At 34.9% G+C, this 144,179-nt stretch overlaps 3 protein-coding genes, 1 long non-coding RNA gene and 1 other non-coding gene across 6 annotated transcripts in view; 2 read left to right on the top strand and 3 right to left on the bottom strand.

Moving 5' to 3' along the window:
- Positions 1-46,429: 46,429 nt before the first annotated feature.
- On the bottom strand, positions 46,430-46,513 carry TRNAL-CAA (transfer RNA leucine (anticodon CAA)). The gene has a single exon. It is a non-coding gene; the product is annotated as a tRNA-Leu (tRNA).
- Positions 46,514-48,673: 2,160 nt separating this feature from the next.
- LOC132285950 (uncharacterized) lies at positions 48,674-61,817 on the bottom strand. The gene is made up of 2 exons (XR_009472641.1): positions 61,469-61,817; positions 48,674-48,983 (listed from the first exon to the last, which is right to left on the bottom strand). It is a non-coding gene; the product is annotated as an uncharacterized LOC132285950 (long non-coding RNA).
- A 1,382-nt stretch (positions 61,818-63,199) lies between these two features.
- On the top strand, positions 63,200-64,048 carry LOC132280898 (transcription repressor OFP14-like). The gene has a single exon (XM_059782656.1). The coding sequence runs from the start codon at positions 63,200-63,202 to the stop codon at positions 64,046-64,048; it is 849 nt and encodes a 282-aa protein (XP_059638639.1).
- Positions 64,049-64,596: 548 nt separating this feature from the next.
- LOC132283978 (regulator of telomere elongation helicase 1 homolog) lies at positions 64,597-111,261 on the bottom strand. 2 transcript variants are annotated; one of them, XM_059786037.1, is made up of 25 exons: positions 110,979-111,261; positions 109,793-110,049; positions 107,800-107,948; positions 107,387-107,468; positions 107,112-107,259; positions 106,740-106,896; positions 106,257-106,433; positions 105,993-106,114; positions 105,770-105,815; positions 100,247-100,388; positions 99,988-100,142; positions 91,667-91,758; positions 91,469-91,576; positions 91,296-91,364; positions 82,856-82,942; positions 80,111-80,170; positions 79,850-79,965; positions 78,728-78,785; positions 78,546-78,651; positions 77,459-77,529; positions 76,727-77,341; positions 67,802-67,947; positions 66,115-66,196; positions 65,307-65,388; positions 64,597-65,233 (listed from the first exon to the last, which is right to left on the bottom strand). In XM_059786037.1, exons 1-24 carry the CDS (start codon positions 111,078-111,080, stop codon positions 65,311-65,313), a joined length of 3,225 nt encoding a protein of 1,074 aa, XP_059642020.1. In that variant the 5' UTR covers positions 111,081-111,261; the 3' UTR covers positions 64,597-65,233; positions 65,307-65,310. The 2 variants fall into 2 exon arrangements, with proteins under 2 accessions (XP_059642020.1, XP_059642021.1); XM_059786038.1 differs by having other exon boundaries at positions 64,597-64,970.
- Positions 111,262-137,150: 25,889 nt separating this feature from the next.
- The window catches only part of LOC132286761 (heat shock 70 kDa protein 15-like), a 7,580-nt gene continuing 551 nt past the window's right edge, over positions 137,151-144,179 (top strand). Inside the window, exons 1-10 of the mRNA XM_059789145.1 lie at positions 137,151-137,371; positions 138,177-139,394; positions 140,868-141,095; positions 141,209-141,304; positions 141,398-141,616; positions 142,990-143,184; positions 143,271-143,417; positions 143,515-143,664; positions 143,763-143,893; positions 144,007-144,179. The exon at positions 144,007-144,179 is cut by the window's right edge and continues 551 nt beyond it. Coding sequence (XP_059645128.1) covers positions 138,225-139,394; positions 140,868-141,095; positions 141,209-141,304; positions 141,398-141,616; positions 142,990-143,184; positions 143,271-143,417; positions 143,515-143,664; positions 143,763-143,893; positions 144,007-144,179 — 2,509 coding nt within the window. The 5' untranslated portion in view covers positions 137,151-137,371; positions 138,177-138,224. The remainder of the gene's footprint in view (positions 137,372-138,176; positions 139,395-140,867; positions 141,096-141,208; positions 141,305-141,397; positions 141,617-142,989; positions 143,185-143,270; positions 143,418-143,514; positions 143,665-143,762; positions 143,894-144,006) is intronic.

Below are 144,179 nucleotides of genomic sequence, written 5' to 3'. Positions count from 1 at the left end.
CGACAATTCTAAAATATCTCGGGTACTATACATCGGATCTTTAAATGTAGTGATGGGACCCACTTGATGAATGATCCAACGACTAGGAGATTCTGAGTATCGCATTCTTGTGTATTATAACGTCTCGGTGTTATTGGATCTTTTAAAATACTTTATAAATCTATTACCGAACACATACAATCTCCAAATCTCATATACAATGAGCAATTATAATTCCATCCATCATGGAGCACATACAATGTACCATATACCCGGAGAAAAATTCTCTCCATCTATTCATCTTGCTTTCCTGGCCTCGCTAGATCTTATCCTGGAGTTATTTCTATTGAAGTTGAAGCAAGCAATAAATTAAGCTTTTAAGGCAAAAAGAATCTAATTAAAGCATTTGTTTTTTTGTTTCTTTAATATATACTTATAAAGAAACTAGAAATTTTATATATCTTAGTGTCTGCAAATGGATATTAGTGATTGTCCTCCTCACTAGTTATATCAAGTATCCAAAGGGGTTAGGTATTTTAAATCTTTAAGTGGTGATCTTATAATTTTGTTCTACTCCTAGACTAGGCAAATTGACAAATTAATACCACTAGGGTTTATAGCCATAAAATCATCAATTCTCTGCTCCTTTAGACTAATTTACCTATAATAGTTTTCAGAATTGCACTAATATTTAAATGAAAGGGAACTTTCAATAGGTGGTCCACTACCAACAAATTTATCTAAAAAAGTGCATCCATCTAAGCATGTGCCTCTTGAGAAACTACTCCAGGACTAAGTAACATGGAGTTGGATATGTGTATTGGGTGTGAATATATATATATATATATATTTGAGTGTCAAATTCTTAAACATAAAGAGATGCATGGTACATGACTGTGACACATAATAATGAATGAACTTTTCACCTGTCCCCCTATTTTAAGAAGATAAATTAGTAGAGATTAGGTCCACGTTCGGTTCAATTTTTTAAAAATAATTTTCAAAAATTTAAAAATAGAAAAAAAATTAATATTTTTCATAAATGAGATAATTTCATCGAACAAATTACACAATCACTACAATGGAATGATTGATAAAGGGAGGGAAAACCCCCCATTTAACTAAGGTTTAATTTTCCCTTTTAACTAAGTTTTTAAAATATAATTTTCTTTTTAATATAAAAACTACTCTCAAAAAATCGAACCAAACAAATCATATAATTTTCAAGGACAAACATGCTCGGAGAGTTGGGCGCTTTATCAATTAAGTTACTGAATAATGTTCAAGTTAAGTTTTAAAAATACAAAGTGAGAAAAATACCCCTAATATTCAAATTTTGGGCAACTATCACTTCTAAGGTTTTTTCTGGGTATATAAATGCGTTAAATTTATAAATAAAATTAAAAAAAAATGATCAAAGAATGACTTGAGATCACTATTTAGTTACAAATTTAGTAATGTGTATTGCAGCACTTGATATTTTTAAAATATAAAATTCTAAAAATACCATTTTCTCTTTTAATAATGCCTTTATATATAAGAAAAAAAAAAAAGGGACACTTTAGTCATTTCACATTTAATTATTTTTTTAACCTTTTTTTTTATTGAGTAATAGAGGGGCATTTTAATCTTTTTATCATTCAGTCTTTTATTTGGTCAAAAATTAAATATTAAAATTTTTTAAAAATTTATATGCCGGTGTTGTTTTTACTCAAAATGTTTTGAAATAGAGAGGTACTATTTCATGATAAATTTGAATTCATCTATTTGGCTAGTGCTTTTACTTCGTATTTTTTGCTTTTGCTAATATACTGTAGCGAAGCAGAAACACGAAACATGTTTGATAATATTTTATGTGCTTTTGAATAATACCGAAACGCTTCTAAAATTGAGGCCAAAATTAAAATTATCGAAATGATTGATTTCGCACTGTAACAAAGTACTGTTCAAAATATATATATATATATATATATATATATATATATATATATATATATATATATATTTCTAAAATAACATTTTTGACTAACCATTTAAATTTTCAAACTTGCAATACTTTTTATTGAACATGTTTTCATGTTTTTACTTTTAAAAATCTTGTAACAAATTTATATTACCAGACTTCTAAATAGTGTTGAACACATTCTAAAAATAAAAACATTGTTTCTCTTTCGAATCAAAACATAAGTGCAAAGTAATTGTAATTTTCAAAGAGAACTAACTACTTCATGTATATGATACTAAAAGTAAAATTATATAATACACAGTACACAACATATCCTTTCCGAAATCCCACACGATCAAAATGTGCAGCGACTTTGTTGTGGGCTTATTAGACAAGTCATAGTGCGACCATAACCTTTCTGCAAAAACATTAATGATTTGTGCAACTCAATTAGGATTTGGGGTGGACCACATCTTAAGAGCCAGATGTCACGATCCGATTCCTAACGACGCCATGAGCATAGAAGATACGCATGCTGGTTGGCTAAGAACATTCATTGACTGGGAATGGTTCCAGGGAAAGGGCGTGCAGGACCACAGGATGGTACCTCTTCAGAGTTCAGGCAGGTCAACTCGGTTCAGTTCGAGGTGCTTGTCGCTGGTCGTGGACTTGACTATGAAGAAGGGAGTTGGCCATCCCTGCACAAACTGGTCGGGAGCTGGAGCCGTTCCCCTGACGAGGCCATGGCAGGCCGAAACCAGTCAGCATATATCCTTGGGAGGGCAGGTCGTGGTGGCTGATCAGGGCGCTTGCGCGAACTGAAGCAACGCCTTGGTGCCGCACGGGCCGTGCCGCTGCGCCAAATCTCTAGGCCCGTGACACAGAGCTCACATTTACACCCCTGAAAATAAGGCTCACTGTCTATATATATATATATACATACATACATGTTGGGGCAAAAAAAATTAATGGGGTCCCTCCCCCTTTATTATATATATATATACATATACATGTTGGGGGCAAAAAAAATTAATGGGGTCCCTCCCCCTTCAACCTCGAATGGAATCATGGATCTCTCTCATGCATATGCTTGGAAGTTGGAATTCAAGTCCACTGTCAACAAAATTTTATGGCCAAACTAAACAAACAAACAAACTAAACAACTCCAACTCATCATTAATTTATAATTGGTGACTAAAACTAAACATAATTGGTGTAAAATGACCATAAAATAAAAAAAAAGGTGAATAGTCACCAAACTTAAAACTTAATTACTAATAAGTGACCATTTGATGATTTATTACCTAAATAACCTTCTTATAATATATTATTATGTAAGTGGACAAACTTACCTAGTACATTAAACTAAATAAACACGTTCTTAAATTGACTAACAAATAAACCACATCTTGTCATTCAGAAAAAAAAATGATATATTAAAGCAACAAAATGAGAAGGACCTGCCTCTATAAATATTATATAAAGAGCATGTTGGGATGAAATTTCTTTTCTTGATTTGTCACTGTAAATATTATGTTTTGTGATTATGGTGGAAAACCTTGGAAAAGAGAGAAGGGTGGAGAAGAGAATGTTCGTAAAGAAACCCTAATTTTTTAAATTGGTAAATTGGAAACTAAAAAGGAAAAAAGAAAACATTGGATGAGAGAGAGAGTAGGAGATGAATTCAATGAGCTATTATTTGTATTAGATGACAATTTTGTCATCTAAAATTTATTTTTAAATGTTTTTGACCAAATTATCCTTAAATGGTCACTTAATATTAATTAAGTTTCAACATTAGTCACTACGCATCTTTTCTTAACTCTAAGGTCACTATAAAGCAATTATGTTTAATTTTGATCACCAAAATATAATTTTCCCTTTATAATTATACAAGGATAAAGTGCAAAAAAATCTCTTTCTTTATAAAAAAATTACAAGAAACACCTTATGTTTAAAAAAGTGCATATAAATCTTTATAATTTGAAATTTTTTGTGCAAATTGCTTCCTGGTCAATAAATTTGACCAATCATTTTTGTAAAATACCCTTAAGGGAATTTTCCATAATTTTTTTTAATAAATAAAAAAATAAAAAAAAATTTAAAAAATAAAAATAAAAATAATAAAAAATAAATTTGGTATTTTTATAAAAAAAAAATTGTAAAAATGCCCTTTCTTTATTATTTTTTTATTTTAATTTTATATTTTTTAATTTTTATATTTTAAATTTTATATTTATTTTTTATTATTTTGATTTTTTATTTTTTATTTTATCTTAAGGGCATGTTAGCTAAATTTGAAATATATAGGGGAATTTTTTCGAACAACAAAAGGTATTTGCACATTCTATATATAGCAAACGATTTTGTTATACTTTATCTATTTTTATAAACTTGTCATTTAGAAAAATTCACTTGCTAATGACAAGTGTACGAATTAAATTTTAAATATAATAATAACAGTCACTTTGTGCAAAAAAAAAAAAAAAAAAAAAAAAAAAAAAAATTAATATTAACTACATTCTTTACTTAAATGTCTCTTTGGGGATTCCAACATTTAAAGAACATGTGTATAATATTCCATGTCTCTCTTTAATATTTCATGGCTATTTAAGATTTGAATATTTTACATTGTTGAGTGGAGGTAAGTTCTTTAAAATTTAAATGTAATGAGAGAAAAGTTGTTAAAAAATATATGTTTCAAATAAGATATAAGATAGAACTAACCTTATATTAATATGTTATGAGATAATTAATAATATGCTAAAAATAATTAATTAAATATGCAACTCAATATTTAATTAAACATTCAAATTAAAGCAATAAAATAATAATTACTAAATAAAGAATCTGGACCGATGCTAGTATTGGATATTACGTCCTTAAGAAAATTTACTCCCCGCATGGTACTGATGGACATACAGCGACCTTCTTGCCCACCTTTTTTGTGAGCCTGATTACAGTGTAAAGATTATAAAATAAAAAAAAAAGTTTGCCTATGATGGCCCCGGTTTTACAAACCCAGTGCGTTAGCGAGTAATCCGAAACTGACCCGATAACGGATCCCAATTGCGGAAGCGAAAGAAGAAACAAGGTCTCTAGAGATGTACGTTATCCCTAAGACACCAAAGTAACCCTCACAAGAAGCTACTAACCAAAAGAAACGAATGCAGAAGTCAGGGTTTCAAAACCCGACAAGAAAAGGGCCAAGGGCAAAACAGTCAATTCACCCTGAAATGGATGCCACCACGCATACCATTGAGAAAATAGCAAGGACACAACAATAATGGACTAAAGAATCATATGATTCGAAGTCCGGGCGAAGAAGATACAAAGGTCCAAAGTCGATGCAACAAGATTAGACTGAACAGGGATGAACCAAGAAAAAAAAAAGGGAAAATCAGCTGGCTGAAACGATTCATAGAAATGCAAACCCTCTGGACTTTCCAAAAAGAGGCATATCGGCCGACTAACTGAAACAGACAGTTCGGCTAACCGGAACTACATGTTCGACTTACCGAAACGGTTTGCAAAATTGCGAACTCTCGGGACTTTCATAATACAAAGGAGTCGTCCGGTCGACAGCCATTGTCAGCCGACCGATGCACCAAATAGCAGCAAAAATCATGCTGCTACAAGATGTGAAAATGTGCTCGGTCCCAAAACAAAACCCACACTTGTGTCCCGTGTGCCCCAAAACAGATATAAAAACATCATAAAGTGTCAAACACCTTGTCACAATGTGGAAAAACCAAAGCAAGTGTGTGCATCATACCATAGTGTACAATTTGCCCCAAATGGTATCAAAATGAGAAAATGGCCCATAAGCCTCATTTTAAATATGCCCACAAACATATCTTACATAAAGAAATGTGTTACCATGGCCTACGGCCTCATTACATGACAAATACCAAAAATCATGTTCTAAAAGCCCCTAATTACAAAATATATAAAAATAAGCACATTAAACACTTTGCATGCTTTCAAAATTACACAAAAGTACTCCAACGCTACCAAGCTAACCTAGGGATGTTGTGCATCCCAAAACAAGGTCTCCTTACCTGAAAATATCCCAAACAACTAGGGTGAGTAAACAAGTTACTCGTAGGAAAAAGTGCATGCGTATACCCTAAAGTTTCAAATGTCATGCAAGTTAAATATAGACATATACAAGGATCATTCCACCTGACGTCTATGTTGCAAGGTAAACTAAGGGATCATCTCAAGCTACACAAGTGATTGAATGATAAAATACAATGCACAAGCATACTAAGCACAAGTATACTAAACGTAAATAAAACTTCAAACACCAAATCACAAGCTACAAGTAATCCATGATTAACAACTTGGAATTGAATGCGAAATCAAGTATGGGAAAAACTAGGACATGTGATCTCGGTTTTAATCAAGACCTTAATAATTTATTCCGGGCCATTACAACCCACAAGGAATTACCTAGTGCGCACATTTGGGGAAAACTCATACCTCCTGCACTCAAAACCTAACTTTAGCCATCCCAAAGACATGTCCTTACTAACTTTCCAAAATCAACAAATTCATAACTGATATATAAATATCAATGCTTGAAACTACCTTTCATGCACAAGTATGGTGAAACCACACAAACCATATCCTAGGGTTTCATGTCTACAATGGCATACACCATGTCGAATCTTCAATGTGCGATTCGTTACACATACAACGGTATATAATATGTCAAACCTTCAATGTACGATTCGCTACACATAACGATGATACCATAAATCAACTAAATCAAGTTACCATTATATAAGCCACAATTACTAGATATACTATAATCTATAATAAGCTTCCAAGGTAAACATTAATGATACTCTACAAGAATTCATCATTACAATAATATAATTCTAGAGGACTCAACAAGATACTAAATACAATAATATCTCTATACAATATATACAAGCCATACATGCTTTGAATAATAAACCCTAAGTCAAGCATATGTAATCTCCATTAATATGCAATATAACAATTCAATAAGCATGTAATCAATATATATTACACTCCATAAACACTAAAACACTTAAAATATAAAAATACAACAATCCCCTACCTCACTAAAGTAAATAGGTTCTTGAAACCAAGAATAAGCAAGCAAATGGAAATTCCAAGCACAAGGTAAGCAACAAAAAGGTGAGGGGAAGGAAAAGTATTCCAAGACCTAAGTCAAAAGGTGTGAGGAAGAGCTCCAAAATCAACAAATAAAGGCTAGGTTAGAGGTGGCTAGAGAGGGTTTGTGAGGAAGAAGGAAAGTTAGTGGAGAAATGTGTTTCTCCACTAACTAAGGGCTTTGATAGCCAAACACACACACACACACACCTACACTACTTCTCTCACACACATTTGCAAGACCAAATCAAGGCCATCCACTTGTCAATAAACTAGGCCTCCTCACAAGATCACATCCTAAGCTTACACTTGTCACCATCTTAAGCCTCCTCACAAGGCTTAATCTAAGCCTTACACTTGTCATTACCACAAGCTAACAAGTATACCAATCATAGGCCATCAAGTGGGTGAATCCTCACCCTCCACATGTCATCATCTAAGGCATCCAAGTGTCACCACACAATTGCCTACAAGTGGACCAATGAGAATGTGACACTTGTCACACTTTTCAAAAATTACAAAAAGGTCCCTCCCCAAAATATCTCACAAAATAATTTCCAAAATGGTTCCTAAGATAAAAATAATTACAAAAGTGTAATTAAGAAAAACACCCCAAGGTGAGAAAATGTTTCTGAATAAACTATCCATCCATACCCTTTACGGAAAAGTAAACAAGGAGCATGTTTTTCTACAAAAGTAAGACTACACATTTCCTTAAAAAGGCATAAAATGGATGCATGCAAGGTCGGAGTCAAATCCGAGCACAAAACTGAACTCAAAACCTCACCTCGGGTCTCAAAAACTCTAAGGTAATACGAAAAAAGAAAATGCCAAAAAGGAAAAGAAGGAAGAAAAATGACCGGGTCATTACATTGCCTTTTGGTTCATGGAATAAAGCTCGAAGTTACCGTCGACGTCGCTGGACAGAGACGAAGAATTAGAACCAGCGTCACCGTCTGTGGAGTCAGTTTCTTGGTGATCAAAAGTTTGAAATCTCAATGTGGAAGAAGGACTATCAACAATGGAAAATATGGTGTTGCCCCAAAGTTAATATAATTTAAGGAATCAAGATTATGCCGCACATGGGAGAAGGTCGTTGAATATAGTTTAGGGTTTGATCAACTAAGCCTGGGTAACGAAAAACAGATCTCCCAATAACTACCAGTTTGTTCTTCTCTGGCAAGGACGCATTTGCCATCATTTGTAATTGTTTCTTCTTTGGCGAACGCTTCCTCTAAAAATCCTTGTATTGATCTGCAATTTATACAAACACATGATATATATATAGACAGAGGGAGGCAGAGAGGTTTTTTCAGCAATTTTTTTATTTATTATTTATTTTTCATTTATCATAATATATATATATATATATAGAGAGAGAGAGAGAGAGAAAGAAAGAGAGAGAGGGAGGTGGAGAGCTTCTTTTCAACAATTTTATTTATTTATTATTTATTTTTCATTTAATCAGAAAGCACACGCCTTATATGAATAATATGAACAGTGGTTACAACAGTTGGATAAAGGTGTGTTTGGGTGTGCTATGTGAAGAATATGAACAATGAAACTTATGAAAGGTGTGTTTGGTTATGTCTCATTTATAACTTACTTGGTACTTGTTTAGTGGTAACCTTAACAATTAAGGGTATTTTTGTCCTTTCATGTGTATAAGGGCATTATAGTCTTTTTTTTTCAACATTTGCACAATAACGGTCAAAACTTGCCGGAGACTTGCCAGATAGGTCATCTGCAACAAAATTACATACTTTAGGGGGTTAATTGCAACTTTTGTAGTTGAGGAGTTAGTTACTGATATGTCAATAGTTCATGGGGTTTTTTTTGTATTTTACCCTTACAAAAAAATAAAAAAAAATTAAATAAATAAATTTGGTGTTTTTATTATTAAAAAAAAAAAAATTGTAAAAATGCCCTTTCTCTATTATTTATTTATTTTTATTTTTATTTTATATTTTTTAATTTTTAATATTTATTTTTTATTATTTCAATTTTTTATTTTTTATTTTGTCTTAAGGGTATATTAGCTAAATTTGAAATATATAGGAGAATTTTTTTGAACAACAAAATGTATTTGCACATTCTATATATAGCAAAGGATTTTGTTATACTTTATCCAGTTTTATAAACTAGTCATTTAAAAAAAATTCATTTGCTAATGACAACTGTAAGAATTAAATTTTGAATATAATAATAACAGTCACTTTGTGCAAAAAAAAAATTAATAATAATATTAACTACATTCTTTACTTAAATGTCTCTTTGTGGATTCCAACATGTAAAGAACATGTGTATAATATTGCATGTCTCTCTTTAATATTTCATGGCTATTTAAGATTTGAATATTTTACATTGTTGAGTGGAGGTAAGTTCTTTAAAATTTAAATATAATGAGAGAAAAGTTGTTAGAAAATGTTTGCTTCATATAAGATTTAAGATAAAACTAACCTTATACTAATATATCATGAAATAATTAATAATATGTTAAAAATAATTAATTAAATATGCAACTCGGTATTTAATTAAACATTCAAATTAAAGCAATAAAATAATAATTACTAAACAAATAACCTAGACCGATGCTAGTATTGGATATTATGTTCTTAAGACAATTTACGTCCCGCATGGTGTTGATGGACTCTATGATGTTTGTCTTCAGGATACAACGGTCTACATCAACCAGTAGCAACACTATAAACTCATGGATACAGCGAACCTCCTCCATGTAATACTCTATCTAACTTAAAATTCATCTATACTATATAAATAATGAATTTGGTACAATCCAAACCAAATGGTTCGGACCAATCTTAATATGGCTCAATAAAATTGGATTAGGGTCTAAATGGCTCGGACCACTTGACCTATGGTTTGAACCCACTTGGGTTGGGTTCTAGTATAGAGAGGGAGAGAGAAGAAAATAAATTGAACCAATTGCAAATGGTAGCGCAATAGGGTAGAAGTGGCTTTTCGGATTGGATGTATCTCTTCATTATTGGACACAACCATTTATATGTGTCTCTTTATCACTGAACACAACCAAATATATGTATCTCTTCATCACTGGACACAACTATTTATATGTGTCTCTTCATCACCGGACACAACCACTGCAATAGGTTGCAATGGTTCTATTGAATAGGTTATATTTGTTGGTTTTCAGTAATATCTTTTCATCCCATAACAAACTAGTGATCACACATGTTCAGTCAAAGGCATCTGTTGATGACTAATGAAAGAATTTTCATTCAAAAATTCTAACAATCCCCCACATGAATGAAAATTGGCTGCTTAAATGTAAAAGATGATCATGCAAACACTAGAGATAGTATAGTCGGAAAGTTACTGCATCGGGATAGGTAACTTTTGGCCTTGAACCTTCCCTAGTGTATTACTATCGGATTTACTGGCTAACTAGTGAACGTGATGTCTTAAACTGTTCAGCCGTTGATGTAAACCAAGACAATAGCAAACATACAATTCCCTTCCTTATAAAGTTGGTTCTCATTGTTGTATTCATTTTAGCTCTAAACAACTCCTGGTATTTAATGAGTGCTCCAAAAAACTTAGCCTTTATAGTTCTCATAAAAGCGGCCTCACTTCACACTCATATAGGTGACTCTTATTAAGAGTATCCTACCATACCCCATTTGAATTTTCAAGGTATAAGAGTCATTAAAAGTGTAGCTTATCCTAATCCTCACTGTAGGTAGTATTGTCTCATCATATAAATGGGTAGAAGATTTATATCTTTCTAGTGCTTCTAGTGAGTCATTCAAAATTTATGTTGTCCCCTTGAACCTAGATCTTGGGATCTCCAATCAGCTAGGTTGGGTTTCTATTAAGGTGACTCGTTAGCTTTTGGTTTTAACCCTATTCCCCCCAATGATCTGTACAATTGCTCTCTAGTATAACCCTCAATTTTATATGTGGCCACACAATTGTATATAGAACTATTATACTCTGTAGAGATTTTCCCGATTGAGAGCAAATGTATATTTTGTGCCCCAAAATTGTTTATTAGCAATATCATTTTCTTTAGTGACACAGCTGTAGACTTACTTGGAAATGTCCTCTTGGTTAAGTCTATTGACTTTCCTATTTGATTTATTCAAAATTTCTAACTTTGAGTTATATTAAGAACATATAACTACATCTTTAATATTAAAGACATATCCACTCTTGGATTTGAAGTCTTTAATATCCCATATCCAGATTGCATCACTGTTACACCTCCAATTTAGTTAGATACCTTGATCTATGCAATATTTGACGTAGGATGTATCTCAATTATCTAATTTATTATTTTTTAGTGATCCTATCATGGATTGAAAGTGTATAATTAATCACAATTATTAAGATGTGTTACAATCTCAACGAGTGATATGCTTTGACTAGTATTTATATTTAAGATTTACATATATAAAAGTTACCTAGGCTTTTGTTATCATAATTAGTATTATCTCAATCTCACTCTATTGAGAATATATTATGTTATTAGATGTTAAAACTTTCATATCAAATATACTAATTAGTATATCATTAATTTTTTAAGACATACAATGACTTATGCATCACATTTATGTCATTGTCTCAATACTAGCGTTAATCCACTCAAAGACTTGTAAGTTGCACACTTGACTCTTTAGCTGAAACAAATAACTCAGCTCTTTAGCTAGAAAAAGAACTCTTCTAATTGTTCCATAATATCTTCCTTGTAGGAAATAATATGCACTATTGTTATAATACTATAAATGATTTTTGGTTCTATCCTAAAGCTCTTAGGACTCAGAACCTCACACATTTATAAGTATTTCTCTTAAGATGAGATGTAGCAAATTACATCTATGGATAGTATCTCCCCCACAACTTTGGAATAATCCTGAAATTGTATTTATTATGGTTTTCTAACTCTTGAAATACCATATAATAAATACTTCGCCTCATCCACTTTTCCATATTCATTTCTCAACAAACATGTATAACAATTTTTAGTGCATATGTATTCACTTTATCTCTAGCTTATTCTTATAATAATTCATCGACATTACTATGAATTAATGCTAGAGATATTAATTAGATTAGGCTCTAATTAATATTTGCTTCTACATTTCTCATATTAATGACTTGAGTTATTTATGTTTAAGTTCATTTTATGTCAGTCATATTAAAATGTCATAACCTTTCATGTGTCACACATCACATAACTTAATCATTTAAACAAATAACTAATTATTATTTAAGCTTTAGATACATTACCAGATAGCGAACACTCACTTCTCAGCTATCATTACTAGTTAAAAGTGAGTTTTTAGCTATCGTTACTAGCTTAGATTAAGCACACTCTTCTCATATCTCACTAATAGGTTTTGACGAGTACCTGTTTATCTGCTATTACCACTAGCTTGAAGTTAAGTTTGCTCAATTATCAATTCTAGTAGTTATTAACTTTAGTACACCCTTATCTAAGTTGTATATATTGGTAATAGAGGAATTTGTTTTAGAAAATATTATCCAAAAGCTACTACTTTACAAGTAATATTCTTCCCTCCTATAAGAGCAGATATAACGTATAACTCAAATAGCTTATAGCTAAAATGGCTACCCATCATCCTCTTATTTTTTCTACCAAGTTGAGAGCTAGAACCAACTAATAGATTTTCATCTTTCTCTTAGGTTCTGTGCACCACATTAATTATTTTAGCTTATAGCTAAGCTAACTAGTTTACAGCTCAGTAATATTTTAGCTTTTAGCTAAATTGTACATTATAGCTAACTAGCTTGATTTAGTTTGTCTCAGTGTACTAGTTTAGTGTATCTATAACATTGTGTTGGAAATGGGGGCATTAAAACCATAAACTTGGATTTGATTTGGAATAGATTTCTCTAAAAATTGTTTGTAGATCTATAGACGAGCGCATTCCTCTCCGCAAGGAGATGAATGTGGTATATTTACTTTCTTAAATCCATTTTTGGGTGAATGAGAAATTATTTCCAAAGTCAGGTGTTTAATGAGCCTAAATGGGTTTGCAAAATGTGAGAAATGCTTGTCCCACATCGAAAAAATATTGAAACCAATTTGAGTTTAAATAAGCCAAGTATGGAATTTGGGTTTGGGCCCAAAGGCACCCAAGTTTTGAAGAGGGGGAGGACCTAGGCAAGTTTGGGTCCGAACCAACTACCACACACACACGCCACCTGCCCTACCTGACCCGATCAGGGCCAGGCTGAGCTAGGGCTGGGCTTGATTGTGAAATCTGTTTAATTTTTTATTAAACAAAATTAGGCTTGTGTGTTGGATTTTTATTTTATTTTTGTTAGGCTTATTAAGATGGCCGATTTGGGCCTGCTTGCTGGGTTTCATAATGGATTAAAACAGTTTTTGGTATTTAATTTAAATTAAAACCATAAAACAGTTTTTTATGAACCAATGGTTACACCTTTTTGCAAATTAAACCACCTGCAGTTTTTCCTGAACCATTGTGAACCAATGGTTGCACCCATTCGAAAAAGGCACCATGCAGCCTATAAATACCTTCTTTCATTCACTTCAAATCACTCCAATTCAGAATTATTTTCGCTAATTGTAAATTCTCTCATTCCTCCCTTCTTCTATAAGTTTCAGCCATAGTCTTTGGGTTCAAGCCTTAGTCAGTGACTTCGAGTCCTAGTTCGAGTCAGAGAGTACTACACCGAGCCGGTTCGCCTATTCCTTTGGTTTACAGTGCTACTACCGATTGAAGATAAGTCGTTGTATCCTCGGAGATAGACACCACTGAGTCCGTTAGCACCACAGCGGGGCGAATCTGTCTTAAGGACATAGAATCAAATTCTAGCCTCGACTTAATTTTAATTAGGTTCATTTATTTTATAGTTCTTATTTAATTATATTAAATTATATATTATAAGAAATTATATATATAGATTATTATTTTTATAATAATAACTATATATATATATATATATATATATATATATATATATATATTTAAACATCATATTTTAACATAATATTTAAATAAGTAATACTATAGTATATGGTATAGTTAGACCATATTTTAGACAACAATCTTAAGACAGAATCTGCTTATACTATAATTTAATTATTTAAATATTGTTGTTACTTTATTTCTGTAAATTTGACTGTGGTCTGTATATTTAATAAATGACAAACGAATGGCAAATACAAGTACTACTATGCCCAATGTTCCCATTAGTCATGGGGAGAAGCCCGAAAAATTTAATGGGGCGGAGTTTAAAAGGTGGCAATAAAAAATGATGTTCTACCTTACAACTCTGAATTTAAACAAGTGCCTAATTGAGACTGCCCCAGTGCTAGATGAGGGTGAGACTGACATTACCAAGCTTGGAGCTGTTGATGCATGGAAGCATAGAGACTTCCTATGCAAGAACTACATCCTCAATGGATTGGACAACACTTTATATAATATGTACAGTCCAATAAATACTGCTAAAGAGCTCTGAGAGTCACTAGACAAGAAGTATAAAATAGAGGATGCTGGCTTGAAGAAGTTCATGATCGGAAGATTTCTAGACTTCAAAATGATAGACTCCAAAACAGTCATGAGCCAAGTGCAGGAGCTCCAGTTGATCTTATTTAAGATACATGCTGAGAAGATGACTTTTAGTGAATCCTTTCAAATAGATTCAATCATTGAAAAGCTGCTACCTACTTAGAAAGATTTCAAAAACTATTTGAAGCATAAGCACAAGGAAATGGGGATCGAAGACCTGATTGTCAGGATAAGAATTCAAAAATATAACCGCACATCAGAAAAGAAAGCCGACAATTCTTCAATGGTGTCAAAGGCAAATGTAGTGAAGCTGGAGAGAAAAATAAGAAGAAGAAGTACTCTAAAGAAGGTCCCAGCCAAGGAAACTACAAGAGGTTCACTGGGAAGTGCTTCATATGCAACAAGCTATGACACTGAGTTAAAGGCTGTCGTAACCGCAAAGCACAACATAACCCCAAGAAAAAGACCACTGAGGTGCACATTGCCGAGGAAGATAAGCTGATAGCTGATGTGTCAGAGCTAAATCTTTCAGCTGTGGTTTCTGAAATCAACCTTGTGAGCAACAATAAAGAATGGTGGGTGGACACAGGAGATACTCATCATGTTTGCTCAGAAAAGAGGATGTTCACTACCTATGAAGCTATATATAATGAAGAACAACTCTACATGGGGAACTCTTCTATTGCAGAGGTTGAAGGACAAAGAAAGATCAAGCTACTAATGACCTCGGGGAAATAGCTCACTCTGAATTACCAGACATCAGGAAGAACTTGGTCTCTGGATCACTCCTAAGCAAGAATGGGTTCAAGATGGTCTTTGTATCTGACAAGTTTGTGTTGACTAAGAATAGGGTGTATGTGGGCAAAATATCTAAGTAATGGACTATTCAAGTTCAATGTAATGACTGTTGTACCTAAGCTATTAATAATAATAATAATAATAATAAAGCTAATGCTTCTTTTGCTTATATGATTGAGTCATCTAATGTGTGGCATGGTAGATTAGGACATGTTGATTATGATAAGATTCGTAGATTAATTAACATAGATTCTATACCTAAATTTAGTATTGATTTAAATCAAAAATGTCAAACATGTGTAGAAGCAAAACTAACTAGAACCTTATTTCACTCTATAGAACGAAGTACTGAACCTCTAGCATTAATTCACAGTGATATTTGTGACTTTAAATCTGTGCCAACCAGAGGTGAAAAAAAGTATTTTATTACTTTTATTGATGATTGCACAAGTTACTGTTATGTATACTTGTTAAGAAGCAAAGATGGAGCCTTGAAAATGTTTAAACATTACAATAATGAGGTTGAGAATCAACTTGTGATCCCCCGGATTCGAGACACGAGTTGATCAGGCCCAAGCCCAAACCCGAGGGAAATATCAAACAATTAATATTTTAAAACGAACACAAAATATAAAAATGAAATAAGAAATAGAATAAAGCTGAAAGAATTTACTAAATATAAAATCCTCCAAACTTAAAGATTTATAAAATCCAATTCTCCAAAACCTCCAAGAGTACAACTTAGGAATCCATCTAGTGGACCCTTAAATCAAATCCTATCTAAACATAAAATAACTGGAAATAAAACCAAATGTAAAACATGAAATGAAATCCTACGTCGTCGGTAGAGTGAATGATAGTCTTTGCTCAGTACGATTGAGCCTAAGACTGGAACCGTCCGATACCTAAAAAATATAAGAGTGGGTCAGACCCACGAACAAGTTCTAATCTAACTGTAATCCATACAGTGACCCGATAAGCAAATACATCCTAGATATCTCACAATATCTATTTAGTCCATAAATACATATATATTCACACTAAGGGACATTCACTGGACTACGAAGGGGGCCTCAACCTGAATAGAAGGCAACATGCAAAAATGCACCCAAAGGTGGGCATGAATACCTAGACCTAATAGGGTACACCTCAACCTATCATAGCCAGCTACGCATCCACTGCATATACGCGCCCTAACCATCGACTATGAGACTCAAGCTCACATCGTGGTACCATAATCATATATCTAAAGTCCGTCCAAAACCATAGTATGTCACTCAATTGTTCATTGATCTGACATACGATTTATAATCCAGTTAGTCACTCAACTTATTCAATTGATATGACTTAACTACAACCAATAGTTAATCCAGGTGGTCACTCAACTTACCTAGTTGATCTGACCTAAATATAAGTAGGATTCAATTTTTACAATCCATTCCCTTATTCCAATATGGTAGTTTTTAGCATTTTGAGCTAAACCATCCTAGTATACCACTGTCTCATACCGGTGCATACGATCCACAACATCCATATAAATTACAGAACCTAAATAAACAGTTCAGTAATTAAAGTCCAAAACCATCATCCAGTTGAAAACCATAATCTAGTTAATTGCATAATAGTGTATATAATATTTCAACAATTAAATCCAAAACCATAACCCAGTTCAAAACCATAATCTAGTTAATTACAGAATAGTGCAAAATATCTCAGCAATTAAATCCAATCCTTTATTCATGTAATTGCCGAAAAGAACTAATGTTTCAATAATTTAAAATCCAGACCATGCACAGGTCCAATCTGTTAAATAAAAGACTCTACTGTGCATCTAAAACAAGAATTAGAAACATGCTTCAGCTCATTAAATTGCCAAATTAAAACTAAGCAATTAATTTCCTTCCAACCGTTAATAGCATGCAGAGTTGTTACATTTTACACTTTTTGTTCCATTAATATAACGGGGTAATTTATGCAATTAAAGGTCTTAATAACACTGAACTTAAAAATTAAAACCTCCAGTGAAGACCCAAAACCAATCAAACAGACCCAAACGCTCAAACAGTGCACAAACAGAACCGTAGAAAAATTATAGAACGTGTATACATGAGAGAGCCTGCTCTCTGGATTTGGGAGCAGGCTCCCTAAGGCATAGAGCCGGCTCCCACTTCCATAGGGCCGGCTCTCTCCCTCTCTAAGAGCCTCCAGTCCAATTATGCTCCATTTCTGACCATCTGCTTCGTCTCCGGCCATTCCAACCTTTCTGTTCCTCTTTAATACTAAACCTAAGAGTCTTATTTAATCCCAGTAGCATCCCAATGGTTTGATTATAATAGTTGGAATTAGTTACAGTGTTTAAAACCGCTACTGATTTAACATCCATAAAGACCAAACTGAAATGCAAACTTGCAAGCACCATAACAGATTAAATTCAACACATTCAGATGATCAATTTAATATATAATAAACATGCAAGATTCAATTAATGTCCAATTAAACTCCTAGAGACTATCTAGGTGCACAGAACACAGGCCAAAGGGAGATGGAAAGAAAATAACTTGCTTGTGATTTCAGTTATGAAATCTCGGCGTCGTCTTTAAGTTTCCAGCAATATTGAATACCATCAAACCTCCTACTAAGCCGGCTCTAATCCACAATCAACTCCTTGGTCATCTCTGTTTTCCTCCTTGACAGCCCTTATGGTGCCTCTGTTCTCTCAACACTCTCTTACGTGAACACAACTATGTTTATGTTTTTGTTTTAAAACCCTAAACCACCGTAATGATATATTTATAGGTTTAGAACAATAAAACCCTAGGCCATGTAAAATTAGAGACAGAACCCTAATTTAAATCCTAGTCGGCCACAACGTGAATTCTAAGAATTAAACCAACTTTTTAACATTATAACAGTTATACTAATTTTATCAAATTAAACAAGTGAATTCCAAATAGAAAATACAAATAGACAATTAAAGAAAATAAAAACACAATATTTAACTAAAACCATTAATCAATTAATTCAACTAGTAAACCCAAATAAACAATTAAACATATATTAATCAATTAATTCAAATAATAAACACAAATAAACAATTACACAAATAAAAATGCACTTAAATAATTTATTAAAATACCAGGACTATCCTTTTAAAATTAGAGGTATTACACAACTTTGTAAGAAGATAAAGGTGTTTAGAAGTGATAGCGTTGGTAAATACGAAGCACCATTCACTAACATTTGCTCATAACATGGTATTATTCACCAAACTACTGCTCCTTATTCACCTCAACATAATGGTATTGCTAAACGCAAAAACTGTATCTTAAAAGAAATAATGAATGCTATATTGATAAGTACTGGTTTAACCCAAAATTTGTGAGGGGAAGCTTTGCTTTCTGCTAATTATATTCTCAACAAAATACCTCCAAAAAAACAAATGTGACACTTTATGAATTATGGAAAGGTCAAAAACCTTCCTATAAATTATTAAAAGTGTGGGGGTGTCTAGCTAAGGTTGCGGTTCCTACTCCTAAGAAAGTTAAGATAGGACCAAAAACCTTTGATGGTATATTCATAGGCTATGCACAGAATAATAGTGCATATCGTTTCCTTGTGCATAAATCAGACATTCATGACATCCATGTCAATACAATTATTGAGTCAAAGAATGCTTATTTCTTTAAGGATATATTTCCTTATAAAAATCATCTTAAAAGAAATTATGATATTGCTAATAACAATATACAAGAGAATATAGACCAAGAGTCTATAGATGATGAAAATAAGGAAGAACCTAGACGTAGTAAAAGAATTAGAACGTCTAATTCATTTGATCCTGATTTTCTGATATATATATATTGGAGAATGAGCCACAAAGTTATAAGGAAGCTATGTCTTTCCTGAAGCTCCTTTATAGAAAGAAGCCATAGATAGTGAAATTGAATCCATCATATAAAATCATACTTGGGAGCTGGTGGATCTTCCTCCTGGTACTAAACCTTTAAGGTATAAATAGATTTTCAAGAGGAATATGAAGCCTAATGGTTCAATTGATAAATATAAAGCCAGGCTTGTTACTAAAGGATACAAGCAAAAAGAAGGGTTGGATTATTTTGATACATATTCACCAATCACAAGAATCACATCTATTAGATTGTTACTTGCTATTGTGGCATTGTAAAATTTAGAAATACATCAAATGGATGTTAAGACTGCATTCTTGAATGGTGAATTAGAGGAGGAAATCTATATGGAACAACCTGAAGGTTTTATAGTTCCAAGCAAAGAAAAGAAAGTGTACAAACTTGTAAAATCCTTATATAGATTTAAACAAGTACTTAAACAATGGTATGAAAAATTTGACAAAGTGATGTTGTCAAATGGTTTTAGAATTAATGAGTGTGATAAATGTGTTTATGTGAAAAAAAAACACACAAAATGGATACTTCATCGTGTGCCTATATGTGAATGATATGCTAATAATGGGTAGTAATGATGTTATAATCAAAACTACTAAAAAGATGTTGACCAAAAATTTCAATACGAAAGATTTAGGCATAACTGATGTCATACTAGGAATCAAGATTTCTAAAACATCATATAGTCTAGTATTATCTCAATCTCACTATATTAAGAAAATATTAGAAAAGTTTAATAAAGAAGATAGTAGTCTTGTAAAGACTCATGTTGACGTAAATCTTCATTTATCGAAAAATACTGGTCCTAGCATATCACAACTTGAGTATTCTCGCATTATAGGAAGCTTAATGTATTTGATGAATTGCACACAACCAGACATAGCATACTCAGTTAATAAATTGAGTAGATATACAAGTAATCCCGGAAAGAACTATTGGACTGCAATAATCAGGGTTCTAAGGTATTCAAGATATACCATAAGTTATGGATTACATTATTTTAGATATCTAGCAATACTTGAAGGATACAGTGATGCTAATTGGATATCAAATACAAAGGATTCTAAATCCAAAAGTGGCTATGTCTTTACTATTGGAGGAGGTACCATATCTTGGAAATTTTCAAAATAGACATGTATTGCCAGATCCACTATAGAATCTAAATTTATTGCTTTGGATAAAGCTAGTGAAGAAGCTGAGTGGCTTTATAATTCTTTAGAAGATATTCCAAATTGGCCTAAACCTGTGCTCACTATATGTATACATTGCAATAGTTAATCAGCAATTGGAAGAGTACAAAGTAATATGTATAACGGTAAGTCTCGACATATACGTCGATGACATAATACCGTTAGACAATTGCTCTTAAGTAGGATAATCTCAATAGATTATATCAGGTCAAAAGATAATTTAGCGGATCCGTTTACAAAAGGTTTGACAAAAAAGCAAGTGTATAGTTCATCAAGGGGAATGGGATTAAAGCCAAAAGCTAACAAGTCATCTTAATGGAAACCCAACCTACTTAACTGGAGATCCTAAGATTTAGGTAAAAAGGGACAACGGAAATTATGAATAGCTCACCAAAAGCACTGGGAAGATTTAATCTTCTACCCATTACTATGATGAGACAGTGATACCTACAGCGATGATTAGGATAATGTATGCTTTTAATGACTCTTACACCTTGAAAATTCAAGTGGATATAGTAGATACTCTTAACGAGAAATTGCCAATATGAGTGTTAAGTGGGGCCACTTCTATAAGAACTTCTAAGGCTAAGTTTTCTAGAGCACTCATGCAATAGCAGGAGTTGTTCAGGGCCATATGAACACAACCATAAGAACCGACTTTTTACAGGAAGGAACTGCGTGTTTGCTATTGTCTTGGTTTACATCAACGGCTGAACAGTTCAAGACATCATGTTTACTGGTTAGCCAGTAAATCCGATAGTAATACACTAGGGAAGGTTCAAGGCCAAAAGTACCTATCCCGATGTAGTTACTTTCCAATAGTACTCTCTCTAGTGTCTGTATCTTCTTCATTTGCAATTTACGCAATTTTCCATTCATGTTGGGGATTGTTGGAAATGGGGGATTAAAACCATAAACTTTGGATGAGATTTGGAATAGATTCCGCTAAGAATTGTATTCGAATCTATAGACGATCGCGTTCCTCTCCGCAAGGAGATGAACGTGGTATATTTCCTTTCTCAAATCCGTTTCTGGGTAATGAGAAATTAGCTCCAAAGTGAGGTGTTCGATAAACCTAAATGGGTTTGCAAAATGTGGGAAATGCTTGTCCCACATCGGAAAAATATTGAAACCAATTTGAGTTTAAATAAACCAAGTATGGGATTTAGGTTTGGGCCCAAGGGCACCCAAGTTTTTAAGGGGGAGGACCTAGGCAAGCTTGGGTCCGGTCCGGGCTGGGCTTGTTGTGAAATCTGTTTAATTTTTTATTAAACGAAATTAGGCTTGTGTGTTGGATTTTCATTTTATTTTTGCTGGGCTTATTAAGATGGCTGAATTTGGCCTATTTGTTGGGTTTCATAATGGATTAAAATAATTTTTGGCATTTAATTTAAATTAAAACCATAAAACAGTTTTTTATGAACCAATAGTTGCACCCTTTTGCAAATTAAACCACCTGCAATTTTTCCTGAACCATTATGAACCAATGGTTGCACCCATTCGAAAAAAGCACCATGTAGCCTATAAATACCCTCTTTGGTTCACTTCAAATCACTCCAATTCAGAATTATTTTCTCTAATTCTAAATTCTCTCCTTCCTCTTTTCTTCTATAAGTGTCTGTGGGTTTGAGCCCTAGTCTTTGGGTTTGAGCCTTAGTCAGTGACTCCGGGTCCGAGTTCAAGCCAGCGAATACTACACCGAGCCAGTTCGCCTATTCATTTGGTTTGCAGTGCTACTACCGAAGGAAGATAAGTCATTATATCCTAGGATCCGTTAGCACCACAGCGAGGAAAATCTGTCTTAAGGACATAGAATCAAATTCTAGCATCGACTTAATTTTAATCAGGTTCATTTATTTTATAGTTCTTATTTAATTATATTAAATTATATATTATAAGAAATTGTATATATTGTAATACCCCTAATTTAAAAAGGATAGTCTCGGTATTATTTTAATAGTTTTAATTGCATTTAATTATTTAGTTATTTTCTTGACTAATTGTTTACTTATTTAATTAATTTAATTATTTGTTTAAATTGAATTGTATGTGATGATGTGTATTTATTTAGGAATTTAATTGTTTTATTTTTATTTTTATATTTTTAAGGAATTGGATATGGATAGTAGTAATTGACCAATCAATTGGGCTCCATGGATTACTTGGATAAAGGGTTTAATGGGTACGGATAATTACCCATGTATATGTATATCTAATGAATAAATAAATATATATATATATAAGGAAAGTTCTTTAATAATAATCTGATATATATTTATATATTATATATAAAAAGGAGTACACATAGATTATACGTAACATATATTTAAGTTATCTTTTTAGTATTTAAATTTTATTTTATTTTATTTTTATTTTATTTTAGTTTGTCTTGGAATGGGAAAAGGATTAGGGTTATTTTAGTTGCCTATAAATATATAACTATAGAGTTGTGAAAGAGGTTAGAAAATATATCACGTACTATATTTTAGAGAGAGAAAGAAGGAAGAAGAAGGAAGAGAAAAAGGAAGAAGGAGGTTAGGGTTTTTATCAAATCCCTAAAGGCAAGTTTTAATTCTTCTCTTCTCCTTTGATTCGTACTCTATGCATGCTAGATTAATTATAGGTTCTTTAAATGAATTAATTGAATCAAATTTCATTGATTAATTTGAAATTTTAAATTCATGTTTTAATAATGAGATTTAATTATTCTCTTCCGCTGAACTTAACACTGTTGATGGCCTTAGTTTTTATTTTAATTTATCTATTTTTTTTTCACACATGAGTTAATTATAGCATGAATCTGTTTGGGTGCGCGCCGAACGAGGGTAGTGATGGTTTACATGAATCAGTTTGTATAGTATAATATATGAAGTCAAAATTTGAATTTGTTTCCTTTATGAATGCATGTCGAACGAGGCTAATGTTTGCCCGAATCAGTTTGTATACCATATGTATATGAAATCAAATTTTGCAATTGTTTCCTTTATGAATGCACGCCGAACGAGGAATAGAAACATACTGATTTGAATGAATCAATTTGTAATGCAATTGTAATTAGAATCAATTGTGCACACGATACGAGAAGGAAATGACAATTGTTTTAGGAATGCATCAGTTTGGTACATAATTGGTTTGGCATTAAATAAATTTGTATGTAAATCTGTTTAATGCTAAAATATTAAATTAGTATTATTATTTTGTTATTTTTGGATTGATGAATCTATATTAAATATTTAATTAAAGTAAATAGATTCATTAAGAATTGGAATGCATGATTTAAGTTTACATGTTAAGTATGGAATTTAATTAATTTAAAAAGGATAAATTAACTAAATATTGTTGGATTAAATTATTATAATCAATTATTTAGATTTAAAGTAATTTAATTAGAACTTGGAGATGTACAATTTAGTTGAGATGCATGTTAATTTCTTATGATGTAAATTAAATGCATGCTACTTAGAATTGATATTTTTGCTCAAGTAAATGCAAAAGATGTGTTTAAGATTTATATCATATTTATTTGGATTTTTAAATGTAAATATAATTTACATTATTCTTGAATTGGAAACTTTTATTTGATTATGATATGGATTAATGCACCATTATGGGATGGGGGCATATTAGGGACGGATTAACTTAAAAGTTAAGTCCTACCTATTTTTAATAAGGGAACGGATTAACCATAGTGTTAAGTCCTACTTATTTGTGTCAGGTCAACGGAACAGTTGGATGACATATTATTAAAATAATAATTGGATAGTTTATTTTGATGATTAGATATGATGGATTTTACATATATAATTATACGCCATGATATGAGCTTGAGTTTCAGGATCAGTGGTTAGGGTGCGTATATTGCCAGGGATGTGTAGCTAGATATAGCGTAGTTGTGTACCCTGGTAGGTCTAGGTACTCATGCCCACTATATGTGCGTTTTACATGTTGCCTACTATTCAGGTTGAGACAACTCTATAGTCTAGTGAGGTTCCTTTAGTGTGTATATATCTACATATGGACTATTTAGTTATTGTTGAATTAATTAGGATGTGTATGTGTATCGGGTCTCTGTTTGGGATGTAGTAGATTAGAACTTGTTTGTGGGCCTGACCCACCATTATTTTTCAGGTGTTCGTCAGTTCCAGTCTTAGAGATTGTTCGTGCCAAGTAGAGACAGTCATTCACTCTTCCGACTCTACGTAGGACTCTTCTTCATGGTTTAATTATTAGCTTTATTTCAGTTTAGTTATTTCAGTTAGGATATTATTAGGGGTCCACAATATGGATTCCCGAGTTGTGGTTTTAATTAATTACTGGTATCAGAGGATTGGAGAACTTTAGTATGGGATTTTTAATTATTATTTAGTTTTCTTTTCAGCTTATCTATTTATTTTTAATTCATCTTGTATTCCAATGCTTGTTTAAATTTTAATTGTTTGATATTCCTTGTATTCTGTGCTCGGATTTGATCACCCGTAACTCTAGAATCGAGGGGTATCACATATATAGATTATTATTTTTATAATAATAATTATATATATATATATATATATATATATATATATATATATAAAGATCATATTTTAACATGATATTTAAATAAATAATACTATAGTATATGGTATAGTTAGACCATATTTTGGACAACACATTTTCCATTAAACTCTCTAGAGTTATCAGAAAATTTCTCTTATTCAGCCCATTTACAGCTATATGTGTTTTAGATACTTCCACTCTATTAAGAATTGATAGGAAGGTTTTCGACCTTTCCATAATTCATATAGTGTCACATTTATTTTCTTTTGAGGTATTTTATTGAGAACATAATTTGCGGAAAGCAAATCTTTTCCCCACAAATTTTGAGTTAAACCAGAACTTATCAGCATAACATATTTTTTAAAGTACGATTTTACGTTTAGCAACACCGTTTTGTTGAGGTGTATAAGGAGTGGTAGTTTGATGAATAATACCATGTTCCGAACAAATATCAGCATATAGTGTTTTGTATTCACCACGTCTATCATTTCTTAACACCTTGATCTTTTTGCCAAGTTGATTCTCAACCTCATTTTTGTAATGTTTAAACATTTCTTAGGTTTCATCTTTACTTTGTAGCAAATATACATAATAGTATCAGGTGTAATTATTGATAAAAGTAACGAAATACCTTTTTTTACCTCTAGTTGGCACATGTTTAAGGTAATATAATATACTACATAATATCATATTACAAAATTTAAAATAATTCAACCAATATTGAATTATATAAATAATTTAATAATCTACTTGTATAACATGCTTCAATTTCACATAATTTAGCATATTATCATATAATAATGTATATAATATTATTTTAGTATATCTCAATTATTAGTATAATCTCTCTTGTTTATATCTTAAATAGAAGTATATAATAAAATCTACGCAAGGAGTAAATTATCTTAAGATTGTTGAAAAATATATGCTTCATAGATATAACTAATCTTATACTAATATGCCATAAGATAATCAATAATATGTTAAAAATAATTAATTAAATATGAAACTCGATATTTAATTAAACATTCAAATTAAAGCAATAAAATAATAATTACTAAATAAAGAACCTAGACCGAGACTAGTATTAGATATTATGTCTTTAAGACAATTTATGCCCTGCATGGTGCTGATGGACTCTATGACGTTTGTCTCCCAAGATACAACAGTCTACATCCACCAATATCAGCACTTCAAACTCGTGGATATGGAAAACCTCCTCCATGTAATATTTTTTTTGACTCAAAAATGCATCTATACTATATAAATAATAAATTGGGACCAATCTTAATATAGATCGATGAAATTTGATTAGGGCCTAACTGGCTCGGACCATTTGACCTATGGTTTGAACCCACCTGGGTTGGGTTTAAGTATAGAGAGGGAGAGAGAAGAAAATGAATTGAACCAATTACAAATGGCAACCCAATGGGGTATTTATAGAAATAGAAATGTTTTTTTGGATTGGATGTGTCTCTTCATCATTGGGCACAACCATTTATATGTGTCTCTTCATCACTGGACACAACCATATATATATGTCTCTTCATCATTGAACACAACTATTTATATGCGTCTGTTCATCATTGGACATAACCACTGCAATAGGTTACAACGGTTCACATTGAATAGGTTATATCTGTTGGTTTTGAGTTGCATCTTTTCATCACACAATCATCCAATGATCACATCTATTCAGTCAAAGACATCTGTTGATGACTAATGAAACAATTTTTCATTCAAAAATTCTAACAAAAGTGTCAATGTTGTTATATGAAAATGACACTTATTTGTTGAACGTTGCACAATGAAAAGAAAGACATTCATTTTGGTACCAAAAGAGTAAATGAATATTAAAATTGTTGTATCGATGCATTTAAATCTTAGATAACCATGAAAAGGTTCATTCATCAATTACAAAATGTTTTACTTATAAGTAGGGGGAAAAAGTTCAATATCTACATTTAAATTAAATATAGGGTAATTTACACTCACTCTCCAGTTTGCAATAAAGACCAATAGATACAATTTAGGTAAAGTGATCCAATCGCCTCCAGGTTTGCAAACTTGATCAACAACACCCACAACTATGATAAGAGTACATAATTATCCTTTGACTTTTGAATTGATTCATTTAAATCATTAAATTACAAAATTAACCTTTATAAGTCCTTTTAAATGACCAAAATGACCCTTAGCAAAGAAAAAAAGAAGCCAAACTCCATCACTGTGGCCGCCAATGCCATATATATATATATATATACACACACACGTAAATATACATATATATGCATACAGACTTCAACATCACCACCACCACCACACCGACGCTAACACCACTAAACCACCAAACCAAAGCTTGTGATCGAACTATGATTTCCCAACGATAGTGACGATTAGTGGAAGCTCCGACGAAGGATACCACTGGACCTGACAACAATGATAGCTAGAGAATTTCCCGATGGCTACGCGATGTTGATGCTTCGACAAGAAGAAGAACAAATTTCACGATCCTAAGCTAGATTTTTTCGATGACGTGATGTTGAGGCTCCTACGAAAACAGATTTCGCGATCCTAGGCTAGGTTTGTTCGATGACGCAATTGAGAGACTTCGACGAGAAGGACGATACGATGTCCGACAGTGAAAGTGATTCTGTCTTCGGTAACGACGTCGATGCCGAGACCAGATCTGGGGGTTCAACAACGACAACTTTCTTGATAGTGATGGTGGCAGCGGTTGTAAGGAATTTGGGGGAAAATGCCTAATTTGGGAATGGTTATGGATCTGGCTATGGACGGTGGTGGTCCTAATTTGGGTGTGCTTGTGGACGGTGGTGGTGGTGAAATTTGGCTTTTATTTATTTATTTATTTATTCATTGATGGTCATTTTTGCCAATTAAAAGAACTTATAAATGTTAGGGTAAAGTACAAAAAACTCCCTTAAATTATTGCTCTTTTGCAAATAACCCTCCTAAACTAAAAATTGTCCCCCTGAACTATTGTTTTGTTGCAATTAAGGACGAATCGATTGTAAAAGACTATTTTACCCTTTCTCATTAAATTTTTTATTAAATTATTTTTATTATCTTTTCTCTTATCTAAATATTAATTATACTATGTACCTTAATTTTATTATTAATATCAATTTATCATAAAAATAAAAATAAAAATGAATAGATTTGTAAATAACATTTTCTAAAATGATAAACTTATTGTTCAAATTTTATTATTTATAATAAAACTTATTATACCCAATTTAAACTTTTTTACCGTAAAAAATACTTTCTTTTTCATACAATATAGTGTTGAAAATTAATAAATTACTTAAATAAAAATACCTTCTTTTTCAGGTAATATATTCATGAAAAATTAAGAAATTTATTTAACTATTTTAAAATTTTCTACTTAAAATTTTTATTTAAAAAATTAAAGGTAAATTTATGCAAATTTAATACAGAAAATTACTTTGAATTTTTTTCGTAATTTAATTCAAGAAGAAAAATAAAGTAAGTGTAATTCAATAAGAAAGGGTATTGTGGTCCTTTAATGAAATAGTCTAAGCATTGGGGTATTTTGCAATAAAATGTGATAGTTCAGGGGAGTTATTTTCAAATACAAATATAGATCAGGGGTTTTTTGCACTTTACCCTAAATGTTAATATTATAATTTAATGATTTAAATGGGTCAATTCAAAAGTCCAAGGACAATTACATACTCTTATTATGGTTGGGAGTGGTGTTGTTCAAGTTTGCAAATCTAAGAAGCGATTAGATCACACTCTCCCTAAATTATATCAACCTATTTTTGGTGCAAACTTAGAGGGCGTAAGTGGCAAATTACCCTTAAATTTAAATTACCTAAAATCCCATAAGGAAAAGGTTCTCATTATCTGTCATTTAAATCAATAATAAAACAATATTCATGAGATAGAAATGCTGCCTCTGGTGCCAATTGCCATGCATTCAAGTGATAGCTTCCTTTCAAACTCATAAATTAGTTTTCTCTAGATTTCTTTGATGAGCGCTAAAAAGTGCGCATTTAAACCCCTTAAGCTTAGGTATTCTAGAACCTTTATTTATCTTATTTTCCTGCTTTACATTAATTTCGTGTTATTTCCATTTTTAGGTACTTATCCCTAAAATAAGCTAACTCAGCCATATAAGAGCAAAAATGAAGCAATTCTGGGATGAATCAAAGAAACGAGCAAAGTAGAGCAAAGGGAAGCAAATGGTGGAATTTCAGTAACTTCGATCAATCTCAAGAAAATTTCGATCGATCCAACTTTCATCGATCTCAGCATTTCAAGATAGATCTGAGCCATGTTTGTCCCTATTTAGAGATCTCAAAGCTCGATTGATCCAACTTGATTCTCTAATCAATCGAACTTTTTTGTCTTTATCCACATGTTAGATCTTATCCAATTGTACCACCCTACCAACCACTTTTGTCCTTTTCTCAAAAATATCTCTAAAAATATCTCAGACTTATCCTTATCCAAAAAGGCACCGCCAAGGTGGATTAATCCAGCTTCAGTTCGATAGATCTCAGCCATGTTCGATCGATCCAAGGTCAAGGTTAGATCGATCGAACTTCCTCCAGTGCGAAAAAGTTAAATTGTCAGCTCATAAAAAGTTGTCCTTATCCAATCATTGGGAGAATATTGGAGTACGTGCCAGATCATTTTTGAGTGTCACCTAACCTACTAAAAAGGGGGATTTAAGCAACTTTTGAAGGCGGATTCACACACAACTATAGAGGGAGATTTTGAGAGAATTCTTAGTAAGGAAGCAAAGGAGAAGAAGAGGCTAGAGACACCATTGGAGGTTCTTCATCAACCAATAAGCAGATTTCTTCCACGGAGCTTGCCCTTAAGGGTTGGAAGACATCATCCATGAGTGGCTAGACATCCTTTTGGCGCTAGAGTTATCCCTAAACATGCTTTCTACATCTTGATTTATGTATTTTTTAGGGGATTAGTATTGTGATACTTGTTTTGACACTTTTATATATATAGATATTGTTTATTCAATGATTTATGTGGTTTTATGCTTCCAATTGATCATTTCATTCTATCCATATATCTATGTATGCTAAAATAGATATTAATGTGTTTGTCTCTATTTCTTGTGTTGTTGATGCATGTCTGTGTATTAATGCTATAGATCTAGAGATTATCAAGACATAGTGCTTAATGGAATGCTCTTGTGTTTTGCTTGATGATTCATACTCATTTCTTGATGGATTGTACCTCTCTCTTAGTTTAATTAGTTAATTTCATGTCATTAGCTTAATTGTAGTGTAGTTGTAGTGTAGTTGTTAAATGGGAGGACAATCCATGCTTGTTGTTTAATATTCCATACTTTTGAATGCAAGTAGCATATGTCTCTAACCTTATGATGTGTTTGGATTGTGAGCTTAATGAAAGGATTAATAGCTTCGTTTGATATATTGTGCTTTTCACTATATTGTTTAGACAATATATGCTTAATTGGTCATCCTTACTAATTGAAACAACCAAACACACACACACAAATATTGCAAAACATATCTTCCCCTTATTAATCATTCATTAAAGGTGTAGAAAAGTATGCTTAGTGGTGATCTCTAAACCCCAAGATCTCTCTCTCTTTTATTCTCTTTATTGCATTATTATTTACTTTAGTTTAATTTGCATCTAGTGTAATTCAACTAACTAACCACTATTTTGATCACTCGACCTACTAACCCTAATTGTGATTTCACAACCTAACACGATCCACCAATCATTTGGGACGATCCCTACTTGCCCTAACTATATTTTTAGTAAAAGGTAGTGGAGGCAATTATAAATGCTAAACTTGGCCCTCACCTTGATGCACTTCTCTAAGCTATGTGGTGGACGACGGCCATTCTTCAAAATATATAATTTTCATTTTTTTAAAATATGGATATATCATAACAATTGGGACATTGTCTTGCAACAATCAATATAATAATTTGCACGTAAATATATTTACCCAAAAAAAATAAAATTTGCAACTAAATATTTAATTAATTCATTTTGCGTCTTATTATTATTATTCTTTTCCTATACGTATCCACTCACCCTTATCCTCAGTTAGACAATCGACCTTCCAGATTAAAAATTGAGAAAATATCATTCGTCTACACCCTTTTGTCCCTTAATGATAATCAAGCTTATGTACTCACACACAATAACACAGTTTGTCTCCCAGCTTCCAAAAGGAGAAAGGTTCAAACTCTAGTTGGAATATCTGTAACTAAATTTATCTAGGAAAAGAAAACAAAAAGGAAAAGAAAAAGGTATTGGACTCAAAATTTCAACATAAAAGCTCTCATTTGGCAGTGTGAATTGTTATAGTCCCAAATTTCTGAATTAGTCCCCCAATTCATTTATTAAATTCCCAGTACCTCCCTAACCAGTCCATAAGCTACAATTTTGTACAATGTGTGAAAAAACATGACAAAAAGTCGTCTGGACCATGCATTCATGAATGCCACCAACTAAAATTTATGATTTACTACTCTTCATTGGAATAGGGGACTGTTGGATACAGTTTGAAATGAATGTAATGTTGACAAGTGTGTGACAAAACAGATCTTGTTAGGTCCCAAATATAGTAAAATTTGAACTACTTTTGTTTTTGGAGTACCAACCAACATATCATAGCTTCATATTTCATAAATGTTCCAACAAATTTTTCATTCTCTAAGCAAAATATAAAGCATGTGTACTACATGTGAGAAGGCTGGTACAAAAGTTGTTAGTTAATTAAGTTGTGAATTACTATTCTAAATGATCGAGAGACGGGTGAATGGGTCAACTTACCTAATTTTTATTATTGATTAATTTATCCAATGATCAATTAAACATCTACAACCACATAAATATAAATAATAAAATAAAGCAAGTAAAGTAGAGTGTGAGAGATGACATCAGGTTTGAAGCGAGGAAACCTTGATTGGTAAAATCAACCAATCATCTAGGAAAAACTTTGAGGACTTTCGCAGTGCTAAGCGAAACGATTCACTATTGTTGAAGCAAAGTAAAATGAATTCTTATTCAGGCTCACACTTATTCCATTTTACCGAGAACCAATTTGTTTAACACCTCTAGCTTTGCAACTCTTCCGCTCAAATGTTGTTGACTTCAGGCTTACTCCCTTGATCCATGTAGAAGGATTGCTGGTAGATCACAAACACTCCATAATGCTCTGATCCTTTCAAAGTGTGATCGATTCCTCCTCTTCCTTCAACTTCTAAATTATACAAAGATAAATAAATTCTACTTCTTAAAATCTCTAAATCTTCAACATGCTCTAATTCTGATCAAATAGAGAACAACACCCTAAATCATTATTGTGTTTATGTTTGTGCTCTAAAAAATAAATCTCTTTTATTTAAAGAAAATGTGAGAGGTTAGAGCTCCAAGTTGGGTATACTCAGGGACAAACCCATAAATTTATGTGAGGGGGGCAATAATGAGATTTTTTAGTAATTTCAGGGGGCAATAGTAATATTTTAGGGGTATATATATAACTAAAAAAATAATAAATTAGGACGGTATATTAGTAAGAACATATTTCAGTAAAGGGCAATTGTCCCCATTTGTATGTAGGTCTATGCCTAGGTATATGTAATTGTTGGGATTTATATGCCCTGGCATAGCAAATTCCTATCTAGATTATAGTGATATATGTTCCTGACGTTTCTGAAATATTTATGCTTTATACAATTGGTGAATTCAATGTATTATGTTTCGATTCATTATAGAATTGAAAGTGTCCACTTGATTACAAGAGATATTTATATATGTATTTGATGGCGATCAATACATGATTATAAATAGTAATCATAAATTGTTCATAGTCAGTAATTATGGATAGATTCATAATTAATTAAGACTTAAACTGAATCCGCGTTAGGTTGAGATATATTGCGAGAGCCATCGTATGCAATTGCTCTCTATCACCGTCATGGCATTTGACTCTTAAGCATGAGAAAAGTATAGACTCTTTTATTAATTAATAATTACTTTGATTTGTTCGGCGGATTCTTCGGGATTCTTAGACCGACACTTTGGGTAGTTATGTAATTAATAGTTAGAGAGTTATATTTTCAATATTTGCATCATTGCTACTTGTATTTATTTTGTATTGATTATGGTTGATCACAAAGTAAATTCGAAGGTCTTCGTGTGTTTTTAGACAAAATAATTTATTATATATTTATTTATTTAAATTATTATTTTTGTCAAACAAATGTTTTATTGTGATCGAGCCAGAAATAATCAAAGGTACCAAAATAAATATATTAATTAAGTAGTCGGATTGATGGCTTTATTTATCCGATAACTAATTTTGCATAGAGGGGTCAAAGTGCAATATTGACTTAGAGGTTATTTATTATTTAATTGGAGTTCAATTAATTTCTTTTAGTGAAGTAGAAATTAATTTATGAATTAATTGAATTGGGTCCATGGACTGGGCCAATTATTAATTCATTGTAGCCAATAAAATAATAGGCCCAATGGATTCTCACTCATAGCCTAACTTGATATTGGAATCATATTAGATTTGAGACATGTGAATTAGAGATTGAGAAGGATTTATTCATTTTCATTTTCATTTTCAATTTGGTGTGATTTTTAGAAGAAGGAAAAAAGAATCTATTTTTTCTCTCTAGAAAATTAGGGTTTATGTTCTCATCTAATGGAGGCTCCCACAAGCCTAATTTTCCAAGGTCATTTATGAAGGCTTATGAGTGATTCCTAAAGGCAAAACAATTACCAAGAAGATGAAGATCCAAGGAGAAGGCGTCTTGCTAAGGGATTTACAATAAGTGAGAACATTTACTTTAGATGAAAGATTTAAAGGTTTTCTCCGACCTTTGATATAAGTATTCAATATGTTAATTGAATAATACATCATATTTTATTTTTGCATAAAACTTGTCTCTATGTGATGAATCAAGATCTATGAATGAAAATCCCTCAAAAAGTTTTTTAAACTAGCACGTTTCCTAACAGTGGTATCAGAGCATGGTATAATTCATTACTAGAGATCATGTTTTTATCAAAATCATCATCATGGATCCAAATTATATATAGATTGATGTATGTTAATGTATGATTTAATATATTGATACATGATGATGTGTGTATAATTGTAAATGGATGATGATGCATGTTTGGGCCATGGATGAAGCTTATAGGTCTTTGGATGAATGTAATTAAGGCTTTGATTTAGCCGTTTGAAAGTTCAATGATGTAATTTAATTTTTTTCATTATATTTCAAATTGTAAATATTTTTTAAAGCCATGTAATCTTCGTCAAAGAATGCTATGAAGCTTCAAGAAGGTCCAAGAGGGTTAAATTAGGCTTCAGGAATTTTCTGGAATTTTTCTGGAATTTTTTGGGCTTAAATTTAATTTCTAGAAATTTTTATTAATTTTTGGCGATTTTTCGATGACCGGAGAGTTACCGACGGCAAGGGCTACGCCGGAAAGAAGAGAAGATCCAGTGCTTCGCGGGAGAGAATGCATAACATATGCACAAGGATCTGGCGCGTGAGGACCACGCGCTAGCAGGGATCAGGGCCACATGGCGCGTGGCAGCGCATACCATGCACCGCAAGCTTCCACAAGCGAGTCCGGGCATGTGAGATACACGCGCTGGTCATACCAGCGCACTTCAGGCACGTGGCAGCGAGTGCCACGCGCTGCCCTTATCTATTAGCGCGTGCAAACGCGTGAATGAGGGTGTGTGGCCGTGGGCGCGCGTGGTGGGTGTGTGGGCTTGCATGGAGGCTATTGGGACTAGTTTCTTGGTTCCTGCAGGTGCATAGATACAACGGTGGACTTCCAAGATTGTTTTTATAATTATTTTGTGCTGTTATTGTTCATTAAAGAGTAAATTATTGCCCTAAAGTGGATTTTAATATTATTCTCCATTATTTAAAGATAGTGAGAGTTTAATAGGGTGCAATAATTATAGCACTTAGTAATTATTTAGTATTTAATGTTAAAAGCTAAATCCATTAGCCATTTCATTTATTTGTTTTCTATCATTTATTTATGAAACGTATGACATGCATAGAATAGATAATTGTTAATTAATTATTATTCATGTATTGGATCCATGATATTTAATTAAATGATTTGATTTATATTAATTAAATTATGAAAATTAATTGGTTTTGATTACTAATTAATTAGAGTGCACTTATTGGGAAATGGAAAAAAAAATTTGTAAATTATTTTTAAAGTGTGCCTCAAATTAAATATTTATGAATCGTTTAAAGTCCAAATATTTTCTAAATTTAATTGGATTAAAATCAAGACGTTTTGCATGCATTATATCACGTAAATGAATAAAATGAAAACCCTAATTATGAATGATTAAAAATTGAGTAGGAACGGGGATTTTTATACATTGCCCCATGGCCTTCGTTATTAACACCATTGTAATTAGATTTTCAAAAATAAGGCCCCACGCATGATTTGAAGAGTTTTAATATTACAAGAATGATTATCTCATGAAAATAGTAATATTAAATATTCATTATAATTAGATCTTTAAAAATAAGGCCCTACGCATGATTTAAAGAGTTTAGATTATAATGACAAGATATTTAATATTTTATTTTTCATTAGAGCTTTAATAACGTTATACACTCAATCTAAAATCAATAGTGTTAGCTTCCCAACGAAGTAGTCTACACTAGGTGATTTTAGAAACGCTAAACATGATCGAGAATCATTTCAAATAGATAGATAAGGCATTATCTTAAGAGATATGGAGATGATGGGATTTGCCCGCCTATAGCAATAATGAACTTCTCCAACCGAATAAGTTATTGACGTATTGGTTATCTGATTTTTCATACAGTGGTTAAGGAACCCACATACTATTTTTAATGGAAGTGCTCGTCTAACAGTAAATGAATCTCAACAATAGTAATAATGAACTCCTCCAACAGGATAAGTTATTGACATATTGATTGGTTGATTTATTAGGCTACAAAGTTGAGGGACCCGCATTAATTAAAAGGGATTGTTCACCAATAATGATAATGATCTCTTGTTCGATTGAGATTTATTATACTATGTGGTTGACAAACTCATTTTAATTTTAAATATGCATGATAGTATTAATAATTCACTTTGAATATTGTATGAATGCATTTATATTTAGATTAATTATGTCTAATCCATTTTATCTGCTTGTTTACATATTCAATGTAACTGGACCTCATTAATATTGACTGGGAAAAGAACTTAGATATTTTATTCACAACGTAAGGGTACAAATGTATTTACTACTCCTAAACCTAATCCTTTTACTTTAAGATACCCAAGAGAACATTAATGCTTTGAATAAGTGAAATAAGGCAAATGATATGACTTGGTGCAACATTTTAGAGTTTACCTTGAATACGCTCCAAAGCTAACATTTACATTATTTTATTTTCTTCAAGCATCATATTAAATATCAATAAGATGTTTTGGTGAAATTAGATAGAGAGTATGCCAAAGTACTATGTCAGACTTGAATACCATCAAGATAGCCTAAGGAACTCCAGTATGAAATCGAATTTTGGAAAATGATTGTTTATTATTTAAAAATTAGCTGGAGATCAATAGGACTGACTTGGGTGGTAAGTTTCAAGTTGACATGATTATTGCCTTGTTACCAAACTCGTTCGACTCTATTAGAGTGAACTAATAAAGAATCAGTTTGAGTTCACACTCGTTGATATTCTTATAGAATTGGTAACAGATGAAGGGATAATCAAGAGTATGGGCGTTCCTATCAATCTAACCTAGTCTATACCATCTTCTTCTAGGCCCAAGTAGACGGGCAAAGCAAAGAAGAAGGATGATAATAGGACTAGGCTAGCACAAAACATGGGTATCCAAAAGGTTAAAGGGAATAAGGCAGTGTATGTTGAGGGCGAAGGAAATTGTTTCTTTTGCCGCTAACTTTGACACTCAAGGATGAACTGTCTAAGCAATGACGTGGCATAGAAAAATATATATTTAATCATTGAGCCATGTTATATGGTTGTATCTATTAATTCCTGATGGAAAGATTATGGAGCCAATAAACATGTTTGCAATTCGTTGCAAGGATTTCAGGAATCCAGAAGCCTCGATGATATGGAATATATTTGTACTTGACCTGATATCAAGGTTGTAGCTAAGTCAATGGGAGTATTACATCTGAAATTAGAGAGTATGAGGATATTAGTATTACAGAACTATCTTTATGCACAGAAGTAAGACGCTATCTAATTCTTGTTTCACTTGTGGTTTATAAAAACTGGATTGTTGTTTAGTAAAACTGGTTTTATAAAATTGAATAGATATGCAATTGCTTCTGGTGCATTGAAAGATGGTTAATATACTATAATCACAAACTCTTAAGATTTGCAAAATTTAGAAACTAATGTTGCATCTTCTAGATTGAATGTTAAAAGAAAAAATTGTTATTCCTGACTCATTGTATTTTTAGTGTCTATTATTGGGTTGTAATCAATCAAAATGAGATTTAAAGATTAGTCAAAGAAGGTTTATTACCTAGTGAGGCAGAGGAGCCTAATCTAAACTTGTGAATCCTGTTTTGAAGGATAGATAACTCTAAGGGCTTAATCAGCCAGATGAAATAGACATAAAGGACAATTGGAGTCGGTACACACAGACACGTGTGGTCTTATGAACATCCAAGCAAAATTACTTACATTTTGGATAAATTTATCTGATGCGACACAAATCTTAAATTTTTGGTATATTCCAAAAGTGTCAAAACTGACGTGGAGCACAGATTAGGTAAAATTATCAAAACACTTCGATCTGATCGTGGATATGAGTATTTCTTGGGATAGTGCAAAGACTATATAGTCAATGAGGGTATTGTGTACCAGTTTTTCGCAATTGACGCTCAATGGATTGAGGTGTCAAATAGGAATAGCAGAATTTCTGTTTAACATGGTTAGATCTATAAACAATTATGCTACATTATCTATTTCATTTAAAAGTTTAGCGTTAATGACATCGATGCGCATTATGAACTGCATTCCATCTTACTCTATCTCAAGGATACCGTTGAGCTGTGTTTTTTACTAAATCTTAGTTTGAATCACATGCACATATAGGGTAGTCTTGCATATGTGCGCTTGACATGGACAAGTAAGTTGGAAACAGATCATACGCATGATAGATTTGATAGCTACTCTAAAAGTCACTAGGACGGATTATTTTATGATCTCAATGATAAAATTTGATTGTTTACACTCACTGTTTATCTATAGGAGAATTATATTATGAATCACATACCTAGTAACCTAGTGTTAGAGAATATGGTATGAGTTTTAGATGTACCACATATGAACACACTTAGTATAGAGATTTAGAATTATAGATGAATTCCCTATTGATGCGTCAGCATCATCTAGTACACAGATTCCTTCATTGGTACATTAATGTAGTGGGAGGATAATTATCCAATCCGACAGAATCATGTTTTTAGGTAAGACCGTTATGGACGTCCCTGTTAAACATGAGTTGGACCCAGTAAGTTACACGAAAGCGTGAATCAATATGGATACAGATCGTTTTGGTGAGTTACAATGAAATCAGAGTTGGAATCTATGTATTCTAATAAATTCTGAGATCTTGTAGAACTTTCTAGTAGGGTGATACCTATGGAAGGCAAGTTAATCTACAAAAAGATACCAGAAGATTTCTTAGTGAATAAATCATGAGTGTACAAGAAAATGTCATTATTTTTCTGATTCTATATATATTGATGACATCCTACTCATTTAGAATAATGTGGAAGTTTTGTCATCAATAAAGAGGTAGGTGTTCAATTACTTTTAAATAGAGGATCTTCAAGATATAAGCTATATTCCTAGGATCAAGCTTTTGCAAGATCAGGTTAAAAGGAAAATAGGCTTATCTTAATAATCCTACATTGATAAAGTTTTGACCAGGTTTGGTATGCAAAACTCAAAGAATGAGTTCTTGCTTGATTGACAAGGATTGCTCTCTCCAGTAGGTAATTTTACAAAACTGACAAAAGAGATTGAGCAAATGAGACTGGAACTATATGCTTTGGCATATGGGAGTCTCATATATGCCATGGTCTATACCAAACAGGACATCCGCTACATTATAGGGATAGTCAGTTGATATCAGTCCAATCCCGGACTTGATAACTAGTCTGTTGTGAAAAATATCATTAAGTACCTAAGGAGGACCAAGGATATCATACTCATTTATGGATGCGATGATATGGTCCTAATCAGGTATGCTAGTTCTAATTTTCAATCAGAAGTAGATACTATGAGGTTCATGACTTAGTGTATGTTCACTTAATGGAGGGGAAATCAGTTGGTAGATTATTAAGCAGATTTCAACTGCTGACTCAAACCTGCAGGTGGAATACATTACAGCCTTAAAGGCGGCAAAGGAAGTCTATTGGTTTGATCTCACTAATTTAGAGGTTGTGGAGTGTATTAGCCTGCCTATTGAGCTATGTTGCGACAATAGTACAGAAGTAGTCCAAACCAATGACCCAAGGTTCCATAGAGGAACAAGATACACTGAGAGGAAGTATCATGTTCTACATGATATTGTCCGGCAAGAAAATGTACTTGTAGCTAGAACATTACATTGGAACACAACTTTGTTGATCCATTAACAAAGGTGTCATTGATCAATAATTTTGATCATCATCTGGATAACATTGGAGTTAGGTGCAATTTGAATAGGCTATGAGGGCAAGTGGGAGCTGTTGAGATTTATATGCCCTGGCATAGCAAATTCCTATCTAGATTATAGTGACATATATTCCTGACGTTTCTGAAATATTTATGCTTTATACAATTGGTGAATTCAATGTATTATGTTTCGATTCATTATAGAATTGAAAGTGTCCACTTGATTACAAGAGATATTTATATATGTATTTGATGGCGATCAATACATGATTATAAATAGTAATCATAAATTGTTTATAGTCAGTAATTATGGATGGACTCATAATTAATTAAGACTTAAACTGAATCCGCGTTAGGTTGAGATATATTGCGAGAGCCGTCGTATGCAATTGCTCTCTATCACCGTCATGGCATTTGACTCTTAAGTATGAGAAAAGTATAGACTCTTTTATTAATTAATAATTACTTTGATTTGTTCGGCGGATTCTTCGGGATCCTTAGACCGACACTTTGGGTAGTTATGTAATTAATAGTTAGAGAGTTATATTTTCAATATTTGCATCATTGCTACTTGTGTTTATTTTGTATTGATTATGGTTGATCAAAAAGTAAATTCGAAGGTCTTCGTGTGTTTTTAGACAAAATGATTTATTATATATTTATTTATTTAAATTATTAATTTTGTTAAACAAATGTTTTATTGTGATCGAGCCAGAAATAATCAAAGGTACCAAAATAAATATATTAATTAAGTAGTTGGATTGATGGCTTTATTTATCCGATAACTAATTATGTATAGAGGGGTCAAAGTGCAATATTGACTTAGAGGTTATTTATTATTTAATTGGAGTTCAATTAATTTCTTTTAGTGGAGTAGAAATTAATTTATGAATTAATTGAATTGGGTCCATGGACTGGGCCAATTATTAATTCATTGTAGCCAATAAAATAATAGGCCCAATATATTCTCACTCATAACCCAACTTGATATTAGAATCATATTAGATTTGAGACATGTGAATTAGAGATTGAGAATGATTTGTTATTTCTTTTTCTTTATCTTTATGTTGCCTATAAATATACATGGTCTATGTATATTTTTGGTGTGATTTTTAGAAGAAGGAAAAAAGAATCTATTTTCTCTCTCTAGAAAATTAGGGTTTATGTTCTCATCTAATGGAGGCTCCCACAAGCCTAGTTTTCCAAGGTCATTCATGGAGGCTTATGAGTGATTCCTAAAGGCAAAACAATTACCAAGAAGATGGAGATCCAAGGAGAAGGCGTCTTACTAAAGGATCTACAATAAGTGAGAACATTCACTTTAGAAAAAAGATTTAAATGTTTTCTCAGACCTTTGATATAAGTATTCAATATGTTAATTGAATGATACATCATATTTTATTTTTGCATAAAACTTGTCTCTATGTGATGAATCAAGATCTGTGAATGAAAATCCCTCAAAAAGTTTTTAAAACTAGCACGTTTCCCAACAGTAATACTCCTAATTTCCATGGTATTTATTTATTTATTTTAAGTGCATTTAAATTGATTTTGTGGTTATTTGTTTATGTACATGGATTTAAATTGTTAATGTTGTTATTATTTAATTGATTGTGTGGTATAATGTGCTTAATTGTCATTGATTGTGTAATTAGTTAAATGTTTAATTTTAAATGTTTATTTGTTTAGTTAAATGTTTTTATTTATTATTTATTATTTATTTATTTAGAAGAGATGGATGGATTGGCCTAAGTCTTTGGACTATTTAAATGGGTCTTGGACTATTTTGAAGGAAGCATAGATGGGTGTGGATCTTAGACCTATGGGGATGAATTTATATGTGTGTGTGTGTGTGTGTATTGTGGTGTATATATATACATATTGTGTTATCATTATTATTATTATTACTATTATTATTATTATTTACTTGTCAGACGTGAGCTAGGATTTAGGGCTATGTGTGTGTGTGTGTGTGTGTGTGTGTGTGTGTGTGTGTGTGTGTGTGTGTGTGTGTGTGTGGTCTATGAGGAAGGTTTAGGATAATGTGACAACAAAGAGAGAAACTAGGAAAGAGAAAGGGGCTGCGAGAGAAAGAGAGAACCTTGAAAAGAGAGGTTGTGCTCGGGTTGAAACAAACCCATAGGAGAGGATGACGGCAACCCAAAGGCCGCCAGCGTAGGAGGAGATGAACGGAGAAAAAGGAAATTGGTTTTCGACCCGGAAACCATAAGGCAAGCTCTTCGTTTTACTTTTTCCCCTTGATCTTGTGTTTTATATATCTTTAGTATGACTTTAGAGATTTATAACAGAAAGAATTAACCTGGTCGTATGATTAAATCGAACTATATCAGAGGTGTTTATATGTGTATATATATATGTGTATGTGTGTACTTTGGATAAAATTATGAAACCATGAATTAAAACTATGTTTTAATGGATCAAATTATGTATACTTGCTCCATATTAATGTTAGACATCAATTGGGACATAGATGCATGTTTTAGTACCCTTAACGACGGATTTTTGGACTCAGAACAGATCTCCCGAGTTGTTTCTACGAAGAACCCTATTTTCTAGGAAACAACACTCGAGCGCTGTTTGGACAAGGTTCGAGCGTTGTTCAGTGCTCGAGCTCAGTAATGGGGTGCTCGAGCACTGGGGCCTGTTTTGCCCTAAAAGTGTTCCGGTTGGCCTCAAATTTAATTATATAGGCCCCAAACATATTATAATGACTCAAGAATAATGGTAGGTGAATTAAATCGTATGAAACTTAAGCATACACGATGCCACGGGATTTAATCAACAATTAAGTTGTATATTGCATATTTGAATCATTTAAATTTGGTGATTAAATGTTTTAGCATGGATTGGAATTATAACCATTGTAGTCGCTGAAATTGTGAGTTATAAGAACATTCCATAGCTTTATATATGGTTTGCCATGGTAGGTGTTATGGACTTCAATGACTTATAAGTTGTATATGATTTATGGTTGCTATGTTGTCATAACAATTGAAATGGATAATAATGTGATTATAATCATGATCATGACTGTATTATATGATCGTATACATGATTTATTTTGTTGTCAGTCTGAGACCATTGTTAGGATATGGTTTTGATGTATTGATGAGCATAGGTGAACTGGCTAATATGTCAAATCCATTCTATTTTATGTCATTGTCAGGATATGGATATGTTATTTTATTACGCCATTGTCTGGATATGGCTACAATATTTTATATAGGGTCGTGCCATTGTCAGGATATGGTTACGGTAGTTTATACGTAGTTGTGTCATTGTCAAATATATGGCTATATATATATATATATATATATATATATATATATATATATATATGTATGTATGTGTTCTCTGATACGAGCTTGCAGTCTCAGGATTGATTAGGACTGAGATGTATATTGCCGATTGAGATGGGTAGCTGGATATAAGAGATGTGTGTGCCCTGGTAGAAGGAGGACTCATGACCACCTTGTGTGCGACTTTTCATGAGATACCCACTATACAGTTAAATGTACCCTATAGTTCAGTGAGAATCTTTAGTGTGTGTGTATATATATATCTATCGACATGTATTCCCAAGTTGTACTTTGGAGGTTTAATATATTTTGGTTTTAGCTTGTGGGATTTACTCAGAGTTTTGGATTCAAAAGATTGCTTAAATATTATTTAGTTTTCTTTCAACGATTATTTATTTTATTATTCATTCTATTTGTATTATGTGCTTGCTTATTATTAATGGTTTGATATCCTCCGGTTTTAGATGAGGACTTGATCAACCCATGTTCTGAAATGGGAGGGTATCACAATATACTTGCTTGGGGTGTGTGTGAATTGTTTATTTAATCCGAAATATAAAATCAAGGATAAATTAGATTGACCTCCTTTGAGGTTTGGATAAATTACACTCAAGTAGAACGTTTGACCTTCATTACTTTAACCTCCCTTGAGATTTGGCGCATGTTGTCATGCCCCGGATTTTGATTCCGAAATATGAGGTATGATTAGAGGGATTTAGGAATTTAAGGAAACTAAGGTTATTTTACTTTCTAGCAAAAAATATATATAACTTCAACGAGTTTGTATTTAAAATTCATGAAAAAAAATTTCCATTCGAAAGATTCATTAGTTGCCACTTTTGGCAATATGTCGACTAAACTTTTGAACTTTTGAACTTTTGGAAGAAATAGAGACCCGTATAAAATCCTGAAATATCGCTATCAACATATCAAAAGACTACTCAAAATTCCAAATTTTAAAAGATATTCCATTGATAAAACCATAATCCAAGGTTTTCGAGTCAATAACAATTACATCTTTAATTCTATTACATACAATTATACATTCAATACAAGTAATTCCAAATAACACTCTCGTCATGTAGATTAGGTACCTAGAAAACACCAGATATCAATTACTGTTCATTCTTCCTTAAGCATCTCTCTGAAACAAACCTGGCCGGGGAGTAAAACATATAGGGGTGAACTTTTATAGCTCGGTAGAAATAATCTAACAATGGCATGAATGAGGTTTAAAATGCATATTGAGAATTTAGTTAAGCAATTTACGCAAAAATTAAGCTTTTGTCAAAGAAACATAACTTCACAAAATAGTTTCAAGCTTATATACTGGAAGTACCAAAACCACTGCATTTTTCATTTCAAAAACCTAGGAACAACCCAAAATCACAACTCCTTCCCTTATGGACCTCCTTCCATTTTCACTAAATAAATCATTTATACGAACAGCTTGTGTACATCCAAGAGTGTCCCACACAGTCACTTCCCCTTCAAACCAGTTTGGTTCAAACTCTCCCTACCCAAACAAGGGCATTCCACGTTGGTTTTGGGACTTTCACCCTACCGCTCGTAGCCTGCTTACTCAATTTTCGGAACATCCCCCTTTCCTCTCCCAAGTATGAACCATGAAGAAAACATTTCAGAATTTCTCAAAAGAACTTCAATCATAAACAATAGCCTAGTCTCAAATTTATTTAGTACTACTTAACTCCCATCGAAAACCAGTTACGCTTATCAAAGAAAATAAGGAAATTTCAGTTCTCATCAAACCACCCAAACACCTTTTTGAAAATACAAGTATGATGTTACAGAAGTGTAAAAGCACATAGTCCAGCAATCAAATGGAATCTTTAGAAGAAAATCACACAAACAAGGAAAAGCTAGAGAATCCCTACCAATTTAAAGATAACAAGTGAAGATGATGATGATGATGATGGAGAAATTACAGCCCTACCCCTTTTCTCTTCCTTTCTTCTCTTATTTTCCTTTCGTTATCTTCTTCTCTTTCTCTCGCCTTCCTCTCTAACTCTGGGCCAACTCTTTCTTTGTTTTCCTTTCTTTTCTTTTATCCCTTCCAGCACACATGTTGGAGACGACTCACACAACTAGTTACAGCTTTCGCAAAGTAAAGAAACATGCCCCCAAAGTTGTAAAATTAACATATAGTCCTTCCAGCTCTCTTTTATTCCACAACCCCCACCACTAAAGCATAATCAAGTAATTGCCCCAATAAAAGTGATTAACTCATTAAGCAAGATTAAAGTAACTAATCATGATTAAAAGTTACTAAGCATGATTAGAAATCACTAAGCACGATTAATAGTCACTAATCACGACCCTCTGAAGATAATGAAAATAATAAATAAAAAAAATTGACTAAGTACCATTTTCTTATGTTAAAAGACCCCAATAACCTAAATTTTGACATGAGATGACAAAAATATTATGAAATGCCATTAAAATGCAAAGTATCAATTTGCATATCAATTTCACATTATTATATTTTACAAAAATAATATTTTTTTTTTTTTTTTTTTTGTTAATAACATTTTATTAGGTTTCTTTTTTTCAATATATATATATATATTGGTAATATAATGTTTACAAGAAGGGAAAAGAAAAGGCAAGGGAAATAGGGTCTTTTTGTTTGACATATTGTTTTTATTAAATTAAATAAGGATATGAAAGACATTTTACACTTTTAGGGGAGGTCAAAGTAATAAAAGCCAAACGCTCTTAGTATAATTTACCCTAAATTCAAACATGAAAAAAGAAATTCTTTGTTTTCTCATGATTCTTAAATTTGGACTCTAAAACATTCCTGCAACTGAGGTTTTTAAAATGTTCTATCTCAACCATTATTCCACAAATGATTCCTAACTTGGACTATAAAACATTAGTGCAAAAGGTTTTAAGCACAATTATATGTATTTCTTGGATTACACAGTACTTTCTATTTTTTTCTTAGCACTCCCTCTATTTTGCTCAAAAACAACTGCCCATTTTCACAATTAGTACAAAGATTTCATTTGAACTCTTACTGATTTTCCTTAATTTTTTTATATAAAATAATATAACGTAAAAATTTATCAAAAGAACTTTGACTTAGTGGTATAATCTTCCTATTTTCAAAGAGGAGAGGAGGGGAGGTATTCGAGTTTAGACGTGGACAAAAAGGGTGTGTGTGTTTGTCGACTTGATGAACCCTCAACCTTGATAGCATTTTCACATTATATTATTAACCAAAAATAAACCCCAAGTGTTGGAGCACAAATTTATACATAATAATATATATGCATTAAAAAAATAAAAAAATTTATTGTCAGAAGTGGGATTTGAACCCACGCTCTCTCACGAGAACCAGAACTTGAGTCTGGCGCCTTAGACCACTCGGCCATCCTGACACACATTCTTTGAGTCTGTTTTAAACTATTTATAGTATACCATGTCTTCCGAGAAAATGAATTAGCAAATAAAAATTATCCCTCACAAGGAATAATAAAAAGCAGTTAATTTAGGCTTACTATAGATAAGGCAAAAATCAAATTAGTAATTCTAAATATGGGACCCTAAATCCAAAAACAAACTTTATAAAGCATTTTTGAATTCTTTTCATTGGCTTTTCTCTCCAAGTATTTTTAGGCCTATGTCTAGCAAAAAATAAATAAATAGAAGGTAATAGAAGGGTAGGACACTATTTGATATGTTTACGAGAGATATATATGTGTGTGTGTGTGTGTGTGTGTGTGTGAGACTATTTCTACGTGAAATTAATCATATATAAATTGGTTCAAGTTACTCTATACGTATATGAATTTATAGGAAACAAATATTAATCTAAAAGCAAAAAACTAAAAAGGAAACGCAATTATACAAATATTTATCATACTATATACACTTACACCGAAGAATTACATGATTAATACATCGACTTATATATAGATCAAAAAATCAATTGAAATCAAAGCATAAATTAATTAATATTGTTTGTCAAACACAATTAATTAATTGGTAACTCGTCTTAGTAGTTTTATCCTTGAAGAATTCCAAAAGGAGTTATTTTAATTGGTCTTATTTTATAATTTGTTAAATTATTTTATTATTTTAGTTATAAATTATTTAATAAATTTATTTTATTTGGTAATTAGTTTTAGTTGTTTTAACTTTGAAAATTTCCGAATTGATAACTTGCTTTAGTTGTTTAAACCTTAAAGAATTCCGAGCATATTAGGAGTTATTTAAATTGGTAACTTATTTTATTATTTGATAGATTATTTAATTTATAAATGATTTGAAACACCTTCATCCCCTTGTACTTTTAATAAAAGGGTCTCTCTCTCTCTCTCTCTCTCTCTCTCTCTATATATATATATATATATATATATAATGGTGATGTCTTACTCACTGTGGAGTAAGAAATTTTATCCACACCATGTATGGTAACCATTAGATATAATCCATCGATCATATTGCATATGTGATGGCCCAAATTTTCATAACCCGAAGCGTCAGCAAGTAACCTGAAAATTGACCCGATATCGAGTCTGAAATGCAGAAGTAAGAAAAGAGCAGAGGTTTCTTGTGACGACCCGAATTTTATCCAACCCGGTGCGTTAGCGGTGACCTGAACATAAACCCAACAATGAATCGAAATACGGATGCAAAAGGTAAAACAATGGTTTCTAGAGATACTACTTGTCTATAAGACACCAAGGTGACCCTCAATGATATCACAGAACCCAAAGAAAACAAGTGCAGAAGCGACGTTTCAAAAACGGACAAGAATGAACCTAGGGGTAAAATGGTCATTTCATAGAGAAATGGATACTACCAAGCATACCATTGGAAAGACAACAAAAAATTAATAAAAATAGACTCAAGAATGACTTGATTTGGAGTCCGGACGAAAAAGATATCAAGTCTTGAAGCTAAGAAAAGAAAACCCCTTTCCGGTTCAACCAAATCCTAATACTACCTCACTAAAACTTGAATAACTTAAGTTTCAAATGGAATCTGAAGCTCTAATTGGTACCATTGGAAAACTTATTTCGACGCGGTCAGTTTAGATTCAAGAACGGACTAATTCAGATTTAAAACAAGGAAGATATGATAATTTGAAGTCGGAGGTGTAGTGCTGAAAAAGGGACGGACGAACGCTCGTACAACGGCTACGAGCGCTCGTACGGTGCACACCCAGGGGCAAAATTCTACTGCCCCATTTGCGAGCGCTCGTCCCCATACACGAGTGTTTGTTCTGCAGACAAGCTTAGCAACTTTTGGGACTTAAAAAGTGATTTTAAGGACTTTCTGGGCATTTTTGAGAAAAACACAAAGAAAAAACCCTCCCCAAAATCATATTTTCTAGCTAACCATGCCAAAAGGAAACTTTATTTTTCATGTAATAACCCCAAAATGCCCTTATGCTCAGTTTTTGCAAAAGAAATGTGAAATGAGTCTATTGAAGGCTCAAATCACCAAGGAATGGGTTTTTCCCGGAAATAACCATGCACGCATGTGTAATATGATAAAATAGACGCGTTACAATGACCTATGGCCTCATGGCATATCATATACAAAATATGACCCTTCAATACATTAAATCACATATCTCCCATAGGCAACAATGAAGTTAAAATTAACAGACATGTCCCATAAGTGTCTTTGGCCCTTGGCCTCATTACAACACATTCTAAGAGTAACAAAAGGTGCACTTAAGTGCATATTACATAGTTTGAACAAGAAATACATATCTTGACATAACAACCAAAAAGAAGTGTGATATGCAAACATGTGCATATTCTAACATAGCAAAAATACTCCAAGTGGTCTAGCAAGTCTAAGATTGTTGTGCATCCGACAATATAGCTTCCTTACCTGAAAAACACCAGGTAATTTCGAGGTGAGTAAACAAGTTTACTCGTAGGGAATGCATAGGTTTATCTTTATACAAGGTTTGCAATTCAATACAATTTAATCCATGCTATTATAGTGACATTAAAACTTTCAACATAGCACAATGAGATGTAAATTCATAAAGTTAACAATTTGGAATTTAAATGCGAAATCAAACCAAAGTGGATACTTGGATATTGCCCGAATTAAAACCGTACTCTTGGGATCACTTTAGGGCTATTAACCCATGGATACCTTCCGCTAGTACGCATTATAGTGTAGGGCGTTCTCTATCTCCCGTACTAGAACCAAGTCCTAGCTAAGTCATGTTCTTGATAATATCCCAAGTTTTCAAAATCAACAAATAGAGCAACAAGTCATGATATGTGATAAAACACAACAAGATCCATGAATTGAATGACTAAATCATTAGAACAATAAGATAGAAATTAATTAAACTAATTAAGTAATTTCTCTAGATTTCAAGAGTTGTCCAAATGATTCCAATTAAACATATGACAAGTAGTAGCTCATGCACATGCTATATGTCAACTCAAAAATGGAATTTAAGCATGGTACAATTAAGTAGAATTTAAATCAATTTAAATCAATTAATTCATTTATTTCTTATTTCAATACAAGACATGCATACAACATGGATATCACTATAAGAACAATTAAATCACTTGGAAAATAAATTATAACACCCCCTACCTCAATAGAGAATATAATCTCTATAATCCAAGGCAACCAAGCTTAAAAATAAAAAGCCAAACAAGGGTTTTATAGAGGAGAATGAGAGGAAGGTAAAGTGTTCCAAGCTTATAAGTCTAAGGTGAGTGGAAGAGCACCAAAATGAAGAAGAAAGTTATTAACCAAGCTTTTCTCCAATGGTGGCTAAGTTAGGGTTCTTGAGAGGAAAGAGATGAAAATGAGACAAATGTGTAAACCCTAAGCTAAATGGTGGGATTCTCCACTCACTAGATACTCTTGCACTACCTCACACACACACACACTTGCAAGACTAAAGGTGAGTCATACACTTGTCAAGAATCTATGGTTCATTCCTAGGCTTAATCTCAAGTCTACACTTGTCACCATCCTATGTAAACTTCCTAGACTCAACATTGAACCTACACTTGTCAACCATCCATGCCAACAAGTGCACCAATCCTAGGCCAACAAGTGGGTGAATCTCCACCCTCCACATGTCATCATCCAAGGCATCAAAGTGTTTCCACACAAATGTCAACAAGTGGACCAATGAGAGTGTGACCCTTGTCACACTTTCCGAAAATTGCATAAAGATCCTTTTTGAAAATATCTTCCAAATTAAATTGCGAAATGGTCCCTAAGACGAAAAATAATTACTTTACTTAATTACACAAAAACCCCTCAAGTTAAGGATAATTACCAAAAAGTCATGATTTCATGCCCTTTACAAGAAAAGTACCAATTTAACATGTTTTTCTACAAAAGTAAAAATGTAGATAACGTGGAAATGAAATATCATGGACGCATGCAAAGCCGGAATCAAATCCGACCACAAAAAGTGAGGTTATGCAAGGAAAAATGAAAAATGACGAAAGGACGAAAAAGGGAAAAGACGAAAAAAGAAATTACCGAAAAAAAAGAAAAGAAGGAAAATGACCGGGTCATTACAACCTATCCCCCTTAAAGGGATTTCGTCCCCGAAATCGAATCGTACCTAAAAGAGAGAACAAATGGGGATACCGAGAGCGAACCTCCTGTTCGAGCTCCCAGGTAGCCTCCTCAACGTCGTGGTGTCTCCACAAAACCTTAACCAATAGAATGGTCTTGGTCCGCAAGACCTGCTCCCGTGAATCAAGAATCTGGACCGGACCTTCCTCACAGGTCACGTCCTCATTAACAACCACATCAGTCCATCACAAAACATGTGATGGATCTGACTCGTACTTCCTCAGCATAGACACATGAAATACGTTGTGAACCCTATCCAAGTCTGGCAGCAACGCAAAACGATAAGCAACCTCACCAACGCGTTCCAAAATCTCAAATGGTCTAATAAACCTAGGAGACAACTTGTCAGTCTGTCGAAATCTCAGAAGTCCCATCCGTGGAGAAATCTTGAGAAAGACATGGTCTCCTACCTCAAAAGACAAGGGTCGTCTCCTCCTGTCAGCATAACTCTGTTGTCTGCTCCGTGCGGTAACCAACTGCTGTCGAATCAACTTGATTTTCTCTGTAGTCTTAATAACAATGTCAGGACCCAAGGTAACGGCATCACCGACCTCGGTCCAACAAACTGGAGATCTGCAAGGCCTGCCATACAACACCTCAAAAGGTGCCATTCCAATACTGGTCTGGTAACTGTTATTGTAGGCAAACTCAACCAAAGGCAAATAGTCATCCCAATTACCACCGAAATCCAAGATACAAGCCCGTAACATATCCTCCAATATCTGAATGATGCGTTCTAACTGACCGTCAATCTGAGGATGAAATGCCGTGCTAAAATGAAGCCCCGTATCAAGAGCCTCCTGAAAACTCTGCCAAAAATGAGATGTGAACCGCGGATCCCTATCCGAAACAATGGATACAGGAACCCGTGAAGCTTGACAATCTGTCTCACATACAGTCCACTCAATCTTTCTACACTGTCTATCACTGCCATGGGTAAGAAGTGAGCCGTCTTAGTGAACCTGTCAACTATGACCCAACCGGCATCATTCCCTGCCTGAGACCTCAGAAGTCCCGTTACGAAATCTATAATGATATGCTTTCATTTCCACTCAGCCACTGGTAATGGTTGCAACAATTCTGCCGATCGCTGATGCTATGCCTTCACTTGCTGACAAGTAAGGCATCGAGTCACAAACTATGAAACATCCCGTTTCATACCTTGCCACCAAAATTGTCGCCGCAGATTGTGATACATCTTCGTACCACCAGGATGAACTGCGAGTCGAGAGTGGTGAAAATCCCGAAGAACGTCTTCACGACAAGACAAAGGAACAAACATCATCCCCTTGTACCTGAGACCACCGTCTGAATGTAAAGTCCAACCCTCTACATTCTCACCGCCTGAAATCCGAACATGGATGGCCTTCATCTCCCCATCCTCCAACTGTGCCTCAATAACTCTGCTAACAAGAGCCGGTTGAGCCACAAGGCTAAACAAAATAGTCGATGAAGCGTCCTCATAAGACTGCAAACCAAAATCTACAAGCTCTTCTAACATCTTCCATTCTGTGAATGGAAATGCTAGCAAGAGTCCCCCGTGACTTCCTACTCAATGCATCGGCCACCACATTGGCCTTACTCGGATGGTACTGTAACTCAAAGTCATAGTCCTCCATGAACTCAACCCATCTGCGTTGTATCAAGTTCAAATCCTTCTGAGAGAAGAGATACTTGAGACTCTTGTGATCGGAGAAAACCTCAAACTTCTCCCCGTACAAATAGTGTCTCCACCCTTTCAGGGCAAAGATAACTGCTGCCAACTCTAAATCATGTGTCGGATAGTTCAACTCGTGAGTCTTCAACTGTCAAGACCCATAAGAAACCACCCGTTCTGTCTGCATCAAGACACAACCCAAACCTTCCCGTGAAGCATCACAGAAGATCACATAACCCAAACCACATTCAGGAATGATCAAAACTAGAGCTGATATCAACCTGACCTTCAACTCCTGAAAAGCAAACTCACAAGCCTTGTTCCATATGAACTTGACCCCTTTGCGGGTAAGTTGAGTCATAGGTGCTGCTAAACGAGAGAAATCCCGAACAAATCTCTAGTAGTAGCTGGCTAGGCCAAGAAAACTCCGAATTTCAAACACTGTCTTCAGACATTCCCAATCCATCACTTATTCAATCTTTGACCGATCTACTGTAACACCGCCCCCTGACAAAACATGTCCAAGGAACTTCACTTCCGGTAACCAAAATTCGCATTTCTCGAACTTGGCGTACAACCGATTATCCCTAAGGATCTGCAAAATTGCTCTCATATGATACTCATGTTCCTCTACCGAAGCTGAGTATACAAAAATGTCGTCGACGAAGACCACTACGAATTTATCAAGATGGTCACTGAATACACGGTTCATCAAGTGCATAAAAGTTGCTGGAGCATTAGTCAAACCAAATGGCATCACCAGAAACTCATAATGGCCATACCATGTGCAGATGTGCAGAAAGCGGTCTTGGATACATCCTCATCCTTAATCCTCAACTGATAGTAACCTGATCTCAAATCAATCATTGAAAAGCATGTCGCTCCCTTCAATTGATCAAACAAGTCATCAATCCTAGGCAAATGATACCTGTTCTTGATCGTAGCATGGTTCAGCTTACGATAATCGATGCAAAGTCTTAAAGACCCATCCTTCTTCTTTGCAAAAAGAACCGGTGCTCCCCAGGGTGAAGCACTAGGACGAATAAAGCCCTTAGCTTTCAAATCATCCAATTGAGCTTTCAGCTCATCTAATTCTGCCGGTGCCATAGAGATTGGCGCAGTTCCAGGAATGACGTCGATGACAAAGACAACTTCCCGAAGAGGAAGTAACTCCGTCAACTCCTTTGGAAAAACATCCAGAAACTCCACAACAACCGCTGGATAAACGCGACCCAAACTGCTATCCTCGTCAGCTAACAGGCTAGCCAAGTAGGACCTGTGGCGACTCCAGTCACCAATGCTGAAAATCATCGTCGAGTGGGAATCGCTCCGATCTCCCACGAAGTGAAAACGATCTCCCGTAGGAGTGCAAATAGACACTCGCCCACGGAAGCAATCAATCGTAGCACGAAAGAAAAACAACAAGTTCATCCCGAGAATGACATCAAAACCCGTCATGTCGAAAACGACGAAATCGAACTCTAAAGTCCACCCAACTATCTCGATAGCACAACCCCGACAAACATAGTCCAAAAACACTGGACCCCAACTGGCGTGCCAACACAAAGGAAACCATCCCACTGCGTGACCTCCAGATCCAAAGAATGTACAAATGATGCAGATATGAATGAATGTGATGCACCAGTATTAACAAGAACTCTAGCCCAAGAACTGAAAACTGGAAAGATACCTCGAACTGTAGAAGTCCCAGCGAAGGTATCGACCTGTGGCAATGCGTAAACTCGTCCCTGAGCCCCCGACTGCTGAGAACTGCCCTGCTGAGCTGACTGATGTAAGGAAGCAGTAGGCATAGAACCTCTACCCGGATAAGAACCAACTAGCGGCGCCACTGGTTGTGGTGCCTGAGGTACCCTAAAACCTGACTACACAACTGCCGACTGTGCCAGTGTGGCCTGTGAACCTGTGCCACTCTGTGCCACTCTGTGCCCTGCTCCGTGGATAAGGGCAATCCTTCCTCATGTGACCAGGTTGCTTGCAATAGTTGCAAGTCCCCTGAAACCCCTTCGTCGAAGCTGTAGGCTTACTAGCCTGTGATTGACTGTTCAGTGGCTGAAGCTGTAGGCAGCGAGGCTTGATATGCCCCGGCTATTGACAATGGTGACAAATCACTCCCCAGGCTAATCCCGAAGATACAGGAACTATGGGTGCAGACCGAGCCTACTGTGACTGTCCCTGAGTGCGTGAACTGTCCCCAGCCTTAGCCTTCTTCCACTGACTCCCGAAAGATGACGGAGTATCACTGCGAGGCTGCTTATGTGAACCCCTGATCCGTAACTGATCCCGTTCATCTGCCTCAGCTACCATTGCACTTTGGACCACCTCTCTATAAGTCCTCAAATCAAGAATTGAGACACATGGCCTGATGTCAAAATGTAGTCCATCCTGAAATTTCATTGCACTTGCCTCATCTGTCGCCATCATGTCCTCGGCATAACGAGAGAGAGAAGTAAATCGTGTCTCATACTCAATGATACTCATAGTACCCTGATAAAGACCTGTGAACTGTATCCTCATGTCCCGGCTCATAGCCCTAGGAAAGAAGCGCTCGAAGAACAAACCTCTAAACTCATTCCAAGTCATCACCTCAACATTGTGGACATTGGTCATAGACCTCCACCAAATATCAGCATCTCCCATTAACATAAAAGCTGTCAAGGAGATCCTCAATCGATCTGTAGGCACTGCCATGCTATCAAGCTTGCGTACCATGAGATCTAGTCATGCCTCTGAAGTAAGCGAATCCATACTCCCTGCAAGCTGGTCGATCTTAACCCTCTGTAACTTCATGAAGTAATCCAATGCCTCATTAGCAACTAATGTCGGTGCTGGTGCCGGTACTGGAATTTGCATCCCTGCAATTTGCTGACGAAACATCTGCTGAATAGACTCTAACATTCCCAAAGCCACTCCCTGTGCAATCTGCTCCTCGTAAGTCGGAGCTCGTGGTGGATTAGGACCCGTGCCATGAACTGGAATCCTAGGCCTTCCCGGACCCCTCGTAAACTCGGTATCATCTACCTGCTCCTCAACGCCCTGACGTGAAGACTCTCCACGCGTGACAACCATGATGCTAAACGTACGCAAAGAAAGAGGTCAACAATAACACAAGTTATTATGATTGAATGCAACTCACGCTATGAATGTAGGAAACAAGAAGCATGTCAATGTATGTGACATACAATCATGCTAAAGCAGGTAAGCACATACAACATGATAAACAGATACTGAAATCTTCTAGGTACTTGAACATATAAACACATAGACATGTTATCAAACTAAGCACGTAAACATGTTATAATACTAAAACATGTTATCATAGGCATATGAATAAATCAAAGTAAACAAATAAAAGCATGATATGCACCCAAAACCCGTCGTCCTAAGGTTTTCGAACCTAAGAGCTCTGATACCACTTGTGACGACCTGAATTTTATCCAACCCGGTGTGTTAACGATGACCCGGACGTAAACCCAACAATGAATCAAAATGCGGATGCAAAAGGTAAAATAATGGTTTCTAGAGATACTACATGTCTATAAGACACCAAGGTGACCCTCAATGAGGTCACAGAACCCAAAGAAAACAAGTGCGGAAGTGACGTTTCAAAAACGGACAAGAACGAACCTAGGGGTAAAATGGTTATTTCATAGAGAAATGGATGCTACCAAGCATACCATTGGAAAGACAACAAAAAAATTAATAAAAATGGACTCAAAAATGACTTGATTTGGAGTTTGGTTGAAGAAGATATCAAGTCTTGAAGTTAAGGAAAGAAAACCCCTTTCTGGTTCAACCAAATCCTAACACTACCTCACTAAAACTTGAATAACTTGAGTTTCAAATAGAATTGAGGCCCTTATAGAACAAGAACCTGATTTGGGCCTGCAACACTACATTTTTTATGGCATCAAATTGAGGCCCCTATGGAACAAGAACCTGCACCTCATGTTGGTCCACCTCCACCCGCGATGGTACGGGAAGCCTATGACTCTTTGAGTACTCGCATGGACACGCTCCAGCTGCGAGTTGATGAAATTAGAGGTTTACTTGATACATATCAGCACTAGATTATGGAGGAGCACCAAATTTTGCGTGTGATGATCCAGTCATTTATTGACCGTGGTGGTGCAGGCCCATCTTCTTCTCACACTCCGATGGAGGATTGAGCATCTTGTTGCTCTTATTACTTTCTATTCATTCTATTTGCTATTATATTATGTTGTTTGGATATTTTTGTTTATTTCGGGACATGTTTGGCATAACATTGTGGGTGCACTTTTCGATGTGCACATATTTTGATTTCCTTCCCAATTTATAATAAAGCATGACATGTTTTCTATCGATATATATGTTTATTCTTTTATGCTTGGAACCCAGTGTATGTTGACAGATTATCAGGTACAAGTTTGGGGTAGGACACTTGGCATTCCCTACGAGATTGGATGCGTAGCTTACATGCTTTAGCACTTGGTAGTGTTATTTCCTTTTACCCTTTCTGTATGCTTAGTTTTTATACTTGTCTTTATACATTGAGGACAATATATCGTTTAAGTTTGGGGGTGTTTGGGATACAACCATTTATATGCATAATGTTGTATAGTTCATTGTCAAATTGTGGTTATAAAATATATATATATAATTCTGAAAATAAAAAAATAGGCGAATGATTTCTTGTTATTGGAATTAAGTTTGGGGGTGGGGGATTTATGTGATTAATACAGTTTATATACTTATATATGATCACAAAATGATTGAAAGTTGCTAGTATGCATGTTTAGATGAAAAATGTCCATTACATGATTTAGGCATCTTATTTTCGAGTTTTTCATCTCTAAGTGACTTCACATTGCACATTAAGCACACCGGAATTTGCATCTCCTTCCTCATGGTATTGTAAAATTGGCTCCCTTAATTAATGAGTTGAATGAAATAAATCTTCCTTGGCAATGAAAAAATAAATTTTAAAAGAATATAATAATTTACATTCCTCTAACTTTGTCAACCGAATAGCCGGACCTTGTGTCTCAATAAGCATTGAGTGTTCGCATAAAAAGGAAGATAAGTAAAGAATGTAAAATGTATGGCTTATTTGAGTTCATAGCCAAACAATCCCGAGTTATTACGCTTGTTAGATTGTTTTTACACTTAAGACCATTTGATTTGGGAGTCGTTAGCGCAACGCTCGCTACAAGGGGTAGTTAGAAAGTTTAAAGGACTTGAGCATTGCACGGCCCTCTAAATATATATATATATATATATATATATATATATATATATATATATATATATATATATATATATATAATTCATGCCTTGAAAAACTATTTCAAAAGACAAGTTAAGGAAGTGGAAGCCATGATATAAACCATGAAAGGGTTAGAATGCATTTAAATAAAATAAAATAACTATCTTCACTTCTAAAAGAAGCTTGAGATGAATTCTATTAAAAATGATATGTTGAAGGTTGTGTATGTGGACTATTTTGTTGATGCATGAATGCTGGAAATTATACAGTGTTTTGAGATATCATTGTATGCATACTTGTTGTAGTCTTTATGATAGAATCCTCCCCAATGTCATATATTCTAACTTAAAAGAATAAGACTTTTTGTTAATGTTTGTGGGTATCATTTCTGGTAAACCCTCACGAGACTTCACTCGTCCTCTAGGGATACCCAGGGGTTTAAAAGGCTTGTTGCATGTGCTAAATGCAATCATTACTCCCACAAAAGAGGGTGTGATGGCCCTAATTCTAAGAACCCGGTGAGTCAGCGAGTAACCCAAAACCTGACCCGATGTCGAGTCCAAAATGCGGAAATAAGAAAGGAGAAGAGTCTCTAGAGGTAGACACTACCTCTAAGACACAAAGTGACCTCCCAATAGATCACAAGTCTCGGGTAGAAAATGAATGTGGAAGTGAAACAACAAAGAAGGTCATTAGAAGCAATGCCACCTCTAGGACGAAGGAAGATCCTCTAACGAGGCAACGATACACAGTATAGAACCAAATGCAGAAGCTAAGGTCATAAAGGTCAAGCGGTACCATCCGGCACCGATGACAGTCAAGGTAACATGAACTAGGTTAACTAGGTCATGAACGCCATAAAGTGGTATATGCTAGGTCAAAGGTGTAGATGGAAATGACACAGGGTCCTGAGATGAAAAGGCAATGACCAAACAAAGCAAGCCAAGGCAGCAAACATTTCAGTCGACTGAAATGAAGCTCATCAAAACGGTAGTCCGAAATAAAAAGGAAGGTTTGCCGGTTGTGGCATGAAATTTCTACAAATCAAGCATGCTAACCATAAATTAAGAAGATTAGTTCACAAAAAGCTCAAGAAAATGTGAATTAGAAACCCCTACCTCTTAGGATGCAAAACCCCCAATTCTAAGCCCTAGATTCGAAAATCAAGGTTTGACCAAAAATGAAATTGCTTACACCCACTTGTAGATCTCGCTGAGCTCTCTGGTTTGCCGCTAACGGCACCCAAAAATTCCCAACGACTGATGATTAATCAAGCTTTGAAAGCTTGAGAAGAAGAAAAAGAAAAAATAGAGGCGAAGAGAGAGTGCTGCCGGGGAGAGAGAATGAGAGAGAGAAATGTGAGGCCAAAGTTTGCCTCTTGGCCACTAATATGATAGTGGTGGGTCCCACCATTATAGGGTTTTTCTTTTTAACTTTTATTTCCCACCATAATGTATATATATGTACACTAAATGTATATATATGTACACTAACCATACAAATACCACATAAAATAAAATGAATGAGGTGCAACTGGACCCAAACAAAACTCCCGTACGAAACAATTCGGGTAGCGGGTCCCACACAGGACTTTCCGATCCAGAAAACTGAAACATGCCAAAATGATGACCGGTGCATTTTCAAGAGTCCTAAACTCAATGGAATCCCCAACCAACTCACGGACACACCGAGCACACTCCATAGTGTCTGACACGTAAAACGAGAAAAGACGAAAATGCTCTCAAAAAATCAGAAAATTCCCGAAAATGAAAAATGGCGAAAATCGGAAACATTACAAGAATGCCTAAGCAACTCCAAAATTATCTTCAAGGTTACCTCTCAAAGATCAAAAAGCAACCCATCCCTCGTATCAATTTTTCATTAAAACATCTCCCATCTTCTGCTAGTTGGATTCTACACAAGCACCCCAAGACCCCATCTCTTGCCTTTAATAAAAAACATACCGAAGACCACCGCGAAAATGATCATGGTGCAGCAACAGTTTCTGCTACATTTTTTGATATTGATCGGTTTTTGCATGAGAATTTCAAGTCATTGTATCACCTGACCTACATTCACCATAGCCATCACAAACTGCATTTATACATGGTAGAAGAATCACTGGTGTTATTCTTCTTGCACAAGAACTCACGAGGGGTTACCACAATTCAAACCTAGCCCCTAGGTGTGCATGGAAAGTTGATCTAAAGAAGGAATTTGACAGTGTGAATTGTAAATTTCTAATTGATACACTCACTTTACTTGGATACCCAGTAAAGATCATCATGTGGATTCAAACTTGCATCACCTCACACATTCACCATAGCCATCAATGGTGAGCTTCATGGATATTTCAATGGTGTCAAGGGACTTAGACATGGTGACTCTCTATTCCCATCACTTTTTTGTCTTGTCAATGGAGGTAATCTCATGCATTATCAGGAAAAACGTCATAAAAAATAGGTCCTTTAAGTATCACTGGAGATGTATAGCTGTGGGACTCATTCACCTAACATTTGTTGATTACCTTATACTCTTTTGCCATGGAGATATTGCCTTAATCTCCACTAAAAAATTAGCACTTGACCTATTCTCATCAATCTCTAGCCTATCTATTGACCCATCAAAGAGCTCAGTGTTTTTCTCTGGGCTGGACTACTCAAATAAACTCATGATGTCCACATTCTTGGGAGTTGACATAGGAGCACTGCCTATCAAACACTTAGGGGTGCGCCTCATCTCAACAGGCCTTAAAGTTATTGGTTGCAACATCCTTATTGACAAGATCACTGCAAGAGTGAACCACTGGGCATCTAAAAGTCTCTCATATGCAGGCAGATTGGTCCTTATAAAATCAGTTTTAATTTCCACACAAACGTATTGGTCCAAAATTTTCATCCTTCCAAAGAAGGTAATTGATGACATCAACACCTTACTGAGGAGATTCTTATGGTCTGGACCTAAGATGAAGAAATCTGGATCTAGAATTACATGGGGGTCAGTCTGTAAATCTAAAGTTGAAGGTTGGCTACGGTTACCAAACTTAGAGACAGCCAATAAGGCTGCCATTCTAAAACATATTTGGAGCCTTAAAACAGGTAGCAGTCAAAGAATTTGGGTGCTATGGTGCAGGTCATACCTCTTCAATGACTGTAATTGTGGACAGTGAAAATTCCACAAGTGTGCTCATGGAGTTAGAAGAAAATTCTACAATTGAGGGTTCTTGCTAGGAAGATGATAAAGCACAAAGTGATGAATGGCGACAACACCTTTTTCTGGGCATTCGCACAACAGTTATCTTCCATCATCCCTCAGCTTTTACTGCTTCCATCTCTAGACATTTCATCATCACACAAAATCATTTGGAGTGCAAGTCCCAATGGAGATTACTCACTCAAACATACCCTATATGCACTCTCTCCCGAACCCTCAATGCTAACTGGTCACAACTGGTATGGGATTCAATTGCCATTCTAAGGCAAAAAAAAAATGATTCTTTGGATTGCTATACAGAATCGATTGCCAACCTTGGATAGCAAGATCATGTCAAAAATTGTGCCCAAAGTCTGTCTCCTCTGCTCTTCCAAACCGGAATCACACTCGCACCTATTCTTTGATTGTGAGTTTATTGCACCAATATGGAGATTCATACAACATAGATGCAGATGTTACACAAGAAGTGATAATTCGCCCCAATTTGTCATTTGGACAAGTCAACAATGGGTTAACAGAAACCCTAGAATCATGCTCTACAATTGGCTCTTACAGTCATGATCTACACTACATGGCAAGAAAGGAATAATAAACTTTACAAGAACCAACCTTCATCACAATCAAAGATGCTGAAGCTTGTTGCCCATTGCAGGATCACTCAAAATTTCGAAGAAAGAAACTATTTCTACACTTGCATAGGAATGAAGCCTGATTGCTACTCCTCTCCGGCCACCGCCATGACCTCCGGACTGATTGTGCGGGTGATTCGTGTCATCATCAGCTTCGGTTGATCACCGGAAGGAGAACTTACATCCATTGCTAACTGCTACTGAACAGTTATCAACGGATGTTCATTGATTGCTAGGGATAATCGTTCTAGATGGGGATGGGTTTGGGTTCACTCTTGTGTCCATGGCCTTGGGCCTTACTGTTAATACATAATCTTTTGGGCCGCCTGTTGTTAGGCTGTCTTGGTCAATCGGTCATGTACATTCTTTTACATATATAATATTGTTTAAACATTTGAAAAAACAACAACAACAACAACAACAACAACAACCGAGATCATTCACTGCTTTAACCATCATTTAGGCATCTCCTCAAAAAATGACCTAATCAATATTCCATTATGAAGTTACGAGAATTGCCCTTCTAAGAACGACTATATTTGATTACCGTTTCACTCTCACCTTTCGAAAGGAAGACGAGTTAAATATTAACTTCAACAAAATTTGAAGGAGGGGATTCCACCGCATCTTACTAAATAAGCCTTCTGATCTAAAAATATATATATAGATAATTTTAAAAGAGTTACAACAAATTATCAAAATCGAGTCACAACAATATATCTATATCAACCTCATTCCACCATTTTATTTTGAAAAATTCAATCGTTACGAACTTTCCAAATCTGCCAATGTACTGAGGTAAGCTGCAATTCCTCCCTTCAAAGCCCACCCATTCGGACATTTGTCCCAATGAGATCCAGTCCCATTTGCAATGGCCCACAGCCAGATCACCTATCTTAATGAGGAAATTTGCCACGCTTGAACAGCTAATGTCATTACTTCATAATGGTGGATATGGGCACTTTTGAAACTCTCACGAAGGTTAATCACCAAAAATTGAAGAAAGAAAAAACTTCCAATAACTTCTCATTGAAGACAACCTTACTAGATACCAATGAATCAATGTAATTCAATCCAAAAACTCCATCCACATGAACATTAATAGTAGTAATTTATATATCTTTATATTCACCAACCTAAAGACTAATAAAAATTGAAGAAAAAACTTCCAATAACTTCCCATTGAAGATAATTTTACTAAATACGAATGAATCAATGTAATTCAATCCAAAAACTCCATCCATATGAACATTAATAGTAGTAATTTATGTAACTTTATATTCACCAACCTAAAGGCTAATAAAATTTAGAAAAATCACATTAATTGTGTCCACTTAACAACCTCTTCACAACCAATTCTTACCTCAATAATTATCAAAAATAAAAATAAATAAATACAAAATCTTACCTCAATAATTATCAAAAATAAAATAAATAAATACAAAATCTTAACTCAACAATGCCCAAAAACATTTCTTATTAAATTCAAAATCTACAATAAAATTGTCAAAATCTTACAAAATGGAGAGGCATAAATCCCCTTCATTTAAGTACCTATCTCTCTAGCTTAAATGCTCAATGAAAGCGTTTTCCAATACATTTATTTTTTACTTTCCTTGAAAATTTATATATATATGATATCATATATGACCAACCCATCTCTATAGTTTTCACACAAAACCAACATAGTGAACACAGGGCCAACTAGAGAATGCCTAAGCAACTCCAAAAGTCTCTTCAAGGTTACCTCTCAAAGATCAAAAAGCAACCAATCCCTCATATCAATTTGCCATCAAAACATCTCTCATCTTCTGCTAGTTGGATTCTACAAAAGTGCAAGCACCCCAAGACCCCATCTTTTTCCATTGATAAAAAACAAACCGAAGACCACCGCGAAAATGATCATGGTGCAGCAACAGTTTCAGCTACACTCTCTGATATTGACCGGTTTTTGCATGAGAATTTCAAGTCACTGTATCCGAAGAACGACGTTGACGATGAGGAAGAAGATGGTCATGGTGATGAAGAATCGGGTGGGTTTTTGTTCGACTCGCCTAGGTTTATTGATCCACCACCGGATCTCTGTCACTCTCACCGGTTTTTCGTACCATCCAACTCATCAAGATCACTCGTAGAGGGAACCGGAACAAGCACAACCATGTCCGAGGCCATGGGGTCAAGCTCCACCACCTCAAGTTTTCCCCAAAATGATGCAACATGTGATGGTGCTGATGTTAATGAAGTAAAGGGTTTTGATGACTTCATTTCTGTGTTAACCTACTCTACGAGTCCATGCCACGATTTTCGACTCTCCATGCAGGAGATGATTGAAGCAAGATTGGACCAGCATGGAAAGGTTGATTGGGAATTCATGGAAGAGCTTTTGTTTTGTTACTTCAACTTGAATCACAAGAAGTCACACAAGTATATAATAAGTGCTTTCGTCGACCTGGTCATCGTTTTACGTGCAAACTCCGGTGAACTTCCGGTGAGATTGCGTCAACTGCGATCCACAGGCGAAAGGAGGAAGAAAAGGGAAGTTGCAACGCGTGAGATTTGATTTAATCATGGACTTGAGAAGAAAGAATTTTAAGGGCAATGCAAGCAATATTAATGGTGTAGGATCACGTGCAATCCATGCATTTAAAATACATACATGATGTTATATATAGGTAATCTTCAAGGAAAAACACTATTGTGTTTTTTTTTTTTTTCAAGGTAAATAAGGAAAAACACTTTGTTTATAATAGTTTTAGTCGCATTTTCCTTTAATAAGATATTTCAATTGCATTGTTTGTAACAACCATCTTTTGTTTACATACAAACATATCAACCACATATACGTCTTACTTATCGAGATAATTTTTTGAGATACGTAAAAAGAATCAATGAATCATCTAAAACATCTTTCAATTTGGTGTGTAAATATAAAAAACTCGCGACTCTAATCATGAGAGAGCTCAGTTAAAACATTATCTTTCTTTTTAAAGCTAGACAACCAGTTTTATACTGTCACGGCCTGCAAATTCTGTAGATCAAATTCATTTTTGCTCATCAAAGGTTCCCCAAGTATCTGTACTGAGAATTTCTTTATACACATTGAGCAGCTTATACAACCGTTAAATTTTCACTTTTCACTTCTGGTATCCGAAGACCGTTAGCCGAAAGAATCAAATATCTTGTTTAAATAATTACTGCAGTAAGTAAAACCTATTTACAAGACAAAAGAAACAAATGAATTCTGGATCCACAAATTCTTTATCAGAATTTATAAGAAAGCATGCTAAACTTTTAGCTCCTGTTACATAACACTACAAGAGGGGCACCTTCGATTGCCACTGCCATTGCCATTCTTAGATTGAGCTCAATCGTCTTCAGCATTACTTCGCTCCTTTCTCGTAAAGTTATGGAAGGCTAAAAGTCTCTTGCAGCAAGAATGCTGAGAAAGCTGAAGGTAAGGGCTTGCTTTACATCTTTCTCGGCTACATACGTAAATTCTATCTACTTGTTAGTAGGGGGCAACTTCAATTTCAAGCAAAAACTTCATATTTGTAAAACGCACTGGCAGCGTCTCATAGCACAAGGCAAGAAATGTTTCTCAAGCCTCCTTCGCAGTTTAAATTAAATTAAACCAAATAAACTATCATGTCGAGGTTGCAATTTGTTTTTCCTTTTCCTTTTTATTTATTTTTTCTTGAAAGCACGAATTAAAGATTTTCTGTTCAAACATCACCACTCAGATGCCCTGCAAATCAAGATAATGTTGTTATAATTTCAAGATGCACGCTGAAAATTAACAATTATTTCAAGGGACTTACACGATCAACCACACGTAGAGGATCCTTTAGGAGTGTCAGGCGAGTTTGTCTCAGAGTTATTGAGCCTCTCCAATGATTTATGCTGCAACATAAAGAATGAAAATATGGCTGCCCTCCTTAATGAGATGCACAAGAAGAAAAATGACGGACAAAAAACAATAATTTTTAACTGGATAATTCCTTCAATATTCAATTTTGTCCAGCCCTGACTGGATAATTCCTTCAATATTCAATTTTGTCCAGCCCTGACCTTTCACATCAGTTGCCCCTTATGCCTTAATCTTTGATTTGTTGCTACGGAAATTGTTTTCTTTATCCAGCCAAAAATAAAGAAAACAGCAACAATAGTTACTAACTGGAAAATTCCTTCAATATTCTTTTAAGCTTGGTTTGTTGTTACAGATATCGTTTCCAGTAGACAGTTCATTCTCAAAGAAATTAACTTGCAATGTTGTCAGGCATATAGATGAAAGCCACGGCAGATCTAGTAGATGGACACCGCCATGAATGAACGAACAGCTGGAGAGAATCTGGGAGATAGTTGTTTCAGGTTCATGGCTCTCCTATGCATGATTGAAAATTTTAACATGCTTTTCAGATTGTGCTATGGTACAATAGTCTACATCAAATTAGTCCTTTATCACGTCAGATATCTAATTCATACTCTGCTCTGCTCACCATATTACTTCTGTTAGGAACTTAATACATGCCGTCTCTTGTAGTTCATGGACTAAAAATGAAGCACTCGGAATTTTAAACAACATAATATATATGTATATACACAATTACTAGGGGGGATGTTTCTTACATTCACATCAGCTGCATCTTCAATTGTTTTAAGATACTGCTCATATAAAGAATGATATTTTGCAGGGATATAATCCTTGAATCTGTCAACAACGACAACAAATGATTGAGATCTGGGGAACCTATGATAATTGAATGCAATTTTTCATAAAGATAAATTTATTGAACACAAAAAGGAAATTCATGACAAGGAGATAACGGAGTTATAGGAAATATATATATAAACAACAGAACAAAATGTAAAACATTATAAACTAAAGAGTACTTTCAGCCTCAAATCTATCAGACTGGCAATATGAAAGGTTTTGAAGAAGAACTAAGTTTATTACACACTAAGGTTGAGGACCTTCAGGTCAGTTCCACAAAAAACAATTAATTTGAGAAGTTCTATAAAAATGACATCCCAGCAAGCAGCAACATTGTGAAGGCAGTAATGACAAGGAAACCCCTCTATGTTTTTTGATGAGTTGGAACTCTTCCCACCTTTACAGATGTAAAAAGGAAAGAACTCAAACTGCTTTTTTGAAAAATAAAATAAAAAATCCCAGTTTCAGCTAATTTATTACAACTTAAAAAAATTTTATAGGGTGGCTTAGAAATTAACAACACTACATTTTTTATGGCGTCAAATGGTAGGCAGTGAAGCAATAATATACCCACAGGGCCACAGAATGAACACGGCGTAATAAAATACTGGGATAGATTATTGGCAAGGCAAGGATGGATGGAACACAGGCTAGATTCACTAGTTGAAAACTATGTGAGTAGAAGTTGTCTAAAATAATTTGCTGATGTCCAACATTGAATGACGAAGAATCTGGGTGAAGGTTGAAAGTGAAAACATGAAGGCCTAAAGTCGAATAGAAGATCCAGCATTAACTAGAGCTAATTGCAAAAAAATAATTAATGGGTCAACCTGAAGAAATTAAGATAAGGATTTGCTTAATTGAGTTGACTATATTCACTCCATCTTACATAATAGAAAAGGGGAATAGGCATTGGTAACCAAGGAAGGGCGCATTTGAATTATCGAGTGCTGACTGCTGACTTAAACTGCATAGGAAGAAATACTAAAACCATTTGCTACTAAATGCATGATGAATTTATATGTTCTCTTTTTGGTTTTATTTTTTCTAAAAAATGGAGAGCATGTTCAGAAAGAGGCAGCCCAAATTTATGATTAAAATTCATCTTTGATCAACGAATCCAGAAACAACATGCTTCTAAGAAGGGGGAAAAAAAAGAAAAAAAAAAAAGAAAGTATTATTAAATCCAGCAAAAATTAAGATAACTTAACATAGTGGAACAAATAAAAGATGCAGAATGCGTTGTGTATTTACGCTGAAGTATCCATCATGTAATGTAACAGTATCAGTATTAATTACTTCAAAATTGCTTCAACTTTCTACTGAACATATTAATTATAAACAATAATATGGAAAAACTGAACTTGCATAAATACTAAATGGTGTAATGACTAAAAGACTCCAATCACAGAGAAAGCAGCATAGCATAATAATTGAGGTGCTGCAACCACAGAGTGCAGCAGTTGAATTTATGTTACCCTTAATTTCTGAGGAACTCAACTAATGAATATGAACAACTCATGAACAAAGAATACTGATTACCCTGCAGCAAGAATGGTCACTAATATTTTAGATTATAGAACTATAGATAGCACTATATACCTTTGAAAAAGATAGAGCCTATCTGGAGAAGAGAATAGTCTGGCAATGGATTGTAAAACATGACCTATCTTCATTGCCTTAGACCTAAGCGCCTTCATAAAACCCACAAATTCTTTATATTCAGCATCAGTAAGCTTCCCTTGAACCTGTAAGTGTTAAAACTTTAACAAATATCCTTAATCTAATTTGCTATTTGAAACGCAAAATAACGAAACTATACAACATAGCAGTAATAGTTCTTACAACTTCAATGGAAAGGTACAAGAAACCTGCTCCCAGTTACAGACACTTGAGTTCAAATTTATAAATATTAATAAAAAATGAAAAGGCAAAACTTGAAGAGAACATGCGTAGGAAAAAGGAATAGCCTGACATCACATATAAGGTATTGCTCAAACTTCTTCACCACCGGTTAATATTATTCCATATATATATTTTGACAAGTCATCTATATAAATAGTACCAACTTCAAAACTTAAAAATAAACTTCCAGCTTAAAAATGACACGAGCCATTTTGTCATCTGTTCATGAGCCAAACAAGCTAAGCATGGTGCGTGTTTATTAGGTAAGCTTGAAAATGGGGCTTTAGCATGGCCCATTAAGCTTATTGAATGAGCCTAATATAGGTCAAAGCCCAAGCCTCACTTGCTGCTCTAATATGTAATTATCCAACAAACCCGAATATTTTTCTTTTCTTAATATTTTGATATTGAAAATCATCCTTTCCACATTGGTTCCATCCCATGTTTCATATCAATACACGGGAACATCTTTTAACTGATTCCATTGCTGATACTGTACGTGCCTAACATTTTCCCTTCATATTCGTCTTAGGTTTTTGTAAGTTTCTCACAAAAGCACAAAACATTTTGAAAGCACTTTATAGTTTATAGGAACTTCTAGATTTGGGGAATCCATAAAGAGTATCAAGAAAACATTTGAAAGCTTCAGCTGTCAAACATTTCCCAGATGTTCTTTAATGTTCCCCATACATTTTCCATTTAATATGTTCCTACATTTTATGTTCAGACATTTTCTTAAGACATCTTATTTGTCATTATACATATTTTATAAGATTCCTTTTACATTATTCTGAAGTTTCATACACATTTTTTGGACATAGATCCTCTCATGTTCCTCTTTTTGTCCCGCGTTGTAGAAGAAATAAAAAAAGAAGAAAAATGAGAGAATTGTATAAAAGCTTGAATGAGATAAATCACTCATTCACAACCCTAGTATTTATAGATAAAAAGAGCATATGCTCGTATTACAAGAAAGGAAATTAAATCAAATCACAGAATATTCTATTATGGCATATTCTATAGCATAATCAAATCTCTACTAATACGGTAAGTCATTCCATAAAACGCGGCTATCATATCTGCTAACACTCCCCCTCAAGTTGGTGCATGGATATCTGAAACGCCCCAACTTGGACACTGACACCCTTTGTAAGAATGTCTTCAAGCTGCTAAGAGCTTGTGACAAATGAAGTGCAAATTCGACCAAAGATGATCTTCTCTCGAATGTACTGACGGTTCACCTCTATATGCTTAGTCCTGTCATGCTGAACGGGATTTGCTACTATGCTAATGGCAAACTTGTTGTCGCAATAAAGTAAGAATGGAAGTGACACTGGAAGACACAAGTTTGTCATCAAGGTTTTCAGCCATAGCAACTCACATACCCCAAGAGTCATAACCCTATACTCTGCCTCTGCACTAGCTCGCAAGACAACATCCTACTTCTTACTGCGCCAAGTAACCAAGTTACCACCAATAGTGGTACAATAGCCCGAAGTTGACCTCCCATCTAAAATTGATCCTGCATAATCAGCATTTGTCCAAGCCTAAACACATAAGTGACCATGATTGGCAAACAAAATACCATGGCCCAGACACCCTTTTAAGTTGCGAAGGATCCGAATAGCTGCATCAAGGTGAGGAGAGTGTATGAATTGACTCACGACACTCACGGCATAAGCAATGTCAAGTTGAGTCATGGATAAATAGATGAGCTTCCCCACAAGTCATTGATACTGACCAACAACCACCCCCCCCCCCCCCCCCCCCCCCGGGCGCTGGTGGCGGAATCAACCAACCGATAATTTTGCTTAATCAAAGTATCAACAAGACGAGCGCCAAGCTGACCAGAAGCAAAAAGCAAGTCAAGAACATATTTGCGTTGAGAGATGAAAATGCCAGCCTTAGAGCGAGCCACCTCAATGCCCAAGAAGTACCGAAGGGGACCAAGATCCTTAATCTCAAACTGACGGCCAAGATAGCTCTTAACCTCAGCAATTCTGGTAGTATCATCTCCGGTAACAACAATATCATCGACATACACAATGAGAGTAATTGTCTTACCGCCTAAATGACGTAAGAACAAGGTATGATCAGCTGCACCCTGATGGAAACCAAACTTGAGAATGGCAGTGCCAAAGCAATCAGACCAAGCTCGAGGAGACTACTTAAGGCCATATAGGGAACGATGAAGACAATAGACCATACCAGAATGAGCAGGAGAACGAAAGCCCAGAGGGGGAACCATATACACCTCCTCCTGCCAATCACTATTGAGAAAGGCGTTCATGACATCTAACTGAAATAGAGGCCAAGATCGAATCGTAGCAAAGGAAAATAATACACGGATGGTATTCATCTTGGCAACAGGGGCAAAAGTCTCCTGATAATCTATGCCATAAGTCTACGTAAACCCTTGGCAACCAACCGGGCCTTGTAATGAGCAACCCATCTGGATTATGCTTAACTTTAAACACCCAACGATAACCCACAGCCTTTCATCCAATAAGAAGCGGAACCATTTCCCAAATCCGATTTTTCTCAAGTCCTTGTAGTTCTTTTGTTAGAGCATCACGCCATTAAGGTTATGCTAGTGCATCTGCAACACTAGAAGGAAAAGGAATCGAGGCAACATAAACAAGAAAACTCCAATAGGAGGGTGAGAGAGCACAATCAGAAACAAGATTAGAAATAGGGTCTGTACAAGAATGTTTACCCTTTCAAAGAGCAATGGGACGATCATCAAGCGAAACAATAGTTTGAGAAGGTGGAGCTGGTGCCGAAGGAACAGGGCAGTCGATCGTGGGCGTAGAAGCTTGTACCTGTTGTCTTCGACTATAAACCTGTGGAAAAGGAACAATTCCCCCGCTAGAGGAGTATCACGGGGAGGAATCATAGAAGACGAAACGGGTAAAGGTAAAGGAGTTGGAGACAAGAAGGTGATCATCAATTATATTCAATGGGAACCATTCAATTTGACAACCAATTGAACCACTATAGAATGGTGTATGCTCAAAGAAAGAAACATCCATGAATATAAAACACCAACGACTGGGAGGATGGTAACACCTATAACCTTTTTGAGAGTGAGAATAGCCCAAAAACACACTTTAAAGCCTTAAGGTCAAGCTTTGTACGAGTCTGTCCCAACTACTGAACAAAGCACACACTCGAAGACTCGCGGAGGAATAAAAAAAATAGATGAATTGGGATTTAAGATTGAGAATGGGGCTGCAAAGTTAAGAACCCTACGAGTCCTATTAATGATGTAAACAGCTGTAAGAACTACATCTCCCCAAAATGAGTAGGGAACATTCATGCCAATGCAGAGCAAGATGTGGCGATTCTTTCTCTCAAAACAGCCCTTCTGTTGAGGGGTTTTAACATTAGACATCTGATGCTCAATCCCAAATTTTGTACATAACCATTGTACCTCCCCATAAGTGTACTCCGTACCATGGTCAGATCTGAATTTTTTAATGGTATGACCATATTGAGTCTGAACCATTGTTATAAAATCTTTAAAAATAGTGTACACCTCATTTTTTGTTTTCATAAGATAAACCCACGGAACACGACTATGATCATCAATGAACAATACGAAATATCGAAATCCAAGACTAGAAGTAACTGGGTAAGGACCCCACACTTCTGAATCAACAAGATCAAAAGATGTTAAAGTAGATTTATTACTACTAGCAGGATAATTGGAACGAACATGGTTAGCCAGGTGACACATCTCACAGGATAAATCTAAGACTGCCAAGTTACAAAATAAGGAAGGAAATAAATGTTTTCAATAACCGAAAGAAATGTCATAAACGCATGTGCCAACGCATAAGCTGGGTTTTATTAGATAAAACAGAATTAGAAAATGAAACTGAATGTGCTTGAGGTGACAAAGGAGCATCCAACAGGTATAAACCGTCCACTTCACACCCACTGCCAATCGTCCATTTCGACACCAGAACCTGAAAAATACAATGAGAGGGAAAAAACGTTACACTGTAATTTAATTGTTTAGTAACGCTACTAACAGAAATAAGATTTGTAGTCGACTGTGGAACATGAAGTGTATCTGACAAAGTTAATGAAGGAGTAACTAATATGTGACCCTTCCTAGCAATGGAAGATGGAGAGCCATCAACAAGGCGTACCTTGCGATGGCCGCAACAAATACTATAAGATTGGAAGAATGAGGACATACCAGTCATATTGTCAGAAGCACCAGAATCAATGATCCATGGTGTCAAAGATGTAGATACGCTATGTGCAGATGCAATAGTACCTGAGTGGGCAGAAGTGAAGGTTGGCTAAGATGATGCCTCCATTTGGTTGAAGAATTGTTTGAACTTGTCCAAATTAACTGGAGTCAAGGTAACTGTGGCAGAAGATGTTGAGGAATAGTTGTCACGAGTTGACAAAGAGAGTGGTTGTGTAACAAAATGTGCAAAGGATCGAGGCTGTTGTTTCTGTTGCAGTGGGCGTCCATATAGAGCATAACAACAAGATATGATGTGACCAATTTTTCCGCAATGGCCACACCACCCACGTTGTCGTCGTATAGGAGGACTTGTGGTAGAACTCTGAACTAACTAGGTTGTGCAGTTCCTGAAAAGTTGGGAACCCGAACTGCCATAGCGAAACGATCAACAAAAGTAACACCTAATGGATGAGTCCGACAGCTCTCATCTAACAAGACATAGGAGTGTGCATCCTCAAGAGTAGGGAATAAAGATATGCCTAATAAATGAACATAAGCATACTCAAACTCGTCGTTCAACCTGGCAAGAAACTGAAACACTCAATTCTTCTCCACAGTCCCTGCATATAAAACTGCATCATCTGGATCCGTCCAAGAGTGGAAGGAATCATAATGACATCTCCTCCCAAATAGCACGAAGCTTGGCGATGTAACCTAAAACTGTCAAGTCACCGTGAAATATCCTGGTGATATCTCACCCCAACTGGAAAATCTGTGCATTATTCTACCTCTGAAGTGCGTTGAACTGAATCCCAAATCTGCTTAACAATCTTCATAAACATATAAGCAATGGCTATATTTGGCTACATCGAATTGACTAGCCAAGATATAACCATAGCGCTATCTGCAAACCACTGTGGATATGCTTTGTCTGACTGAGCTAGCTCTTTCTCAGAACTAGTAATATAGCCAATCTTACCTTTGCCACCAATGAACATCTTGGAAGACTATGCCCAAATCAAATAGTTGGAGCCATCCAACTTCACTATGGTGATTTGAAGTCCTGGATTTTCTTATAAGTTGGTGGAAGAAATGGCACCACCACCCACAGGACTTGAGCAAAGAGAATTAACAGTCGAGGACCCTAAATCTACCATAATCTATCACACAACAATAAAAAAACTCCAAAAACACCACAAATTCTGTTAAAAAATCACAGTGTCTCCTCAGACTATAAACAATAACAATGTCTCCTTAGACCATTCCCAAAAAATCCAAATACATATTTTTTTAAGGAGCGCTTCCCGCTTACATATAGCTAAACAACCTCCTCCTTAATATCCGAAACCTCTTTATAGACTCAAAAAAAATTTATCCAAGCCCTTCTACGTGTTGGAGACCAACTATCCCAATTTACCCAACCCTAGAAAAGTAAAAAGGAAATTGTAAAACATAAAAATACCTGTTTTTGATCACAAAACAGAAACATAGAAAAACATGTGTAGACAATGTCTCACACGATGTTACAAACAACCTAAGGTCGCTGTCACATAAGTAACAAGGCTGCTGAAAGGTGCGGAAATGGACAAAGGACGGGGAAGGAAAAGGAGAGGATCCAGATCAACCTTTTTTAATAGCTGTTTCTCCTTTCAGTTTTCATGATGTTTCCTTTTCTTAATGAAGAAAGCATAATAGAGGACCCTGTGTGGTCAGGATACACATAATTGACCTGCTCTCTGTCTCAACTTTGGAAAGACCAACAACTTGTGATCAAATAACATATGTTGATTGAATAAAAATTAAAAATAGTAAAGCACCAACAAGTATATATTATATTACTAGTTCTCACATTTTCCAAAATCAGAGGATAGAGCAACATTTAACAAGAGTTTACCAGTGTCAAAAAAATGCTATTTCAAGATCAGTGTTATTAAAGGCTCAAAGTGTTGGGATTATGTGCCCTAAAAGCCAATTATATACTTTTAATATTCGACATTTAGTTAATAAATGTGATTTATTAAATTAAATATTCATGCATTGGCGCTCGGGTTTTTCATATATTTGCATGAAATGCATTATAGTCCTCAAGTTGCATTATAGGTGACAAGTGTGAGAATGAGATTTACACAGGAGATTTGAGCTTACCGGTTTCTTGCACCTTGGCATCGTTCGCAGTCGATAATAAAAGTTGGGCACTTTTATCTATAAGATTGTAACATACTTAACCACTATGAGATAGGATGGTTTGTCTCGACCATTGGGGTAGTTGACTCTAAGTTAGTGTGTTAGTGTGATTTGAGTACACTGAACTGGATCACCATAAGATCACACAATACAAATTACTGTCATTATTTTGGTGTGATTCTTATCTACTAAATACATTAAGCTCTAAATCTTGAAAGGTTTAGTGGACTCATGTTTCAATATTGGTCACTTTGAATTATTAATGTGTGAGATCTTTTAAGGTCAATACCATGGTATCTTGGGTGGCTAATGTTGGAGCTATGGGAATACAAATGCTCAACACATAATCCACTCTTTATAAGAGTTAGAATATCTCCTTGATGCAATTTAATAAGTTTGATCGCTGAAACCTGGCCGGGACATTTTAGAAAAATGTTTACTAAATTATTTTTTTATTTATTTACTTAGTAAAATATTTCTTTTCAAAATTCTTTTATAAAAGAATTCAATTCAATGACCATAAGGTACTCAAGAAATATAAGAAGTATGCCTTAGGTGGGATGGTATGAAATTTTCCTTGGGGCTACTTATGGATATCCGGTAGTGGAGGGCTTATATGTAATTATTTAGTAGGATAGGGCCTTGTTGTAATTTCCAAATCTTACAATAATATAGTGGTAATTATTGTAATTAATTGGATAGGGTAGAGTTATGAGATAACTCAACCTCTATCCAATTAGAGCTAAGACAAGGATTCCCTTTTGATCCTCATCTCTAGCTCTATCAGTTAGATATCGTTATTGCCCTCAAGTCTCTATTGAATATAACAGACGTTAAAAAAAAAAAAAAAAAAAAGCTATCTTCTGAAACTAGAGAGAGCGAGGCTAATAAACAGAGGGTTCCCACAATCCATACAATCTATTCTAGGGTCATGGAGGTGAAGTTTCACTAGCGTTCAAGGCTAAAGGAGGAGTAAGTCCGACTCATTGTTGTTCTCAGAGTGTTCTCATATTTGACGATTAATCAATCGTCCAAAGGTATGAGATCATTTTCAGTAGTTTTTGATTTAGTGAAAAATCATGTGGTTAAGATCCTGAAATTAAATAGCTTCCATTTTGCCTTCACAAGGCGCACCACAGCGCGAGAGGTCCTCTGGAGTCTAGGCGAGAGGCGCACGCCCGAGTAAAGTGAGGCGCAAAATTGAAATTTTAAACTACCATAAAAGCATTTCATATCTCATAAGGCACGTATCAATATTCTAAAAGTTAATATCAAATATAAAAAAGTAAATCCATCAACTATATTAGCATTTAAGAACAATAAAACGGAGCACACATTTGTTTTCTTGAAAAGGCAAAACATAGCACAAAAAGAAATAAATCTATTAACAAAAAATAATAATAATAATAATAATAATAATAATAATAATAAAAGACACAGAGACAAAAGAAGTAGATGAAGAGAGAGAAAGTGTTAAAGAAGAAAAAATATAACCCAAAAAAAAAAAATGACAGAGAGAGAAGAACTAGACGGAGAGAGAGAAGTAAACAAAGATGAGAAGAGAGGATAAAGAAGTAGAGGAGGAGAGAGAAGAAGAAGAAAAAACAATTTGACTCTTAGACTTTCTTATTTGTTTATTAAGTTGCCAAAAGTACCCTTTTTGGCTTAAGAATAGAATAATCATTATAAAAAAAAAAAAACAATGATGAGCGCGTAGACAAATAGGACGAGGCGCAACCGAGGAGCGCGCCTAGTAAACATCAGTGTGCTTGAGATGACAACAGGCACTAGACCTACGCCCATGGACGGACCTAGGAAATTGAGGGAGGGGCAATAGTAGGGATTTTTTCTAATTTGGGGGCAAAAAAAGGAAAATTACTACTATTAATGCTATAAAAAAAAATAATAAAAAAAAAAATGGGAGTTGGGGGGGCACTATAGGTCCGTCCCTGCCTGCGTCTCGAGCCTATGCGCACACCTAGGCACGCCTTTAACAACACTGTTCAAGATTACCATGTAGGACACCCAGACTTTCCAGATACCTAAAATCATATCAGTAACATTGTTGCATAGTTATTAGTTGCAATAATAATATATTTTGACACTTGCACATATAGTGTCCGAAACTAGGTTGTTCCGAAAACAATTGACGGTAGGAAATATAAAAAGAGTGGTGGGAATGACAAGAAGTTAAATTCTCACTGTTGACAAACAAAATAAACAGGGCACTTCACCTGGATCAGAAAAGCAGATCCTCTTCTTTCTTCATCGCCAGAAGGAACAGAACTAGATTGGATACCCTTGTTTTTCTGACTGAGAGACTCGGTAGTCTTCTTGTGTACATTCATCTCATAGTCAAGCAGCTCTGCTGAAGCAATTTGAGCATTCTGCAAGGTACTATTATCAGAGACCCGCGATTTCTCATGCCTTACTGTATCAGTAACGAGAGAAGGGCAGATTTGTATTGCCTTATTGGCAATGGATGGATGCTTATGATAATTTTCAAATTGTTGTGTTAAATCAGGCTCTATTTTTAATCCTTTAGGCTTCTTACAACAAGGCAGAATCAGTTCTTTACTTGGTTTTTCATCCAACGTAGAATCACTGGTCAAATCAACTATCTTGCAATTGTTATATTGCATACTTCGCTTGCCGGTAATTAACATTTTTTTCTCACTGCATAGCAGATCATTTGAACATCTCAAGGTTGAGTTCTGATTTTGCTTGTAAGAAGTCAGAGATGAACGATTAGCGGGAAGAATATTTCCCAATTGCCCAGAAATGTTGCCTTGTTTAACCACATATGCAGAAGATAGCTTATCTGAGCGATTCGGATCCACTGGTGTGGTCTGCATATAGAATCCAACATTAAGATAGAGGAAACAATTTACACAATTAAAAGTTGTAGGGTATATTTATAAAATGAAGTATGAGCATGTCTTGGGTTGGGGGGATCAGATAATTACCAGAGGGGCAAGAAATTTTTCCAGGTGAAGTTTCTCCAGAGGCTGGGCACTTCTCAACCTATTCACATTTCCTGCACGGCATAAATAATCAGCTGCAGCATACACTGTCTATTTTATTGAACAGATATATATATCTGTGAAACGGAAAAGGCGTGAGCATAGACTTCGGTAGATGGGTACCAAAATGAGTCAAAAAATAGCCTATGGTATACCACACAAACACATACAGACACAGAGGGAGATATTATTAAGGTAATAAATTAAAATTGTTTCAAAATCACAAGAAAACAATTGTGAGGAAGCTATTTAGTCTCTGGATCCCCCAATAATACAAGGAAAAATCTATAATGAATTGAAAATGTAACACAATATTGGAGTCATTTTCCCTTATTAGTTCACTGTAATTCTCATTTATTGGAATGGAGCTAAGGAGATAGCCATATTTACTGATTTTTAAAAATTAACCTCAAGTCAAGATCTGTTAGGTATATAATCTTGCATGAATCTCCTAAAGAACTCTCAACTCTAAGGCAGCTGAAGGTTGGCAACACTCTATCAATGTGTACTTTTTTATATCAAGCCGTGTGATTTTGATGCCTAGAATGGTCACCAATTGCCATATTGACTAGGGACAAAAAAAAAAAAACCAGGTTTCAAAAAGATCACTTGACTCTCAATTTACAGCAACTAAAAGGCAATCAGGAAAAGAAAATACCAGTTAAAACTGAACCATCAACCTATTGACATTTATAGCGCAGAGACTAGCTCCGAAATAAATTCCATCTATCATCAAACCAGAATTATTTTATAGGGAGAAGAGGGTGCTATTGTCATAAACATACCGTAGCACCACATAATTAAAAGGAATGTACAATTAGATGTATCTTTACCAAAACTTAGATAATTAATTTTCATGGAAAAAAGTCATGTATTGATCTACAAAATTACCCATTACTGAGACAAAAGTCCCTAGGTCCTCCTTATAAACTCCCAGGTAAATGCCAATAAACAAGGCTCGAGTTAACAGAAAAACTGAATTAAGAAAATCATGTTATTGAAATTATCCTTCAGCTAAAAGATACTTAACCCTGATCTTCAGCTCCTACTAATTCCAGCTTCGTAGGACCACGAATTCCTTCATCTCGAAAAAAACGGGTCAATGTGAAAACTACATCCCCAAATTTGGAGTAACACTGCATGGACAACAATGTGTGAGTACAGGAGCTTTATAAACCAAAAAGGCAAACTTAAACCCCCAAAAATATGGACCTTGATATGAGGCCGTATCCAAAGCGATATTTGGGACTGACGGTTTGGATGCTCAAACCTGTCCATGACACAGAAGGTGAATCAAAAAACTAGATATATAAAGCATAACACCGTTGAATATATCATCAATAATTATGCAGGTCGGAGGAGCGGAAGATATTATAAAGTACACTGCAATGACGGCAACAAGTGCACGACTAATGTTTCTTATGTGTTTATGTTCAACAAGAGAAGTGATAAGATACAGAATAACTAGCAAGAAATGGAATTGTCATCAGACAAAAGTAATTCATTTAAATGGTTGAACATCTTAACAAAGAAATTGTTTTCTTTTTTCTTCCTCGTATTAAAAATAAATATAAAAAATGGATTAAATTTTAAGAGGCCTCACAACTTCAAGATCTGGTGCTTTCATTGGAAACCGTTGAAGCTACACATGTGGCATAGATTCTCTGCATTTGTAATTATTTGGAAAAAAAATATATATATATCCAACTTTATTTAATTTAAGTTGAGCGAAATCAGTTCACGAGAATTCACAAACTATGGAAGCCTGTAAACAGAACATGAATTTTGACTCCAACAATCTTTGAAAGTTACACCTTGGCTGAACTTCAAGAACACCACTGATAGAATTATTCACATGAAGTTAACGGAAGATTAGACCAAAATGTGAATTTTGACTGCTCCAAGATTCCAAAATTGTACCTCAGTTTAACTTCAAAAATGCCAGTATTAGAACTATTCATTGAAGTTTAGGCAAGTTCATGATATCCAAGTTGCTGGGTAACGGCTGACAAAAAGGTAAAAGGTGATAAAGTTAATTGCTCAAATGAGCAATGTTAAACATATGCTAAGAAGGATTGATTATTTATCATTGCTTCCAATCTAACTAGTTATGATAGAGATCGACAAGAAAAAACAAAAAGGAGCAACAAAAAAAAAAAAAAAAGAAAAAAAAAAAAAGAAAAGAAAAAAAAGATTATGTTCTACATAGAAGTCAGCAGACACACAATAAATAGCTATTTCTAAATGTAATAAACTTTTCTTTACTATGGCCATCATAACATGCCAACATTTTGGTGAGACTCCCAGCAATATACTAATCGTAAACAAAAATACCTTTCATCGCAGAATATAATTGCTCCATAATCATGGAGATGACGAATGACACGACCAACAGCTTGATTCACAGCCCGTGATGCTTGTTGACTATACCACTCTTCTCCAGTCAGAACCTGCATCTCTAACGTCTAGTTTAAATTAGTAGAAAACTCGTAAACTATGAGGAAATAGATCAAGGAACACTGAAGTTCAGTCTCTCCTCTTATTTATCAAAAAAAAAAAAAGGTACAGTCTCTCCTCTGGTGGCATGAACACTACCTTGCATCCCATCTGTTGTGACTGTATGTGTTGATCCATGTATTCACGTTTCAGACGAACCTGTCATACATCATTCATAACATATAAAATTAATTAAGGAACAGAAATATAAAAATTTTAATTAAAATCAGGAATTTCAAGGCAAAATATGTCAGGACAAGAAGGATCTAAATAGCCATATCTGCGTCTGTGTTCTTCCCAGAGTAACAAAGTTGGTAGTCGCATTTTTCACCTAAATGAAATCTAATAGCTATCATGATAACATATATAGTTCTAATTAAATAGTACTAGTCATTTCACAGTGAGGGAGTAAAATTAATATATTTATACACTGTTGAACTCATTGTTCTAAATGACTGAACTCATTATCATATTGGGTGCAAGAAACACGGTATTATAGAATTCAGTCACAACAATAATTAAATGACTTCCTTGATTCTCAAAAAAAACTGCATGAATGTATTATCAGTGTACAATTAAGTATTGAAAGGTTAACAACTCAAATTAAGTCCTCGTTGAGAAAATCTTGCTCTAGCACAAAAGGCATTTTCCAAACATCAAAGAATTCAGTATTATGTTCGACAATTATATATTATAACCTCAGACAGAGCAAGTAAAAAAAGACAGGAACCTTGTTTTTTACATGATAAGTTGATGCGTATTAGTAGAGTGTCATTACTGCAACCTAAGTACACAGGACATGTATCAAGCTATATAATAATTATATTCACATATAACCCATAAATTTATCAAAAGAATATATCAAAACTGAAAATTGTCCTGTAATCCAAAGAGCTTAACCTCTGATGCTTCACTCTCCATATGGGCAACTTTGCTCCATCAAAGGAATACTTATTCCCCTCCCACCAATAGTCCTCCAAAAACAGAGGAGCTACCTGCCAAACTGCTCCGACTCTCCTAGTCACTACACTCTCTCCAACTATCCGATCATTGACTATGCTACGAATAACTCAATGCTCTCCAATGAGATGGATAAGGTCCCATAGATCTGAAGCAATTTATAGTAAATCAGAAAGTGGCTCACCTACTCACCATCCTTTTGCACATGAAGCACCAACCAAGATTTGACAGCTTTTGAACCGTCAATAATATTGATCTTTCCTAATGCAGCTGTCCATTACAAACAAGCAATCCTGGGAGTAGTATTTCTGCCCCAAACAAGCAATCATGGATGATTCATCCACTCAATGCCCTTTCAATTAGACCAGACCTAACACCTACCAGCTTTAAAGGCCTCCCACCTCATGGTACTCTCTTATCCCTACTCAATATGCTGGGGGTATAGTAATCCAAAGAACAATAATATCCTCCATCTCCCAGACCTACAGCACCCTGATAAAGCTGATATCCTCCTCGACCATCCAACCCTCTGAACAAATTATAGCCTTCTTATAGGCTGTTGGTTTGGAAATGCTCAACAAGGTTTATTTCAAGGGACCCTCATCAAAAGAGTATTCACACCAGAAATTGACATAACATTCCCCATCACAATCCCAATGCTTTAGAGTGTTTCCATCCTTCCAAAATGCAGCCACAATTCCACCCCATGGAGATCCCAGGTCAACTCGATAGAAATTGAAGCCAAAGCAAGAACTTTAAAGGAAGTTTTTTTATTTATTTAATATTTCAATAAAAATAGAAATTGAGGCCCAAGGCAAGAACTTTAAAGGAAGTTTTTTTTTTATTTAATATTTCAATAAAAATAATATTAAAGTCTATACTATAGAAAATTTTACTCAAAAACCAATAAAAAGGCCTAGAAAAAGAAGAAAAGATAATAGCAAGTGAAAATATTTTAAAATAATAAGAAAAGTGTGGAAAAGTAGTAGTGGTTAAAGTAGAAGCCAATTAGATTTTTATGTAGTTCAATACAACCTAAGAATTGGAGTGTGTGTGCTTAATTTTTATGGCCCACGTTAAAGAATTGGAGGGAGTGTCTTTTATTTAAAAAAGGAAATCTACAATGGAAGTTGTGAGAGATACTACTTAATCTTATTTGTGTGGAGCCGTTCCAATGAACCTCATCTATATGGGGCCTTAGGCGACCATCTTAATTGCCTAGTAATTGAGCCAGCCCCGGGAGATCCAAGCCTCTTTCTAGTGCCAATTCCACTTGTCATTACCGTACTTCCTCTCCTACAGTGTATTTCCACTCCTCTGCATGTCCCCAAAACCACTTTCCCAACTAGGACTGGTTAAACAAGCTCAGGTTCAGAAACACAGTTCGTAAATTATCAAACATTAAACTAAAGATAGTGACAAATACTAACTTCAGGTATAGCTACTCAGAAAGATATACTCCCTCAGTCCCAAAAAGAATGTCCGTTTTGGGGAGTAGATATTTTTAAGGGGACATGCAGGCCATGTATTGTCCCCCTGCAAAGTTACTAACTTGCCCTTTAAGTTTTGAAAATTCAAGTTTGAAATTTTAAACTCCAAGGACATATATGGAAAGATGTAAAATATATTGTTTGAAAAAGGAAAGTGGACATTTATTTTGGGACAGCCCAAAAAGGAACGATGGACATTTTTTTTGGGACAGAAGGTGTAGTTTCCCACTGTAACATGTCACAGATACAGAAAATAAAATGCTTTATACAATGAAGTAACTGCCAAAGTAAGTTCACATAATAAAGCTAAAAATAATTTAAGGACTTCCATATATTGCAAATTCACACAGACTGACAAAATCTCAAGGAAAAATAGGCAACAAGACAATCAAACCTTTGGATCAGTCCTTGTTGCAAACGGCAAACCGGTGATCACCACAGCTCTTCCAGCATGGTCAGGAAAATCTAATCCTTCACTTACCTAATATACCAATAGAGATTAGCCATTGTCAACAAATGGAACTTTTGAAAGGTCAATATAATGCTTCCCAGCAATTTTGGGAGCTGTGAAGCATCAAAACAGGATTCATAAAATAGATAGCACAAAATAAAAGAAAAAATTAGTCAACTATGATCTTCAGCAATCAGCTACCTATTTTTCTTTATAATGAACATCAGTATTTATTTTGGCTATACTTACCAAAAAATATATATATATGTTATTTTGGCTCCATCAATATATCAGTGACATCTTATATACTCACAGGAGGTTTTTTCTTTAACTAATGAATAAAGCAGCATCAACCGGATGGATTCTGGCGTAATTGGATTCCAGGAATTGAAGAAGAAATACCAAAGACCGAAACAGTTGAACTACTAGCCACAACCAATGTAAATGGCATACTAAGTGCATTACCCAACATATATCCCGCCTACGCAGGGTGCTGGGAGGGGAAGACTATCTAAATGACATGTTACCAATAATATGAGAGTTTGGGGGTTCTTGTACTCTAGGCAGATCCATCAATCTCGGGATGGAGCACTGGAGGCAAAATCATAAAGAATTAAGATTTAAGTAAGGATTAGGAACTAATTGTTGTCAGGGGCTTATTTGTTATTACTTCTATAATGTTGGGGCTTATGTGTAATTTCTAAAACTTGTTATTATAAATAGAATGTGGTGGAAGGATGAAAGTATTCTTTCTCTCTTTCCCCATCTCTCTCTCTTTTTCTCTCATACGCTTTCTTCTCTTTTTTTCTTCTTTATCACTGTGACAACCGTAGATTTTACAAACCCAGTGTGTCCTATGATGACCCAAAACGGATCCAAAATGCGGAAGCTAAACATAAACAAGTCTCTGGAGATGTAACACAAGAGTGACTTCCCGAGGAGTCCCGAGACTCAACGGAAACAAAAAGGAGACAAGGGTATCAAAATCCTACAAGAGAAGGACCAACGGTAAAATGGTCATTTTTCCCTAAGTGGAGCGAATTTAACTTACAACAAGTTAAATGAGATCAAAAATGTCCAAAAACCTCCTTTGATAACCTCACACGAGGTCCCAAGGTCAAAGGAAGAGAAATCCCAAATGAACCCTATCCCGGTTCAAACCAAATCTAACACCTTCTCACTTAAACAAGGATATCTAGAGTTAGGAGAAGAATCTGAAACTGAAATTGGTACCATTGGAAAGCTTTCTTCGACGCGGTCCGTTTAGACTTAAGAACGGACTAATTTGAAGTTAAAACGAAAAAGTTATGACAATTTGAAGTTGGAAGACAAAAGCTGAACTTAAAAGAAAAGTTTCTGGGGGACATGAACCGGTTCAAGATTTCCTGAACCGGTTCAACATTGGCAGAGAACCCACGTTGAACCAAAATGACCCTTGAACCGGTTCAGCATTTTCTGAACCGGTTCCACCAACCCAGGTAGCAGAAAAAGCAGCAAAAAATAGAAAAATGAACCCGACGAGGGGTTCTCGAGACTAAGACGACATTTTTCGGAAAAATACCGTGAAGAAACCCCCCTTAAAATCACGTTTTCCAAGCAACCATGTCAAGGCCGGAAATTATTTCCCAAAGGAAACCCCCAAAAAGCCCCTAAACTAGATTTTTCAACAAAAATGCAAAATGAGTCCAAGGGAGCCTCATTTTACCAAGGAAGAGGTTTTGCCCGGAAACAATCATGCACGCAAACGTAACTTACAAACTAGATTTTTCAACAAAAATGCAAAATAAGTCCAAGGGAGCCTCATTTTACCAAGGAAGAGGTTTTGCCCAGAAACGATCATGCACGCAAACGTAACTTACCTATTAGGACAAGCTACAATGATCCACAGCTTAAAAATACCGCCGATGCAAAATTTGACCTATCCAAACCCTATTGCGTGAAAAATGCCTTTTAAAGGCAAAAAATGCAACAACCAGCCTTAAATGCTTTCAAAAGACCGTTTGGCCCTTGGCCACACTTCATGCATATTAAATGAGTCCTAGTGGGTGTGCTCGTGCACACTTTGTACCACCTGATTTGGAAATGAACCCGGCTCGAATTTTCCAATTTTAGCCCAAAAATGCAATATATGAAACTAGAATGCAAAACCCAAAACAAAATGGTGTTTGGCCCTTGGCCACACCTCATGCACATTAAATGAATGCCAAATAATGAATTTCATACCCAATGCACACTTCGGTGCAAAAATGACATGTTAAAACCATTGATTTCATATAATTTTCATTGAAGGCAAATTACTACATTTAAGAGTATACATGGTTTTCAAAGGAAGTTTGGCCCTTGGCCACATTTCATATACATAAAATGAATGTCAAAAAGTATGCTTAATGTCACGCCCCGCCTATGGAGGTTGTGCCACGCAGGCGACACACAGACGCTGAGGAGGACGCTGCATGGCAGCTGCATGGCAAGTGGAGTTTCTAGAGTCTTCCGGAGTAGTCTAGAGTTGTGTGGAAGATTCTAGATATGTGTAGTATATTCTAGAAGTGTGTGGAAGTAACTAGAATTCTCTAGAATTGTGTGGAGTAGTATGGAGGGTTCTAGAATGTTGTAGATATGTATGGAGATGTGTAGAAGGTGGAAGAAGATTCTAGAGAATCAATCTCCATCATTGGTTAGAATGCATCCTAGCCATCCATTAGGGATGGGGATGCCTATAAATAGGAGTAGGACTTCATTTTGTAACCAACAAGTCCTAGAGTGAGTCTTGAGAGCCTTGTAGAGAGCTTGAGGGTTAGCCTTGTACAAAGCATTCTTTGAAGTAATAGAAGTGTTCTTTCCTTGCCAACTTAAGTGCCTTAGTGTGTGTGAGTGTGCAAGCCAAGTGAGGAGAGGGCGAGGGCAACTACAACACTAGTAAGCGCACGAGGGGAGTGTGTTGGCTAAGGTGTGCACGGGAGTTAGGCTGACCAAGTACTTGCGAGAGTGGAAGCAACGTCTTGGTGCCGCACGGGAGCAGCTAGAGTGGTGCTGAAACTTTAAGCCCGTGACATTAAGCACGCATTACAAGTTTCAAGGCAAAATGACATATTTGACCTAACTATACATTACAACTTTAAAAGTAAAACTCAAACATGCCAACACTTGCATGTGAACATGAATACACTTAAGAGAACTTCAATCCAACGAAACGATCTAAGGACATTGTGCATCCCAAAATAAAGTATCCGTACTTGAAAAATAACCCGATAACTTTGGGGTGAGTAAGCAAGTTACTCGTAGGGAATGAGCATGCATAGACCTAACTTTTTACAAGGTTATCACATTAACATGAAATAATTTTAAAAGGTCATGCCACCTAACGTCTATGTCAAAAGTGATACCAAGGGATCATCTTAAGCTACACTAGCAATTGAAATGAACTACGGCATACAAGTATGCATGCTTAAGTATACAAAACAATGTTGAAACATGATATACGACATATAAGCATACATTTACAAGTATACTAAACCATATTAAACAAGTTATGCAATGTCTAAGCATACATACACAAATATATAATTAATATGGAAAACTCGCGAATCAAGTATACAGGCACAAGTATACTGAGCTAAATGAATTACGCATAAACAAGTACACACGGCACAAGTATACTAAAATGAAATCCAATTACACCAAACAAGCATACAAGGCGTAAGTATACTAGATAGAGTTTTAGATACACAAACAAGGATACAAGTTCAAGTATGCTAAATGGGATCTAAATACACGAAACAAGTATATAGTTTCAAGTATACTAAATGAGATCTAAATATGCAAAGCAAGTATACAGAATCAAGTATACTAAATGAGATCTAAAATGCAAGGTAAGCACCAATTCACAAGCTACAAGTAATTCATGATTAACTACTTGGAATGCGATGCAAAATCGGATAGTGGAAAGACTAGGATACTTGGTTACTGACCAAGCAAGTCATTCTGGGCAATTACGACCCACTAGGAACTACCTAGTGCGCGCGTGTATAAGTTATTCTGGGCAATTACGACCCACAAGGTACTACCTAGTGCGCATTTCATATGACTAAGGAAACTCTTGTCGCCGTACTAGAGCCAAACTCTAGCCATCACGTGTACATTTTCCTTACAAGCCTTCCAAAATTAAAAAGTTCAAAACTTATGCATAATTAATAAATTAGACAAACTTATACAAAATCAAATAATGCTTAAAAACCATCTTCTATGCACAAGGTTGAATCCACACAAACCATGTCCTAGAATTCAAGTCTAAACGGCATATAATATGTCAAATCCTTGATATGTAATTTATACACAAAACAAGAATATTTTACAACAATTGAACCAAATTACCATCCTAAGCCACAAGTACTAAATAAGCTATAATTTAGTAACTAGCTTCCAAGGTAATCAATTGTAATATTCTAAACAAGCTATATACCTACGCAAGATATATTTAAACAAGCTTGGCAAGACAATGATATCATATATCATGCTAAGTCCATTACCATTTTAAGAGGCCACAAATACTAATTCTATGCAAGCCTAGTAAAATGTTCACAAGGTAATTAAACGTACTACATTTCATAAGATTATCATCATAACATGAAAAGTCTCTAGATTTCAAATCAATTCCGAATAACTTCAATTTAATGTATGTTAAAGGACATAGCATGCTCTTCACATATATCACATCAAATATCAACTTAGGTGGTTAAAACACTAAATAATTTAATTTCCTCTAGATTTTTAAACAACTCCAAATGTTCTCAAATTAACATAGGTTAAAGAACATACCAAGGCCCAACTTAATATCACATTACAAGTTGATTTCATGCTAGTTACAACCATGTGAATTAAACTTTCATAAAAGAAAATTATTAAATAAAAGTTGCAATACTTATTCAAATACTCCCAATTTATTATATGTTAACAAACATATCAAGGCCTAATTTAATAGTATGCCACAATTTAATTCCAAGTTATAAACAACCATGAGAATTAAATCTTATAGAAAGAAAATAATTAAATTAAATTCTAGATAAAATACATAGGCATGCATACAAGTTGTATAAGCTTATAAAATAATTAATACAACATTTATATGAACCTAAGACATCCCCTACCTCAATTCGAGATGAAATCTCAAATCCCCTCCGAAATGAAACCGCCCCGAATCCTATGAAACTTCGGGGTTTTGTCGGAGACAACATGGTGAACATTATACCCCAAGGAGGTCACACCAAAATCCAAACTTGGCTACAAACCCGAACTCGAAAAATGGCCAAAACGGGATTCCAATCGGTTGGAATCGAAGGCCTCGTCAAGGCGGACATTAAACATTAAGGCATCACAACATTTTACTAAAGGGAAGGAGTCCAAAGGAGGAGAGAGAAGGTGGCAACCCCTTGGGCTGCCATGGATGGCCGGCCAAGAGGAAGAGAGAAGAGGAAATTCCCTTTTTCATTTTAAGTCCCCCTATTTATAGAAAAACCCTAAAAGTGCCCCGAACGGGCCCCACCGAGTCCGGAAAAGTGGAATTTGAGCAAACGCGCTCAAACGGCAAAACTCCGTGAACGAAAAAGAACTGAAATAAAAAAAAATGAATAACGGAAGAAACGGCGTCGAAAATCAAGTCCCGAACAGAGAAATATGTCCCGAAAAAGTTCGGCGGCAACAAGAGTCAAAAACCCAAAAACTAGGGAGATCGACCGCAAGGCAATTATAAGAGTACACGACTCGACAAAATGTGAAAATGAATCCCGTACGAGGATCTAAGCCCCAAGGAGACACTTTGCAACTAACTTTCATTAATTGCACAAAGGCCCCTACACAAAAGGATTACTGTGCAAGTGACCCCAAATGAAAATATCTTCCAAAAGATATTTTCTTAAAAACCCCCAAATCAAAATATCTTGAAAAGATGTTTATGAAAAACACTCCAAGAAACGAAAATGTTTCTGAAGAATCTTTTCATCCATGCCCCTGCGGGAAAACGAAACAGCCGCCGAGCTTTTCTCCAAAAGTAAAGCTACGCCTTTTGAGGAAACCAACTGGGATGGAAGCATGTGGAGTCAAAAACCAACTCTGAGCACGAAGAGTGTGGTTACGCGAAAGGAAATTTCAACGAAAAAAATTAATCCGTAAAAATGGAGAAAAAGGAAAGTCAACACTAATTACTAAGTTCATCTGTAATCATAAGTCCATAAACAGCTTGCATCTCAAGGTCAGACAGGTGTGAAAAAAAGGAGCACATTTTAAGTAAGGATTAGGAACTAATTACTAAGTTCATTTGTAATCATAAGTCCATAAACAGCTTGCATCTCAAGGTGAGACGGGTGTGAAAAATAGGAGCACAATTGTGATCAGAAGCTATAAAGTCATTTACATCACTATGGAGCTTTCACATTGCAGAACACAGACGAGGGCTCCAGAGTCTTCATCAAAAGGAATGTGCTTGTTCAAAAAGGAAACCAACAAATAAACATATTTCAAAAAAAGCATTGTAACATCGCCATGATAGGAAACTGCTCACAAATCTTTGAGGGAGGTAGACAACAATTTAAGGCTAACAATGGGATCCTATATAAATTTCCATGCCAAACTATGAACATTGTAATATATTATATTAATAAAAATTGAAACTGCTATATGTAATGTAGAATGGTGAAGAATCCTTCAAACAAAAGAGGTGAAAACCAACCCCAAAAAAAGAAGGAAAAAAGAAACGATCTCCTACAAACCCAAGCCCAGTCCTTTGTCCAAGGGAATAGAAGTCCACTCTAATATAAACAAAGTAGCTCCTCCTATATGCAACTAAAACTATAATCTGAAGACTTACAGATTTCACCCGGACACCCCCCCACCCCCAACACACACACATATATTATTCTGATAATTCATTGCCTCTTCCCTAGCCTGAAAGTTTTGCTATTAATGGACCCTTTATAACAAGAAATAAAGCCTTTTCCCAACTACTTGGGGTTGGCTAAATGAATCCTATTTTTCAATTCTGTTCTGTCCAAGGCCATAACCTCAATCAAACCACATGTTATCATATCTTTTCTTATTAATAATTATTTGTGGCTCTACCCATTTGACAATGTTTCCTTTCTTTTCCCTCATGGACTGCTATTGCAATTGTATTCACTTCTTCATTTCTTCCATCTCATTTCAATCCTGCATATCATCATAGTAGTTTGACTTCAACCCTATTTCAATTTAAAACTAAACTTCTAACACACAGTAAATGAAAATTTGACTCTCTTAACATTAAAAAATCAACATACGAACAGATATATAAAATGAAGCTAAAAGAAATGTATATAAAATACTTTGGTGAGTGAATCATGAGCAAATTGCATCAGAAATTCAAATGAAAATAGATCTAGGGACATCAGTCCCATTCCCCCTCCCCTAAAAAAAAACATGAAAAAAGAAATAAAAGGAAAAGAAAATTTGTGCCTTAATAGAGACTGTATTTCACATGTTGTAATGCTAGATGTCAAAAGTGAGAATTATTAGCGCCAGTCCCATTTTACGTGGTACATCATCCTTTTATAACTATCAAAATATTTAATTTTTTTAATCAAAGGAATTTATCATACTCAAGAAACAGTGTGAATAGCTACCTTAAAATTGGTGTATCTAACAAGTTTTGGTTTCTTCTTTCATAGCTAACATTTAATTATATGCGTATGGTATCTAACTTAGATTTAAAAGTTTAATATTTTCCTATCACAACAATGCTTGAAGCAGTTCAATAGTAATTTAGGATAACAGATATTTTCAAAATAATGTCCAATTCTGAAACAATACAACTAGGAAAAGCATCAAGAATTAAATTTCAGTTGGGAGACAAAATTTACTGGACTACAAGTGCCAGTAACTGCTAACACCCTAGTGTTTGAATTGCCTAAGGATTAAAAAGTACATTGGTTTCGATTTGAATTAATATTATGTTAAGCTTAACTTATTGTTCAAACCAAAAATATCAATACAAGAAAAACCTAGCAAACTAGAGATACAATGCAGATAAATCCAATAGTTTAATCCATGCAGTTGGCACAAGCCAACTACCGTATTAAAGACACTCTCACTCTTTCATGCATGATGCATCTACACGTACCACCATAACAGGAACCATTTGGCAAAATGACATAACAGCATCAACAGTGACAATGATGCTGGGTGAGTTCATTGGCATATATTGTTTTATGTGTATAATTTTAAATTCCAAAGGCCTCTTACAGTTCTAAGATTGCTACCAAAGTAACTGACCACAATTTAGTGACACGATCAAACTGACAGAACTTTGTTCGACATGATGAGAAAGTGTTGCTTAAATTTCAAGATAAAACCATACCTTGCCACGACAAACTGCAAAAAATACAGCACCAGAAGTGGAGGTGTCCTTCAACTTAGTCATGTAGTCCTGCACCAAAATCAATCAGCCGGAAATCTGAGATCAGGACAGTACAGGGAAATAATATGGAAGAACGTTGATTACTTGATTGGATTGTTACTTGAGTTTCTTACCTCAATTGACAAAGGAAAAAGTGAAGACTGTCTAGGTTCCACAACAGGTTGCTTATGTTTGCAGATTCTCTCCCAGATTGTACTAGAGTTCGTCGAGTTTGCATGACTCTAATAGTTGTCGAGCATAATTTGTCAAGAACTAAATGCAAACAGATCCAGATTCTTGATTACTTGTGTTAGATAACTTAGATGCCTTACCATATTCTTCCAGCATCCAATGCACTGGTCTAGAAGGTAGTAAGATGGGAAAAATACGAGCAGCCCATCTGGTATGATTCGAGCAAAATTGACTAAAGCAAGAGATTCAATAAACAAAAAGATTTCATTAAAACAGCTAATTACAACAATGAAGGTAAGCAAAAAGATTTTATTGAAACAGTTATCTATGACAATGAACTTACTGACCATAGACAACATCTAACCTATATGCTATAAAGGGAAAAAATCATATTAGGTTATTTACTTCAAAGTAATTTTCAGTGCAATGCTTTGTTCAGTATAACAATTGAAACCATTACCTTAACCTTTTTAAATTTATGATCACAGTATGAGTATTAGATTAGTGTGTGCGCATGCACGCGCATTTGTGTGTAAGAGAGAGAGAGAGAGAGAGTTTGGAGGAGGGAAAGACTAAAGGCAGAGAATGAAATCTGGAAGGAAAAATAAATCAACAATTGAAATTTGTTGAAGGATTTAAATATTAAAGTTGGACCCTCTCTAACAGCATAAGCTTTTAGAGTAGATGGTAGTTTACATGGTATCAGACCAGCCAAGGTCCTATGTTCAAACCTTAACGTCACCCTAATAATTAAACTTGAAACACGTGTTGGACGAAAATAAGGCCACACGAGGGGGCGTGTTGAAGGATTTAAATATTAAAGTTACACCCTCTCTAACAACTTAAGCTTTTAGAGTAGGTGAGAAAAGATAGTTTATACAAGAAGGTTAGTAAAGAGATGCTTCAAATGAATCAATGAACGAAACGACGGTGAGAAGGAAAAGTGACTAGCACAATATGAAAAAGAGAGAATAGAATTAATAATAATAAGATAAAGTTGAAATAATTATTATTATTATAATAATGAGAGTTGTACTAAACTAGTAATGACAATGATTATCATAGCAATAATACTAATAAGGGATTCACTACCCAATAGGTTCTTGGATGGTCTCTTATCTAGTTGGTGCCGAACATATAGAGCCAATGACCCAACATAGTCCCCAACACGGATCCCATCGTTGGGGTAGTATGACAGATGTCACAGTGGACTCGAATGTTTGGTAGAGCCCTTGACATAGGCCTGAACGGCCAGGAAAAACCCAACAAGGGGTGCCATCAAATAGATCAAAGCTTGAACTCAAATACAGAAGAGATACTAGGACTTGAGATCCAAGAATGATTCTATGATCTGATGTCTAACAAAACATGAAAAATGTAAATGAATCTCAAAGACATCTATACTAGGGTACATCAATCCTGATTCTAAACCTTGACTAATCATAAAGTCTTTTTAGTCATAGCCAGTTACACAACTTAAAAAATAAAATCAAATGCCACTACTACGAAAATTAAGGGCCTAAATAACAGTATATAAAAATAAATAAATCACAGCCAATTCATGGGAGTACATCCTAAGGTTAGGTCTGCAAATAGTCCACTCTCCCAATATTAGCTAATAGCCTCTTTCCACTCTATCCTAACTAATTCTCCAACCCAAGTTAATGTTAGCATATATGATACCACGATTTATGGTATGACTTACCATAATAGCAGAGATTTGACTATGCATATGTTAGCATATATGATAGCCACTATTTATGGAATAACTTACCATAATAGCTGAGATTTGACTATGCTATAGAATATGCCATAAAATATGCTTTAGAATAAGTTGTGATTTGATTTAGTTTTCTTTCTTGTAATATGAGCATGTGCTCATTTTATCTATAAATACTAGAACTGTGAATGAATAATTCATATCATTCAAGCCTTTATGCAATTCTCTCCTTTCTCTTCTTTTTATTTCTACTTGGTATCAGAGCAAATACCTTTCCACACCTTTCAGCAGCCTTGCTACTTGTGCGACAGCAAAATTAGGCTGTTTGTGACATCGTGTGACGTTGCCTACACATATTTTTTTGTGTTGCTGTTTTGTGACCAAAAACAGGTATTTTTAAGTTTTACAATTTCTTTTTTACTCTTCTAGGATTGGGTAAATTGGGATAGTTGGTTTCCAACGCCTAGAAGGGCTTGGGTTAAAAAAATAAAAATAAAATAGTCTACAAAGAGGTTCCTTAAAAAAGGTATGTATTTGGATTTTTCGGGAATGGTCTGAGGAGACATTGTTATTGTTTATGATATGAGGAGACCCTTTGATTTATTAACAGAATTTGTGGTGTTTTTTGGAATTTTTTATTGTCGTGTGACAGATCATGGCAGATTCAGGGTCCTCAACTGTTAATTCTCTTGGCTCAAGTTCTATGGGTGGTGGTGCCATTTTTCCCACCAACTCATCAGAAAATCCAGGACTTCAAATCACCACAATGAAGTTGGATGGTTCCAACTATTTGATTTGGGCACAGTCTGCCAAGATGTTCATTGGTGGCAAAGGCAAGATTAGCTATATTACTGGTTCTGAGAAAGAGCCAGCTGAGTCAGAGAAGGCGTATCCACAGTGGTTTGCAGATAACGCTATGGTTATGTCTTGGCTAGTCAATTCGATGCAACCAAATATAGATGTTGGCTATATGTTTATGAAGACTGCTAAGCAGATTTGGGAATCAGTTCAACACACTTATTCTTAGAGACAAAATAATGCACGAATTTTCCAGCTAGGGCGAGATATCACCAGGATTTCTCAGGGTGACTTGGCAGTTTCAGGTTACATTGCCAAGCTTCGTGCTATTTGGGAGGAGATGTCATATTATGATTCCTTCCACTCTTGGAAGGATCCAGATAATGCAGTTTTATATGCAGGAATTGTGGAGAAGAATCGAGTGTTTCAGTTTCTTGCCGGGTTGAACAACGAGTTTGAGTATGCTCGTGTTCATTTATTGGGCTTATCTTCATTCCCTACTCTTGAGGATGCATACTCCTATGTATTGTCAGATAAGAGCCACCAGACTCATCCATTGGGTGTTACTTCTATTGATCGTTTTGTTATAGCAGTTCGGGTTCCCAACCTTTTAGGAACTTCACCATCCAAGTCAGTTCAAAGCACTAACACCGGTCCTCCTCTGGGACGACAACGCGGATGGTGTGACCATTATAGAAAAATTGGTCACATCAAATCTCGTTGTTATGCTCTACAGGATGCCCACCGCAATAGAAACAACAACCTCGATCCTCTGCACATTATGTTACACAACCAGTCTCGTTGTCAACTCCTGACAACCCTGCCTCTACATCTTCTGCCACAGTTACCTTAACTCAAGCTGATTTGGACAAGTTCAAGCAATTCTTCAACCAAATGGAGGCATCATCTCAGCCAACCTCCACTTATGCCCACTCAGGTACAATTGCGTCTGCACATAGCATATCTACATCTTCGAAACCATGGATCACTGATTTTGGTGCTTCAGACAATATGACTGGTATGCCCTCACTCTTCCAATCTTATAGTATCTGCTCTAGCCAACGCAAGGTCCGCCTTGCGGATGGCTCTCCATCTTCCATTGTTGGGAAGGTCACATATCAGTTACTCCTTCATTAACTTTGTCAGATACACTTCATGTTCCAAAGTTGACTACAAATCTTATTTCTGTTAGTAGCGTTACCAAACAATTAAATTGTAGTGTAACGTTTTTTCCCTCTCATTGTATTTTTCAGGATCTGGTGTTGAAACGGACGATTGGCAGTGGGCGTGAAGTGGACGGTTTATACCTGTTGGATGCTCCTTTGTCACCTCAAGCACATTTAGCTTCATTTTCTAATATTGTTTCATCTAATAAAGCCCAGCTTATGCGTTGGCACATGCGTTTAGGACATATTTCTTTCGGTTATTTAAAACATTTATTTCCTTCCCTATTTTGTAACATGGAAGTGTCAGATTTATCCTATGAGACATGTCATATGGCTAAACATGTTTCGTTCCAATTATCCTGCTAGTAGTAATAAATCTGCTTTAACACCTTTTGATCTTGTTCATTCAGATGTGTGGGGTTCTTGCCCAGTTACTTCTAGTCTTGGATTTCGATATTTCGTGTTGTTCATTGATGATCATAGTCGTGTTACTTGGGTTTATCTTATGAAAATCAAAAATGAGGTATACACCTTTTTAAAAAATTTATGACAATGGTTCAGACTTAATATGGTCATACCATTAAAAAATTCAGATCTGACCAGGGTACAGAGTACACTTATGGGGAGGTACAACGGTTATGTACAGAAGTTGGGATTGAGCATCAGATGGCTAATGTTAAAACTCCTCAACAGAATGGTCGTTCTGAGAGAAAGAATCGCCACATCCTTGACTTAGCCAGAGCAATCTGCATTGGCATGAATGTTCCCCGGTCATTTTGGGGAGATGCAGTTCTTACTGCTGTTTACATCATTAATAGGACTCCTAGGATTCTTAACTTTGCAGCCCCACTCTCAATCTTACATCCCAATTCATCTCTTTTTTGTATTCCTTTACGAGTCTTCGGGTGTGTGTGCTTTGTTCAGCAGTTGGGGCAGACTCGTACAAAGCTTGACCCGAAGGCTTTGAAGTGTGTGTTTTTAGGCTATTCTCACCCTCAAAAAGTTTATAGGTGTTACCATCCTCCCAGTCGTCGACGGTTTATATCCATGGATGTTTCTTTCTTTAAGCATACACCATACTATAGTGGTTCAGTTGGTTCTCAGAGTGAATGGTTCCCATTGAATATAATGGATGATCACCTTCTTCCGTCTTCAACTCCTCTACCATTACTTGTTTCGTCTTCTATGATTCCTCCTCATGATACCCCTCCAGCAGGGGGAATTGTTCCTTTTTCATAGGTTTATAATTGGAGACAACAGGTACAAGCTTCTACTCCCACGATCGACTGCCCTGTTCCTTCGGCACCAACTCTGCCTTCTCAAGCTATTGTTTTGCTTGATGATCGCCCCATTGCTCTTTAAAAGGGTAAACGTTCTTGTACATACCCTGTTTCTAATTTTGTTTCTGATTATGCTCTCTCACCCTCCTATCAGAGTTTTCGTGTTTCTGTTGCCTCGGTTCCTGTTCCTTCTAGTGTTGCAGATGCACTAGCACAACCTCAATGCCGTGATGCTATGATAGAAGAACTACAAGCACTTGAGAAAAATCAGACTTAGGACATGGTTCTACTTCCTATTGGACGAAAGGCTGTGGGTTGTCGTTGGGTGTTTACAATTAAGCATAATCCAGATGGGTCAGTTGCTCGTTACAAGGCCCGATTGGTTGCCTAGGGTTATGCACAAACTTATGGCATAGATTATTAGGAGACTTTTGCCCCTGTTGCCAAGACGAATACCATCCGTGTATTATTTTCCGTTGCTGCAATTCGATCTTGGCCTCTATTTCAGTTAGATGTCAAGAATGCCTTTCTCAATGGTGAGTTGCAGGAGGAGGTGTACATGGTTCCTCCTCCGGGCTTTCGTTCTCCTGCTCATACTGGTATGGTATGTCGTCTTCGTCATTCTCTGTATGGCCTCAAGCAGTCTCCTCGAGCTTCGTTTGATCACTTTCGCACTGATATGCTCAAGTTTGGTTTCCATCAAAGTGCAGCTAATCATACCTTGTTTTTACGTCATTCAGGCAGTAAGACAGTTGCTCTCATTGTGTATGTCGATGATATTGTTTTTACCGGCGATGATGCTACCGGAATTGATGAGGTTAAGAGCTATCTTGGCCGTCAGTTTGAGATTAAGGATCTTGGTCCCCTTCGGTACTTCTTGGGCATTGAGGTGGCTCGCTCCAAGACTGGCATGTTCATCTCTCAACGCAAGTATGTTCTTGACTTGCTTTCTGCTTCTGGTCAGCTTGGCGCTCGTCCTGCTAATACTCAGATTGAGTAGAATCATCGGTTGGCTGATTCTGAGGGGGAGTTGTTGTCAGATGTTGGTCAGTATCAACGACTTGTGGGGAAGCTCATCTATTTATCCATAACTCGACCTGACATTGCTTATGCCGTGAGTGTCGTGAATCAATTCATGCACTCTCCTCGTGCCCCTCACCTTGATGCAGCTATTCGGATCCTTCGCTACTTAAAAGGGTGTCCAGACCGTGGTATTTTGTTTGCCAATCATGGCCACTTATGTGTTGAGGCCTGGACAGATGCTGATTATGTAGGATCAATTTCAGATAGGAGGTCAACTTCAGGTTATTGTACCACTATTGGTGGTAACTTGGTTACTTGGCGCAGTAAGAAGCAGGATGTTGTCTCTCGATCTAATGCAGAGGCAGAGTATAAGGCTATGGCTCTTGGGGTAGGTGAGTTGCTATGACTAAAAACCTTGATGACAGACTTGTGCCTTCCAGTGTCCCTTCCATTCTCACTCTACTGCGACAACAAGTCTGCCATTAGCATAGCAGCAAATCCCATTCAGTATGACAGGACTAAGCATATAGAGGTGGAGCGTCACTTCATTCGAGAGAAGATCATCTCTGGTCAAATTTGCACTCCATTTGTCACAAGCTCTTAGCAGCTTGCAGACATTCTTACAAAGGGCGTCAGCAAGATTGTGTTTGAGAATGCATTTTCCAAGTTGGGCGTTTCAGATATCCATGAACCAACTTGAGGGGGAGTGTTAGCAAATATGATACCACGATTTATGGTATGATTTACCATAATAGCAGAGATTTGACTATGCATATGTTAGCATATATGATAGCCACTATTTATGGAATGACTTACCATAATAGCAGAGATTTAACTATGCTATAAAATATGCTCTAGAATAAATTGTGATTTAATTTAGATTTGATTTAGTTTCCTTTCTTGTAATATGAGCATGTGCTCATTTTATCTATAAATACTAGAGCTATGAATGAGTAATTCATATCATTCAAGCCTTTACGCAATTCTCTCATTTCTCTTCTTTTTATTTCTACTGTTAACTATGCAAGCACTTTGGACGCTTTTGCATGTCTCTCTCTCTCTCTCTCTCTCTCTCTCTAAAAGAACTCACCAAAAAGTACATAAGAAGACAAACATGGTAAGGTGAAGCCCCTTTTCTCTCATTTAGGCCATTAAATTTCCATTTTCATTCACTTCTCGTGTGTGCAAATAGGGAGAGAGAGAGATGTAGAAATGACCACTTCATTCCATACAACCAAGTACCTAACAAAGTTCTCACATTTCATAAAAATCAATGTCAAATGATTTAACTTTTCACATTCTTACTGAACTTCCCCATCTTCTTCCTAATCAGGGGAATTCTCCAGTCCAACAAATATATTAGCAATCTATTGCGACCAAGTTGAGAAAATATCTTCTTAATAAAACTAGCAACTCTTTTGAAGTTTCAAACTTATTATTAAAGGAGGTTGTTTTGAAGTGCAGAGATTAAACAATGGCTCAGAATTAGTAGCATCATCTAGTACAACACTAAGTTTTGAAATATTAATTTAAGTTTACCTAGATTTGTTTTCCAGAATACGCATAAGCTTTATAAAACCTGAATAGCAAGTAGGAACAGTAAGAGATTACCAACTGCAGAACTTTATTAGTATTTATCTATTTCTAAAGTCATTGACACTTCTAAGAATACAAAAATTTAAGAAAGTATTTAATGTAATTCAATCTATCTATATAAAGACAATAACATGCATAAACCAACTAAGATCAAATAAAATCAATTTGAAAAAGTCAAAGCACTATGTAATCATCCTAAAGTTCATGAGCCAAGTAAAATTTTCATCAGTGTACAAGATTTGTCAAGTCCATAGGACTGACTCTATGTACAATAATGACTGCGTTGCATTGAGACATTTTTTTTTTATCTATTTCCTTTCTTCTTGGTCAAGAATGTAAAAGAAATATAGGGCCTGCTTGACATCAGTTTTCTGATAACAGTTTGAAGTTTTCAGAGAATTGAAAATCAGCTGTACAGAAACTTGTTTGGTTGCAGTTTTTTGAAAACTGTGTTTTTTAAAAAAAGGTCTGTCTTCAGAAAACGGTCGTTTATAGTTTTTTAAAACAGTTTCTGTTTTCTAAGTTCTTGAGAACTGTTTTCAGAAAACTGAGCCAAACAGACCCATAGTATTTTGTCAATAACAAGGTGACAGTTAATTATTTCAAATGCTATGGCATTTCATATAAAAGTAAATTAAAAGAAATATGTGAGTTGTGATTTCATATTAATGAATGTAAAACCATGTTTAATTAGCACCAATAAATGGCCAAAATGTCTATTCAGAAAACAAGATAAGGCACTAAGAGGGTCATATTTTTTCCTACACCAAGGGAGTTGCAAAAGATCCTTCGCAATTATCAAGGTACATGGAATCCAAATAGTGACCAACTACAATATTAAGATTAAAATCCACCATCACCAATATATAGTTGCATACCAATAGCATTCCCAAGCTCCAGCTTGTATTCTAGAGTATCTCGATTCCGATAGGAGGAGTTGAAAGAGAAACCCGATGGACCAGCTGGCACAACTCCAGCCCATATCTGATTCGCTGATATGACATGAGGATTCTCTAAACGGACAGGAAATTCTCTGAAAGGGCAACACACCAAAAAAGAGAACATTATTTATCAACTTAAGAAGTCATGACATGACCAATTGACAAGCAAAATCAACCTCCAAGAAGAGCAACTTACAACTTAAATTCCTGAGCAAATGAATCCATAGGAGATAATGTGCCAGATGTCAAAATAATAGATCCAACACCCAACCTGGAGAATTCTTCCATGGCAAGTCCTGGATTAAAACACCACCAGCTGAGCGTTCTAGATGCCTTACCTGCACCATCAAAATCAATGAAAATACAAAATGCCAATAGTACAAGAATGCATGTTATCAATTACAAAACTGTGCTGGTCTACTGGACTTGAACATCCCAGAAATGTCACGACAATGTCAGGAAAACAGAAAACTTTACAACTGCCAAAAATTAGCTTTCATGGTTTTTCCATACCATCAATATCTAATCAAGTGCCATTGGAATAAACCTCAGCACCTCACAACATGTAAATTAGATATCTTCAGACATATTCTGTGCAAAACTGGCTTAGGGTGGAATGTGGAATTACTTGTCAGTTGGGGAGGGGAACACCGAGCACTTGCCAATTATAATTAGAAGATTGAGAGGTTGATATGTAGGAAGTGTCCAAAGAATATATAATTTAAAAAATTAAAAGAAAGGAATATACATTTTTTGATAATCAAAATATCATCGCAAAATTTCTTAAAAGATAGATCTGGGATCAAAACTGTGTCTTGTTGAGAAAAATCATCAACATTTGAGTGAGAAATAAGTAGATAATGAATTTTAATTTTTAGAACTAAAAGAAGAGGCCAAAACCATAGCTCTGAACATAAAAGGCAGGCATTTCATCTGAATGGGAGGAGTGAGGTTAAGAGTTGATTCTTATCACTGATAATTCAAAAAAGAAAAAAGAGGGCAGTTCTTAACTTCTTATATATTTGTTTAAACTGTTTATGATAAAATTGCACATTAAACACTTCCCCTTTTTTTTTTTTCTTAAAACCAAGTTATTTACTAGATTAAAATAATTTGGTTATTTGATACCTTAATCCTGTCTCATGTTAGTTCCAGGTTCTTTCAAGACAGACTAGCTGCATCCAGTGATGGTATATGAAGTGGACCAGGTCAGATATTTCAGGCCCATCAAGCTTTGACAGTCAGCAGACAAAAGAGTGCCAAAATTCTAAAGACAGCATCATAGCCCAGGTGCAATTTGGACTTACGGGCCAAACGCTGAAATTTGAAAGACATCATTGCAGCCCAGGAGTAATTTGGACTTACTGGCCGGTTTTGGCCTGGATTAAAGGAAGACAACTTATTTTTCAAACTAATTAAATAAGTGAAGTCAGTGGGGTTTGAACCCCTGACCTCTTGCAACTGAGCTAGAGCCTAAAGCCTCATTTAACATAATTAAAGAGTAAACAAATAAAATTGCAACAAATGACCAAGGTTTGTAGCCTAGTGATGCTTCCTACCTTCCAAAGTGAAAGGTTGATGGTTCAATTCCTCAAAGGGGCAAAGTGGGTATGTGAGTTTCAAAGGGAGAAAAAATCGTAACAGATGAACAGGGCTTTTAGGAGTCGACCACACCAATGATGAGTCGTAACAGATGAACAGGGCTTTTAGGAGTTGACCACACCAATGATGAACCTACTCGTCCTACCTCAAGCCCCAAGACCAAGTCTAGACGCAAGGATATGTTGTGACAGGAAGAGAGAATCTCATTTGTAAGCTCAAGAAGACCTTGTATGGGTTGAAACAAGCTCCAAGACAATAGTCTAAGAAATTTGACAATTTTATTTCAAATGCAGGTTTCATAGGTGTCATGTTGATCATTGTTGTTATTTTAGAAAGCATGGTGCGTCTTATCTCATACTTCTCTAGTATGTAGATGATATGATTGTTGCAAGTTCAAGCATGGATGAGATTTCAAATCTCAAGGCACAGCTATCCAAGGAATTTGCAATGAAGGATTTGGGTGCTGCAAAACGAATCCTTGGTATGCGAATTAGCAGGGATAGAGTGAACAGAAAGTTGAAGTTATCACAATCTGAATATGTTAAAAAGTTCCTAAAGAGGTTCAAGATGGATGGTGCTAAGCCAGTTAGCACACCTCTAGCAAGTCACTTTAGGCTTTCAAAAGAACAAATTGCAGCTACAGATGAGGAGCGTGAATACAGGGCTAGAGTGCCTTATCAATCAACTGTAGGTTGCATGATGTATGTTGTGATCTGTACAAGGACAGACATTGCTCGTGCAGTCGAAGTTGTCTGCAGAATTTATGGGCAATCCAGGCAAGGAGCATTGCGAAGCTATCAAGTGAATTTTGAGGTATCTCAGAGGTAATACAGACATGGCTTTATGTTATGGTAGCCAAAAATTATGCTTGCAGGGTTTTGTGGATTCAGACTTGGCAGGGACATTGACAGCAAGAGAGCACTGCAGGGTATGTTTTTACTTTGGGTGGTGCAGCAGTCTCTCAGTTGCACAAAATTGTGACCATCTTTACGACATGGGCAGAGTCCGTAGCAGCCACACAAGCGTGCAAGGAAATGGTGTGGTTGAAAATTTTCATGAAAGAATTGGGTAAAGAGTAAGAGACTTCCATGTTATTCAGTCACTGTCAGAGTGTCATCCATCTTGCAAGGAACTCAGCCTTTCACTCGAGAACTAAACATATAGATATTAAATATCATTTCATTCACTAACGCTTGGAGGATGAACAAATTAGATTGGAGAAAATTCACACAAGAGAAAATCCTACAGATATGTTGACAACGGTGTTACTGTTGAGAAGCTGAAGACATGTTCAGCTTCTGTTCGTCTTCAAGCCTAGAAGACGAGAAAGTCTCACACTAGTTTGTTAGTGGTGGATGAAGGTATCAGTGCAATGTAGGAGATGAGTCTCCAAGTGGGAGATTATTGGGTTGCGGAGCCTAATCGTTTGGGTGTAGCCTGAACCATTTTATTTGGGAAATTAAAATGACTGAATTTATAAATAGTACGAAGGGTATTACGGTAATTGTGATGTAACCCTAGTACATACACTATTTATTTTATTGTTGGCTACGTTGCCGCCTGAGAATAAGTGAGAGAGCTTGTAATCGTATCATTATACTCCTCCATTTCTGAAAATAGTGAAACCAGTGTGGGCCGTGGACATAGACGATCTTGTCGAACCACGTAAAAATCTCTGTTTCATATTTTCTTTCTGTTTCGTTTTGTTTCCTGCCAAGTGATCTGTAAATTGGTTATATGCTTTGTGTGCTTGTTTGTTTTCCCAACATGGTCTTCCTCTTCCCCTGGTATTACCCTCAATGTGGACTGTGTCACTCTTCCTATCCGGCACATCTAAAGGTCTTCTTTGCACATGTCCAACTTATCTTAACGATTTTTCTCATTTTATCATTAATTTGTGCTACTCCAACCATCTCCCGAATGTGGTCATTTCTAATTTTATCCTTTCTAGTCTTACCGTAAATCCGTCTCAACATTCGCATTTCCACCACACTCACTTTACACCTATGTTGTTTCCTAGTTGCTCAACCCGTGCCATAAAGTATGGTTGGTCTAATGGCGGTTCGATAGAACTTCCCTTACAATCATAAGGGAATACGCCTATCACACTACTTAATGCACTCCTCAATTTAACATATCTTGCCTTCATTATATGATTAACGTCATCTCCAATTTGTCCTTTATTATGAATATTTTGAACATGAGGGCAAGCCTTGACACAACAGTAAGACTGCTCCATTGTGACCAGGAGGTCACAGGTTCAAAATAAGGAAACAGCCTCTCCGCATAAGCTAATGCCGTATATATCTGACCCTCCCCAAACCCCACAATGGTGGGAGCCTCGTGCACTGGGTTTTCGCTTTTTATGAATAATTGAACATATATAACGAAAATGTTCACTTTTTTGTACCTCTTGATTATCAAATTACTAAATACTCATTTGCATTTTTAGATTTACTAAAGTTATACTCCATGTATTAAGTTTTATTTCTACTGATCTTAAACCCTTTTAGTTCTAAAACTTCTCTCCAAACCTCCAATTTGGTATTAACTACTTCTCTAGTCTCATCAACTAAAACAATATCATCGGCAAATAGCATACACTATGGAATCTAATCTTGGATGTGTCTTGTCAGCTCATCCATAACCAAGGCAAAAAGATATGCGCTTGATGTAAGCCTACAGTGATTGGGAATTCACTTATTTTCCCCCACAAAAGTTCTAACTATAGTCACACAACCATCATACATGTCCTTTATTGTGTTGATTTTTCCCTCTAAGACTCCTTCCTTTTCTAAAACCCTCCATATTAGATCTCTAGATACCCTATCATAGGCTTTCTCCAAATCAATACAAATCATATGGAGATCTCTCTTCTTCTCTATATATCTTTCCATTAGTCTCCATCGTTGACCTTCCCGGCATGAATCCAAATTGATTAGTATCTTGAATCATAGAAGTTGTAAAGTTATACATCTCCAATATCACTGGAAAAATGTTTGCTTATTAGTATCTTGACCCTCAATCATCACCATACTTGTGCTGGGCTGGTTATTCAAAGCCAGTAATTGGTTGTCGGATTTCGTCCAGCAACTGGAAGAAGATCGCTTCGGGGGTCACTGTTGTGTGGCTGAATGTAGAGCAGTCTGCCCTTATAGCTAGTTTTGCTAATGTGAAATTCCATATTCTTATTTTCAGTCCTACTTATCTTAAACCCTCTTGATTCTAGAATCTCTCTCCAAACCTTTAACATTTATCCCTTCTCTAAGTTTATCAAATTATACTATATTACGCAGTGTGATCCTCGTTAATAAGGGTGCTGTGAGGGGTGGATTCAATATAAAATTACAAACCTAATCTTTTACATTGTTTGCACAAAGCACTCAACTGACACATTTCACGCTTGATAGCCCGATCATTTTAATAGTGCACTAAGTAATGGCCCATAAAAGTGTTTAGTTAGTTCATCCACAATTAAGGGGAAAAAAAGGTATGGGCTCATTACAGCGATTTAGAAATTCACTTGTTTCTCCCACAATTATTCTTATTATGCTCACAATTCATCATGCATGTCCTCTGACATATCAGTTTATCTATTTGTGACTCCTGTCTTTTCTAATATAAATCTCTAGGGATCCTATCTATTTGCGACTCCAAATACCATATGAATATCTTTCCTCTCTGTATCCTTGCATAAGTTTCAACGGCCAGTAAATAGCTTCCATTGTTGACCTTCACAGTATAAATCAAAATTAATTGTCCAACATTGTACCTTCACGTCTTAGTCATTCAATAACTTGTTTCCAATGTTTCATAGTATGAGTCATTGATCTTATACGTCTTGGTTATTGTTAATAGACCAACAAGAAATATTTCAATGAAATATAAGTTGCTAATGTGATGTGATGGACCAGTAATTGAAAAACAGAAAAATTTATATACGTTACAGGAAAGGAACGAGTCACATTGTTTATGTCATGCGATGGACTGATAATTCAAGAAAAAAATGAAATATTCAATCTGTTACAGAAAAGAAACAAGTTTAATATACATCAAACTGACATATGAAGTTCTGCATCAAAGATTAGGGGGGAAAAAAAAAATGTCACCATATTACCATTAAAAACAGCTGTAGCACTGGCCTCAACTTCCTGTATGTGTACCTAAGTAATAAAAAAATAAATCAAGTCAGACAATTAGCTCATCATCGCACAATAATGACAGATTATAGAAAGACAAAAAGAAAAACAAAAAAAGACAGCTTCAAAGTCACGATGTAAAATAATATATATGGATCCGACCTAATTATATGACTGGTATAATATAAGTTCCAAACATACACGATAGTACTTGGCATGAGCAGTATCATCATCTTTGAAGATTATTTTAAGAATGTCACCCATGCTTTCCAGCCTGCAAATTTTTGTCTTGTCTGGCACTCCACTATCGGTGGCACTTAAATCTTTAAAATTGAAAACAAATCAATCAATAAAAGAAACCGAGGTTTAGAAAAAATAAATAATGATAATAATAACAACAAATCTAATAGCCATCTATGTTTTAAAATATGAATCTGTTCAATGCTGATGCCTATTGCAGTTTACCTTCCTCAAGAAGCAAAGTTGCTTCCTCAATTATATCTATGAGCATAGTGGCTGTTTTATCTGTGATATTTAGATCAGCGAGTAGTTCATAAATGTAAGGCCCAGGCTTGGTAAAACCAAATTCTTTGGATTCAATAGGCACTTCAGCAATCCGCTTCTCAAGTTTCAAAAGAAGTGCTGCAAGAATACGTGCCCAACCAAATGAGTGTCCATAACTATAATTAAAGGTCAAAAAAAGCCAGCAGCAAAGTGACTAGAAATATATCCATATGCATGCTAAAATTAACTGCCACAACAATGAAACCTGATTCCCCACGGTCAACTTGGTCACAAAGGAATACAAACTGGTTTTATATAAACCTTCCTCATACGAATATTACTAGAATAGTAAATACATTCTTTATGAAAGTAGGGATATAGAATGGAGGCTTTATTTACATTTGATTATGTGATATTTGAAAAAGATCTGCCAATTCAATTTACCTCTAAGAATGGCAAAATTATCTGGTTTGCTTGATTGATCATTTGATTTTTCCCTCCTTCCAATAGAAAGATCCATACAATTTTTGGCTTCAGAAATGCAAGCATTCAAAAGCCCAGAGGACAGGTCAAAAGAGGCTGCATCAGCACATAAGCTTTCCTGCATTTTATAGGTTGCGCAAAAAAATTCTTTAGTCAGTAGCTAAGCTAATGAAACATAAATTAGTAAATACAGAACTTGCAAATTTTCAGTAAAATATTTAATTTTAGACCTCATACATTAGGAAATTTGTAAGAGTACATGAGCTAAAAAATAAGAAGAGAAGGAACATTCCAATGCCAGAATACATCAAAATTTCAAGCATTTCTACTTACCAAGTTGTGAGCTTCATCAAATATAAGTATACTGTTGTTCCACCCAATGGTGAGAGATTTTCGGTTCCCACGATCAATAAGATAGTTGTAAGGTGCAAATAAGATGTCAGCGTCTTTGTGGAGCTCTCGCGACACATAATAAGGGCACCTAAAATGGTTTAAGGCAAAAAACCATAAGTATATACCTTTTTTTTTTTTCTTGATAAGTAAGCATATACTTAATAGTTTAATTTTAACTTTTTGTACAAAGTGACGACAGTAACTAGAAAACCCACGGTCCACAGCTTCTTCCAATATTGACCAACTCCTCTATGTCAATAGGTTCATCTCCAAGACCAGGATTTTTCTTCATGAATTCTACAGAAAATTAAAATAAAAATGTAAGTAAAAAGATATTTTAGCCAACTAATACATGGAAAAATCAAAGAGAAGCAAAGTTACTTGGATAGCTTACATCCTGAAAGCTTGAAGATCAACAAGAAAAGTTCATGAATTCCAATTCCATCATATTTATGATTAATTCCTTTATATTTTTTAAATACTATGATTAGGTTCTCCAAATGACTTCAGAGAATCCAGAGGAAAAATACTATAAAATCAAAACTACAACCTAACTAAAGTGGGATAAAATGGAAATTATACATATATTATTACAAAAGCAAAATATATGCAACTCAAACAGAATTACCTGCTACACGAGGATAATGGGCACAATAACGCTTTTTGCGCTTTCTACAGAGGGAATGGCAGGCATTTGTTTGTGTTCTTCCACGAAGCAAACTCACTTCTTCATGAATGCATAATTGCTCACGAGATCCTAACACTACCATTTTGGGCCTGCATGTGATATAATATTAAGCTAATTTAAAATACTGAAAAATTTAGAACCATCTTAAGCATCATAAAGAACAAACTAGAACACTTCAAAAATTAGAACAATTTGTTAAGCAAAAGAAAACCAATCGCCTGCAGTCCCCAAAACAATTAATTGTGTGAAAATTCTCTACATATAAGAAAAACCAGCACCTAATTCTATGTTTACCTTATCATTCCATCGAGGAAAAGGTCAAGCATTTATTTTTTTGATAACTGACGAAAATGTCAAACATTTATTTCATTCATGCAACCGATGCTAATTACATGTCAATGTCAATCTAGGGTTTAGTTTTCCAGAAAAAGAAGTCCTTACTGGATCATATGCTGCAAAACATTTAACTGGTGAGATAGACTGGCTAGTTAACAATTCAAGCTGTCAAGATATTTTTTTTTCCCAGGAAATCAAAAAAAAAAAACTGTGACTGTTTTGTATAATAAAATCACATCACCCTACATTGTCAAAATTAGGTTATCACCGTGTGACATTGTTGAAATTACACAAGTCAACTCAATAAAGTCTTGTCACAACTAATTGGGTACACTAGATGAATCCTGACTTCCACCAAATAAGCATTATCATGTCTTTCCTTTGTAACTCCACCTATGTTAATTTTGATCTTCCTCTTCCCCTGGTATTACCTTCAGTGTAGACCATAATACCAAACCATTTTAGTCAATTTTCTCTAATTTGGCTTCAACAAATGCTACATCAACTTTTCAAAATTGTATTTATATTTAATTTTATCCTTTTTAGTTTTAACACAAATCCATATCAGCATCGGCATTTCAGCCATACTCGTTATATTAACATGTCACTTCTTAACAACCTATCATTCTATCCCATAAATTCTCGTTTTTCCTTCCCCGCGAGTATAGCATGATGAGCCCAAGTTATGGCAGCTCCGGATGATGGCCTTTACCCGTGGTACCATCAAAGCATTGACTTCATAGGAGCACAGAGAGAAGGAAGGCATTGCAAAGGATCCCTGAAGGTTTCTTTCGCGCACCACTACAGCGTAGGTTGAAAGAGCTGCAGATCTAATAACTCCCGTGGCTACTTCAAGTCGACCCCCTATTCAATCAAAACCTCAGATTGACACCTACAGAAGAAAGGGGGAAGTACTTAACAGGCTATTATGACTGGCAAACCTTTCAATTTATGCGTTCAAACTAATCCACGATATGCTCAAAGCACCCTCCATTTAACCCATTCTACTTTAATTATATGATTAACATAAATCATACCTATCCCTCTCTGTTAATAATCAATTTTTTTTGCTTCTTTTTATCTCTTGACAATCAAACTTCATTACACCCCTACTTGTATCTCGTTTGCTACAAATACATTCTATGTATTAAAATTTTCTCCTCCTTTTTCATTCTCCTACTTTTCTTAATTGTATAATTTTTGGTATATTTGAACTCCACATCCATTAGAAAGACTTCATTATGATGGAAAATCCATGAGGATAGTTCAATTTACAGTTCAACCAAACAATTTTGGTGCTCCACTAAAAAGAATAAAACAAATAAAACAAAACATGTCTTAGTTGCTCAAGTATGGCAGTGAAGATCCTCAAAGAATCCCTAAAAAAAAATTTAAATACTAACTCAAATAAAAGAATACTCCAGAAGGACTTCAAAGCTGAAAGTGTAACAGGAAAGACAGGTAAAAAAAATTTAGGAAAATATGTAAAGCGAAAATATTCCCTATAGAAAGCATATCTATAATCCTACATTACACTAATGTTCGAGGTTTATTAGTTAAATTTTCAATTGCCAAAGAGATCACGATAAACTCTGACCTGTAATTGGTTCTTTTTAACTCTTGAATCACTTGCCTAAGCTGGCTGTGAGTGCGTGATGTGTATATAATAGAGGGTAAATTTGAGGATTCAGATTGTGACGATGATTCCCCTAAATGCTCGCTTCCTGCATAACCTCTTCTTCCATTCCTAGAAGTTGAGAAATCTCCCAAACTCTTCCTCCAAGCCAAAGTAGCACAAAGAAGACACAAGGTTTTTCCAGTCCCAGTGGGACTCTCCAATAGCGCATTACATCTCTGCAATATCAAAAAGACTAGTGAAAATACAATAATCAGATAAAAGTGAATAATGATGATGGTTACTGGTGTAGTCACTGTGGGAAATGAGTAATGACCATAAGAACAACCTCAATATTTTTTAAAATGTAGTTGATATTGATATGCTGCTAGTGACGGTGCCAACTCAGAATTCAGAAGCTTGATAAATGCAACATGATCATCATATCCAGACAGCCACAATTAAAATCAAGTGTTCTTTAGACATCAATGTACTAGAAAAGTACAAGCAAGGAAAAATGAAGGTATATTGATTAAAATATATATATTTGTGAAACCTTGGGGAAAAAAAAAAAAAAAAAAAACACATGTAGAACCATCCAATCAAATAAAGGACCAATACGAGCACTGACAGGGTGACACAAATTTGCCCATTAATCCTTTTTTATTTTTACACCAACCTAACAACAAATTTTGGAAGAGAAAACTAAAGCCATCGGAATTACGGAAACAAGTGGTAGCATCGACCAATGATCCATGTTGTGCACCATAACAAAATCAGCTATTTGCCTTTTGTTTGCATATAGAGGACCATGGTAGCAGCAAAATAAATTTACCCATAAACCAGAATTCATTTAATTAATAAACATATGGTCCTAACCATACTAGTGCACTTCGTGATCGTGTACCACCAAAAACAGTAAGTTCAGGGTTGACAAAATGTGACGATCAGTGTTACCCATAAACAATGAGCTTTTCGTTGACAATGATATGGAGTGACCAACTTATGCATCGCAAGCTCATGCTATGAACATTGAAAATGCTAAGAGAATCAATTCAATGAAAAACAAAAATTGGGTGCATAGATGGAAATATAAAGATCAAACGTTAGGGATTTATAAACACTTTTGGTGGAGTAAATTTAAATAAAATAAATAAATAAATCATACGTCTTGTAGAGATTGGATCACTTTTTCCATGTACACGAGCTGGCAATCGTAGGCCTCGAACGGAAAATCCACATGGATTCCCCTAATCTTGTACGTTGGCATCTCCCTCTAAAACACACACTCACACACACACTCTCTCAAACAAACGCACACAGACACGCTCTCCCTCTCTAAAACAATCAAAGACACTCTCTCTCTAAAACAATTCAATTTTAAGGTCGTTAATGGGAGAGAGTGTACAGGGATGGACGTTAGTTGCCGCAAACCCTAGAAAATGAGGTAGGTTTTGTAGCCAGATTTTTCCCGCCATTCAAAGATGTTTCGGGTATAAAACGGTGCCGTGTCATATGGGTTAAAACCCGTTTATGTAAGACATTAACAACGTGGCACCCGTTGATCCGGATCCGTTGATTGATCCGAATCAGTTAAAACCTCATGATTGACGGGCCGGCGTGGTCTAAGGCTCCAGTAAAAGGTCGCAAAAATTTTTATTTCCTATTATCTCCCTAAAAAAATTATTTTCTGTTATAGATATACTAAGAAGAAGAGAGAATTAAACAAAGATCAAAAACAAGACAGCAAAATAGTAAAGTGAAAAGTTTTCTTTACAAACACAAGCTCACATGATATATATATATATATATATATATATATATATATATATATAGCTTTAAAAATGGGCTTCTTCTGTAAGCTGAGTAAGGAGCTCCTATTGTCAGCTAGGTAACGAGCTTCATTTGTAAGCTAAGTAAGGAACTTATTTTATAAGTTATGTAAGGAGTTTCTATTGTAAGCTAGATAACGAGCTTCCTTTGTAAGGAGCTTCTTTTATAAGCTAAGTTAAGTAAGGAGCTTCTTTTATAAGCTAAGTTAAGTAAGGAGCTTCTCTTGTAAGTTAATATTTCGGATAAATATGAGTGGACCTCACTTACATATATATATAACACTCCTCCTTGTGGTCCACGACACTATACTAGACTAAGAATATGCCTTTTAAAACCTTGCTAAAATGGGACAAAACCCTAGCGAATGAAAAAGAGTACAGTATTCTTGTGTATCTGAAAATGGTATTGCATAGGTTAAAACTGCCTCATTAAAACCTTACCAGAAAATCGAGTGAGACAAAACCTAGACAAAGAAAAAAAAAGTATAGTATGCCAATACCTCCTTAATCAATTGCTCCCCCTCATTGTTGCACTAGTTCAACCCTGAAGATCCTTTAATTAACACATTTCAATGTTGTGCACCAGCTTCTTGAATATTGTAGTTGGAAGCGTTTTAATGAATAAATGAACGTATCTTCTGAATATCAATATCATCATTTTTTCTAGCGTTCATGTGTATAAAATAATTTTGATGAGATATGCTTAGTCCTATCACTTTTAATATACCCTTCTTTTATCTGTGTAATGCATGTCGCGTTATCTTCATATAATACTATTGGGCATCTTTTATTGTTGAAAGACCACATGTTGTTCGAATATGTTGGATCATTGACCTTAACCAAATGCATTCCCTATTTGCCTCATGAATTGCGAGTATCTCAGAATGATTTGAAGAAGTTACAATCATTGTTTGTTTCATAAATCGCCATGATATAGCAGTGCCACCACAAGTAAACACATATCCTGTTTGTAAATGAGCTTTATGTGGGTTAGAGAGATAGCCAGCATCTGCATATTCAATTAATTGAGAATCTAGCTCCTTTGAATAAAACAATCCCATATCAAATGTACCACGAAGATATCACAATACGTGTTTGATTCCATTCCAATGTCTGCGGGTTGGTGCAGAACTATACCTTGCTAATAAATTGATTGAAAAAGATATGTCGAGTCGTGTGCAATTTACATATACATAAGAGCACCAATTGCACTAAAATATGGTACTTCAGGCTAATGAGTTATTTTCTCGATGACGAAAATGATCTTTCTTAAAATCGAGTAATCGAATAATCATTGGGGAGCTCAATTGATGGGTTTTATCCATATAAAAGTGTTTGTTGATTGGTGGACGAGAATTCCACATAATAAATGCTCAATTTGCAGTTCGATACAATTTATCCTTCCGAGATCTTTCATCTCGAATTGTTTCTTTAGATTATTGGCAGTCATTATGAGCTTTTCACGGGTTTCCATAAGGTTCAGATCATCAACATATACTACAACCACAGCAAAACTAGTATCTAATTTGTTAATAAAAATAGATGGATAAATTGCATTATTAACGTACCATGCTTTCAATAAGTACTTGATGAGGTGATTATACCATATACACCCATATTGTGTTTAATTCATACAATGGTCTTTGTAATTTTATCGAGTACATACTACGTGTTTGTTTCTGGCATTTTAATTTCTTCAAGGATTTTCATATAAATATCATTATCTAGTGAGCCATATAAAAATATTGAGACCACGTTCACAAGATGCATATCCAGTCTTTCTATGACTGCTAAAATAATTAAGAATCGAAATATGATTGCATCAATCACCGGAGAGTATATCTCCTCATAATCAATACCTGGTATCTGTGAGAAAGTTTGAGCAACCAATCAGTCTTTAAATCTTATAATTTCATTATTCTCATTTCATCTTTGTACAAATACCCAGTTGTACCTAACAGACTTTACACCCTCAGGTGTATGGACCCCAAATCCAAAGACTTCTCGTCTATCTAATACAGTTAGCTCTGCCTGCATTGCTCTTTTCTATGATGGCCAATCATATCTCTTTGTTTACTTTTTTTGACATTCTGAGGTTCCGGATCCTCATTATTTATATTAAAAGCAATTGTATAAGAGAATATAGTGTCCGCAACAATTTCATTTATGTTCCATATCTTTTCATAGTTTATTGAGATCTCGTTATTTTCAGGTACCTTTACAACATTGTCATAGTTAGCTAACTTGACCTCATCAGGTCCTTAGGCCTCGTCAGGTCCCTTTGCCATGTTTTATCAAGGGCAACTTTACCACTGTTAACTAATTGGGTCTCTTCAGGAGTATTCTTTTCATCATTCCTCGTGCTCTTTGGTAGGTGCCTCATTTTATCACTTTTAGCTAACTGGGTCTCTATATGAGCACCCATTTCATCATGCTCCTTTGCATGTACCACATTAAGTACATCTGCCTCATCAAGGGCTTTAGCATTGTTAGCTAACTGGCCTCATCAGGAGCGCCCGTTTTATTATGCATTCCTTTCTAGTGCTTTTTCGCTTTTACGGAACATAATCTTTTATATCAACTTGTCTGCCACGCTTTATGCATGCTTTATACGCATTTACAACACTGACAAACTATCCCATCGGGATGTCAATTCATGGTGACATTGTTTTTTCAGTTGGCACATATGATATTATTACTTTCTTTGTGTCAGTGTATACATTTGGTAATTGATTTGCAAATGAATGATCATTTGATCTTCTTGTTCATATTTTTCTTTGAACTTCTTGCACATATTTCTATGTACAAGGATCAAATAGATAAGCCTCTCTGGTCTTACATTTTCTCCTCCTTATAGTGGGAAGACAATCTTATTAAAATGATAATCGGCATATCGTGCCTCAACATAGTTCATAAACAAATAAGGTAATGAGCATAAAACAAACATACATACTTTTGGTGGTATAATAATATCCATAAGAGAAATAATGAAAATTTTCTATTATATGTTTCTTATAATAGGTAATGAAAGTGATACATATATATTCTACATTACTTTTATTTTAGTAGGAAAAATATTTTCAATATCGAAAGGATTGTGTGTGTCGTTCCACTGTTTATAAAGCATATGCCCTTATGTTTAGTTAATGTATTAGTCAAATCCGTACCTACTCAAATATATAAACTTCATATTTAAATGTCAAAAGAAACTTTGATATAGATAAAATAAAAAGAAGTATAAATAATTAGTGTTGATATTTTTCATGACTAATCAAAAGATTAGTTTTCCTCATAGAAATCTGAAATGTCCACAAGCATTATATGAAATTCGTTTCTATCTTTGTTCCCTTTTCTTTAATTAAGACTTGATAAAGATCAATTAAATGCTTGGAAGTACAAGTATGTAACATTTCCTCTTATATTTTACACTAATAATAAACAATTTCACACTGATCAATTTCTTATTGATAACAAGCAATTTCATGTATCATAAGGGGGTTGAGGCAAATTCTCTTCCTTTATTTGTTTCATATCATTTTGGTCCCACTGTTAGGGATACAATGTGAAATGCAAATTATAACCTCCATGGTGTTGATAGTTAATTCTACCATGATTATGCCCACGACCACATTCATGACCACAAAATGAGGTTGTATTCGCTTTAGGGTTCATTTTCGATCTGGCCAGACTGGAAATTTATGCAGCCGGATGCAACATATGTGGAGCCACCATGTCGCATTATTGACCGTAAGGATCATGTTCTTCGCAATAAAGTCATATCGTTAGTACGTGTCCAGTGGAATCACCATAATGAGGCTGAGTCTACTTGGGAACAAGAGGATGTTATTCGCTCACAGTTTCCAGATATAGTGGAAAAAGGTAAGGGCGAATTCCAAGGACGGAATTCCTTTTATTAGGGGGGAAGAATGTAATACCCCTAATTTAAAAAGGATAGTCTCGGTATTATTTTAATAGTTTTAATTGCATTTAATTATTTAGTTGTTTTATTGGCTAATTGTTTACTTGTTTAATTGATTTAATTATTTGTTTAAATTGAATTGAATGTGATTTAATTGTTTTATTTTTATTTTTATTTTATTTATTTTATTTTTATATTTTTAAGGAATTGGATATAGATAGTAGTAATTGACCAATCAATTGGGCTCCATGGACTACTTGGATAAGGGGTTTAATGGGTACGGATGATTACCCATGTATATATATATTTAATAAATAAATAAATATATATATATATATATGTAAGGAAAGTCCCTTTAATAATAATCTGATATATATTTATATATTATATATAAAAAGGGGTACACATAAATTATACGTAACATATATTTAGTTACCTTTTTAGTATTTAAATTTTATTTTATTTTATTTTTATTTCATTTTAGTTTATCTTGGAATGGGAAAAGGATTAGGGTTATTTTAGTTGCCTATAAATATATAACTATAGAGTTGTGAAAGAGGTTAGAAAATATATCACGTACTATATTTTAGAGAGAGAAAGAAGGATGAGGAAGGAAGAGAAAAAGGAAGAAGGAGGCTAGGGTTTTTATCAAATCCCTAAAGGCAAGTTTTAATTCTTCTCTTCTCCTTTGATTCATACCCTATGCATGCTAGATTAATTCTAGGTTCTTTAAATAAATTAATTGGATCTAATTACATAGATTTATGTTGAAATTTTAGTTCATAGGTTTTAATTATTTGTTTTCTTTTGCCTACACTGTTGGTGGCCTTGGGTTTAATTTATTTTATTTTATATATATATTTTTTTTACACGACTTATGTTAGCATGAATTAAATTTGGTTTTAATTTAATTTTATTTTTCCATGCATCAGTTATATGCATGTAAGTAAAGTCAAAATTAGTATTTTTTACAAGCTATGCACGCCGAACGAGGCAAGCTAAAAAGTGGCATGAAACTGGGTTTGTAGCAATTCGTAAACTGGAATTTGTTCTTTCATGAATTGGGCACACTAATTGAGAAAGTCTTGACAATTCCTTTAAAAAAAAAAAAAAAAAAAAAAAAAAACAGATTGTTATATAATGCCATGATATAATGATTGGTACTATTATGGATATAATGATTAGTATAATAATTGGTATTATGATTAATTTATTTTGTTTTGATTAAATAGTTTTTGCATTAAATATTTTTAATAGTAATCTATTTAATGTTAGAATATTAAATTAATATTTGTTAATTTTGATTAATGGATTTGAATTAAATATTTATTTAATTTAAATTGGTATGCATGATATAAGTTTACATGCTAAGGATGGAATTTAATTAATTTTGAAAGAATAAATTAATTAGATATTGTTGGATTAAATTATTTTAATCTATTGCTTAGATTTAAATTAATTTAATCAAAATATGGAGATGTACAATTTAGTTGAGATGCATTTTAATTTCGTGTAATGAAAAATTAAATGCATAATACTTAGAATTGATATTTTTGCTCAAGTAAATGTAAAGAATGTATATATGATTAATATAATGTTTATATGTAAATATTATTTACATTATCTTTGGATTGGAAACTTCTCTTTGGTTATGATGTGGATTAATGAACCATTATGGGATGGGGGTATATTAGGGACAGATTAACTTAAAAGATAAGTCCTACCTATTTTTAATAAGGGAACGGATTAACCATAGTGTTAAGTCCTACTTATTCGTGTCAGGTCAACGGAATAGTTGGATGACATATTATTAAAATAATAATTGGATAGTTTAGTTTTGATGGTTGGATAGGACGGATTTTAAATATATAATTATACACCATGATATGAGCTTGAGTCTCAGGATCAGTGGTTAGGGTGCATATATCGCCAGGGATGTGTAGTTAGATATAGCGTAGTTGTGTACCCTGATAGGTTTAGGTACTCATGCCCACTATATGTGCGTTTTGCATGTTGCCTACTATTCAGGTTGAGACAACTCTATAGTCTAGTGAGGTTCCTTTAGTGTGTATATATCTACATATGGACTATTTAGTTATTGTTGAATTAATTAGGATGTGTACGTGTATCAGGTCTCTGTTTGGGATGTAGTAGATTAGAACTTGTTTGTGGGCCTTACCCACCATTATTTTTCAGGTGTTCGTCAGTTCCAGTCTTAGAGATTGTTCGCGCCGAGCAGAAACAGTCATTCACTCTTCCGACTCTACGTAGGACTCGTCTTCATTAGTTACTTATTATTTTTATTTCGGTTCAGTTATTTCAGTTAGGATATTATTAGGGGTCCACAGGATGGATTCCCGAGTTGTAGTTTAATTAATTACTAGTATCCGAAGATTGGAGGATTTTATTATTGGATTTTTAATTATTATTTATTTGAGGATTTTAAAATAGGGATTTATTATTTAGTTTCCTTCAGCTTATTATTTATTTATTATTTATTATTCTTTTTGTATTCAAATGCTTGTTTAAATATTAATTGTTTGATATCCCTTGTATTATGTGCTCGGACTTGATCACCCGTGGCTTTAGAATTGAGGGGTATCACACTACATGTGGGAGCCGACTCTTGCATTGTGGGAGGCGGCTCCCTCCTTTGGGAGCCGTCTCTCTCACCCCTAAGAGCCGTCTCCCAGTCTCTGCTTCGTTTTCCTCGACTCTGGCGTGTTCCACGACCTCTGTATTTGTTTTAATACTTGCTCTAAGGTTTAATTAGTGTCCTACAACAATTATAAAGCATTGACATGCATCAAAGACATCAATTAAACAAAGCTTAAACTTAAACGAAGCATGCATCAATTAACCGAACTGAAAGAACTTGTAATATAGTTTAATTCCAACAAAGCTATTTCAGTTTACCCAGGCCTCTATAAATCTTTTACTACTTATTCTATTATTTAATCAATGTCCCAGACTAATTTTTAAGACATCAATATGCATCAAGGTTCTCAATTAAACATAGTTTAAACACAACAATGGTAGGAACCAGTTAACAGAGATTACAGAAATTCGCATATAAATTTAATTCAATGGAACTAAAAATATTTCAAGCATGCAATAAAGACTTGTTTTAGCCTCCATTAAAGCCCTGGAGTCTACTTAGGGATGTACAGAACACGAGTTAAAGGGAAAGAGCTAGAACAAGACTTGCCTCTGATTTCAGTTCAGAAACCTTTAAACCTCCGTCTCTAGCAACTCCGGCGACCTTAGTTGTTTTTACTGACCTTCGTTGCTCCTAATTCAATCCACGAGCATGCATCAACACCTCCACCTTGGTTCAGCCCTTGACTCTAAGCCAACCCTAACCTTTCTTTCTCTTTTCTCTCTCTGTTCTCACAACTCTCTGCAGGACTCTATTACGTGAATAGGGTTAACCAAAACCCTTAGCAGACCTATACTTATATATTTATAGGTTTTAATTGAAACCCTAATTTAAATCCTACACCAACCCTATGTCGGCTACGTTCAAACATAAAACCCTAGAATCCATCCACTACCTAAGTCGGTTAGCGTTTTTAAATTTATACGTGCATGTACAAGAGAAATACAATTTAACAGTTAATGCAAGAAAATAAATTTAAACAATCAATTAAAGAAAACAAATATACAATCAATTGAATTAAAATAAAATAAATCACATAAGCAAATAAATGAAATTAAAACACCCAACTAACACATTTAAATCAAATAATTTAACAATTAATGTAATAACACACTTAATCAAATTAAAAATGCAAAATAAACAATTAATTAAATACCAAACCTATCCTTTTGAATTTAGGGGTATTACACATTCTCTACGAGTAAACTTGTTTACTCACCCCGAAGTTACTGGGGGTTTTGTTCAAGTACGAAGACTTGGTTCGTGATGTTCATCATTGCTTGAATGATTGTAGACTTGAAGGTTTTAATTCTAGTAAATGTTGGCTTAGAATGCCACTTGTAGCCTTTTATGTCAAAATGTGTATATTTGATTCCATATATATAATGTGTACATAAGTATGCCTTTGTATTGTATTTGACATGTATAAGATGAGGCCGGAGGCCAATGATATGTATTTTGTATCCAAATGTAAAATTTGACTTCATGAAATAATATGAGAATATTGAAAAATGTTAAGTTATTGTTTCACCATGGGTGCATCGGGTGTGGGAATTTCATTTTTATTCTTTCATAGGGTCTCATTAATCATATATGAAGTGTGGCCAAGGGCCAAACGATTATTTGACTCCATTTTATAATTTTGGTTTTAAAAATTTCCATTTCAAGTTCATTTTAGCTTTTTTGGCCGTCGAGGGGTCGGATTTTGACTCGGCCATTTCCAGGAGCCGGAGGCCATTTTCGCGCGCTTAAAATCACCATTTACGTTTACGTGCATGATTGTTTTCATGAAAAACCCTTTCGTTTGTGTTTTAAGCCTCCTATGGACTCATTTTACCTTTTTGTTGAAAAATTCGGCTTAAGGACATTTTGGAGTTTTCACATAAAAAATAAAGTTTTCTTTTGGCATGGTTAGCTAGAAAACATGATTTTAGGGGGGGGGGGGGTTCTTCTTTGTGTTTTTTTTCAAAAAAGGCCCAGAAAGTCCTCGAAATCACATTTCAAACTCAGAAATTTGCTAAGCTTGTTGTAGAACGAACGCTCGTACAAGGGGCACGAGCGCTCGTAAGCGGGGCAGTGGGTTTTGGCCCTGGGCATGCTCATCTACGAGCGCTCGTAGCTACGAGCGCTCATTCGTACTGTTCATGCGTGTGTGGATGTGTGTATCTTGGTTCAGCAATGCACTTCCAACTTTGGGTCATTGTATGTTCTTCATTTGAACTCCGAATTGGTCCGTTCTTGAGTCTAAATTGACCGCGTCGAAATAAGATTTCCAATGGTACTAATTAGAGCTTCAAATTCCATTTGTACCTTAAGATATTCAAGTTTTAGTGATGTGGTGTTAGGATTTGGTTCGAACCAGGATAGGGTTTCCCTTCCTTCGACCTCAGAACTTGATATCTTTGCCATCCGGACTCCAAATCGAGTGATTCTTGAGTCCATCTTTGTTAATTTTTTATTGTCTATCCAATGGTATACACAGGGTACCCATTTTAGTTTAGAATTACCATTTTACCCTTTTAGGCTTAAGTGCTCGTTTTTTTTCGTCTTGCCGTTTCTTCTTCATCCGGACTTCGAATCATGTGATTCTTGAGTCCATCTTGACTAGTTTTTCATTATATTTCTAGCGGTGTACTAGGTGGCACATGAATCCATATTTTCAAAAATGACTATTTTGCCCCTAGGGGTTAATTGTTATCTTTCTGATCTTTTGCTTCCGCATCTGGATCCGTTCCAGGTCATCACAGGACACGCTGAGTTGAAAAATCTAGGGTCGTCACAATTCGGAGTTCGGACGGCAAATATATCAAATCCTGAAGTCGAAGGAAGGGAAACCTCTCCCCGGTTCGAACTAAATCCTGACACTACCTTACTAAAACTTAAATATCTTAAGCCACAAGTGGAATCTGATACTATAATTGGTACAATTGGAAAGCTTATTTTGACACGATCAATTTAGACTCAAGAACGGACCAATTCAGAGTTAAAACGAAGGAGATACGATGATTTGAAGTTGGAGAAGCAGTGCTGAAATAAGACACACACACACACACACACACTTGGACGGACGAACGCTCGTCCCTTATAGGTGATGAGCGCTCGTAATTGGGCATGCCAAAGACACACCCATTGCCTGAGCTGCAAGCGCTCGTCCCCCATGGACAAGTGCTCGTCCAGTAACAAGCAAAACTGAAATGTGAACTTAAAATATGATTTTAAGGCCTTTAAGGGACTTTTTTTGGAAAAAAGTTGTGAAGTGAACCCCCCTAAAATCATAGTTTTTGGTCAACCATGTCAAGACCAACATTAATTTTTTAAGTGAAATACCAAAAATGCCCTTAAGATCAGATTTGGCAAAATGTGAAAATGAATGCTATTCTAAGTGTTCATTTCATTAATAATGGTGTTGTGTGCGCATGTGTAAAATGATAAAGTAGACGCGCTATTACAATTCGTTTACAAATTTGACAGACCAAACCTCAAATTTTCACAAAATAGGCTACAATGGAATACTTGAGTTTTAAAGAAAGCATATTTGTAAACTTTAAAGTTAATGGCCCTTGGCCTCATGTCATACATACAAAATAAGCGTCAAAAAGTGCACTTAGGTACACATTACATGTTTCATGGCAAAAATAACATTTTACACCAAAATGAAACTACATGCTAACACTTGCATGTTTCCCAAAATACTTCAAGGCGTCAAAGCAACTTAAGGATGTGATGCATCCCAAAACAAAGTTTCTTTACCTGCAAAATGACTCCAAAAAAGAGGGTGAGTAAACAAGTTACTCGTAGGATGTGGTGTATGCGTATACCCTATAGTTTCAAGTATAATGCAAACCAAACATAGATCATCACAAGGATGCATTCTACCTAATGTCTATATTTTTAAGGTACTCTAAGGGATCATCTTAAACTATACAAATATTTGAAATGATAAACACATAGCATCCAAGTATACATAAACAAGTACACTAACCGTATTGAAACTAAAATTACTAAATCACAAGCTACAAGAAATCCATGATTTACAACTTGGAATATAATGCGAAATCAAATAATGGAAAGACTAGGATATGTGGCCACGAGACCATACAAGTTATTTCGGGTAGTTACGATCTATTAGGTACTACCTAGTGCACACTATGACTTAGGAGAATTCTTATCCTCCGTACTAGAGCCAAACCCTAGCCATTAACATTTCATATCTTTACAAGCTTCTAAAAATCAACAAGTCCATGACATTTAAATAATCTCAATGCATGAAACTACCTACCAAGTACAAGTAGGGTGAAACCATACAAACCATGCCTTAAGGTTACATGTCTAAAGTGGCAAGTTAATGGTACTACACATTACACTAATGCAATTTGCTATCAATGTAGGCCACAATTACCAATCATGCAATATAGTAATTTACTTACAAGTAAATACAAGTGCCATATATAAGATCTTTACACTAAATCTTTAACGAAATTTCTATTATTTAACAATATAAGTACCATCACTAAGAAATTCATAATAGACCCTCAACAAAATCACAAGTATTAGGCAAGTCACTAAACAATAATTTACCTATTTAATTTAATTAATCATATACATGCTTTAATTCACAATTCCTAGGTCAAGCATAATAAATCTCTACTTATATGCAATTACAAGAATTAGTAAGGCATGCAATCAATATATATCAAGCTCCAATATATATAAAACCCAAAGAGGATAAACATACAACCACCCCTACCTCAATAGAAAATTAAATCTCTATAATCCAAAGCAACTAAGCTAAAAATGGAAAACCAAACTAGGGTTATGTATAGGAGAGTGAAGGGAAGCTAAAGTATTCCAAGCTTTAGGTTCAAAAGTGAGTGGAAGGTAACCTAAATGAAGTCAAAAGCTCTAAGCCAAGCTTTCCTTTTGATGGAGGCTAACTTAGGGTTTGAGAGTAAAGGGGTGAGGAAAACACAATAAAGTGAGGTGAGTGGAGGATTTCATATTCCTCCACTCACTATGTGATCCTACACCATGGTCTTCACACACACATAATGCAAGACTAAAAATGGAGCTTACACTTGTCACTAATCCATGCATTCATCCAAGGTTGGTCTTAAGCCTACACTTGTTAACCATCCATGTCAACAAGTGCTCCTATCCTAGGCCAACAAATGGGTGAATCTCCATCCTCCATGTGTTATCACACTAAGCCTCCAAATGGTTCCACCACAATGTCAACAAGTGGCTCCATGGAAATGTGACACTTGTCACACTTTCCAAAAATTGTAAAAAGTTCCTTTTTCAAAATATCTTCCAAATTAAATTACAAAATGATCCCTAAGACGAAAAATAATTACTTTATTTAATTACACTAAAACCCCAAAAGTTAAGAATAATTCTGGAGAAACTATGCATTCATACCCTTTATAAGAAAAGTAAACATTTAGCATATTTTTCTATAAAAGTAAAAATATACATATCATGTAAATTAAATATCATGCATGCATGCAAAGGCGGAATCAAATCCGGGCACAAAAAGTGAGGTTATGCAAATGAAAACGAAAACCGAAAAAAAAAAAAAAAAAAAAAGAAAGAAAGAAAGGAGGGAAATGACCGGGTCATTACAGTGCTCATATTTTTAATTTAGTTGTGAAAAATGGGTTAAATGAACTGAAAGATTCAATAATTCGAATTCGTGGGACAATAAAATATGGTAAGAGTTCTCTACAAAGAGAATAATGCTTCAAAACATGTGAAGAGAATTAGAAGATAACAAGTAAAAGCTTTTTGTGCCAAGTTGTTCCAACTAGGTGGAACTCCACATATCTAATGCTAGAGGCCGCAATCAAATATCAAAAAGCATTTGAAAGGCTAGGATATGAAGATCAATTCAAATTTGAACTTACTATTAATAATGGAATTCCTACGGCTAAGGATTGGGATGATGCTTGTTTTTTTACTCAAATATTGCAAAAATTCTATGATGCCACAGTATGTTTATCTGGTTCATTATATGTCACTTCTAATTTATTCTTCCATGAAATTTGTGACTTTGGAGTTAGCTTGCTTGAATGGTCCAAAAGTTTGGATCCTTGTATATGTTCCATGAAGATTAAGTTTGATAAGTATTGGGGAAACATTGAAAAGTTGAATGTAACGGTATTCATTGCAAATGTGTTAGATCCTCGTTATAAATTGAATTATTTAAGGTTTTGTTTCTCCAAAATTCATGATCCAACCAAGGTAAATGTGCTGATGAAAAGGATAGTAGATATCCTGAATCGTCTTTTTGATGAGTTTGAAAAGGTTGAGTTAGTTAATTCATCTTTATTTCAAATTGTAAATGTTGAGACTAATACTATGGAGATTGACCAACACCAACCGAGTGATATAAATGATGTGGTCTCACTATCAGAGTTTGAAAAACATATGGAACAAGAAGATGATGATAGAGACAAACTGAAGTGTTTGGATAGTTTTATAAAAGAGCTTTTAGCTCTTAGAAGAGCGTTTTAGAGAAGCTGGGCACCCCCAGCTTCGACAGAACACTCTTCTAGATACACATAGGAAGCTGTTTATGGGTTTAATGAATATTTCAATATGACAAGCGTACTCTTTTCTTTTAGGCATTGAGAAAATAAAATTACAACATCTGTCATTATAAAAGACACTGTATTATTCCTAAACCCTAAGGACAACTCAAATGACAACTTCAGGAAGATCGTCACTTTCTCTAAACCCCAAGGACAACTCAAACGACAACTTTAGGAATATCGTCGCTTTAAGGATCTCTTTCGTTTCAGGCAATGATCTCTTTAATCATTTAGAATCCTATTCGGTAAGTAACACTATTTCTTTTCCTGCTTCATAGATGACAAGGTCTATTGTATTTGAGTCTACTACATTTTTGTTTTAATTTGGTTTTCTCAGTAGTTCTTTGTTGTTTTAATTAATACACGTTATATACCGATGTAAAACATGTAATCACATACTTTGTATAATGTTGGATTGAATCTATATATTACTGCGTGTGAAGTTTGGAGTGACCAAAATTTTGATCTAATTAATCGTATTGTTTTTCTTAACAAATTTTTTATTTATGCCCTAATCACGTGAATGTTGCATCATTAAACAACCATTTTTATATAAAGAACCATTTTTCATGTTATAAGTATTCTTTTTATACTGTGTTTGAGATATTGTTATGAGTATGCTTTTTATATTGTGCTTGAGATATTGGAGAAAACTTTAATAATAATTAACGTATCGAGGACAATTGTAATCTTTACTTTATTGTATGGGAATGATTGATTCTATTTTGTATATGAATGTTGGATTGAATATATGGTGTGAAGTTTGTAGTGACCAAAATTTTGAACTAATTAATCGTACTGTTTTTCTTAACCAATTTTTTATTTATGCCTTAATCGATCACGTGAATGTTGCATCATTAAACAACCATTTTTCGATGATATATGGATACATATACATATACAACATTATAACATTTGTTATAACTATACTTTTTATACCGTGTTTGAGATATTGTTATGAGTATGCTTTTTATACTGTGCTTGAGATATTGGAGAAAACTTTAATAATAATTAAAGTATCGAGAACAATTGTAATATTTTACTTTGTTGAATATGAATGATTGATTCTATTTTGTATATGAATGTTGGATTGAATCTATATAGTACTGCGTATGAAGTTTGGAGTGACCTGAATTTTAAACTAATTAATCGTATTGTTTTTCTTAACCCATTTTTTATTTTTGCTCTAATCACATAAATGTTGCATCATTAAACAACTATTTTTGTATGAATAACCATTTTTTCATGATATATGGATAAATATACATATACATATACGACATTATAACATTTGTTATAAGTATGCTTTTTAATTATACTGTGTTTGAGATATTGTTATGAGTATGCTTTTTATACTGTAATGACCCACTCCACCACATGGTATGATATTGTCCGCTTTGGGCCTGAGCCCACATGGTTTTGCTCTTAGGCTTTATCCCAAAATGCCTCATACCAATTAGAGTGACACACCTATAAGCACTTCATATTTCCCTTATCCAGACGATGTGGGATTGTGCACCCATAACTCACCAGACTACATTGTGCACTCGCCAGTGTGGTAGCCTGTTAGTGTCTCGCACCCACCCATAGGGTCATCACAATCCACCCCCCTTGGAGGCCTGACATCCCCGTCGGCACACTTCTGGCTGGGTCAGGCTCTAATACCATTTGTAACGACCCACTCCACCATATGGTATAATATTGTCCGCTTTGGGCCTGAGCTCACATGGTTTTATTCTTGGGCTTTACCCCAAAAGGCCTTGTACCAATTGGAGTGACATATTTACATATAAGCACTTCACATGTCCCTTACCCTGACGATGTGGGATTGTGCACCCGTAGCTCGCCAGTGTGGTAGCCTGCTAGTATCTTGCACCCGCCCATGACACACCTGCCCAAATGGTCATTATAATCCACCCTCCTTGGAGGCCCGACATCTCCATCAGCACACTTCCGGCTGGGTCAGGCTCTGATACCATTTGGTAATGACCCACTCCACCATATGGTATAATATTGTCCACTTTGGGCCTGAGCCCACACGGTTTTGCTCTTAGGCTTTACCTCATAAGGCCTCATACAAATTAGAGTGACATACCTACATATAAGTACTTCATTTTTCCTTTTTTCCAAGCGATGTGGGATTGTGCACCCGTAGCTTGCCAAGCTACGTTATGTACCCGTAACTCTCCAGCGTGGTAACTTGTCAGTGTCTCGCACTCACCCACGGCACACCCACCCACAGGCTACCACACTGGCGAGCTACGGGTACATAATCCCACATCACTTGGGAAAGGGAAAGGTGAAGTGATTATATGTAAGTGTGTCACTCCAATTGGTATGAGGCCATTTGGGGTAAAACCCAAGAGCAAAACCATGCGAGCTCAGGCTCAAAGCGGACAATATCATACCATGTGGTGGAGTATGTCGTTACAAATACTGTACTTGAGATATTGGAGAATACTTTAATAATAATTAAAGTATCTAGACCAATAATAATATGTGAGTAATCATCTGCCATTATTTATTAATTTATATTCCATTTGTAAATTAAATGGAGGTTGAGTGAGAAAAAGTTAAAACAAAAGCAGTAGGGGACACAACCACACATGCTATGCAACAAGTGAGAGTTTGTAATACCCCAATATTTTAAAGGATTTATTAATTGGGATTAATTAGTTTTATTTTATTTTTAAAAGATTTGTTTGATTTAATTGAGTTTAATTGCTTTTATTGTATTTTTAAATAATTTATTTTTATTTAATTGATTGCTTAAATTAATTGTCTTATTTTAATTAGATTATATTTCATGGTTATATTTGTTGAATTGATATGGTGTTTTGCTTTATGGAATGCTTTGATTGAATTGTTTATTTGATTTGTGTGTATTTATGCTTGTGTGAATTGTTTATTAATTATTTGTAATTATTAGATTTAATTTAATTATTTTATTTTAATTGGATTGGGTTTAAAGAGGAGTGGAACCAATGGATGTGGCCTTGGGCTTGAAGGAAACCTTATTGGGCTAGTTATTAAAGGACCGTGGTTATGAAGATATTTAAATAATTATCTTTACATAATTATATATTTAATTATATGTATATAAATATAATTAATTAATAAACATTATGGTGGGATATGTATGTCAATATGTATGTCAATATATATATATTGATATATACAGGTATATATGATTTAATAAATTAATGATTAATTATGGAAGGTTTTATATGGTAATCATAATTGGAAAAGGATTAGGGTATTAATGTGGTTATATATACATATAAGGATTAGGCTTAAAAGGTTTTTATGTTAGAAAAATAAGAGAGATAGAGAGAGAAGAAGAGAAGGTTGATAAAGAGGAGGCCGGATCTGAGAAAGAATGGCGGAATTGGAAGAGACAATCAAAACTTGAAGCGTTGGTTTCATTTCGAAACCTTCAGGCGAGTTCTTCTCTAACTTTCCTTTTAGAACTCATAAGAATTTCACTCTGAGTATCAACACTTTAATTAAATTATTAATTTAAATCTTGGTTAGAACGGATTAATAAAAAATATTAAGTTAATTTTATTTGATTAAATTAGGATAAAATCGGAGTATTAAAAGTATGTTTTATTATTATTTTATTTTTGGAATTATTGGATTTTAATTATACATATAGGTAATAAATATTTAAAATCATTGTTATGTTTAATCAGTGACCCAAGAGGGTTAATTAGGGTTTATAGAAGTTGTAGGAATTTTCTGAAATTTTTCTAGAATATTTCTAAATTTTTTGAATTTATTTTATATTTTTCAGAATTATTTTAGAATTGTTTTCTATATTGTTTTGGCAAAATTATATAAATATTGTTTATATATATACACACTGGAGGCGTCAGTAGTATATGCGCAATAATAGGGTTGAAATCCAGTGTGAGCGAGTGCATAGGAATTTGGTACACACGCTGATCTGGACCATTGGATCATTTAAAGGTAAGTAGATTAATTCGGTGCGGTACAGTTCCATGGAGACTTAGTGCACCGCATAAATGGACCATAGATTAGATCTGGTCAATAGAAAAAGAATCTAGTGCGGCGCGCACCATCAGAGTTGATGCAACACTGAATCAGAGTGCACCACTTGTCAGAATCTGAGTCTCTAATCCGGTGCGGTCGCGCTAACAGTAGCGATTGAGCTCAACCTATTATTCTGCCTGTTTTGTTATTCAAAATTTAAACGGTCATAACTCAGTCATCTTAAATCAAAATTGGGTCATTCTTGAGCTCAAATTTAAGGATTTTTCGTCCTCTTTCCAATGGTACCAATTTCATTATCAGATTCCCATCTTACTAGGAGATATTTACGTTTTAGTAAGACGGTGTCAAAAAATTATTTAAACCGAGATGGAGTATTTATGGGAAACCATTTTTGACGATATTTAGTAGCATTTAATTTGCTACTAATATAATAAATTAATAATTAGTTGTGGAAGGATGATATATATATGTGTGTGTGTGTGTGTATGGTTTATTTAATTTATGAGTTGTATGGATAGATGTGAGTGTGTGTGTGTGTGTATATATACATATATAATTGTTGATATATATGTATATGTGATTTTAAATAATTAAGGATTATTAAGGAAGGATTATACACATATATATTATATAATATATGTGTATATATATGTGTGTCAATTAAGATTATTAGTGTTATTATTCTTACTTGATATATCTAGATGGACTGGTTATTAAATTAGTGATATGCTTATAATCTGAATGAGATGTCTATGTATGAATTAGCTATTGTTGAGTCTAAAATTGGTACATGGATGAATTGTAGGCATGGGTGAGTTGTCAAAGGTTTAAAAATATTATCTTATTTGTATGAATAAAATATATACATAGGAGGCATGGTTGATTTGCCAATGTATAAATAAATATACTTATGGAGGCATGGTTGAATTGTCAATGTATAAATAAAAATACTTAAAGAGGCATTGTTAAGTTGCCAATATATAAATAAATATATTTATAATGGCATGTTTGATTTGCCAAAGCGTAATTAAATTGTTATATGTTAGATGATTAAAATTTCATCTATGGTTATTGTATGTATAGGTTGGATTAGGATTTGTTATTCTTAAATTAGAATAATTGAGTATTTATAAGTTAGTGTATTATTTTATATATATTAATAAAATAATATTGGAGAAAGCATGGATGAATTGCCAAAACATAAATCTTTGCTTTATGATTTAAATAAATAAAATCATTCATTAGTGGTTATAGGGTTTTGGATTAACGGAATTATTCCTTAGATTATGATTTATTATTTAAATGATTAAATAATTATTTTAAATGGAATTAAGGTTAAAAGGTTTATCTTTAAAAGAGAATGAGATTGTGGATTGGTTTAGGTAAGATTATGTTTTAATTTTAGTTTAATGGTTTTGAAAATTAATGAACCTATTAATGGATGTGAAGGTTATATTGTATATAATTATTTATACATATGTGTATCTTTATTAAACTTAAAACTTTATTAGGTTTGGTTTTGATCAGAGATGGTCTGCTTATTGGTTTTCAGAGGCATGGTAGAGAGAGCTTGCTCGTAGGGTTTAACCCACGATTTATTTTTCAGGTTATTAGAAGTTCAAATCTCAAGGTTGAGGATCCGCAGCTGGAGGACTTATCTATTCTTTCTATTTTACTTCAAAGTAGGATATTATTACTTAAGTAATTATTAATGGATTTATGGATAGTGGACTTTGGTTAAAGGATCATTGAGTTATGGGATTCCCCAGTTGTAACCATTTGTGAGTTATTAATGGAAAATTTTATTTATTAGTTTTTCTTTAGCGTATTATTTATTCTTTTATTTCATTTTGTACTCTGTGCTTGTTTAAATTGCCTTAATATGTTTTGATATCCCTTAATTTTGTGTGCGAATTTGATCAACCCGTGTTCCGAAATTAGGAGGTATCACAGTTGGTATCAGAGCACCCCAGGTTCAAGTGTCCCTAAAGTGTCTTTCGTTGTGTGACTTCCGCGTTGTGTACTCTTTTACTTAGAGCTTAAGCTTAGGATTCACTGTATTCTATATTCCTTTCGTTAGTTCGTCCTAATGGTAAATCGTTGAGTCTTATCAGAAAATGGTAAGATACCGATTTGGAAAGTATTTGAGGAGGAAGGAGTATAGGCGCCTAAATCATATGCTAAATCAGTATGTAGGGAGACAATATTTATTGTGAAAACTGATTGAATGACATAGACTACGAATGTCAATAGTTTATGTTCACACGGTAAACACAGATGCGAGATAGAGTAGATAACTGAATTGTGGAAAGTTATTACTTCTACACTCAGTATTGTTCAAGGAGGATGAATGTAATTGTAGAATTGGTTTTTAAGTTCTGTTTTGAGGATTGGGGTGTTCCAAGGTTATTTAGATCAAATTAGGTGATTTAAATGGTTGAAATAGATTAGTTAAAATCTCAGAATGCATAATATACATTAATATGCTAAGGACTTGAATAAGTAAGCAAAATAAAAATCCGATAAATACATTATTATATTATAAACCAATACATGATTAAAATCACATAAATATACATTGAAATTTTAATTAACTTACATGTTGTGAATGAAAGATTTAGTTGCTTAATATTATTCTAGCAATTTCAATGTATATTTATGTGATTTTAATCATGTATTGGTTTATAATATAATAATGTATTTATCGGATTTTTATTTTGCTTACTTCTGGATTATTTGATGTATAATTATATATGTTGCATTAATTATGGATTTTATAGATTTATGCACCATTAAAATAATATGGGTGTATTTTAGGGACGGATTAACGGAAAAGTTAAGTCTTACCTATTTGTGTATATTAGGGACGGATTAACGGAATAGTTAAGTACTACCTATTTATATTTCTAAAGGAACGAATTAACTATAGAGTTAAGTCCTACTTATTCGTGTCAGGTCAACGGAATAGTTGGATGGCATGCCATTGAAATAATATGGTTGGATAGTTTACTTTTATGTTTTGATATAATGGATTTTATATATGTATAAATATATGCCACGATATGAGCTTGAGTCTCAGGATCAATGGTTAGGATGGAGGCGTATATTGCCAATTGAGATGGGTAGCGGGATTTAAGGATATGTGGGCCCTGGTAGAAGGATGACTCGTGACCATCTTTGTGTGCGTTTTGCATGAGATATTCATTATCCGGTTGAGACTGCCCTAGTCTGGTGAGAGTCTCTAGTGTGTACTTATATTTATCAATTATATAAATATGGACTTAGCTGATTAGAGATATACAAATAAGGTATGTAGACTACATGCTAAGGCGTATCAGAATATAGAATGTCAGGATTGAATGATAGTGGCAATACCCATCATTACTTCCAAAGGTTCTGGTATATTCGTTATTAGGTGTGATTAATAGAGATCATTAGTATTGTGCAGTTATTTTCCATATTAAAGTGGCCGATGGGAGATATTTTTGCAAATAATATTGTAGGAATACCCATGTTGTGAGGGAAGTTTATTTCCATTGGGGTCGTCACTAATTAGATGACAAGGTGGTTTATTCGTTATAGCAAGTACATGCAGTAAAAAAGAGTCCTAAATAATATAGACAATTGGGTCTTTACTCAAATTGTCTCCCATAGGGGAAGTAATGTTGATTAGAAAGGAAAGGAGGTTATCACATTACTATGTAATGATTTATATTTTATTTATTAAGCAATAGCCTATTATTGGCAAGGATATAAATATGTATTTTACACCATGTGTGTAAAGGAGTTTTTATGTGCTTTAGTGCAAAAAAAAAAATTACAGCAATGAAACATTTACCAACACATATAAATTGGTGAGATTAAGTTGCAAAGAAATGCAATGAGCATAAATTAGTTAGTAATTATGAGTACGTGTGAATGGATTAATTTCCACACGGACAAAAGGAACATGAAAACTTGAAATTAAATAATCAAACTTTTCATTTCATGGATTTGTAAATTCCGAGAATGGAATTCCTTTTGTTAAGGGAGAAAAATGTAATACCCCAATATTTTAAATGATTTATTAATTGGGATTAATTAGTTTTATTTTATTTTTAAATGATTTGTTTGATTTAATTGAATTTAATTGCTTTAATTGTATTTTTAAATGATTTATTTTTATTTAATTGAGTGCTTAGATTAATTGTCTTATTTTAATTAGATTATATTTTGTGGTTATATTTGTTGAATTGATATGGTGTTTTGCTTTGTGAAATGTTTTGATTGAATTGTTTATTTGATTTGTGTGTATTTATGCTTGTATGAATTGTTTGTTAATTATTTGTAATTATTAGATTTAATTTAATTATTTTATTTTAATTGGATTGAGCTTAAAGATGAGTGGGACCAATGGATGTGATCTTGGGCTTAAAAGAAACCTTGTTGGGTTAATTATTAAAGGCCGATGATTATGAACATATTTAAATAATTATATATTTAATTATATATATATAAATATAATTAATTAATAATCATTATGGAGGGGTATATATGTCAATATATATATATATATATATATATATATATATATATATATATATACATGTATATATGATTTAATAAATTAATGATTAATTATGGAAGGTTTTATATGGTAGTCATAATTGGAAAAGGATTATGATATTAATGTGGTTATATATACACATAAGGATTAGGGTTAAGAGATTTTCACGTTAGAAAAATAATAGAGACAGAGAGAGAAAAAAAGAAGGTTGATAAGGAGGAGGCCGTATCTGAGAAAAAACGTTGGAATTGGAAGAGACAATCAAAACTTGAAGCGTTGGTTTCGTTTCGAAACCTTCAGGTGAGTTCTTCTCTAACTTTCCTTTTAGAACCCATAAGGATTTCACCTTGAGTATCAACACTATAATTAAATTATTAATTTAAATCTTGGTTAGAACGGATTAATAAAAAATATTAAGTTAATTTTATTTGATTAAATTAGGATTAAATCGGAGTATTAATAGCATGTTTTATTATTATTTTATTTTTAGAATTGTTGGATTTTAATTATATATATAGGTTGGGATCAATTTCTTTATAAATCGAGAATATCATGAGCTGTCTGTAGCTTTGGAGGACTTGGAGAGCCAACTTGCATGGTTGAATGTTACCTGTGGGACATGGTTTTTGGGCATTATGATATTGCGTTGTTATGTTTTAGGTATTTGGAATATGGATTGATATATAATATTTTTGCTATGTATTAAAATTTTGAGACATGAATTATGTGATGCTAATACATGGATTGTATGATGTTGATATATGATAATCGCACTATGTACTAGGTTTTTTTGGAGTTGGATTATGTTATATTGATGTATTATGTACTAGGTTTTTTTGGACATGGATCACGTGATATTGATGTATGATATTCTTGCTATGTACTACTTTGTTTGGACATGGATTATATGATATTGCTCTATGATATTCTTCCTATATATTTTGATTATTTAATTTATTTTTCCTCTAGTTTTGTGGTGGAGAATGATAGTGATATTAAGAACGACATATATGAGGGGATTTTAGAACATGTTAAAAGAGATGATATGGAACTCAATCAAATCATCCTTACAGCATCATGTGTAGCAGTGCATCATCAAAATAGTTTTTTTTTTTTTTTAATGAAAAACCCATGTAGGGACTCCCTCATACAGGATGGAAGTTTATAATGGAGATTCTTGATGGACATGACAATCGTTGTCATGAAATGTTTCGCATAGAAAAGCATGTCTTTTTAAAATTATGTGATAGATTAAAAAGTTATGGATTAAAATCCACAACGGGTATACAATTAGAGGAAGCAGTGGGCATGTTCTTTATGACTTTAGGACATGGAGTTGGAAATCGAATGATTCAATAATGGTTCCAAAATTTTGGTGAAACAGTGAGTAGGCAATTTGGTCTTGTGCTAGAGAAAATGACTGTCTTGGCATTAGATGAGATTAAACTATTTGAAAATTATGATGAAATTCTGTATTATATACGATCCAACCCGAAATACTGGCCATATTTTAAGGTAATTATTCATATATATATATACTTATTAGGAAATTTCATATTTGTTAATGGTTATTGATTATACATGTGTACATATCCATATGTATTATATTGACATGATTGCGTTGGAGCCATAGACGGGACACATATTATTGCATCACTTCCAGTAAATGAGCAAATCCCTTATATTGGTAGGAAGGGATAGCCTACTCAAAATATAATGGTTGTATGCATGTTTGACATGCTATTTACCTTTGTGTGGTCGGGATGGGAGGGAACTACACATGATAAGAAAATATTTTTCAAAGCTTATCGAGACCCAGCTATAAATTTTCCTAAACTACCAAATGGTTTTTTACAATATCTTGTTTTTATTAATATTTTATTAGCATTATTATACGAATTTGTATGAATAACAATTTCTCATTATTGGTGAATATTTATTTTGTAGATAAGTACTACTGTGTTGATACTGGCTATCCAAACATGAAAAGTTTTTTAGCTCTATATAGAGGAGAAAGATACCATCTTCCTGAATTTTAGCGTGGTAGTCAGCTTAGAAGATCTCGAGAAATATTTAATCAAGCACATTCCTCATTACGAAGTGTTACAGAACGAACTTTGGTGCGTGGAAGGCAAAATGGAGAATCATATGCCTAATTTTTAGTTTGATAGACAAGTTGCCATTGTTAGTGCTTCAATGGCTCTCCATAATTTTATAAGGAGGGTGGCTATTGCTAACATAGAATTTCAAACATATAATGGAAAAGATGATTATGTACTCAACGAGGAAATTGGCGAATCCGATATTTCGTTCACAAGTGATGATACTATTGAGATGAGTGTTATCCGGGATAGAATTGCTACGGAGCTAATACTTAAATGAATATTTGGTATTATTATATTAATGATGAGATGAGTGTAGGTTATCCAAGATAGAATTGCTACGGAGCTCATAATTGGATAAATATTTTGTTGGTTGATACTTAATACAATGTACTATTTTTATATATGACATCTTGTATTATTTGATTATATTGAATGGGTTGTTATTTTGTTAGGTGATGCTCAATACAATGTAATATTTTATATATGGCATGTTGAATTATTTGATTATATTGAATGAGTTGTTTGTATCTGTCATGTTGAATTATTTGATTATACTGAAAGGGTTGTTTGTATGTGTTTAGAAAAAGTTAGATATAAGGAAAAAAAAAAAAAAAAAAAACATGTTAATTATTTTATGTTACCAAACAGTCCAAAAAACACTCAATTTAGGGGCAAAATAGTTATTTTAGCATTAGAAGAGCTTCAACAAATGATTTGCCAAATATATACATTAAAAACTCTTCTGACCTTAAAAGCTCTTTTAAAATACAATTCCCAAAACACTAACAGATAAGCTAAATAGAAGTGATAACTTTTACTTATCTTTTTCTTTTGCATAAAAGCAAAAACAAAAGTTATGTCAAACGAGCTCGTAGTCACTGGTTAGCACTTGGTAGCAGCATATAGCATGCAGCAGAATGTAGTCACTTGGCAGAATGACAGGCTAGCAGCAACATGCAACATAATGGGTTTAGTTTTTTGGAATAATCTTATTAGTGAATGATGTTGATTCAGTTTTTTGTAAGTTTAATGGACTATTAGACTTCAGCAATTCACAATTTCAGTATCACAAATTCAGTACCATGGGATGTAATATTATTGTATTGACAATCAGTTTGCTGTATTTATTTATGTTTTTATTTTTTTTATTATATTTTGTTTAAGGAAACTACAGAAAAATAATCTTGAATTCAGTCAACTGTTCGTGGAACCGAACCGTGAATGCCGGTTCGGTTCAGTTCCATAGACAACGGTTCCGGTTCCATTTTTATGGAACTGTTGAGATCGGTTCCGATTCTTGACGAAACTGTACCGAATCGCACCATGTGCAGCCCTAACTTGAAGGGGTCAAGATACAACCTTTTGATGGTTTAGGGGCTAACTTGTAATAAAAAATAGATTAAGGGGCATTCTGCAATTTTGTAATAGCTCAGGCTAGAAAAAAATCAAAATAATACATAATGCAAGCAATGTTGGGCCATCCGTTTTAACTAGATGGGCTAGAATGGCTGCATTAGCCCCTCCTTGAAGAAGCCCTAATTAACTGCACCCCAAACTAGGCCCATAGCCACACCAAGCCCTACTACACCCATACAATTCTCCCATCATCTCTCAAGATCTTTCTAGAAGTTCTAGTATCTCTAGACATCTCTAGGACCACTTGACCGCCCCATCGCAAAATCAAACCCAACCGATTTGTATATTCTCTCTCAATAGAAATTTCCAAAACCCTTTTCTCTCTCTCCTATTTAAAGGTCTCTCTCTCCTCTCAGAAGCTCTGTTAGATTTGCAAAACATAACACTTTTCTTTTCCCACGACAAACACATTCTGTGGAGAATTCCAGAGAGTCCTCGCATACGCCACAACGTTCCCGATCCACACTCCGTCGCGAGGTACGATCTGAAACCCTAACTCTCCCTTTTATTTTCTCTCCCTAGAACTCCGTAGATCTGTGATTCACTCATGCGTCCGATGACTGCTTTATTCTCTGTTCAACTGGCTGACACAATCTAGTTCTCTCTCTATATGTATGTATTGATACAGCAATGTTTGAGTTGGGTTAGAATCTAGGTCTTCTCTATTTGGATTTAGTTATTGGGATACTTGTGGTGTAGGTTACTTTGAGCAGTAATCACGTTGAAATCATGCTGCTTGTGTTTATTTGTGTTTAAGATTTGTTATATAATTGGTACGATGTTCAGATGCTATAGAGATATTTCTGGAAAAGATCCGCTAATGATTACAATGCAATGATTTTGTTTTCTATGAATTTTATTATTATTGTATTTTTTTCATTTTATTTTTTATATTAAATGCATATTTAACTTGTGTATTAACGTGATTAATACACTTCTTTTAAGATGTCAATTATATAATGCATGTGATTTGGATTGGTGAAGGTGAGGGTTTTGATTTATTTTTGTTTGGAGTAGAATGATTTTATAGATGAAACATGATTTTATTTTACTTTTTTTAGGGAAATTGAAGCATGATTATTAGTGGTAAAAATTACGTGTTTAGTTGTTGTAATTTCATAATGAGATTTTGTACTTTGATGATTTATTTGGAGATAGTTGTTTATTACTAGTGTTTGAGTATTTCTTTCTTTTTGATAAAAGTTATATTTTTGAACAATTGCATGGTGACTCTTCTCACTGAACTATTTTGCATTGTACTGGCTTTAATGTAATCTTTCAGCTTGGGAATTGAGTGATCGTGTGCACCCAATCAAATTTTCCCGCAAAGATGAGCGTGGTTGGTTTTGATTCTGGGAATGAGAGTGGCGTGGTTGCCGTTGCAAGGCAAAGAGGGATTGATGTTGTACTCAATGAGGAATCAAAGCGGGAGACTCCTGCTATTGTTTGCTTTGGCGACAAGCAGCGCTTCCTTGGAACTGCTGGGGCTGCATCAAGCATGATGAATCCGAAGAACACGATTTCTCAGATCAAGCGGCTCTTAGGACGCCAGTTCTCAGATCCTGAGCTGCAGCAGGATCTTAAAGCATTGCCTTTTACTGTGACTGAAGGGCCTGATGGATATCCACTGATCCATGCACGGTATTTGGGGGAGGTAAGGACATTTACGCCAACCCAACTATTGGGAATGGTGTTCTCAAATTTGAAAAGCATTGCGGAGACGAATTTGAATGCTGCGGTAGTGGATTGCTGTATCGGGATTCCTGTTTATTTCACTGATCTTCAAAGAAGAGCTGTCTTGGATGCAGCTACAATTGCGGGTCTGCATCCTCTTCGTTTACTTCATGAAACTACTGCAACTGCTTTGGCATTTGGAATTTATAAGACAGATTTGCCAGAGAATGATCAATTGAATGTTGCATTTGTTGACATTGGGCATGCTAGCATGCAGGTATGCATTGCTGGCTTCAAGAAAGGCCAGCTGAAGATATTGGCACATTCTTTTGACCGATCTCTTGGTGGTAGAGATTTTGATGAAGCTCTATTCCAGCACTTCGCGGCTAAATTTAAGGGAGAGTACAAGATTGATGTTTTTCAGAATGCTAGGGCTTGTCTACGGCTTCGTGCTGCTTGTGAAAAGCTGAAAAAGGTTCTTAGTGCAAACCCTGAGGCGCCTTTGAATATAGAGTGCTTGATGGAAGAGAAGGATGTTAGGGGTTTCATCAAGAGAGAGGAGTTTGAACAAATTAGCATTCCAATTTTGGAACGGGTAAAGAAGCCATTGGAGAAGGCTCTTTTAGATGCTGGCCTTTCCGTTGAGAACATCCATGCAGTTGAGGTTGTTGGTTCAGGCTCTCGTGTTCCTGCTATAATCAAGATACTAACAGAGTTCTTTGGCAAGGAGCCTAGGCGCACAATGAATGCAAGTGAGTGCATTGCCAAAGGCTGTGCTCTAGAGTGTGCAATTCTCAGCCCCACATTTAAAGTGCGGGAGTTCCAGGTAAAAATGTCATTCACTGATCAGATTGCACTTTGCCTTCTTTCCTTTCAGAAAATTTCCTTTTCTGCATTCCTTTTGCTCTATCGGTTTTTTGTTTTTGTGTGCGCGCACACGTGATTTCTGACATCTGTATTATTATAGTTGTGTCTGATATTTTATCACACTAAAAGTTTAATCATTTCGAAGAATTATGTGGTGTTCCGTCAATAGAAATTACTACTTGCGGTGAGCACAGTGATTGTGATTTACATTCCTTGGTTAGGCAACTTACGATTTATATTCATATGGTTATTGTCTCCATGCACGTTATTTCTCTTTCCAATTTTCACCCTACAAAAGTTAGAACATATATTTTTTGGCCCCAACTGCCCCATATTGTAGTTTGTATCAATAAATTGATGGGATGCTTGGTTTAGGTTTATTCAGTCTCTCAACATTCTGGTGTGTTTCAATAACCCTCTTGAGTCCTGCAAAATCCTTGATGCTCAGGATAGAAGATTGAAAGTCATGGAAGATAAGAGAAGAGGGATGGAGGAGGTATCTTTGGAGTTCATATTGTTTGGTTGAGTAGGATGGAAATTAGGAAGAGAACCGTTATGTCACAATTTTACAATTATCTCCTAAACTCTTTTAGGAGAGGATGTAGCAGACCTAAAGAGGAGGGGCTTCCCTCCTACTTTTCCCTTCCCTCTTATTCTCTACCAAACTCCTCTATTAGAAATCATTAAGGCCTTCTGTCCCTCCTCCCTCTCATCTCTTCCTCCTTCCTACAGAACAGGCTTTTAGTGGGGAGTCTCAATTGAGACGTACTCTCCACGTATATTCTGCAAGAGAAGCCAACATGAAATGTTTTTAGATATTGCTGTTGTTAAACTGGTACATTTCTTTGAATTATGTGACATATTATGTCTCTAGGCCTGGAAAATGTACGAATGGCATTGTTGTAGCCTGAAATAAGATCTTTTTTCAAATATATATATATATATATATGTTACGTACAACTGTGAAAAAAGTGCTGACTCTGGAAGCACTTTAATATTCTTTTTGTACAAATAGAAATCTATAAATTTTTATCTCTACTTGAATTTGAGCTTTGGCTCCTTCAAAAAGTCTCCTCTCTCTCTCTCTCTCTCTGTGTTTCAGAAATTTCAAATTAGAAGTGCTTTTAGTCCTACCGCAACATTAAACGTGCTGAAAATGTGGTTCCATTGTAACTAAGATACCTAATTACTACAGTAAGGTTGAACTATTGTGTCTCTTTATTTTGTTGTGTGTTCAGGAAGTATTTTATAAATCTCTAATCTTGAAAAAGGAGTATCTGTTTCTTTTCCCTTCTCAACATCAACATTTTTTATCATAATTGTTTATTTGAAGAGATGGTACTAGTGGAAGTGATTTTTTTTACCCTAGATTGCATTAAAGCTGGATGTGCTATAGCATATGATAAGCAACTGGTTTGTTTTGGTTTTGAAGGTCAATGAAAGCTTTCCCTTTTCAATTGCTCTGTCATGGAAAGGTTCTGCTCCAGATAACCAGAATGGAGCTGTAGATAATCAACAAAGCACTATTGTTTTCCCCAAGGGGAATCCATTCCCGAGTGTTAAGGCTCTGACATTCTATAGATCAGGCACCTTCACAATAGATGTTCAGTATGCTGATGTCAGTGAATTGCAGGCACCAGCAAAGATCAGCACATACACGGTAATTTATCTACTACTAGTTTATGTCAGGACTTGAGTTCTATGATCTGCCTAAGTGAAGACTTTTATGGGATTGATGTAATTCTTGATGTTATTTTAAATGTTCATTGGCAGATTGGTCCTTTTCAATCTACAAATAGTGAACGGGCAAAAGTGAAGGTGAAAGTTCGCCTTAATCTTCATGGCATTGTATCGGTGGAGTCTGCAACTGTAAGTCCTTGAGATAGTTCCATTGACTCTTCATGCGGTTGAGTTGAGCATTTTTTTGATTTTTTTGTTGAATTTGTTTGATGTTTCTTCTAGCTCTTGGAAGAAGAGGAAGTTGAAGTTCCTGTTACAAAAGAGCCAGCAAAAGAAGCTACTAAGATGGACACAGACGGACCTCCAAGTGAAGCTTCCACTGGAGGTGCTGAAGCGGATGTAAACATGCAAGATGCTAAAGGTGCTACTGATGCTTCTGGGGCAGAGAATGGTGTTCCAGAGTCTGGGGAAAAGCCTGTCCAAATGGATACGGATGCCAAGGTAAATAATATTGCTTAGAATGAGTCAGCACACAGATTTAATCACCCACAACTATTTCATGTTTTTGCTATTTCTTCTTTAAGGCATCATTTAGGACAATTTGTTTTTAATTGACGTACTGGTAGAGTAGTTCTTGCTAACTTTGCTTTTCATAATTATTGTAGCACTCCACAAAATAGACCGTCCACATTTGCATCTATTTATGAAAGAGTAATGCTACAATTGACCATCTGTTTTTTGTGTGACTCCAACCACCAGTGTCCAACAGGGACTCTTAGTCGGTAATGGATATAGATAGTCTCTCTCCTCTCAAAGTGTTTAAATAAACGGTGGACACTTCAGTCGGTAATAACACCGTCCGGTCTTTTATCATTTTCCTTAATTCAATGCTTTAGCTTCTAGTGTGAAATCTGATTTGTTTGGGTAGAAGGTTTGACCTTATTTGTAAAACATTGGATCTTGTGACTCTATGTAAGCAGTTACTGGTGGTGGTGGCTTGGTTTAATATGTGCAAGGCTGAGTGTATGACAGACCTTGTGGTGCACAAATGCTAAAATGGGGAGACTTACTTTAAATGTGATGACTTCAAATCCCCTTCCTGTGGAAAGAGTTGGTATCTGCTATATGGTTTTTGTGTTTTCTACTAATGAATGGGATGAATCTAGAGTTAGAAGGATAAAAATTGTCACTATAAGTTAATTGCACTTGAAAAGATTGTGGTTAGTATTTGCTCTTATGAGCAAATGAGGAGGAAAACGAGTCAAAGTTCCTTGTTGGAGTCCATCCAAATGGGACTTTCTCCTGGGACTATACGTTGTTCATCATTGAAATTGCAGCTCTGTTTCATGGTTTTCAACTGTACTCCCCCAACATATATTGGAGAAGGCGTGTGTATGATATAATTGTTGCTTCCGAATTTGTTAGGAGGTCTATCATTATGGGGTAAAACAACTCCATATTTCGTTAATATAGTTCGAGTTGAAGTTTGGTGTGTCACTCTTCTAAGCTCCATCGATGATATTTTATATGGTCTTTCCTGAAAAGGATGGTTTATTAATGCTACCCGTGTTTCTTGCCTTTTATATCTTGTGGCCGGTTAAAAACTATTAGTCTAAACTATGGAATTACTTCAACCAGTTCAAGATTGACTTGCATTTATTTGATCAAAGGTTGCCTGTAATAGGGCCACTTCCAAGCCATGCTAAACATTACTACTGATCTAAATTTAAAAAATTACAATGACTAACATTCATTTCCACAGCAAGCAACAGCTGTCTTTGGAGGAATTAGCTTTTTCTTTTTTTTTTTGTTTTTCCTCCCTGTTTGTTACTTATTATTTTGTATATGTAATGCATTAATTCTTTGTCGTGCAGGTTGAGGTTCCAAAGAAGAAGGTGAAGAAAACTAACATCCCTGTATCAGAGTTGGTGTATGGAGGAATGGCACCTGTTGATGTGCAAAAAGCAGTGGAAAAGGAGTTTGAAATGGCTTTGCAGGACCGTGTCATGGAAGAAACAAAAGACAAGAAAAATGCTGTGGAGTCCTATGTTTATGAAATGAGGAACAAGGTATGTTACATGAACATTACATAATAAACTAGACACTGTAGAAACTTGGGATGTTCTGAACTCACTGCCCTTTTTACGTTCTCCAGCTTCATGACAAATACCAAGAGTTCGTCACTGATTCAGAGAGAGAGGAGTTCACTGCTAAGCTTCAGCAGGTGGAAGATTGGCTGTATGATGAGGGAGAGGATGAGACCAAAGGCGTTTACATTGCCAAGCTTGAGGAGCTCAAGAAGGTCAATTGTTTTGTTATGCTGAATGGTGGTTTTCTTTTGTTATTGTTATTATTATTATTATTTTTTCCGCATTTGATTTGGAGTAAATAATATGCAGCAAGGTGACCCCATTGAGGAGCGCTACAAGGAGCATTCGGAGAGAGGATCAGTAATTGATCAATTTATTTATTGTGTCAATAGTTACAGAGAAGCTGCAATGTCAAATGATCCTAAATTTGATCACATTGACTTACCAGAGAAGCAGAAGGTTACTTATTAAATGAATTTCCCTTTCTTACTCTCTGCTCGGGGCCAGCATAAATGGCCATAGGAAGATTTTGATTGTTCGTCTTTTCCTTATTCTAGGTGTTGAACGAGTGTGTAGAAGCCGAAGCTTGGTTAAGAGAGAAAAACCAGCACCAGGACTCACTTCCAAAATATGCCAATCCAGTTCTCTTGTCAGCTGATGTGAGAAAGAAAGCTGAAGCAGTTGACAGGTAATGATCCAATTACCCGAAGTTGTTTCAAAGGAATTGGACCTCGATTGTTACCGAGTTTCTGAAAGATATTCATTTCTCTAGATATTGAAAAATAGAATTTGCTTCAACAGGTTTTGTAGGCCGATAATGACGAAACCCAAGCCAGCCAAACCAGCGACTCCTGAAACGCCATCAGCGGTACCTTCACAGGGAAGTGAGCCCCAACCTCAGGGTGGAGACAACAGCAGCAGCAACCCGAATGAGAATGCTGCGGCTGGGGCTAGTGAATCACCACCAGCTGCTA

This window comes from Cornus florida, unplaced genomic scaffold (genome assembly GCF_030987335.1).
Source record: "Cornus florida cultivar Cherokee Brave unplaced genomic scaffold, ASM3098733v1 CherokeeBrave_3.0.0_Hap2_Chr11, whole genome shotgun sequence".
In the NCBI taxonomy this organism is placed as follows: Eukaryota; Viridiplantae; Streptophyta; class Magnoliopsida; order Cornales; family Cornaceae; genus Cornus; species Cornus florida.
This window is presented reverse-complemented; position numbering and strand designations above follow the sequence as displayed.

What these genes read in the sequence shown, in the direction of transcription:
- LOC132280898 (XM_059782656.1), top strand. Translation starts at nt 63,200, where the DNA reads ATGCCTAAGCAACTCCAAAAGTCTCTTCAAGGTTACCTCTCAAAGATC.
- LOC132283978 (XM_059786037.1), bottom strand. Translation starts at nt 111,080, where the DNA reads ATGCCAACGTACAAGATTAGGGGAATCCATGTGGATTTTCCGTTCGAG. An exon ending in TTGATGAAGCTCACAACTTG is followed by an intron (nt 106,897 to 107,111) that starts GTAAGTAGAAAT and finishes TATAAAATGCAG; the next exon opens with GAAAGCTTATGTGCTGATGC. An exon ending in GATCTGCTTTTCTGATCCAG is followed by an intron (nt 67,948 to 76,726) that starts GTGAAGTGCCCT and finishes TAACACTTACAG; the next exon opens with GTTCAAGGGAAGCTTACTGA.